The sequence below is a fragment of the Archocentrus centrarchus genome, chromosome 17 (assembly GCF_007364275.1).
Source record: "Archocentrus centrarchus isolate MPI-CPG fArcCen1 chromosome 17, fArcCen1, whole genome shotgun sequence".
Taxonomy (NCBI): Eukaryota; Metazoa; Chordata; class Actinopteri; order Cichliformes; family Cichlidae; genus Archocentrus; species Archocentrus centrarchus.
The window spans coordinates 28,332,411-28,476,589 of NC_044362.1; the positions used below are offsets into that span (position 1 = coordinate 28,332,411).

At 40.7% G+C, this 144,179-nt stretch overlaps 1 protein-coding gene across 2 annotated transcripts; it reads left to right on the plus strand.

The window, feature by feature from the left end:
- Nucleotides 1-22,926: 22,926 nt before the first annotated feature.
- On the plus strand, nt 22,927-101,805 carry LOC115795725 (zinc finger E-box-binding homeobox 1-like). Of its 2 annotated transcripts, none has more exons than XM_030751770.1 (8): nt 22,927-23,026; nt 72,272-72,457; nt 89,792-89,944; nt 91,017-91,219; nt 91,667-91,793; nt 92,688-94,498; nt 96,594-96,771; nt 98,478-101,805. In XM_030751770.1, the coding sequence occupies exons 1-8, from the start codon at nt 22,969-22,971 to the stop codon at nt 99,173-99,175; spliced, it is 3,414 nt and encodes a 1,137-aa protein (XP_030607630.1). In that variant the 5' UTR covers nt 22,927-22,968; the 3' UTR covers nt 99,176-101,805. The 2 variants fall into 2 exon arrangements, with proteins under 2 accessions (XP_030607630.1, XP_030607631.1); XM_030751771.1 differs by lacking the exon at nt 22,927-23,026 and adding an exon at nt 24,366-24,604.
- Nucleotides 101,806-144,179: the final 42,374 nt, after the last annotated feature.

Genomic DNA, 144,179 nt, shown 5'->3' on the forward strand with positions numbered 1-144,179 from the left:
AACAACAGGACCCTGATCCACAGCAGACCTCTAAATCCTCCATAAGGAGCATGAGCTTTTGGAATCGCTTTTAGAAGGCCTGAAAATTCATAGTTACGTTTCAAAAATGATTAAAAAAAAAAAAAACAGTTAAATAAATTTCATAAGTTGGCTTTAGTTAATTCAATTTTAGTTAACTAAGTAAACTAAAACAAATAAGTGTGAAAAAAAACACTTTAGTGAACTAAAATAAAAATACAGTGTATTCACTAAACATACAAAATTAACTAAGATAAAAATAACCATTTACTGGAAATCAGCTTTCCAGTATATTCAGCCTGAAGAAGTGATGACTGTTTCAAAGGCCCGGAGTTTCCTTCTGACTAAGTGTCAAGTCACTGTGTTTTAAACTTCTGAAACCCCGCAATGGGGCAGATGCCACAAATAATAATAATAATAATTCTGAAACTAGCTCTGGAAATGAACCAAAACTAAACTGAAATGAAAATGAAATTTAAAACAAAATTTGATTTAAAAAACACGAAGGGGCAGGAAGGAGTGCATTTTACTCTGATTGTGTTACTTCTTTTCATTTAAAAATAAAATCATTTCTAATTTACTCACAGGCACCTAAACATTTACACAGCTTTACTCCTCATAATGCTAAAGTCAAATGTAACAATTTGGATTTTGCAAACATAGCCGACCTACCTTTGCACTTCAGGCTGCTGCACGCTCTGCGTTGTGTTGTGTGAATAATTGAAGGATTCGACTGTCGCTTTGCCAGTTGAGGCGGGTTTATCCTCCCAGAGCTGTTTAAACAAACATAAATTCAGTACAGCAACTTTATGTGATGGAGCTTCTACATGCACACCTTTAAGGAAAAGAACACCAACAAACCGCCCGCATGCTCCTGCATCCTAGCTTAAGATCAGCACATTTGCATGTTACAATAAAGTGCTGTACTCGACAGAAAAACAACAGTTCACACTAAAAAAACATCCAACAACATCACAACATGATATCTGTGTGTATAACAAACATGGTTTGAACCGTTTTTCAGCGCGTTTACTGCATTTAACCACTCCATAACCAGGACATTGAATGTAACCCTACCTCCACTCAGCAGCGACTAGAGAGGCGCGAAACCACAGGAAGTGATACGTACAGGTCACACACAAAAAAATAAAAGCGCCCAACATATAAATACAGAAAACAAATACACTAATCCCTCGCTACTTCGCGCGTCGCTTTTCGCGCTTCGCGGAATCGCGCTTCGCGGAATCGCTGTTTCGCGGGTTTTTGCGGTACTCGTTCTTCACATGCGTAGTACGTGTTGTACAGTAATGTATATATTTCGTGTATAAGTGTGTGGTGAGGGTTTATAAAAACTTAAAATAGTGTTTAACTACTAAAATAATGTATAAGTATTAAAATAAATATAGCGTTCCTACTTCGCAGATTTTCACTTATCGCGGGTGGTCCTGGAACGTAACACCCGTGATAAGTGAAGGATTACTGTACATATGTATGAAAAATATTATCAAAACCAAATAACAGAGGATGGATTTTTGGTGAAATATAAATAAATTTTATCTTTTTAAACACACCTGTTACACAAAGGCCTGGTTTCCATTTTCCAACGACAACCTGAATGATTAAAATGGCCGACCCACTCCCAGTCATGGCTCTTTTATGTTGCTGCTTCTTTTTTTTTTTCTTTTTTTTTGCTGTAAGCCATTATTTGCCCACTTCATTAAAAATGTCAGTGTGAGACGAGCCTCTTAAAAGCCCCCAAAGTGCAATTATCTGCAAATTAAATATGCTGTCATGCTATTATCACAGCCATTTCTTCTGCCTCTCTGCATCTCCATTCATAATTTAATCGTTTATGCAATTCCCCAGTTCTAGGTGTTGCCAGCCTAGACAAGGACAGGAGGAAAAGAAGGCAGGACACATCCTGCAGGCAGAGAGATTGATGTCTGGCCATGTTTTGGGCCAATTATGAGTTAAAGGGGTTGTTGGTCTTCTGGTGCTGTTTACATGTCAGCCAAGACTGAAACGTGACAACAGCAGCTCGGTGAAACAAAACCCAAAGAGCAAAGGAGGAACTGGAGCAGAGTTCTATCCAAGAACTACTAGCAGAGAGTTACAGAATGATTTCTCTACAGACACAACTGCACAACAACACATTTAAATATTAATTATCTTTTCAGCCATTACATGAGCCTTCATGGTGTATTTCTACCTGGCAGTCATACCTGCAAAGGCAAATTTTAGTCTGTGAAACTGTAGCCTCAGTTTCCTGTTCTTAGCTGACAGGAGTGGCACCGGCGGTGGTCTTATGCTGCTGTAGTCCAGCTCTGCTTCAAACGTTCAACATGCTGTGCGTTCAGAGATGCTCTTCTGTAGACTATGGTGATAATGAGTGGTTATTTGATTTATCGTTACTTTCCTATAAGCTTGAAAGAGTCCAGCCAGAAAACTGCCAGTCATCGGATATTTTCTTTTATTTTTGGACCATTCTCTGTAAATCCTAGATGGTTGTGTGGCCCCGGCAGACTGGCAGCTTGTGAAATACTCTGACCAGCCCATCCGTCCTGAGCAGCCATGCCACATTCAAAGTCACTTAAATCTCCTTTCTTCCTCATTCTGATGCTCGGTTTGAACTCCAGGAGGTTGCCTTGACCATGTCTATCTGCCTAAATGCACTGAATCGCTGCCATGTGATCAGCTGATTCAGTAGTTGCATTAAAGTTGAAGAGGCGTACCTAATGGAGTGGCCGCGAGTGTATGTGCATATACCCAAATTTGCACAGCATTGTCACACAGAAATCAACATCATCACTATGATCTTGATCTTTTTATATCAAGTGAATGAAAAAGTGAAGTGAATGTGTGAACTATAAGACTCAGTTCTCTTGTTTTGTGAGTCTCGTTTTATCCAAAACATCAGAGAGAGGAGGAGGTCTGACGTGCTCTACCTGCAGGATCTACAGCCTGTGTGTGTGCACACTAATGAACCACTGGAGAGCACTTCAATACTGGAGCAAAAACATTCCAAACACAGAGGACTTCCTCAAAGCTCCCGATGAACAGTCTACTAATATCTTATCAGGACTACTTTGAATTTACAAATTTAACACTTAAATCCTATCAATGGACTTCTATACATGTATGCTGTCTATTAATTAAACAGGCTTTAATTAATAGACACTTTGATTTTGATAGCATGACCGTGAGCACGGGTCGCACAAAGCAATAAACTGATAATTAAGAGCTTAAAGTTTTAATTCTGCTTCACAGTAAATCTCCTGAATACGTCATCATTTATTTTTACACTTCAGTGGAAAATCAACCCAACAGATAACCGTGTGCGATAGTGAGCTTGTATAGTAAGCTTCCTCTACATTTCAGATCTAAAGTCCAGCTCCATATTGTTTTTCTGAGAGGAAATCTTCATCTGTAATCACTCACAACATGCCACAGCAGTAAGAGTTCATCAAACATGCTGCTGTTTTCACCCACTTGGAATGAGACCCGGAAGATTAAAGTGCTGTTCTGAGGCTGAGAGGAGCAGAAGAGGTTGTGGGTGTGTGTGTGTGTGTGTGTGTGTGTGTGTGTGTGTGAATATTAAATTCAGCTTTTATCACGTCACATCACACTACATACCTGTCTGATATGTGAGAAATGAAGCTCCTTTCAGTGACTATCAAGTGTCAGAATGAATTTTGGGGTGAGTGGAGAAAATACAGTGAGTCAGTTTGATCTCGACAAAGTGCAATTAGTGTCAAAACAGTGAGGAGTGGAGGGTAGATGGCTTCTTCTGATCTGAGGGTGATGGCAGAGTGAAGCTGAGAGCAGGAGGTGTTACCTGTATGCTGATGAATTGCGCTCAGTAGATTCAAATACAGCAATTTAAGTGTGTTTACAGGTGCCTATCAAGAGCTAATAGGTGGAGGTAATAAAAATGACCTGATCTGACTCTGTTGGTGAAAGTAATGTCAAAACTGTCTTTGCTTCTCTGTTTGCAGTGACTTCTTTTATAGACGTGTATTTTCTAAATAACAGTCTTGCACAGGTTGTGTTTTTTTTTTTTTTTTGGCATTTCGCCTGCCAGCATATAATTTATTGCCATGTTTGTTTGTCATGATAACACCATGTCACTGTGGATGAATGACAGCTTGTCCCACACTTCAGTCCAGACTGAACTATATAGAGAACTATGAGATGGAGTTTCATGAAATTTAGTGTAAACGTTGATTGCTCCTCCGATAATCACAAGCAGAGGGTGACATTTGTGGTTTTCAGCTGAACGTCAATTTCAGTTCAATTCAATTTTATTTATATAACGCCAAACAGTCACCTCAAGGCGCTCAAGGTAAAGACCCTACAGTAATTACAGAGAAAACCCAACAGTCAAAACAACCCCCTATGAGCAAGCATTTGGCAACAGTGGGGAGGAAAAACTCCCTTTTAACAGGAAGAAACCTCTGCAGCATAACTAAGAGATGGTTTGGGGTCACCTGATCCTGCCCTAACAATAAGCTTTATCATAAAGGAAAGTTTTAAGCCTAATCTTAAAAATAGAGAGGGTGTCTGTCTCCTGAATCCAAACTGAGAACTGGTTCCACAGAAGAGGCGCCTGAAAGCTGAAGGCTCTGCCTCCCATTCTACTCTTAAGTATCCTAGGAACCACAAGCAAGCCAGCAGTCTGAGAGCGAAGTGTTCTGTTGGAGTGATATGGTACTATGAGGTCTTTAGGATAATATGGGGCCTGAGACTTTGTATGTGAGAAGAAACATTTTTAAACAACTAAACTGGCATTTATGACACCTGAAAATCCTTTTAACTGGAGATACTGCAGACAAATGGAGTTAAAAAAAAAAGATTATTTAAATTAAAAATATTATGATTGAATGTCTGTGTAGATTCTCAGTTATCCAGGTCATAGTAGTCTCTGGAGCTTGAAAAAGGCGACTGGACTTCTTTTTGTTTCTTGAAGACGTTTCACCTCTCATCCGAAAGGCTTCTTCAGTTCTCAACCAAATGGTGGAGAGACCCAGGTATTTAAACCCCTGTGGGCGTAGTCCCCTGGAGGTGGTTATGACCCTCTATTGATCATGTGCGTGAACACATGTGCCCAGGTGTGAAGGGGGTGTGGGTCATATTTAATCAGTGGTTTCAGTTGAAACCAATTTAGGACTCCGCTCCATTGTTTCCCGTGGCCTATTGAGGTCACTGGAACAAAGGTGTGAATGGGGGTTGAGACGTCTGGGAAGGGAGCTCAGGACAGCACTGTAAGCGGGGGAAAGTTGGTGACGTAATCCACCTCCTCTGTTCAATGATGGTTGTTCACAGTGGACATAGATGGCTTCTTTCACTCCTCTTTCAAACCATCTGTTTTCCCTGTCCAAAATGTGAACATTGGCATCCTCAAAAGAGTGCCCTTTTTCCTTCAGATGCAGATGTACTGCTGAATCTTGTCCTGTCGAGGTGGCTCTTCTATGTTGTGCCATTCGTTTGTGAAGAGGCTGTTTGGTTTCACCAATGTAGAGGTCCGAGCACTCTTCACTGCACTGAACAGCATACACTACATCGCTGATCTTGTGTTTGGCGGGTTTGTCCTTGGGATGAACCAGTTTTTGTCTTAGGGTGTGACTTGGTTTGAAGTATACTGAGATGTCATGCTTGGAGAAAATTCTTCTGAGTTTCTCTGACAAGCCCGACACATATGGGATGACAATGTTGTTCCTCTTGTCCTTCCCATTCTCTGTAGTTTGTGTTTGGCCTTCATTCCTGTGCATCTTAGCTGATTTGATGAAGGCCCAGTTGGGGTAACCGCATGTTTTGAGGGCTTTCTTAATGTGTGTGTGTTCCTTATGCTTCCCTTCTGCCTTAGAGGGAACACTTTCCGCACGGTGTTGTAGGGTCCTGATCACCCCAAGTTTGTGTTCCAGAGGGTGGTGGGAGTCAAAGAGGAGATACTGAGAGATAGCAGAGATAATGGTGAATCCTTAGAGCCGGTGTAATGAGTCACATGCAGAAGCGGGAGCGACTCATGTCATTTTGCATCACTTCATCTTCTTCGGGGGCCAGACACTCTCTTTTTTGTGCACGTATTAGTGTGCCACTGTGTGGGCCTTTATATGTGCATTACTTTGCGTTCATTGCATGTGCGTGTTATTTGGTTCAGTTCACCATTTGGTTCAGTTCTCAACCAAATGGTGGAGAGACCCAGGTATTTAAACCCCTGTGGGCGTAGTCCCCTGGAGGTGGTTATGACCCTCTATTGATCATGTGCGTGAACACATGTGCCCAGGTGTGAAGGGGGCGTGGGTCATATTTAATCAGTGGTTTCAGTTGAAACCAATTTAGGACTCCGCTCCATTGTTTCCTGTGGCCTATTGAGGTCACTGGAACAAAGGTGTGAATGGGGGTTGAGACGTCTGGGAAGGGAGCTCAGGACAGCACTGTAAGCATACTGAGATGTCATGCTTTCTCCAAGCATGACATCTCAGTATACTTCAAACCAAGTCACACCCTAAGACAAAAACTGGTTCATCCCAAGGACAAACCCGCCAAACACAAGATCAGCGATGTAGTGTATGCTGTTCAGTGCAGTGAAGAGTGCTCGGACCTCTACATTGGTGAAACCAAACAGCCTCTTCACAAACGAATGGCACAACATAGAAGAGCCACCTCGACAGGACAAGATTCAGCAGTACATCTGCATCTGAAGGAAAAAGGGCACTCTTTTGAGGATGCCAATGTCCACATTTTGGACAGGGAAAACAGATGGTTTGAAAGAGGAGTGAAAGAAGCCATCTATGTCCACTGTGAACAACCATCATTGAACAGAGGAGGTGGATTACGTCACCAACTTTCCCCCGCTTACAGTGCTGTCCTGAGCTCCCTTCCCAGACGTCTCAACCCCCATTCACACCTTTGTTCCAGTGACCTCAATAGGCCACAGGAAACAATGGAGCGGAGTCCTAAATTGGTTTCAACTGAAACCACTGATTAAATATGACCCACGCCCCCTTCACACCTGGGCACATGTGTTCACGCACATGATCAATAGAGGGTCATAACCACCTCCAGGGGACTACGCCCACAGGGGTTTAAATACCTGGGTCTCTCCACCATTTGGTTGAGAACTGAAGAAGCCTTTCGGATGAGAGGTGAAACGTCTTCAAGAAACAAAAAGAAGTCCAGTCGCCTTTTTCAAGCTCCAGAGATTATGATTGAATATGCAAATTATGCATTATCCATTTTTGGACTAATTTCCATACATTTCCAGGACAATAGAAGACTGGAAAACTTTGCCTGGTCTGATGAGTCTCGATTTCTGCCATAACATTCGGATAGCAGGGTCACAATTTGGCATAAAGGCAAATATGAGGCAGCATGGCTCCATCCTGCCTTGTATCAGTGATTTAGGGTGGTGGGGGTGTAATGGCATGTGTGGTTGATGTTTTCTTGGCACATTTTGGGCCCCTTAGTATCAACTGAGGATTGTTTAAATACCACAGCCTACCCGAGTATTGTGTCCATCTCCATGACCACAGTGCACCCGTCCTCTGGTGTTTTTTTTCTTTGATGCCATCATGTTAATATGGACCAAAATCTGTGAGGAATGTTTCCAGCATGTTGTTGAACCCGTGTCAGAAAGAATTAAATCTGAAGGCAGAAGAGGCCCAAATGGTCCTAGCAAAGTGTCCCTAATGAAGTGAAGTTAAACATATTATAAATTTCCATTTTAAAAAAGGGCAAAAATGTAACAGATATCACCATAAAAGTTCCTCAGGTGGTTACTTACATTAGCCTGTAGCTGAAGCTTTTGCTAACATCTAAGTAGAAAGTGAAACCGTGAGTGAGACCATAATTCAAATTTGTAGAAACAATACAATAATTTACATTATATTGGAAAAAAAAAAAAAACAAGCCATGAAAAATTACAGGTACTTGATGTTCATTCATCTTGCAACAAGTAAGGTTACACCACTGAAGTCAGCCAGTAATTCTATTTACTGCCTAGTGCATCAATAATAAATCAGGATTTTCATTCCTTTCTTTGAACCCTTTCCTGTCCCTCCAGTAAATGTGAAAGTGTGACAAGCAGAAAGTCTGACTTTCATCTTCAATAATATCAACTGGGATGAGTCACGGAGAAGTCTGAGCAATGACTTATCTGTTCAGACACTCAGCGCTGCTTTCTTTACCGTCATACACTGGGGCCGAGGCAGGGTGAGATCATTCCTGGGACCCTGAGGGATGACTTTGGAATAATATATTAACCCCCCCTGAATTCTGGGACAAAAAAAATAAAAAATAAAAGGACTTCTCATCAGTGGTAAATGAGCAAATACTTGAAAACACAAACAAATTTTACAAAAAAAATCAATTTTATGCATCAGTGAAACGTGAGGAACCGAATCCAGGGTAAAGATGTCACAGCTGTAATTTCTTTCCATGGAAATTTCATAGATCTGAGTGTATTTCACCAGAGTAAGGGGTTTAATTTGACACAGTTTTCATGCCTGCATGCAAAGAGTATTTCATCTTCCCACGCATAGGCCCACTGAGCTTATACTCAATGGTAACGCAAGCCACTGCAGTGCAGCTGCAGCAAAAAGGTCTAACAGGGGGTGCAATTAAAATGCTGGCACATGTGTCTGTGTGTACAGTCACTGATACGGGACACTGTGCACTTAGACTGGGTAAAAACTGTACAATTAGACTGGAAATCCCACAGCCAAGCACTGACATCTTTTGGGAGTAATAACAGTGCCTCGTGTAACACGCTGGGAAAATAGAAAATAGAGCCTAGATCAATTATTAAACTCTTAGGTTTTAAAGCCTTTTTGGCAGGTGTAAGAGGTCATCAATATGTTAAACACAGGAGTGGGTGGTTTTTTTTTCCAGTTTTAATCATTTAAGAGTTCTTTTTGGACATTTTATATTTTATTAAATAGCCTATCAGCTCAGGTGGGGCCTTTTTGTGAAGAGTTTGTATATTCTCCCTGTGTCAACAGGGTGGATGTGAGTGGATTCTGCATCTCCATGCTAGCCCTGCGATGGACTGATAACCTGTCCTGATGTATTTCACTCCTCTCCCAGTGTCAGCAGGGTTAACCTCGAAAACACAACCCTGCATTAGTCAAGTGGTTAAAAATGGATGAGAGATGAAAATGGATATATAAATTACACGCAATTAAGAGATTACAGTTCAATCCGTCCATCTTTCTCTGTTTATCCAATTCAGGGTCATGGGGGGGGGGGGGGGGGGGGGGGGTCACCAGTCTGTTGCCAGGCTAACACAGAGAGATGGACAACCACTCACACTCAGACTCTTTAATGCTTCGCTTGGGGAAGATAACATACAACCATTTTTATGTTGATATCTGGCACTCACACACTTTATATTTCTGCATTGCATTGTTTGCACATTTGTATATGTATATTGCACTACCGGACTCATTCCTATCCCTGTATTCTTTGTTTTGTTTCCTTGTTCTCAGAGCACTAAGGCCCTGTACAGCTTACTATAGTTTGTACAATTAGTATAGTTACTCTGTATTGTTAGTATAGTTTGTATAATTTTTTTTTACCTCCATTGTTTGGATTCTATAATTGTGCATATTAAGCTGCTGGATGCCCTAATTCTGGATCAATAAAGTATCTATCTATCTATCTATCTATCTATCTATCTATGAATAAGGAGTCAGAGACAGTTTAGAGGAAGTAAAGTTTCCTTTCATAAAGCTCGAAATGGCCACTTTCATAATAGGGTGAGCAGGGTCTTCAGCAAGAGGCTTTTGCTCCATATGGAGTCAGTAGGGCTTAGTCACATGACTTCCATGTGTCCAGAGATGCGTGCTGCAACAAATGAGGTCAGCCTCCAGGTATGGGCTCGAACAGCAGGCAGGGCCTCAGGATGAGCACTGCTTTATACACGCACATGCAATGAACGCAAAGTAATGCACATATAAAGGCCCACACAGCGGCACACTAATACGTGCACAAAAAAGAGAGTGTCTGGCCCCCGAAGAAGATGAAGTGATGCAAAATGACATGAGTCGCTCCCGCTTCTGCATGTGACTCATTACACCGGCTCTAAGGATTCACCATTATCTCTGCCGAGAGTGAGCAAACAGGCCGGGTTATCACCACACACATCACCTGAAGTGCACGAGTCTATTGATCACCAGTGTGATGTGAGGACAGGAAATGAATGTTGTGCAAGAGAGGTGTTGATGTATTGTGTGTATGTTTGTGTGTGTTTGCGCAGCTGTGTGTATTTGTATCTGCAAAGCTGCACTGATCCATTTTTCACTGCCAGAGGGCAGAAAAGCACTAAGCACAAGACGCCAACACAGAGTCAACAAATATGAGCAAGTTATGAAGGTCTTAGGTAATATGTTAGCAAACAATAATCTCTTTATACAGCAGCCATGGAGCTTTAGTCTTAGTTATAATTTTTTTGTTCACTAACTCCTGTGAAAATTACATCTGGCTCCATATTCACCAGCTATAGATCCACTGTTGTAGTGCTGCATGGATCCATGTACACATGGGCAGACTATAAGACAGCAGGCCCCTCCTCACATGCTTGTAAAAGGTTCCCCACTCTCCTACACAGAGGCTAGATGCTGAAACTAATAGAGACACGAGTTGAGAATGAGCAACAAGTATGTAATTGTGTCTTTCTGCAGTGTTTGTTTTGTGTCTTTGTCTTAAAGCTTTGAATCTGTCTGTGATTCGTCTGCGTCTCATAGCAGTTTTTTTTTTCTGCCTCTTTGCAGTCATTTGGAATCTTTGGCGCCTTCTTTCTAAATGTTTTTGCAATATCTTCAGAGTCATTTTGTGTCTCTTTGTGACTGCTTGATTGGTTTTCCAATAAGAAATGTTTATTTTAAACAGCTTCAGTGTGCGCACTGTGGCTTTTACAGCAATCACACCTTGGACACCTTTTGTGTGCAGACATTTTGCACAGAACTTGTTGGCAGAACTGAAAGGACCAAACCCTTCTTCATTCATACACACACACACACACACACACACACACACACACACACACACACACACACACACACACACACACACACACACACACACACACACACACACACACACACACACACACATTTTCTATTGTTGCTCTTGGTGCAGGTCGTGGGTAGACGGAAGGGTGACGAGTTTAAACACTAGTTCAAGGTTTGCAACTCATCAGGTGAGTGTAAATTATGTAAATTATATGGGCTACTTAGGGGATGGTGGTGTCTTTAATAGCAAAAACAGTATATAATTAATGTATCATTCAGTTTTAAAGCTTTACTGGCTGAATTCAAGCATTATGTTTAGATTTTATTTGCATTGCTGTGCAGGTAATTGTTGCATTTTACCAACATATGGTTTCCAGTTATCTGAATTGACATTTTAATGAATAAATGATAACGAAACGGCCATCAGATACTGCCTGTTATGCTCCTAATATATATACCTTGTATATACACCATTATTCGGCATTTTGCTGAAAAGGGATGATGGTAGCTGCTAAGACTGTTAATCTCCAGGCTACAAAAGAAAAAAAAAAGAAAAGAAAAAGCCTATGGGTGGCTTAAAAGGTCTAAATTTAATGTTTAGCTGGGTGATGTAAAGCAAGCATCCCTTTTTTTTTATGTCTTTGAATTTGAAAAAAAAACTGCGTGCATGTCAAGAAATTGTGGCATCTTTACCCATTACGTCCTATCCTGTGACGTTTAAACTGTTATGACACTGATAGAAAATATACTGTAGCACAAACATACACTCTACACACGTATGCACACACACACACACACACACACCTGGGAGAGCAGTCAACAAACTGACCCTGGTTTACCTGTCTGTTGCCCCCTCAGACTTTGGCCTGTCAAACATGCTCTTATCTCAGGTAACATGAAGAAATCTGACACGGGGGGAGAAAATCTGAAACTCAGAACTGTTTCAATGAATGATCAATAAAATTATGTGTTTTATTCTATGGAAAGCAAGTAACTAAGTTTTATAAACACCCCAGGTTCCCTTCAACAGATTAATGAGTCATTTTAAGTGACCGTTATTGCCATATCTCTCTGTAAAGACATTTACTACAAGGTTAAATCTCCACTTGGGCTTCAGCATGAACCCTTTAATTAACCTTGTCATAAAGTTAACATTTCTCAGCAGCTAGTTTCCTTTATTTCAGGTTCGTGCCCTACTCTTCATTCATAATGTAATGCAGCTGTGTAGTCTTTACAGCTTATCCTAAATTGAGAGAGTGACCAAGAGAGACGATGAATAATCTTTGACTCTCCTCCTGCCATATAAACTCTGTGTGAGGACTCACCATTATCATCTCCCCAGCCACTCATCCAGACGAGTGATTTGTACTCGCATTACTCATCCTGACAGAAAAATTACATTATTCATCTTTTGGGCACAGTAACCCCTCAACAGTGCTGGACTGGAGGACGGTAGAGCTGAAGATAATTGATTTCTTCTGAGGAAATGTTACATGTTTGGGTCGATTAACATATCAAAGACAGAGCAAACCTTTGTCCTTTCTTACACTAACCTATGTTCTTGACACATTAAAATAAAACATCAAGTATTGAACAACAGACCTGCTTCAAAGACCAACCATAAGAGGACCAATACGCGACATCAGAATAAAAACCGCTCTGGCATCAAAGGCACCAGGGTAGGTTTATTAGACAGTTTTAGCACCGGTTGTGTTGGTGTCAGCTTTTAACATTACCATTGCATTAGCATTTCAAAAGTGCTCCACAACTTTTACCCTCACTTCACGTGCTTCCATTATTCACCCTTACATCCAGTGTGGCTGTGTGGTGGAGCTGTAGCTGCAGTTACAGTGGTGGATGTAAGCAATCCAAAAGCTCAGGCTTCAGACCCCTCCAAACACTCGGTTTCAGATAGTTTATTTGTACTTTTAGCTCTGTGTGATGTCATAGTAAAGGAATAGCCTTAATATAGTTTTAGCAATCACACCAATCACAGACGACACACCTTTAGACCTTCTCTTTGCTAGTGGCAGTCAATCAGAATAGTTTGTTTCAAAGGAGAGCGGCGGGGAGCTAAGATGTCTTGTTTCAGAAAGTGGGTAAACTGAGGGGATGCCTGAGGGCCCATTATAAGATAAATAGGAATTATTTTGAACTTTGAATAATCCAAAGCTACTCTAAAAAAGTCCAAGAATAAAAATATGGAGCTGGAAGTGAGCAAAATAGGCCCAATATAAACATATACCAAACATAAAAATGTATACTTCTAAACATCCCTCTTCCAGGTGAGGCTATGCAACACATTTTCCAATTTATTAGGGTATGTTTTTTTTTTGCCTGCTACCTCCAAAATCTGACTACGAATAAGCTAATAATAAAAGATAATGGATGGCTGGACTATTAAAACTCTTTATCAACATAAAGAATGACTTTATTCCCATCTGAATTGTACATTCACTTTCTACTGAGAGTTTGCCAGCTATAAAAGGGCAAATATTCTTTACCTTTAAACTATATTATTGCCTCACTGCAGAAAATTGCTGCTGTTTAAATGAATGGTTAGCGCTATAAGCACTTAGGATTAAATTCCCTGTATATCTCTGTGAGATCCATATCCCCGTTAACCTTTAGCCTACCTGCAGCCTGACAAAGGAAACTGCTGAGGAAGGAATAAAGAGGTGTTGAGCCTGAAGGATCAAATCTACTTCAAAGAACAATGCTCACTAGCCTACTGGCTGACTTCTCACGAAGAAGGATTTTCCAGCAATATACAAATGAATTTACTAAAGAGAGAATAAAAGCCCCAAAGCTCTTTGAGCCCAATATTGATGTCAGTACCAAATTAGCATTGAATAATGGCATCCAATTCCTCTTTTATTTTACAGGCAGAAGGACAGCAGTGGCCTGTAGAGACTTATGATGTAACAGAGCAGGAGTCTCTCTCTATACCAATTCATATTCCGCTAGTGGGATATTCTATTGAGGTATCAATGATGTGGCAAAGGATGTTTTGCACTGTTAAAGGGTTCAGTTCAAATTCATTAGCAGATCACTGTTCCACCAAAACGTGGTGTCTAAGGTGCACAAAAATGGTGATATCCTGAATTTTAATTTTCAATATGAGGCTAAGGTCAGAATCCCTGGATCTTACACGTCCTTCTTCCTGTTGAGAATTCCTGACAGGTAAAAATCACCTCCTTCAATCACAGCAAACTAGGCCTGATGAAATCAAGAGGCTGTTTTGGACTTTGCAGTTCTTCCCCAGAGCCATAGATCACTTTATTCAAGTATTTTACTGAGTACCAATCCCCATGACGAGTACAGTTTGTACTAGTAACACTGGAATAAAAGACCTGAAATAACGTACTATCCAAGGTATGATACCTCTGTATCCGTCACAGATACGGACAATATCCCAATGAATGCACACTGGATCTTGACAGATACGTTTTTTAGATTTCTCCGTAAATGGGCAAGATTGGACCCTGAAAAATCCAAACTCTGAATGAACATTCGTTACATATTCGGATAATATCCATTTAAACATCTGTGACAGATCAGATCATCCCGTATTCTCTCTGGAAACATTATGAATACGTGACAGATCCATAAATTTGGATCTGCCATCGATCATTCCGGAGTGTTCAGGATCTTTCCGGATACAGGCCCTTTTTGTCCAGTGTAAGTGTAACATAAACCAGTAAGTGATGACTGGACAACAAACAACCTTTTTGCCTTAGCAGTTTACATTTGTTTACACGCACTGACACATCAGTGGTGGAAGAGCTGTAGGTGCTCGCCTGCTGTCAGGAATAATTGGGTTTCTTGCTCAAAGACACTTTGACATATTGACAGTAGGGGTTAGTTATTAAACCATCAACCTTATCATTAGTGGAACATCTAAGCTGCGGATGCCCCACATGTAAATAAGGCAGCGTACCCTCTGAAAACTGCAACCAAGGCATGCAAGTCGGTCCCCTTAGACTCCCATGTTAAAATATCCAACTTTGGCCATGAAACTAACATGTTTGTATGGTACAAATAATCAGTCGTCAAAATCCCCCTTTTTGAACAACTGTAGGAGTGTTTTTAATTATAACTTATCCATTTAGATAACGTTAAGGCTTAAATTAGGGGCATAGTTGACTTATTTGGCATACAGTTTATGCTGATACAGGTCGCTGTAGCTGATTGTTCTCTGCTAAGCTTCACCTCTGCTAATTAATTTTACTGCAATGGACATCTTTACCCTGTTTTTTTTCTCTTGGTGCCTTTGGAGCATTTTAAATGAATTATTACAGAAATATTATCTAAATAGACAAAAACAATATGCAGTGCAAGACAGACAGGAGCTAGTTAAAACGGGATTGATAAAATGGTATTCATAGTCACGTGACATTACCTACGTAGCGTCTGTCACAAACGTGTCACTTTCTAAATACTGAATCACCGAGATAACACATGGGTCCTATTGTCTGTGGTGGTGATATTAGAACTCATTAGATTTTTGGTAGATGCATCTATAGTGTGAATTTGAGCATCCTAGGTGACATCAGTCTCAAGTTATCATGTGCCAGATTTTCAGAAAAATCTGACCTCTGACCTTGACCCAATTATGGCAAAAAATGTAATTTAATAATCTAGGGGTCACTGGCCATCTTTTATGCAAAGCTGGTTTGAATGGGAGTTGTAGTTTTGCTTTAATACTGTTAACAATGAAACATACAGACAGACAAATATACCAAAACAATACCCTGCTCCCCCCTCTGGGGGCGGGGTAAAGATAGGACTTCCTCTTTCGCCACTGCGAGGTCATCAGGTATTGAACTGTATTTTGCATTTGGGGTAAAATCATGACATTTCCAAATATTTCAGGCCAAATTAAAATAAAATAACTTTAGACTTACCTGCGAATCAGCATTAATGTTCCATATAATTGTCATTTAAAATGAAAATGCCTTCCTTATTTATCCGCATGCAGCTAATTAAAAAACTTAATCAAAACAAAAAGCACCAACTTTGTTATACCCTGTAGAAAATCTAAATAAAGTACTGAGAAAACTGAAGGGTAAGACTTCAGACTACTAAGAAAAATGTTGTCTGCTGGAACTGCTGTTCCCCTTGTATAAAACCTATAAAATACAATTCCTTGTTTTGATTGTTCTCACATTTGAATAATGTTTATAACTTCTGTTTCCTTGTTATGCCCCTTCAGTCTAATTTCATCCACCGTCCTTCACACTGTGTCGGTACATCCAGAGGAACCTTGTTGGCTGAGGGACTTTAGCAGCACCTGGTATGTTTGAACTGGAAACCTGATCGTCTGCAGGTACAAGAATAGCTCAAGTGGGCCTTAAAGGTCATTCCTCTGACCTGCCACAACCTGACAGTGAACTTCTGTCCCTGCAGAGGAAAAACTTGTTCAGTGCATATTTAACCATTTCTTTTTCTTAGCACACAGGTTTTTGACATTTTGATAACTGGTTGTTTTCAACTTTAAGATACCACAGTGCTACATTACTTTTAATAAGAAAATGAATAAATAACAGGCACATTGGTTTGGGGTATGTTTAGTAGCTATATGCTCACTGCATAAGACTACCACTAGAAAAGGAAAAGCCTCAGGGGTGTATTTACATCATATCCTACTGTACGTCTTCATGACTTAAAAGTAGATTTCTATGGCATGAAAAACAGAGAGAAAAGAATCTTCTTTCAGAGTTAATAAATGTATTTGAGTTCCTACAAATAAGACACAAGAAGAGCTCACAAGAGATGACGCAACAGAGTAAAACCCCATGAGTGTCCTCTCTTCTTGTACTTGTCACAGACTGACAGGAGGAAGAAAATCACAAGACAGAAAATCAAAAGTGCATGTGTGCTTCTTCCTAAGAGGTACTAGCTTCCTGCCTTTGGGTGATAAACATCTGTCTTTCAACAACTGTACTTGACAAACTAGAACTATTTTTTATTATTTAAATGCATTTTAAACATTAAGTATGTATACCATGGAGAACTTAAGAAGCATATTGTCGTCCTAGTGAGTGGTGTGCTATGGCTTTAGCTTAATCCATCTGCAACATTTATATATTTATATATAAGATTTGCATAAACACACACACACACACACAACCCTGAATTGGATCAATGGAAGAAAATGGATGGATGCATGAATGGATTTGCATGAAGCCTAGATGTGTACAGTGTCTGCCAAATGGCATATGTTGATGGGCTGGTCAAAGCTGGTAAAAGCTGAGCTGGAGCCATGTGAGAGCTCTGGCCAGCTTCGACCTGAGTGAGCCCCTCACCAGGATGACAGACATGGTGAACATTGGCCTGGACATCCATGATTTGTTTGAGGATGAGCAGGAGGTCGTGTTGTTGGCGAGGTGTGCCCCCACTGCAGCACCAGCCAGCCAAGATGACGTCTCTTTTTTCCCTGTTTCTCTGAGAAGCTAATTGGACTGGCCCTCTCCTCTGCTAGCTCAAAAACGGTCACAATTCACTGGGTTTTTCCTTCCACTGGAGCCCATGACAGTCAGCTCTACAGCGCAGAGTAGGCTTAGCCAACTCACCTCCTATGATCCCATGATGCACTTAGAATTTCATTTTCACTCTCTCCCTGTTTATACGCCACTGCATTTAATTTAATTGGTTATTATTAATCTCTGGCTCTCTTCCACAGCTTTTCTTTTGTCCTGTCTCTCTCCCCTCACCCCCAAAAAGTCACAGCATATAACTGCCCCTCCCTGAGCCTGGTCCTGCCGAAGGTTTCTCCCTGTTAACAGGGAGTTTTTCCTTCCCAGTTTCTCCAAGTGCATGCTCATACAGGGTTGTTTTGTTTTATTGTTGGGTCTTTACCTTACCTTATAAAGCACCTTGAGGTGACTTTGTTGTGATTTGGTGCTATATAAATAAAATTGAATTGAACTGAACTGAACAGGAGCAGCACAGCAGCATCTCTGGGGCCCGGACCACCGGCAGTTTCTGAAGTCTTCATTCTAGGGCGCAGCCTACGAATACCTGGAGCCGTCTATCTCTCGTTCCTCACACCTTCACAAAATGTACCAAGGCAGCATTAGCTCTGCTCCAAGAAAAGAACGTCTGCATTTTAGCATATCTAGATGATTGTGCTCATGTGGTGGTTCTTCTTGTCACTGGTTATGTCACACATTCAGGCACTGGGCTTCAAAGCTTGCTAACCCTGAATTGTGGCCGAGGTGGCTCATTCTGTCTTTTCTGCTGGGTCTGCCGTGCACTACAGTGCTAATGGGCCAACTAAAGTTCAGTGGCTGCTCTGCAGGGCGTGTATATATGTCCCATACTATGTGTTGTACCTTGTTCCTCTCCTTCAGGGAGGAGAAGTTATAGACATAACTATGTTTCATTCAAGTACTGTGTTTAATTACAGATTAAACAATTTATATCCTGATGGGTGTGACGTCTTGCTGGATCCACAAAGGTTCACTGAAAACAGTGTGAATCATATGCTAAGCTCTCAGAGTTTCCACATTTCAACCTGAATGAAAAGCCGTCACCAAAACCAAATGAGGGAATGCATATATGGAAGAATGGTCTGGATCCCGACAGTAGAGCTCCAAATCATTGACAAGATGTCCTGAAGCTGTTGTGACAAGAAGTCGTGGCCCAACACTTTATTATTATACTTTTACTTAACAAGTATACAGTACTGTGCAAAAGTATTGCGTCACCCCTCATTTTTTTCTATTTTGCTTCCATGGAGCCAGACTTTTAAGCAGTGGTCTTGAACAATAGTTCTCTAGTCTTCCTTCCCAAAACCAATTTAAATGGTATCTTTAGGCATTTTGTTACTAGCAGACTTGCATAAGCACATCAAGTGTTCCCATTTCATTTAGTTGAATCTAAAAAAAAAGGCCAATGATAACACAGTCTGACAGGCATAAAATACTATTTTTGCACCAACGAGGTGATTCCCAAAGTGCTATTAGATGAAAAATTGGCATATTTTGACGTGGTGTGCAGTGTGTCCTTAAAAAAAAGTTCAGGAAACTGCACAAGAGGAGGACAAAAGAAGTTGCAGGCCTGATGAACAATATCTGAACATCTCATCATTTAGATATAGGAAGAAAAATCCAGCAAAGACCTGACACAGGAGCTTTGAATGTTCTTCAAGGAGCCTGGAGAACTATTCCTGAAGACTACATAAAGAAATTACAAGAAAGCTTGTCTCAGAGAGTTCAGGCTGTGTTGAAGAATTAAAGTAGTACAATTTCTGTTCTTGTCTTATATACTCTATTTCCATATATGTTTGCAGCTGTTTCAGGAAATTACTGCATTTCCCATTTGCATAGCAAAATATAAAGAATGATAGGTGAGACTTTTGCATAGCACTGTATATATATATATATATATATATATATATATATATATCAGTGACGTGCAGTCAGGGGAGGCAGGTGAGGCACGGCCTCACCTGTCATCGTGGAAATATAAAATTAAAAAATAAATTAAATGGTTATATTCATTCAGTGATTTGTATTTTAAAGTTCTTTTCCATTTAACTACACCATTTTTAGATTAGTTTTTTCAAAATCGCTGAATTTTCGCATTTGCCGGTCAAATACTAAGAGACGAACGGTGAGGCACCAGCCCGGCGAGCCGCACCACGGATTGCGCAATCCGTGGTGCGGCTCAGTATAGTCATTGCCAATGACTACTAACTGTGCTGGCATGCTATGCAGTGAGACCGGATTACTTTCCCTTTGCATGTGGCTATTAAAATGTTCTAACACTTTTACTATATGAACTAAATTTCCATATTTTAGCTGGTGTATATAATGCACAGTTTTTTTTTTGTTTTTTTCATTAACAGCTGTATGTGTGTGTAATGCATTCTTGTGTTGAGCGATCATGAAACTGCTGCGAAGAGACACTAGGTGAGGCACGCAGTTCTCGTGCCTCATGGTAGGGGGCGCTGGTGATCCCAGGGACTCTACGACTCCTTGGCGGCAAGCTACCATAAACAGTTAGCAAGGCCAGTTAGTTTTTCCTGTTGCTTGGCCTTATGTTCAACATGGAAGATTACATAACTCAACTGAAAGAATTTTCTAAACTGGACTTTCAATCGAAGCAGAAGATAATAATTAAAGGAAGACCAACACCGGAGCTAAAAGGTTTGCTTCAGACTATGTTAATGTTAAACAAAACAACTGTTGCCAATCAAATGGTGAATAAGCTATATGTTTGTAAATCTGATGTGATGACGTCAGTGCCTCACCAGTCACGACCCTCACCGCACGTCACTGATATATATATATATTAGGGATGCGCCGATCTGATATTTAGTATCGGTATCGGTCCGATACTGGCCTAAATTACTGGATCGGATATCGGAAAGAAATAAAAAAATGTAATCCGATACATTAAATAACGTTTCGCTCACATTAGCTGCATTACAGGGCTCAGTCGTCTTCTTCTTCTTGTGGGTTTGCGGTTGACCAAACCAGCTTAGAGCTGCATTACCGCCACCTACTGGAATGGAATGGGGGATCAGGAGTTAGAAAACAACCCCCTCAGTTCTCCGTCGCTGTGACGGATTCCCTTTGACACTGAGCGATCATCGCTGACATGTTTTTCCGCCTCCACTGCTCTCTGCCTTGTTTGTGTGTTATGCTCGCTGTGCTAAGAATCAGCTGTTATTTTTTCTCTACTTCAGCTCCCGGACATACTGCTAGCAAGCGCATCTATTAGCACTAGTGACCGTCCGGTACCGGAAGAACCCCTTCCCCGTTAAAACATTTTTGATACTTTAATCTCTGATTTGTGACTAAATATAGACCTGCAGTAGAAACGTATTTAGGAGAATGCTTGTAAATATAAAGCATTACAAGATTGCGCTCACGCAGCCCCTAGTTTTTCACGTGAACACTGATGATGCAACAGCAGCAGTCAGCTGATTTACGTGCAGTCTGTCTGCACAAGCAGAAAGAGGCGGAGCCGGCGCACTCAGATGGAGCAGAAGGAAATGTTTTTCTAGTGTCCAAAAGAAGCCTTTTCGTCTCTGTAACCTCCATTAAACCTTTACTGGGAAACAGCTGGAGATCCTTCATCAACCACCTGATCAGTAAGTGAAGAAAAGAGAACTTTGTAGCTGCTCCATCCACCCTGTTTGTTTCACACAGGGAAAAACTGCAGTACGGAAGTTAAAATATGCAGATGAACTGTTAATATGAAAAAAAGTATTTCTTATCCAGTTACTTGGGTAATCAATGTAAATAGAATACACAATTGCTAAAATAATCGATAGTTGCAGCCCTAATGAAATTTGCAACATACCATAAGCATGACCTTCTCACACAGAAGCAACAGGATTCAGGTGATAGTTATTGTTGTAAGTAAGTAAAGTTTATTTATATAGCGTTTTTCACAGAAAAGCGCTGTACACTAATTAAAACACAATATCACCCCCCCCCCATCCCCAGAAAACACTATGTTAAAAACACAATAACATTACCATATTAAAAGAAAAAGAATTAAAAATAAAGTCAGAAACCAGAAAGCCTGGTTAAACAGAAAAGTTTTCAACTATTTTTTAAATGACGCCACAGAGTCAGCTAAATGGAGCTGGAGTGGTGAACAGTTCCAGAGCTTTGGTGCCACTGCCTAAAAAGCTCTGCCCACCCTGGTCCTTAGTCCTGTATGTGGGACAACTAAAAGACTTTGATTTTGTTGTGTGAGAGACTGTTGACTTCTTTTTTTTTTATGTTTTTAAATGCCTGGATCAATTTTAAATATCGGATTTATATCGGTATCGGCCGATATCCAAATGTAAAATATCGTATCGGTATCGGACATAAAAAAGTGGTATTGTGCCATCCCTAATATATATATATATATATATATATATATAAACATGCACATGCAAATTACATTATATACTGCTGAAGAACTTGTGAATTTCCCCCAGGATCAATACAGTCTCAATACCCCTGATTTTAACATATAACATTACATCATAACTCCAGGTATCAGACATATGTAATGGGGTACAAAGTACAATATTTACCACTCTTCATGCTGCTTCATACATCATACTTCAGCCACATCACATTTATTGAATGGCGTCAGCTGCAATCTAATTTGCAGAATGAACTTTAAAAATGCATCATGCATGCAGATAAAACCACAGCTACTATAAAAGAGTTAAATTAGCTTCACCTCCAACAATACAACACTGTTTGCAGACTGTTTATAATAATTCAGCAATGCAATATACAGTCATTTATGACATTTGCACATTTCTAATAACACTTTTACCAGTGCTGGAATTTAAATACTCAAGAATTGTCTTTAAGTACTAATTTGTACTTGAGTATTTCCAGTATTATATACTACTCCAGTGTAATTAGTAACTGTAACTAATCAACAATAACTTTGCAACTTTCCTGATGTGGAAATTGAACCTCACTGACTTCTTACTCACTTAATTAGTCATTTCATGGCTTAGCCTTGTATGTTTTCAGTCTTCCTCCAGCACTTCTTATCACTGACGCTTTCATCCCCCTTACCTCTTTTGTGCAGCCACATTTCGACATTTCCACCTGCAGAGAAACACCTTGCTGCTGCATTTTTGAATTTCCCATTCAGCAGTCAGGTGCAGCACGGACAGTGTGCGTACAGGGGCAGCTCTCGCACAGCAGCAGGAGGAGCTGAGCTCTCAGCTCGCCCATGTGCGGCCAGTAGGAGGGGCCATGTGCTGAGGTGTTTGAGAAGGTGATGCCGTAAAAGCGAGCAGTGTGTCGCAAACCAGGTGTTTCTGCGAGGAGAAGGTGATGTCGTAAAGTGGATGGGAGGGGTGAGGAAGAGAGATTGGGGGGGGGAGGCGGGAGAGACAGGAGGAGGAGGAGGGAGGGAGGAGGTGACTTGCGAGCGGCTGCGTTTCAGACTAAGCGAGAGGATCATGGCGGATGGCCCCAGGTGTAAGCGCAGAAAACAGGCGAACCCGAGGAGGAGCAGCGGTAAGTCCAAACTCCGCCGTAACCGCTGCTGGGCGAGCCAGGCGGGCTGTCGGTGACCCGTCCGCCTCTTCTAGGGACTTTTGGAAGTTAGTTGGAGCACATTTAGAGGAGTTTTAGGGCGTACTATTGCGTTCATATCCCAGTGTGGTGGTGTACCGTTATACCTGGCTGGCTTCTCTCTCTCCGCCTAGCGGTGCATGGGGCAGCCCCGACTGAGTGAACCGTTATCTGCCTGCTAGAATAACCCGAGGAGCGCTTTTATACTTGTTTGCATTTCACACTTTCCTCTTTGTTTCTGTACTTTTTTGTCACTTTTTCACCGATGGCAGCACTTGGCGGCAGGTTGCGGGGCTTTCACATAACAACGTGGCCCGCTGAGCGCAGCTTGTAGTTGAGTGTGTGAGCTTTTAGGGCGAGGTTGTTGCGGTGTTAGTTAGTTTCATGCTAACTTGCTGCTTGCTCGGCCCCTGACGGAGCTGTTCCTCGCTCCCTGTTGAAAATGACTTAACTTTACGTGTGTTGTTTTGATGGCCGGATGGCGGATCAGGCTGTTGCGGTGGATTTATGGGATTTATTTTTTTATTTATTTATTTTTGCACGGGGGCTGTGCTGCTCCGGTGATGGCAAAGAGATGGGATGTTTATTTTATCTCCACTTTACCCCTCCCTGCTGCAACTGCAACAACACATGCTCGCTTAGTTAAGGTAAGAGTGTAATATTATATTGTTTACTGTCCAGAAGTAGGTTTGGAGAATTTATCTTGATGCGTGCATGTTTTTTTTTTTTTTTTTTTTTTTTGGTCATCGTTTGAACCAGCGTACCTTTATTAATTGTGCACTTTTTCCCTTATTTGGCTTGGTTTTGCTCGATTCATTTGCAGATTGCTCCTATCACACATTTTAGACTTTTGCTTCTTGTACTTGTAAATTCGGGTTTGTTTACAGTCGATAATACTGAAAATATATATTGTTTTTTTTTGCATTTTAAGTATTAAAAGGAAATAATACATAATTACTGGTTAGCAGCTTAGTCGTGTTTATATAGGATCGTAGGGCTTTATCTCACGTATCTCATTGTGAAAGTGAGCTCATTCTTGTTATGAAGAAAGTGTAAATAGAGTTTGGCTCCAAAAGGTTGTCTAAATTTAACGTTATTACACCCACCTACATCCGGAGTCCCTCATTGGCCAGTTTCTTACCTGTACTTCCCCCCCTCTTTCATTGCATCCACCAATAAAAAAGTAAACCCATAAATATATTTATATATTTTGGCCACCGTTATGAGGCATGGTGTATGTGCGAGTCGAGGGGCTGGAAAGCACCTTTTTTTTTCTCCTCCTGCTGACGACACGACGGTGACTCTGTGCGTCTGTACAGGAGCCATCACCATCATCATCACCATCATCATCATCATGTTTACCTGAACGTGGATAACGGGGCTGACAAATGGCCTGTAAATAAACACAAATAACACCTGCGGCTCTCGACCGTTCACGGAACAGGATCTGCTCGCCGTTTCCTAAAGGCTCTGCGTGTCGTGAGGAGCCAGAAAAACCGCTCCAAATGTCAACTTGTGCAGGTAGACATGATTATTTAATTTTTTTTTTGTAGTTTTCACCGTGTGCACCGTGCCAGCTTCGCATGGATGCTCGTCTCTCTCTTTTTTTTTTAATTCTCGCGGGATTTATCTTATCGACGTTTTTCTGACCCACTTGTGCATGATTTATCCCCCCTTTTATATATTTTTGTGGACTGGTTGCCACGTTTGGTCGAGAGCACCCCACAGCTCTCCGGGTGTGCGTGTGTGTGTGTCTGCTCTGGAAAATGAGCGGCGCAAAAGGTGGTTATTCTTCTCTTATTCCTCACCATGTGCGATAACAGTGTTTATGTGGCTCACCGTCAAACCTCCCGTGTCCATCTATTGTGTTGATAGTTCGTTATACAATTTCCTGAGCAGTGTGCGGAAGGGAATGGCGGTCAGTACCATTACTGCAGTGAAGGCGGGGTTGCTGCTTTTTTCTGGACCGGAGACAGCCAGGTACGCAAGGTGATGCAACACCTATAAAGGTGTATTTAAACCGATTTTGGCGTGGCGAAATCGCCGTTTAAGGCGCGGTTTCTTGTTGGGAATGATTCTGAGCGCCTCATTTCTTGAAGCCTCCTAAAACGTGAAAGGAGCGCATCCTGGTCCGTGTAATGGGGCGCACAATCAAGATGGCAAAAGGTGTTGTGATTCAGTGCGCAGCGCTTTCATCTGCTGCAGGTGAAAGTCATCCGCCTCTCCCTGTCGTGTCATTTTCAGCCTCTCTCTTTAGACGTGTGTCCCCCCCCCCCTCCCTTTCCTGTTACCTTTGAATCCAGGTGAGATACAGTGCTTGTTCTCAGCCATCTTTTCGATTTTTTAAAAGAGCTGATGTACCAAACATTAGCCTGTGCTAATGTACCATGACCTCCAGCCAGTCATCACTGTGACGTGGCAGGCAGCTGCTGATTTAATCAACTAAACGCCCACAAAAGCTTTTTCCTTTATCACTTCAAAATGCTCACATTACCTGATACCAATATAAGCTGAACCTTAAAAACAAAACAAAAGAGGCCAGTCAAAAGGTGGATAAACAAAACAAGCTGACATCACTTTCCATCCCTGGTCTTGCAGGTGATAACCTGGGTTACTCAGGTAGATTTCACCTTATAGATTTTAATATTTTTAGTCACTAAGGAGAAAAATATCCTAATTATGTATGCAGATTAATTTTGTGATTAAATGACAGAATATCTTCCCTATAAACTGACATATATCTACCAAAAATGCTCATTAAAACTTCCCTAATCACCAGGTAACATATTTAAGCAGCTTGCTTTGCAGAATTTCACAATTATAGAACTGTGATTTTCATAGTAGTGACCATCTCAGAAATATCATGTCATAAATGGTATTATACAGTTATTGCATCATAGAGGAATGAAAACTGAAGGCTGTTTTTGGTTGATCAAACACCTTTTTGTTATTGGAAATAGAAAAAAAGCTCAAGAGGAAGCAAGAAGATGCACCTGTCAGGTTCTGTCTGGTGTAGGGATGAATACTGATAAGATCTGACTTATACCATCACCTGTATTGATTCTGCTTATTAGTTGGGTTCTTTGCTGCTTTATTAATTCCTGGTCTGTTTTATATTTGGGAGAAGTTTTTTTTTTTTTTTTTAGTATCTGTGCAATTGTTTTATTGTCTCTTAGTCAGATCCTAGTGCAGAACAGAGTGGAATAAAGCGCTGTGTGTGACTCAGGTGTACAAAAGCTCCACTGCCATGAGTTTGACGTAACTGTTTCGCAATACACAAATGCCAGGAAAAACCGTAAGCTGTAAGCCTGGACATGTGATTGCAGTGGGTTGAATAATTTGCTACTGCTTCTCAATCACATGACTCATCTGGTCATTTTTAAAAAAAAAAATACTGTAGATCAGCAAATGCATATAAATAATAAGTATCTGTCAATTATCACCTCATGGTATACCATAAACTTTATGTATTGCTGCAGCTCTGTTACTGCGTCCTACCAGCAATACAGAGAGTGACCATATTCAATTTAAAAAGCAAAAGCAGTCATTTCAAATGTTGGAAGTAGAGTATGTTTACTTTTTGCTAATAATATTTCCTAATCAGCTAAAAGAGTAGGAGAATGGTTGTTCAATTAACTTTCTGTCAGTAGACCAATCAGCTAATTGTTTATACTCCGCTTCTAGCAGCTCATATTTCCCTGGGTCTTGTCTAACTTGTTCCCTTTAATTAAGTTTTTGTAATGATTCATAACACATTTTACAGTTACACATTAGAAAAATGAATGAAATGACATGAATGAATGACAGACTGACAGCAGCAGTGAACATTATTAGCCTGATACCTGTTTTGTTTATGTTTTAAGGGCACGTTTATGCCTTGCATCTGTTTTCTCTTGCCCAAAACACGCAGCGTGGCTTTTGAATTTCTTCACTTTGGACAATTAGGTTTTACTGAACCACAGCGGTTAACAAAAACATTAACAGATCGTTATCAGATGGAGCAGGTAATCTGTCACTGATAGAGGCTGAGTTGGTGGTGATAACAATCTCCTTCCAGACTTTGTAATTTAAGATAATCACCGACTGCGCTCTTTGCCGCAGTGCCTTCTCTGGAGCTAGTTAGGAACAAAAAGATGAAGAAACTACATCATTTGATTTGTCCTTGGCTCATTTTTTATGCACAAGGATCACTGAACATCAGGTTTTAAAAATCTTCATGTCTTGTTTTTGTCATTTTCTGGAGCCGTGCCTCGATTAATAACAGGCCACATGGCAGGTTGCTTGAAAGAGAACTGGGGCTCATTTCCACTTGTCTCTGTGCTGTTATATTGTGCCACCCAACTTCAAATAGCGTTGTTCTCGCCTATCTAAACAAACTAAACCCAACCTTTCTGATTTTAATGATAGCTGGCAGAGAGATGGCCTTGCTCTCGCTCTCTACGTAAATGATTTTCCACCAGGCAGCAACAACTGTGAACATATCAATATAAAAGCCGAGCACAGACCTCCAGTGACCCTCACTTTCCTGTTTTTTTCAAAATGAAATGACCATGTGCATGCAATGTATATGTAGATATTCCAGTTTTTTAAGTAGATAATACAGACATACTGCAGCAAAAGAGCTTGGGACAAAGTATGAAGTTGTTTTTGGCATGCTAAGTGTCTGCAGTACAACTGTAAATGGCAGGTGTGTGCCCTCCATGTGCCCTGCTGCTTTGGTCATGGCTTCGTCATCCAGCGCCTTTAAAATGCTGCACTCTCAGCTGGCCTGTAATCTAACACTGCAATTTAGGGACTACAGGAATGCAGCCTGGTGTTAACATACCTTGACAGGATAAACACTGCGGCCTACTCCCCGGCTCGGACTGCTCACGCTGTACATAAAATCCAGCCAGGACTCTGCTGTCGCCACCGCCTGTACTCTGGAAGTGAGAGTTGTTCTTGGAGTGGTTGTTGATGAGGCGCTTTATGTTTAGGTTGCTACTTTGATTACGGTCATACCTCTAGAGTTGATGCCCTGCTAATGAAAATATTCTTCAGTTATATTCATTATTGAACTTGCAGCTGTGCATTTGGTAAAATGAAATGGAGCATTGCCACTAGAGACAATGCTGCTGCATTGACAGACAGGATCTGTGTTTGCAGCAGCTCTCAGTGACTCTTCTCAGTGACTGCTGTTTAATATCAGGCCAACAAAACACATTTCTTGGTGTGAATGAGTGAATACTCTGCCTCTTTGATCAGGGTGCCGTTGTTTGATCTGTGGATGAGTGACATTTTCCTCCGCTCTCGTATTCATGAGTACTCCTCTCTAGTTGCCATGTTGCACTGTTAATGCCTTGCATGCTGTACCACCAAGCTTTGCATCATTGTGAAAGGACCATGGACATTTAATTGAGCTTATTATGTTTAATCACTGCTTGAAAAGTTCACTGTGCAGGACTGTATCTTGGTGTAAAGCAACGCCAAAAAGCTGCACGCACACTTTCTTCAAAGGAAAAAGAGTCAAGTATAAAAGCTGCAGCCTGTTTAATAGGCCTCTTTTATCTTTATGCATGAACTATATTCTTGAGGTCACCCTCAGGTGCTCCAGTTGCAGCTGTCTTTCACAGAGTCATGTGAGGCCTCAGAGGTAATACTGAACATTTATTTCCAGCTAACACTCGCTGGGTTCACCCTCTTACACTCATTAGATTAGTTGGATATCAAATAATTGATGTTGTAATGGTTTCTAATTGCATTTAGCAAATGCAATTACACAAAATGAAAGTTGTTACTGTAATGGTACCCTGTATTTTATCAGGGCATGCTCTAGCCAAAGCAGTTGTTACATGGAAGACTATTATTTTTAATATTATTTGAGTGTTATGCAAACACTGGTTGTGAGAGAGATGAGAGATTTAGAGGGAAGAGGTCTGACTGGCATTAGAAGTGGTTGTGGTCAACACTAGCTGTTAATTGATTTATGGCCACTGATCATTGGAGTTACTTTCTCCTTGTGCTAAAAAGCCTGGAGCTGTGTGTGTGTGTGTGTGTGTGTGTGTGTGTGTGTGTGTGTGTGTGTGTGTGTGTGTGTGTGTGTGTGTGTTTCCTTTGCACAAATGGGCCTGTGGAATGACAAAGCACTACAGGATGTCTTTAGCCGCTCAGCATTAACCCCTCCCCATCTCCTTTTATGGTCCAAAGGGGGAGGTGCATCAGGGCTAACTGATGCTGCTGCTGTGACTAATTGAGCTGTGTGTGTGTGTGTGTATATGCGTATTGTGTATTGTGTATTGTGTGGATGTTAGCAACAAGGTGGGAAGCTGCTACTTTCCTCCAGGCTTTGCATGACAACACAGACTTGCTTGTTTGGATTTACATGCATTAACGAGGTGCCTGTGAGGGAAAATCAGCGGTTCCTGCTGAATGAGGTTGCGTTTCAATTAGATGACATGTGCTGATAAAGGCACCTTGACATATCAGACATGTAAAGGAAAGGCAGGTGACTCAGTGCAGCCTAATCAAGGCACATGCATCAGGCACACCGCTGAGGCGACCCCTTGTGAATAAGGGAGCAGCCCAAAGTAGCTTCTTCTTCTTCTATTTGGTAAAAAAACAAAACAAAACAAAATCCAGCACAGCCAGGTATTTGATAGCTATATTGTTTCATTTCCTGTTAGAGAAAATCACTGTCACAATTCATAGTTTTGGTTGTATTCACGTAGTATGCACATGTAAAAGCTGATCAGATACTATATTTGAATGAATGGCCCATATAGAGAAAGCATTTGTGATAGTTTTGAATGCTTATTATCTATTCTTCCAATCTGATTAATAAAACATTCCATCATTTTTGATAGAAATCCAGCAGTGTCTCAAGCGCGCCGCTTAGATTTGTAAAGTCAACAAGGAAATATGTTGAAGTAGTGCAACAGAACCTGACCGAGCAGCTTATCAGCGTCTCCACCTTTCAGCAGAGGTTATTACCTCATCCTCTATATTTGTGTGTGAGCAACATAAGAAAGCATTTTTGTAGCAGCTTCTTTTGATGCACATTCATGTTGCCAACAGCTCGCGCTTAACACGTGTAAAAGGCTCTGAGGTAAACGCTGCCAAATATAGCGGCAACAATCAGAATCAGCTTATTAGCTGTACTGAGTTGACAGATGACAAAAAACATGACCCAACCCAGCCGTGCCTGTTGTCATGCAGGTGTGAGCGCTTTGCCCCTGCAGCTCGTGAACACTCAACGTGAGACTTATTTTTAGTCAAGGTGAAAAGGAAATGGCGCGCCTCCGATTTAGTGCGAAACTGAGAGCAACTAATTGCGCCATTCAGGCTGCAAAGGGCTGAGCCATCTACATAAATACAAGAAAAAAAAAGACGCAGCCAGATTTTGTGCCCTTCACAGCGAGGTCGGAGGTCAGTGGAGCAGCCCTCAAGCTGCGCTACAGCAGAGGGTGCATGAGGCGCATATGCTGAGAGAAACTGTGTGGCAGTGACCAGAATGAGGATGCTCAGCTGAGTTTCGGTGTTAATTTCTTTCTGTTCTGCATGAAGTTTACAAGGAAGTGCTCATAGAAAAGGCTCTTTTTGTATCAGTGCAGATGAGTGAAAACTAAACTGTGCTTCTTCACTGTATTAAAGTCATTTTGAAAGAACTGAATTCGAATTGTGAGGATGTGTTTGCTTTAGGACGTTCATCATTACTGCCAGTCCATTTATGCATTAGGACTAAATACTTCATTCAAGTTCATTTCATCAGTTGGGGAAGTTGTTTTATCTCAAAATCCTCTCCAAAAACAGCGTTGATGGCTTTTATTATGAGGCATTTGAAAGAACAAGATTGTAGTCATGATTCTTTCTGGTTGATTCAAAACAAAAATGTTTTTTGAGGCACCAGAAAAGTGTTGTAAAGCCAAGACTAAAGGGCTTAGGAAGGATTCATTTCCTGCTATGTCATATTAAAATAAGATTATAGTTGGGCCAAATCCTTCTGACTTTACATTGCCGTTAAAAACCGATGTTAGGAAGACAAAGTTTGCTCACTGCCACCTACGCGGTAAACAAATGTGGAACCAGAACTGAAAATTACCTCCAGCGCCACCAGTGCATAAAATCTCAGAGGAACTGCCAAACTTCTTACAGGTGGTCTAACCCATTTTCACAATTAACACGCTTTGCTGTTGCCTTTTTTTCGTTCCCTTTCAGCCACCTGAATATTCATGTATTCAAGAGGTTCCCCTCAGCAGCTGAAACTTTAATCTGTACTGTGGGAGGGAGGCCGATCTGTGAAAGACACCTCGCAGTAAAGAGGTTGTCTTTCTTCTTCTGCTGCTGCTGCTGACCACCACCTTAAAATAATGCACACGCGCTCGTATATATGATTGCATTAACGGGGTTAAATGTTTGAGCACAAACACACGCATTAACTCGTTTGTGAGATTTTGTGATTATGTGGGTTATGTGTGTGTGTGTGTGTGTGTGCAGGCAAGTGTGTTCAAAAGAAAGAGTCCCATTCAAAGTCCTGTGTGAGTGGGAGAGGGGGAGCACTCGTTTCGCACTCAGCCGGTGGGAAACTCCTCTCCTTCTCCTTTGGTGGTGGTACAATTTGCATACCCTGCCGTCCTCCATTCTCTCTTCTTCTCTTGCTGCTGGAGGTGCAGAACAGAGGAAATCAGCGAACGCAGCCTCCAGGCAAAATGCCGATCCGTAGCCGAGGGTGCCGTACAGCGGAGCCCGAGATGATTTGTAATTCTGTGTGTGCTGGTCACTGAAGTGGAGTGCCACCTGCCTGTGATAGGCTATACTCACTCTGATTTACTGCTATTTCAAATTGGGACACATCTCAAAGGTAAACCAAAAAGCCACAGGTGCAGGGAGGCTGGTGCAAAAATCCATGTAGAGCTGAGAACAGAGCAAAAGTGGAACGATGAAATTAATAAAATGCAGTAACAGTGCCATCGTTAAAAAAAAATAAATAAATAAAGCCCAAGTTGAATTCTGACCTCCACATTTAACACGATACAGAACTGAGGAGGTTTTCTCCTGTTCTGACTATCTGTTACTGCCAGAGTCGTAGCAGCAAAGTGAGCTGTAGTGACTGTTTGGATAATGAGAAAACCAAAGAGGACCATTAGAACATTAGAGATGGAGCAGTGAAACTCTGGGCTTATGCTGACATCTGTGTTTAAAATAAGAGTTTTTCTAGTAACAGGTCTTTGTTATTTATCTCCTCTCCAGAAATGGAGAAATCCATGTTCTGAAAAACAAACTATTTTAAAGTTTTCAGCTTTGTCTATATGTAATCTAAGGATATATTTAGATTTTTTTTTTTTTTAGAATATTAGATGATCATTTTGATTAGCTTCTGACATCTCCATAGCCTTTAGATTGTTTGACTTGAAAGAAAAAAGAAGAGTAATCAGTAATGAAAATCAGTGCAGTAACTGTATCCCTCTTATCAAATATGCTTTCAAACTTGAGAGCTACTATTAGGGAAACAGATCATTTATATTGATGATTCATTTTTGAAGTGATTGTGAATCTATATGCATCAAAAAGAAGACATGATTTAAGAAATTTTTAATCCCTGATTGGAAATACTTAAACCAGGGTTTTACTTTAGCCCCCTCTATAACCGATTTATTTATTTACAGCATATAATAATGTGATTTTTTTTTAGGTATGTACCACAGCAAAGGTTTACCTGCCTTTTTACAGGAGCCGGGTAGTCTTCAAATGAACCTAATAGTTAACTTTAATGAACACAGCAAGTTATTTATTCTGCCTTTATTATTTAGTTATTGTGATTTATTACATTTATCTTTTCAATCTTCACAATAAACCAAAACTTCCATGCAAACCAAAAAAAAAAAAAAAAAATCCTGTATTTCAACTTTTGACTGACTAAAGCATAAAAAACTAAACAACTGTAGGAGTAGGAAGGCGACCTCCCGGCAGCGCCAAGGGTCTCAGGAGACATAAATCAAGAGCAGTGGACAGGTGGGTTAGGAGGGGCCTGACTCATTAACGACACTCCTGAGACTTCTGAAGGTACGGCAGGGCAGGTGGGACTGGAAGAAAGATTGGCGATGAGATTGGAGGCACAGCTGAGCAATTTATTCTCACCTTTCACACTGCCACTTGGTTTTTATTTGAGTTTTTTTTTTTTTGTCTTTGAATTTGAAAATTAAAGTGAACCGTATGCTATTCTGTATGCTGTATTCTGCAGTCGTTAGTATACCTGAAAGTAAAATCGATGTAATTCTGCGTAGCAACATTTAATCGTCTCTTCGACTAACCACAAAAACCCCCGGTGTTGACTGGAGCTGATTATTGTGACATGTTGCATTAAGCAAAGTGGCAAATTTGATTTATCTTTTCTAAACTTAGAAATATACATGTAACCCCCCCCCTCGTAGTGATGGGTGATTCCAGGGTGTTTCAGTGGTTCAAGTTAAAATGAATCTGATATAAAATAATTAGTCAGTTATGTATCTGCTCAATCAACAGAAGGTTAATTAGAAACTAAAACATACTGATGACTGATGCCAGGCATTCAACAACCCCCTCAGATCGTGGGTGAAAACGTCTCTTTATTAAAATCTTATTTAAACTGAAATCCTTTGGTTCTGAACTGTTGTTGGGACAAAAGAAGCTTCTTTTTTTTGGTTCTGTTGACAGTAGTAGTTGTGGAGCGGTTACTCTTTATCGTGGCGTTAAAAGGTTCCCTCCCTTCCTTCACCTGCCACATGGAAGGGATGGATGCTGAATATGTTGAGACAGAACAGAGGATTTGATTAGAGACGTGGAACTCTCTCTCTCTCTCTCTCATCTGTTCTGTATCCTGTGGGCTTGATTTGCTGTCCATGGAGCCAGCAGCATGATGTATGATGCTTGGGAAAGTGAACACCAGAAGGAGGAAAGTAGCGAAGGTGGAACCCACCTTGCTTGCACACATTCAAATCTATTAAACTGCCATTGTAGATTTAGATTAGTTTGTTGATGTAGGAGAACATTAAGTACCGTTCTTTTTAAATTATGCAAGCAAATTCACGGTCGAGAGAAAGAGAGAGCTAGAGTGGCTGAAAGAAAGGGAGTGTTGTTATTGAATTACAGGTGATGGCCGCTAATTGGGCCCTCCAGAGATTGTGTATGTGTGTGTGTGAAGCTCTGGGGATGCAGGGTTGATGAAGCTGTTAGGGTAAAGTGCGGGGCCTCTGTGCACTCCCTGAATGCTGTGCTTTAGAGGCTGTCCCGTCCCCGCGGAGGAGCGCTAATGGAGGCCACACAGCCCTGATGAATTACACCCAGACTGGAAGGATGAAGGGCTGACGGAGCTGGAGGTGACGCTGCTGTAATTGAGGTGGCTTGCTGTGTGAGAAAAGCGCATGGGTTCTGATGAGCTGTAGGCAAGAAGCAACACGTTTGTACCGAAGCTGTGACAATAACCACATTATCACTCCACAGTGGTTCTTTACAGGGTGTCAGCAGTATCTGAAAGTCATACTCTGCAAGCATTTTATTTGAATAAGTTTTTTCTACTATTATTGAATCACATGGTAATAGTGACTCAGCCTATAGCTAGTCTAGTGTCTCGCACAGATTTGGATTCTATTCATGGCAGTAGCAGTGTTTGTATCCTAATCGCCAAGTGCTTTGTGACAAATATACTTGAGGAATATAATGAGCTTCCTCTCATCACTCAGGCAGACTGTAATTCCACACTCTTGGACTGCAGCTGGCAGTTTTTTTGTGCTACTCTGCAGCCTTGGTGAGCTTGGTGTGGCATCACATGAAGCAGCTATCCAAATCCTGCAGCTTCTGGCAAGAGTGGCTCTCCAGCTTGCAGCATCTCTTCAGAGCAAGAGAAGAAGTATCATCTCCAGGTGTAGTACAAAACTGTAGTCTGTCTGCAGGAAGAGACTCACTGGAGAAGCAGCTGAATTATAAAGAGGATTAAAATGAGAGTGAGGGGATTGTCCACTAGCACACTGATTGTGGAGTGTATTATTTTCTTGGACTGATGAAAAACAAAAAATGTTAAAATTATTTCTCACATATATTCGGATGGATGCTGATGTACATGGGCGGCCTTCCCAAAATAAGTGTATGCTTGTGAAATTTTGGAAATGTTTTGTGTTAACATTAAAGTGTTGTTGCAGCAGATAATGTACTTGTCATGGTCTGTGACCCAGCATCTTCTGTTTTGGACTTAACTCAGTTAATGTGTTTTGTTGATTCTTAGTTTATTGTGTTTTTGCAGTTTAGAGTTTTGTTGTAATCTCTGGTTGGCTTCTTTATTTATATCCTCGGGCAGTCTTAGCTTAGTTTTCTGAGTTCTGTTCTTGGATATAATCTATTTGTATTTAATCCCTGGTTTCCCGATGTTCTCCGTGACAAGACTGTGTCTGTTTTCCTGTTTAGTTGTGGCAAGTTTATCTTGTCTTTCCATTCAGTTTTGTCTCCTGTTTTTAATCAGTCTCTTCCATGTTTTTTTCTTCTGTCTCTGTGTCATGTTTGCAAATCTTTGTCCAGGTCTCAGTGTTAGTTACTTCCTGCTTTATTTTGATAGTCTCCTGTCTATTGTGTCTTGCATTAAGTTCTACTTCCTTTGTCTCGTCTTTAGTGATTAGTTCCGGCTGTGGTCTCACCTCTTTCCTCTCCCCTCATTACCTCTTATGTATATATATATTATCTGTGTTTCCCCTTGGCTTTTGCTGTGTTCTCTCCTCTTGCTGTATGATTCCTAGTCCCATTTAAATCTGTGTGTTGCCAGTAATAAAGATGAGTACTTTTCAGTTCAGTCTTGCCTTCCGGGTCCTGCATTGGGGTCCTATTCCTGCCTGCCCCACAGTGGTCCTTAACAATAATAGACAGAACTGCTGAAGCAATTGGTTGACGAGGCAAAAGATGCAAAATTATTTCCTGGTTCCAGCTTCTTAAAATAAATAAAAATATATATTTTCTGGTAAATGTATTTTAGTCGAGAACTGAAGCCAGTTTAAGGATGTTACTCCAGGCACTTTTGATTTTTTTACTGTTGAGAAACTTTTTAAATCAAGTTAACCAGTAGTGCCATCTACATACAGACTTGTGCAGCTCACTATTCTTGCAATCGGTGAATCAGGAAAGCTTGGAAACTTGGAAAATATGCAGTGACTGGACCCTCCAGGACCAGAAATGTAGACTACAGGAATAAATGCAGAAAAAATATGGACAAGAAGAGAAAATGCCATCAGTATCTCCATGTAGCATCCATGCTCAACAGAGGAACGGGGACGTTTGGCAATAGTAGATTTTAGGGACGTGCGCGATTACTCGACTAGACGACTAATCGTCGCTATTGTTACTTGTCAGTACCAGATGTACTAGTCGGTTAGCCTAATTATTAAGGTTTTAAATAACCCAGTGCTGGTAAATGTTTGTCCTAAATGTCATGCAGCCATCTGCCACCAGATGGAGCTGCAGCAATTACATCGTTATAGAAAAATGCAATAATGTTACCTGAAGTGCACCTCTGGAGAAACACCCTTCCTCCTCTGCATTTCTGGCTGTTTCCCCCAAGTTTGCAGTAACGCAGCTGATTTTATGTTTTTATTCTTCATTGTTTGAAATATAACGTGCAGTGTTCATAATGTGCGATGCCGCACAGTTAAGTAGCATTGTGCGATTCATTATAGAAGAACACGGTCAATGGTTTCAAACGCCTTTGTTAAGACAGTTTTTGACATTGTCCATTAAACAGGCATAAAATTTAATTTGATATCCGAGTGTTTCTTAGTTTCAGACTAGTCGATTAGTCTAATTTTTTTCCCTTGTTTAGGAACATCCTAGTAGACTTTAATCAAATGATGCTCGCCTATACACTGTGATTTTGTGTTCCTTATTTTCCAAGCTCCTGGCAGCAGTGCCAGCGCTTTGAATTTCATTTCCTTGTGTAGTTTTAGAGCTGAAACAATTTGATTAGTTGATGAACATGCAGCAAATTTAGCTGCTCAGTTATAAGTTTCTTCGTCTTATAGGATAGTAAATTGACAAAACAATTTCTGACATTTTCTAGACCAAATTGATTTAAAACATCATCAGCAGAAGCGGTTGTCTACTTTCATTAAGCTACAGGGCACTGGAGTAAAACACAAACATTTTATTTTTATTTTTCTGTCTTTTTGGATTTATGGTTGCATCCCGTTTGATTTCCTACAGTTATTATTGTGTTTTTTTTTGGTGAGCATTCAGGATATATAGGACACGGTCTTCTCCGTTGCCACTGAGAACGCCACTCTGTTTACACACTTAGATTTCTGTTGATCAAAGCAGTTTTGGCGTCAGTGTTGCTGTTGCAGCGTGATTGCTGAGGTGTCAGCTGTTGAGTTGACAAGAGGTGCGGAGCAGTGACAGTGCAGGCTTTCTCATCTTTTTGTGTGCGTGTTCGTGTTGCTGCTTCTCTGTGCGATTTTGGCTTCCTTTACCTTCACTGAGGATGACATGTTTGAGAATCCACCTTCATCAGCTTTAGGGTCCACGTGTACTGTGTGTGCAAATATTAAAAAAAAAGTGTTTGAAGACTGAAGCTCTCAGCCATAAACATTTATGTAGGTATGATTTTGTGGGTTGTTTGCTTATAAAAATGTAACTGTGGCCGGACCTTTGTATTCTGTCAGTGCTTCCTCTCTAATTATGTTGCAGTATATACTGCGTAAGATTTCATCGATTGTGTGAAACTGTAGTGAGCTACATTTTTGTTTCTTTACCTAACAAATGTTTTTTCTTCTTTTAAGGTGCAGCCTTTACACCTGTGAAGATAAAGTGTAGTCTTCACTGTGTGCTGTGCAGTATAAATATGAGATTTCAAACCACAAAACCATCCAGAATAGGTTGCAGGTTATATAAACAGTCTATTAATGTCTGATTGGTAAGTAACAGCTTCCAGTGTAAAATGAGGTGATATTTAATTTTTGGATCGAGGTTTTGGATCATGATTTTTATTGAAGTACCTACTTTTTCTTTTTTTCTTCACATGAAATTATAAGATTTTAAAGTTAATCTTGAAATGTTACCATAGGCCATATTACTTTAGATTAGCTGCTTGGGTCAGTGCACTCCACTGTATTTAGTGATTGTCCAGCATTGCGGCATAGGTCCAGTGATTGAGGTGGGAGGACTTATGATTGGCTGATCAGTCCGATAGGTGGGCCTACAACAGTTGTGAAGCAGTTATCAAGTGTGGTAAAGGACTGCACTATTACAAGAATGCTTAAAATGGACATTGCCTACTTGCAACAGAAAAATGCTCCACTCCAGCAAAACCAGTATGTTGGCTTGGCTCATACCAGTGTAGAGTTTAGATTCAGGTGGATACTTCGGTCTGTCAGGATTTCTGCCATGAAAGCAGTTGTATGGCAGAAATCCTGCTGTTTACACTTTGGCTTTTAAGAAGAGAGGAGACCTAGTAGGGAGTTTATTTCCCACTTGCAACATGAAGAGAAAGTAACGTAGGCTTTACCAGCTGGAGATCATCTAATCATGGTTAACCTCTTTCATTCTTATTCTTAGCCTACCGTATTATGATATATACCGTATTATGACCGTGATTATGAACAAGTGTGAAGGTAAATAATAGAACAATTGGTTAATAATATACTTAAGCTAACTTGGCAGTTGTCTCTGGAGCTTGAAAAAGGCGACTGGACTTCTTTTTGTTTCTTGAAGACGTTTCACCTCTCATCCGAAAGGCTTCTTCAGTTCTCAACCAAATGGTGGAGAGACCCAGGTATTTAAACCCCTGTGGGCGTAGTCCCCTGGAGGTGGTTATGACCCTCTATTGATCATGTGCGTGAACACATGTGCCCAGGTGTGAAGGGGGCGTGGGTCATATTTAATCAGTGGTTTCAGTTGAAACCAATTTAGGACTTCGCTCCATTGTTTCCTGTGGCCTATTGAGGTCACTGGAACAAAGGTGTGAATGGGGGTTGAGACGTCTGGGAAGGGAGCTCAGGACAGCACTGTAAGCATACTGAGATGTCATGCTTTCTCCAAGCATGACATCTCAGTATACTTCAAACCAAGTCACACCCTAAGACAAAAACTGGTTCATCCCAAGGACAAACCCGCCAAACACAAGATCAGCGATGTAGTGTATGCTGTTCAGTGCAGTGAAGAGTGCTCGGACCTCTACATTGGTGAAACCAAACAGCCTCTTCACAAACGAATGGCACAACATAGAAGAGCCACCTCGACAGGACAAGATTCAGCAGTACATCTGCATCTGAAGGAAAAAGGGCACTCTTTTGAGGATGCCAATGTCCACATTTTGGACAGGGAAAACAGATGGTTTGAAAGAGGAGTGAAAGAAGCCATCTATGTCCACTGTGAACAACCATCATTGAACAGAGGAGGTGGATTACGTCACCAACTTTCCCCCGCTTACAGTGCTGTCCTGAGCTCCCTTCCCAGACGTCTCAACCCCCATTCACACCTTTGTTCCAGTGACCTCAATAGGCCACAGGAAACAATGGAGCGGAGTCCTAAATTGGTTTCAACTGAAACCACTGATTAAATATGACCCACGCCCTCTTCACACCTGGGCACATGTGTTCACGCACAAGATCAATAGAGGGTCATAACCACCTCCAGGGGACTACGCCCACAGGGGTTTAAATACCTGGGTCTCTCCACCATTTGGTTGAGAACTGAAGAAGCCTTTCGGATGAGAGGTGAAACGTCTTCAAGAAACAAAAAGAAGTCCAGTCGCCTTTTTCAAGCTCCAGAGACTACTATGACCTGGATGACTGAGAATCTACACAGACATAACTTGGCAGTTGTTATGTCTAAGAAAGTTATTGTCAGCCTTGGAATCCACTGACAGAAACCCTAATTCAGTCCATTAGGCTGGGTTTGGGAAAAAAAAATCCCTTCCTAATGCAAATCGATCAGAGTCAGTGGAATATGAGACTGAAGATAGAAACTGAGCGAAACAAGTTGACAGTTCTCAGACCAGATTAGTTGTTCACTTTTAGAAACTTAGCCACTCAAGTCAGTGGGTAAAAGTTTAATTTCCTGCCTTCATCATGTATGAAACCTGAGCAGAAGTCTGGCTGAGCTGCAGTTTTTTTTTTTCCTTTTTGGGTTAGAGGTACGAGAGATTTGGCACAGGTGCAACTCAGAGGCGGCAGCTTTCACGTCTTGACTCGATTTCACCAACACGGCTTGTTTTGCCTCTCTAGTCTCATGCAGCAGCCATCTTAATGTGAGCTCAGAGGTACTTGGGGTTAATCTCACCAAGTGAGCCTGTGCAGAGGCCCACGAGAAGCCCAGATATCAAATAAAAAACCGGTTTTACAGGAAACCATAATTAGTAAGCTTGTACCAAGCTTACAAAGATTAGTCTGTAAATTAGTCAATATATATAGAACATTAATCAGCAACTTTCTTGGTCATCAATTAAAATTGTAAGAAAAAATGACAAATGTATCACGTCATTACTTACTTTAAGCCCTTTTAGTGTGAATATTTACTGATTATCTTTAACTTTTATGGTAACAAATTTAATATATTTTAGTATAGGCCTGATAAAACAAGCACAGAATATGTCACCTTGTTCTCTGATATGTTAAAATGCCAGTTTTTGATCATTTTTTGACATTAAACAGATCATGAAAATTATCTGCAGATTAATAAAAGTTATTACTTTTAACACTCCTTTGATTTGTTTTTGATTGAATGTGCACTTTAAATAAGCAGTTCCACTGAAGATGGAGAAAAATATGCATAAATGTGATTTCATAATATAAAATGGGAAAGGTAGATAAACATTTTTAATGGGATGGGAATAATATTTGTACATAAACCTCTCATCAGAAGCAACTGAGCACCTAAATATGGAAACAAAGAAACCAAAGGATTTGCTGCCAGTGAATGTGTACGTGTGTTTTTGCGCTTATGCGTGTGCGTCTGTGTGTGCGCGTACCCTTCCCAGCATGGCAGGTGTGCCTAGGCTTCAGCGCCATTACAAGTCTCATAAATACCACCTGACACCATTACAGCAGGCAGGCTTCAATATAAAACTCTGCTCCCGTGGTGTGCAGCCCTTCAGCACAATTATATTATACCCCACTTCAGGGGAGGAAAGCTAGACTCCTGCTCAGTACCTCTTAACAGACCGAGCTGGTCTGAGTAAACATACTTTTTTTCAAGTAGAGTGTTATGACTTTTTTTCCCCTCATGTAAGGCATCTCATATTGAACCTGTTTTCTTTAAAATCATGAATTCATTAGACTTGGCTTTTTTTGTTTTTTCTGTTATTTTTAAAACAGGATCCTCCTCAAAGTCTTTAACAAGTAGTGTTCAGTGCCATACATTCTTACTTGAACCTTCAACCTTCTCCAAAACACATACTTAACCTTACTGCACACGCTTATGTGCACGTCCTATTCAATCCGACACCGAGCAGGCCTAGGTGTTTGGGATTTTTAGATGTCTGGCTCTATAAGCTGTTGTAGAAAATCGAGTACATTAGCAGCCAGAAGGTGTTATAAATATTTGCCTGGCATTCACTTTGCGCAGGTCCATCTCTGCAGTGTTTGCCACTTTGCTACCTTGCCTGGATGGCATTTCAGTCGAATGGCGTTCTGAACGTGCTTGACATTTTGTTAAACTGCGTTCGGAAGGTCCTGCCTGTCCCTGTGTTTTCCTTCCCCTCCTCCCTGCATTGTGTGACCGGGTAAACAGGCAGGCAGGCACACACACACACACACACACACACACACACACACACACACACACACACACACACACACACACACACACACACACACACAGACAGACAGACGTGTATCCTCACAGACTGCCTATACATCTGGGGAGTTTGCTTTGTACGGCTGCAAGCTGAGGATTATGCCTTTGTCTTTACTGCCGACCGCGCACGGAACAGCTTTGAGTTGTTTATTTTTGATGTTTTCCCTAAACACACCTGTAAAAGAAAAGTAGGCTAGCATCTCATTATGCTCTCCAAACAGGGCCGTATTTTTCACAGGCTACACATGGAGGATCTCTGCTGCCCGCTCCTTCCTATGTTCACAGTTTAGGAGCTGCACAAAGTAGGCAGAATGCAAGTGTTTAATGCACCAAATATGACTCTATGATCTGTTTGTGTGTACAGTTCTGGATCACCTAAGACACTTGAAATACTCCCAGGAAGTCCTGTGAGAAACAAGCCTCTTGAATTTACACTAAACACACTGGTGCTGTGCCACAATTGGAAACACTTTAATAAAGTACTTCCCTCCATCTTAGAGGTTCAACTGAACTTTAAATTTAATAACGGGAAGCATATGGATACCGTTCCCTCTCTTGATTTTCCTAACACTCAAACATGAAGCTGTCCTCAGCAGTGCCAGCGCTTTGGTGCCTGGGCACAGTCTCATCTCCCAGCTTGACGCTCCCCTCGCTGACAGCCGTTCAAAGAGAGCTAGCTAACCGTCCGGCATCCAGACGGCAGCGGCTGGTCTTCATTTAGTTTGGACAGAACTCCCATGCCAGGCGAGGCTACGTGCCAGATTGCTGCCTGCAGAGCTTGCAATGGCTGCTGCCAACTCCTGACATACAGTAGATGGGCGGTTTGGCGCTGGCTGTGCCAAAAATACTGTGGGCTGATTAAGTAATATGATGTAAGATGGTGGGATGGTGCAAAGCAGCCTGCTGGATGTGAAAGATGGAGATATCGTTGTTAGTAGGGAGCGGATGATGGAGCTGGAGCTCCATCCTTTCTCCATCTGCGTTCTGATTATGAGATTAGGCTGCTGACTGGATACACTGACCCATTCACAAGGATTTAATCTGTGAGGAAGGTGGGACTGTGCAATAACCCAGATGGACTAGTATAGTAGCTACAGTAAAATAGCATTACAAGATTATATTTTAATGTTGTAGCCAAAAAGAAAATCATTGTTCACAATGATTATTTAAAAATGTTTAAATTAAAATTTGTAGGAGTGTTCTTAATTTGTAGATGTAGTCAAATAGAATTATATTAAAGTAAAAATCAAAGCTGCTCGTATGTTATCGACTCTTTAGCTGTAACATTTCTTGGGGGAAAGCTATATTCGTGACATGGATTTAATTGGTGAAAAGTTATTTTGAATTGTGAGCTTCTGAATCAAAATAATGCAGAGCTGTAATAATTTTTCTCCCACTTCAACCATATTATTAGATCAAGAGGTGAAGGGGAAGAGAAAAATGAACACGTTGCATTATACTAAGAACCTTTGGATGCTAAAAGGAAAGCTAATATCCAAACATCTCACTCTTACTGGTCTTTATAACCCATGAGGTTAATTGTTGTGTCATCACTCTCAGCACTGGCTGCAGCACATGTAGCTGAATAGTATCGCTGCTGGAGTCGAGGAACTTCTTCGTGGTAAGCTAATAGCTAGTTTGGGAGAGATAATCAGCATGCATTTGGCCTATCAGAGGTTCACTAAAAAGGGGGAAATGCTGGGGTCACAGATTATTAAGAATATCAGTGATTATATTGACATGTATATCAGGGGAAAAGATTTTTTTTATCTACATTACCCTCCGAACATCCAGTATCAGTTGGACAAAGAACAAAACTTAGGTATTTGTTTACTTTCATAACCAGGAACTGTGCACATTGATCAGCATAACTGTAAATCTGCCTATGTTAGCCAAATGCCTCATTTTTAGTGCTTGTCCGATGGCCAGATGTTAATTTAGCCATTTTAACAACCTCCTTATGTTACTCTGCCCTCAAGGAACTGGTATGAAGCTAAACAAGGCCATTCCTCACAGAGAAAACTGGCTGTGTGCTTATTCCAAAGCAAACATTTTGACTGACGTTACCTTACAGTTGACCTTCGTTTGCACAGACATCTGAGGGCAGCTGTGTGATCCGAGAATATTTCTGACATGATAGCAATAGCCATTTGTGCTCCGGCATGCTTACCCTGAAGCTCAGGTCAGTCCCACACAATGACTGTCTGAGTGTTAATCTGGGTACTTAGTTTACCGTAGCTTAGCCTAGTGAAGCACAGCACAGAGACAGGAATTGCTTGCAGCAATGCTTCCCTCCACCCTGCGGGCTAGCTCTCACAGAGACACAGCTAAACACGCAGATGTCATGTTTTGCACATCACAGAACTCAGATTTTGCTGATGCTAAGCAGCACTTTGTAACCAGCACAGTTCTCCAACCCATTTCCGAAGAAGTTTTCTGCCAGCGAGGGAGTGTGTGTGTGATTTGAATACTGAGCAGGTGAGGAGGAAAGTGTTGGAGAGCTGGTAGAGAGCACACGATGACCACAGCAGTGCAGTGGTACCTGCTGGGGCATAAATCAGGCTCACAAATAGAATTATGGATAAGGTGGAAGTGTTTTTCCTGGTAAAACTCAGTGACCAATATAAGGCAAAAAAGGACATGCATTATGAAGGCAGGACTTGAAAGCAAAATTTAATGCTTGAATTTAATTTTTTTTCCTCCAAGTGTACAGCCTAAAAACAAGTTTAAAAACAGGTTTATGGCTTAAATGTAAAATAAGACAGGGCAGTCGTGGTGAATCACACTGAACATCTGGGAGTGGAGGAGAAAAACTTTTCTGTGTAATAACAGCCATGCTGGAAGCTCGTCAATCAGTCTAGAAGAGGTTTGGCAACATAAATGTTTGCAGCATCTCCATGAGAACAGATGATGTAGTTTATTGATTGGCTGCATGCTTCAGTACTGCCTAATTTGGCTGTAGGATATCCTTTGTATTGCACCAGTAATACAAGACCCAAGGCCTAATGGATATTAAATTTGTCATTGTATAAATTGAAAAGAAAAAAAAAAAATTCAAAGTATAGCTTTAAAAACAGGTCATTTTGGAGGTAACAGAGTCCTCCAAATGGCACACATTCAAGAAGCTGTCACCTTCACTTTTTGCTATTATATTTAATGGTAATTATTACATTATAAATGTTTCTAATCCTGCGGCAGGGAGGGAGAAGAGTGCTATAGGCGACTGAAGATTTAATAGGTGAACCTTAATGACATTTTTAGTGCGATAACCCCCAACAGTCTTAAAAAGAAAGGTCAGTGGAGACAGTATTAACATGTAAAGCAGAAACCAGCAGAAGTCCAAGTGTTTTTCCAGCCTTTGTGTTTTCACTTTCCAGCAGTCCTTTGTAGCTTTTCCAGACAGCTTCACATGAGACCATGGATGAAGGGCGGCTTGATTGAGAGGATATTAACCTTGTTGCACCTACCAGAGACTGAACAACCCCCCACTCACAGTGCAGAGTGACAGGAAAGATGGAAGCAAAAGAAAAGGGGCTGGGCTTTGCGTTAAAGGTTATAAAGGAGTACTGCATGGACAGTTTGAGGCACAATGAATTCTTCTTCTTGCACATGGAGGTCACAGGTCAGCATCAGCTGCATAACTGCCTCTTGTGGAAGAAGAGATTTTCCATCAAAGGCTCTTAAGCAGGTTGGGTGTTTGCGGAGGTTAAACCAGCTGTTTGAGTTTCTCCCAACAACATAATTCCACTCTCAGTCTGATGCTCGATGGCTGCTGAGACCAGCAGAGATATTAAAGAGAGAAAGAGTCTAAATAGAAAGCTGTAGGAGAAAACCTTTGCCCCCAAAGAGCCAGTTTCACTGGGGAAGTATGAGCCAAGTGTCCGATGCAATGTGCAGAATAGAGGTTCATGCTTAACAGGCATCGCGTCCTTTAGTTACGTTTCCCCTGCATCGTTATCAGCATCAAAAAATCACACGAGTGATTGTGTACAAAAAGAGTAATTTGTGATCACGGTGCGTGCAGTCCTGCCTGAAATTACAGCTCACTAGCTCATGATCAGGGCCAGGGAACAGTGGATGCTGTATGAGAATAGAAAAATATTTTTTGGGTTCTTTTTCCTCTGTTTTCATTTCTTCTACTCCCTGCTGAGAGTCACACGTAATAATGTTGTGTGTGTGTGTAAGTTGTTGTAAATTCAGTTTTCAGTTACACATCATGTACACGATTATACAGCCACAAGGTACGGCTGGAGTCTTTCTTTAAATGAATTCAAGCAGATGGACACGTGTGTAATCCGTCTTCTGCTTCTCCCAACCGTGATGTGAGGAACTGCTCTCCAAATACTCCTCTTTCGGATGATTTTTTATGGAGTTTTATTGTGGTGGAAACAAGAATTGAAATGTGATTATCTGTTGACAGTGACTGAAAAATTTCACCTGACTTTACTGATATGAGACGCAGGTTTTCACTCTATTGTTTTCAGGGTGACTCCAGAGGTGAGAGTCAGACGCAAAAAAAAATTAAAACCACCGTGGGGTGAAACTACTGGGTCAAACACTAATGCTGAGCCTGGAATGCACAGCGATGACCTAGATTTGCTCTCACCAGTATCTGTCGCTCCGGCAGAACGACAGAGGCTCCTTCGGGATTGCAAAAACAATAGACACATCCTGAGTATCTTCAGTGCTTTATGAAAGTGTCATCTGGTACACAAGTGCCTGTTTGTTGTGCGTTTTGTTGATCATACTGCAGCAGCTGTATGACAGGGAAAGTGTTGGATAGGCACATTTCATGAATCTGAGGCTGGAAAATAATAAGCTGTTTACTCACGTGCACCAGGGACCGCATTACAGAAACGTCCTATCATAAGTTAAGGTCAGAAGAGTATAAGAAATTAATGCAATTAGTTCAGATACTCAAATCATTTCATTTTAGAGAGTAAAAACCTTTATTTGTAGTGTTTTACCTTAACAGTAAACCTATTGTAAGGGTATGTTACCTACAATGCTCTGTCTACCAAAACATCAAGAGAAAAGATCCTCTGGAACAAAATGAGTGGGTGGAAGACCCCGGGATAAAAATTGCACAATACACTGAAGCAGCGTGCATCCAGGCTTATCAATTCCTTTCATCAACTCTGGAACGTTTTTCTGGCACATTGGAAAACAAGGACCTGAGTCACACTCAAGCCTGTTTCCCTGTTTCTGCGCTGTGCTCAGACTCAGGCGTAATAAAACAATTACATCTATGCTGAAACCTGTGTGGGCCTAATTTGTTAGGACTAAAAATTGATCGGGAATTGACATGGGATTCGATAAGGAATCAGGTCCTAGTTCCTTGTCAGAACTAATTGCTGATGGATTGAATGAAGCATTGTCTACTAGGACTCCAACAACTCATTGAGTAGCTCGAATAACTGATCGCAAAAAAATCCTCGATGCAGATTTTTTTTTTTTTTTGCTTCGATGCTTCGTTTAATGCGCGACTCCGCAGAGCTCACTGTGTAAGTGTCACAATTGCGACTAAAAATAGACCCACAATGTATTTAGGAGCACACCTATGAATAAAATGTATTACAACACTAAGCCCAAGCAGCCACGGCGAAGAGCAAAGAGGTGGCGCCGTTACAGCGACGCTGAGCTCAGGTGGAGTGAAAGAAACAGCAGCGCTCGTTACTGTAATTGCTCTAAAAACCTTTACTGGGGGAAAGCTGGCGGGAGTCCTTAACAAAATCATTCTTTTTTTTATTTTAGGCTGCATGTATTTCTTATTTATTTTTTGCCTCTAAGAAGATGTTTTCCTTCAAAACTCAGATTTTAATATTACACATAAACACAGTGAAAGGATTTAGTTCTTTTGGCAGATAAGTGTATACAGTTAAGCAATTAAAATATTGCAGTCTATTAAATGGAAACCAATGAGCAGTTCTTTTGAATATTTACTACTGCTCATTAATAAGACAAAAATATTTCTTATCCGATTACTCAATTACTGAAATACTATCTATCTGGGGATTCTGGTTAATGTATGTAACCTGTGGCAGTGCTGTAGTTCATCAGGAGGTAAATTTCCTTTCTGTTGTTTTAAAATCCAAACCTGTGTGTGTGTGTGTGTTTATCACTAAAATGAGTGCACTATGATTAAATGTGTATGCACACCCTCAGTGTCAGTGCAGCTTGCTAAATGCAGAGATAGCTTTGTGACTCTCTTCACTCTGCACACTGAATTGGGGGGTTCTGCCTCCAGATTTAGTATTTTTCTGACACCAATTATCTGACTTCACATCATCAGTGTGTGTCAGGTTTGTGGAGGTGAGAAAGCAGGCTGAGTTTAAATTTTTTAGTGCTTGTGCACTTTTCATGTGTGCAGCCCTGAGCAATGCTATCAGTGTCTTTCTGGAGAAACTGTCTGGAAACATGTTATTATCCCCCCCAAAATTTAGGTTTCATCGTGTCTCTCTGCTCTTTATGGCTGGCAGCCTTTCACTCTGCCTCTGAGTGCAGCTATTTCGATCAGATATAAACACGCCTGACATCACTGGACAGCGTGTCTCAGAAACTAGTTCTGGCAAAGCATGAACTGGCTGTTAGTCACTACATCCTACTTTTGCTACGTTTGCTTTGTTTTAAAGCACCTGTACTCTTTGGATCAGTAGGTGGTAGGGACGCTATGGCCAGTGTGGTGGGAGCAATAAAACAGGAGCACTGTACAAAGCCTGCATATCATCCCTTGGACTGGTGCATCCCTGCTGTTCAGCACATGCCAGCTTGATGTTTTCATTAGGACTAAGTAAATACACATGTTCCCTGTTTAATGTTTGAAACTGTAATTTAATCTTATGCTTAGAAATATCATAATTTCACCATTGTGACATTTTGTGGGTGTCTTTCCAGCTCATTTTGGCAGACGAACCCAACTGTTCGGGCTGGGATAAAAAACCTCATGTAACCTCGTGTAAATTACATCTGTGCCTGTGCCACTGGGGAAGATTCCCATGCGTCTGCTGCAAGATAAACTGATTTATATTCAAATGAATGGATTCAGCTCCAGCTCTACGCATTGCTGCATTTTAACCACAAGCTAGCTGCCCTGCTTTCCTTTTTTCCTCCGTGTGTGTCATGTGGCTAAAGGCCACGGGCTCAGAGTTTCTCCACCCCCCACCCAGCACACTAACCTGCCCTGTCTCCTCCTTCTCCTCCTCCTGCAGCCTCCTCCTCTTTCCATGAGATGGCCTCTGCATGCTTTGTCGCTGCTCGTTTCCAGTCAGCGGGCAGCAGCGGCCGGGTAGTGACCTTTCCGACCTCTTTAGAGCGAATTGGGGCTGCGTGGCTCTGAGCTTGGCTGCGCTGTCTCCTTTCTAGCCTCTGGTCTTACACTAAAACAAGGCTGCTCACTGGGGAGTGGCAGAAGCTGTTGGTAACCATCTGCGCTTCATCAATGAGACTGCTTGAATGTGCATTAATAGCACTCAATTAATAGTATTTAATAAGTTTTGAATGTTTTTTGTTATTATTAGTGCTTTTAAAGCAATTTCTGCACTAAGCAACAAAATCTAACTTAGTGTGATATTCATTAAGAAAAAAAACTTACCCAGATGGCATAAGAACAAGCTACAAGCAAGGAGGAAAATGTTCAAACAGAAGTGGCTGAATCACCTGGTAGGAAGTAAGATACTTAATCATAACAAAAATCCAAACCAGGGCATCCTGCAACACAGAATCATTTTATCATAATTGTTGACTCCAGAATTGTAATTTGATTAGCAAGAAGTATTTAATTCTATACACAAGAGCATTTTTTTTTTTTTTTTGCTATTTGAAGAAATCTCATTTGCGGTCATTAAATTAAATGTGTTACTTAATTGTAATCCACCGTGCCCTGCTACAAACAAAGTCGGTGTCTGCGGAGTGCTGGGAAAGAACTGACCTCATTACCTCAAACGAAGGTCTGGTCAGTGCACTGAGCAGAATACAAATCATCAAGTCTGGCCTAATTAATCACCTGTATTGATCTGATGGTGCAGAGATTGGCGTAACACAAGCGACCAAGACGTCAGTGAAAAATGAAAGAATTGCATTTTAAAATAGCTGATATAGAATAGAAAGACCTGTACTTTGCATCCCTTATGTCTTTAGCCATTTCGCTATCTCAACAGGTCTTATCGCTTTACCTTCTGCGCCGGGTAAGCAAGCTAGAATACATGCTGGAAAGCAGCAGTGTGCTGGGTGGTTTTGCTCAGAGTGAGGCCTCTGTATTCCCTGACCTTCTCCTGCTCTGGGTGCCAAATCTCATCAGCTCTGAAGAGTAATTAGCCTCAGCTCTGGATCTGTGTTTTCAGTAAACTTGTGGACGGGTATCTCCAGTCTGGAGGCCGGCTTCACTGTGAGAAAACTACATGGGAATGCTGTGGCGACAGATTTCTAATCAGTCGTTATGTAGGATTTATCTATCAGTCTGGAGGTCATACTTATGTGTTTTATAGAGGGGGGGGGTCTTCTAAGCAAGTCAGGCTTTTATAGACAGAGAGTAGTGAAGAGGTGAGAGACTCACAGCTCTCCAAGGAGCGGAAAGCAAAAGAACAAGTGGTCACACTAGTGTCTGGCACTGTTGACAGTTTTTATCATCATGTCCTGCTAGTTTTTCCAAAATCATTTATTATCCCAAGTAACAAGCACAATTTTATCCTAAAATCTTCTATTAAATTTTTAACAACTCAACACTGAGACCAGGTAGAAAAGATGTGCTGGGAGCTAAATGGAGCAAAGCCTGCAAGCTAGTTCAGGCAGGCAGCTCGATCTGTGCCGTGTCAAACACACTTAAATGCCTCACACGAGGAATACACCGGGATGTCTCACATGTGGGTTTGAGTCCTTTGCAGAGAATCAAATCTGACCGGGAGCATTTTTACCCTGCACATAGTCTTTTATTTTGGAAGTTGACTGGATTCTTAGCCCTCTTCCTGTGTGTGACTTCCTGCCCTACCTCATGTGCCTCATGTGTGAAACTTGACAAAAATAGACCTACCCCTAATATTTAAAGGCAATGCAGAGTAGAAAGGTGCTTCTAGGATACTTGTGAAACATGCATTCATTGAAATTGCAGTCATTGTCTTGAATGGGCGTGATTAGCTCCAGTTGTTTGATTGGACCCTAAAAATGGCTGGTCACCTGTAGGCTCTGGGCAAATATTGACTCCTCATACAACGTCACATATACTGCATTCATGGGGAGTGATGAGCTCAGAGAACAGAAGCCAAACTATAATTATATTCTGCTTCAGTTATTTTCAAACCTGAGTTGTCTGAACACAGTGTAGTTTTTTAAGAACAAGCACAATTTGATTCAAAGTGTGATTCAGCTATAATGCTTGTGCCGAGCCCTATTCATAAACACTTTGTTTTGCCTTCTGGGGCATTTCCAGGAATACAGACACCTGAAAAAAGGGAGTTTGGCAAAGCCGAAAGTGTGCAGTAGCTCAACCAGATCCAGAAACTGCAATAGGACATCCAATAGCAAAAGTTATCGTAGCTTTTAACAAGCAAGTTGTTAAAATTTGCCACATTAAACTGCACACTGCACTAAACGGTGAGAAGGATGAGCCTTAACTCACAGGCTGCAGCTGCAAGCAGTAATATAAACAGAAGAAGCAGCTTTCTGTAAGGGACTAGTTTACTGCAGGTCACGCTGTTCATGCACCGCAGTCTAATTGTGCTCATAATAAAATCAAAGAGTCACATGCAGGTGATGTATGGATGATGTATAACCTGCCATGAGCCTGAGCACCGTGAAAGAGCATGCGCACACACAAGCCATTTAACAGGCCAACAAGATTTAATGTCTTAGCCTCAGATCTCATGTCTGCCAAAGTGGAGACCTACATAAAATGGAATTACATAAAGAAAGAGAGAAGAAAGGAAAGTGCTAGTATGGCAGTTTTTCTTGCCATAGGCACGCGCACACACACACACACACACACACACACACACACACACCCTTCTCCCTCTCACTCAGTAACAGCTGGGTTTCTTAGGTAAATTCAATCAGTTGCTCCCCGGTCGCTCTGGCTCTCATGCGGCCCCCATCATGGAAACTCAAGCTATCAGATTGATTTTCGCTCTCTCACAGTCGGCTTCCCCTCTGTTCTACCCGGTGTTTCAGGGATGGTCTGACTATTTGACTAAATCCAGCAGAGTTGAAAGTCTTGGACACTGGTAACTAGCAGCCTCCTGCTGGAGTCATTAGAGCCACTGCTTATCACCATTATTTTTGACTTATCTCACTTCCCACCTTGTAGTAAGTTATGTGTAGTCAGTCTCTCTGTGGCAGTGACAACGGATGTTATATGTGAGGGCCTTCCTAGAGTAAAGCTTATGTAACCTCCCTTCTCTTTTATTCCCATGGGTGTACTTCATAGACTACTAGAAAACAGGGTCAGAGCGCCTCCTCTTAATCGCTTATTCTTGGCGACGCAGCCTTGAGACTCCACACACGTACACACGCACACACACACACACACGTCTCCTTGAGCTATTTTCTGCCTGACTTCAGGTCCTGCCCTCAAACCTGGCCTCCATCTAAACCTCCAGACTCAGAAGACGATTAAAGAGATATTTCACCAAAACTCAGCCTGTTGTTCCTCAGGCTGTATGTCAGGCTGCAGGGGAGCAGGTCAGGCTGCATCACTCTGGTCAGACTGCTGGCCTCTTACTCATAGGTGAGTGATGTTAAACCAGCAGAGAACCTATCAGGTACAGTGTTTGTCCTAAATAGTATTTTTTAAAGGTGTCCTAGGACTTTAATACAGCATCAGTGTCTGAGAGGGGCCCCTAAGCCAGCCTCTCCTGACCTTCTGTGTTTTTTTTAGCTGAGCTGAGAGGCTCTTCATGTTATCACAATCAGTTTATGAGAAAAAGGTCCTGGCTTAAACAGCTTAATTGTTTAGAAAATGTAAAATGGGCAGAATTCTCTTGAAGTCCCAGACCTTTTGTTGTTTGGTTGTGTATTATTTGCTGTTGTTGTCTGTCAGAAATGTAATGGTTTGACATTTAAACGATTTTTTTAAAAGAAGAAAATACTTGTTTTCAGGGCTGATCTGGGGCGTGCGGGGCACAATTAATTGAAAAATGAAAAAGGCTTTTATTTTAGAATAAAAATAATTGTTAGACCTCGTCATGTGAAGTCAAATACCAGAAAATGCCTAAGATATGCAACGCTCAGAGAAACGAGGGCTTTTATCTACACATTTCACTTTTCACTCATGATTAACAAAAGGCCTTTTTTTTTTTTACAGAGCACATTTTGACATGTCAGTGTAAGAAAAGTACAGATGTTAACAATAAAATGATTGTAACACTGTCACGGCTTACAGGAACACTTGAATAGCCATTGTTAAAGTTATTTGTAACTCCTGTTATGACAAGTCAGAATGTGTGCTGTGAAAAAGGCCTTCAAACAGGAAGAAATTCTCCCTGGAAAAGGCAGAAACACTAGTTTCTCTACCTCATTAATAATGGATTAAATAGATTGACGCATCAAGATGAATAGAGGTTTGCAGCCAGAATTACACATGCTCACGCCTTATCAATATGTATGTTGTATCTGCACATTTGCTACAAGCGTCTGTGTTCGAGCTTTGGTCCATTATTGGAAGTAATTCTGAAAAATGTGAGAACTCATTATAGAAAAGCAGAAGTTAGCATGATAGGTTGAGGGAAAGTACAAAAAAACTAGTACTGTGATAACAAAAATGTTCATTATTCGCTAATTATCATTTTCAGGTCTGGTCTTTAAAATGTAAGAAAACAGTAAAAAATGGCCATTATAACTTCCTGGAAGGGGATATTTTTTCATTTTTTAATCTGACCGAATATAAAAAATATTGAGTTTGGTGTTTTTACATGACCAAAAAAAAAAAATAAGTAAATCATCTAATTTGGGAAGCTTCTATATTCTTCATGGAAAATGGCTACTGACAGTGTTTAAGGTCTTACTTGCCAGTCAAGAGGCCAATATCAGGCGATAATGACATTTGGTTCATGTATCTTTGCATCCCTAAAATGCATTCATAAAAATCTAAATAACTACATACAAACATAGATCATTTCATAAATAACTGAAGTAAACTGTTTTTACAGCTCAGGCCAAATATCAGCATTTACCTTTTCATCCCGCCCCTCCTTTTTTTAAACTTGCTATTCTTAATCATTGGCATGACACCACAGACACAACCACAATTTTTATATGGCAACATGAAGGCTCTCCCAGTGAACAGAAGGTATATTTAATGTAACATCTTAGAAATGTAAAAGATGTATGTAGCTTCTGGGTCTGAAACTTGGGGTGCTTTAAACCTGCATGTTTTTCTAACAGTCAGCATATAAATAAAGTTTAATTGAATTGAATTGAAATGATGGCCAATAAGAAAGGAGAATTATCCAGACAGATTATGATGTAGCCATTGGCTCATGACTTGCCAATCACAGGTTGTTAGCCGGTGAGTGTGCTGGCTCATGTTCAGTTTCAGATCATAATAGTATAAAAGATAGCTGCAGTCACCTAGTTAGTGAGGTACTGTGTGTAAAATGGCCCTTTAGTTTGCAACCTCACTAAATTTAGCCAGAAATCATCTTTGATGAGAGGGATTTCCTGTCCCTCCTCTGGACATCTTGGGATGTTGGCATTTTTGTGACATTTTCTGGACTGAACAATTAACTGAATGAAAATGTTGCTGCAGCTGTCTCGTTAGTTGTGACCCTGTTAGCCTTTGTCTGCAGCTCTGATCTCATCACTGATTTAATTGACACACATGAGGTAAAACCCATTGAGTTCAGTGTACAAACAGTGGATGTACGCAATGAATCACCTATGATAGATTACTGTATGAAACCATTTAATCCCGGTGTAGAGCTGGTATGGATGGCCTTCTGGCAGGGAAGATTAGTGTGTGTGTGTGTGTGTGTGTGTGTGTGTCTCCTGATGCGGCAGATTAATGCATGTACTGTAGTATTAAATTAGATTTAAGCTCTCCTCTGCAGCCTCTGTGGCGAAGGAAGAAGGGAAACGCCCTGCCAGAGTGGTTGTATGAGTGAGCAGTCGTGTGTGTTTTAGAGTAGAGAAAGTGTACTGTATGTACATATGAGTGGGAGGTGGGAAATTTGAGTGAGTATGACAGTGCAGGTTATATGATTGAAGACCTGCCTCATTCCACACTCACTTTACCTCTCACATACAAACACACACACACACACACACACAGGCTGCAGGCTGTTAGGTACTCATTGTTTTGAAGTGAGTACTCTTGTTTCTCCTCCCATGCATTTAAAAGAACTGGACAGGCAGCAGGGAGTTTCCAGCAGCAATAGCTCTTAGCTGTTCTGATGTACTTTATGTGACTCAAAAGGGAGAAATCAGTCTATGAGACCTGAAAACAATTACAGATGCTCATGTGTAAATGCTGCGACTCTGATGGTGTTTCTCTCTGTCATTCTTAGCCATGTTGAGGTATGATTAATTGATGAGAAGTTAACAAATTCACCAGTTAATTGAATAATTATTGAAAAGTGGCTTCTGACTTACTAATTACCTTATTTCACGGTTACAGAGGTGTTCTATTTCTGTTATGTTCGCTGAACAAAAGATACACAAACTTTGCTTAAACAAAAGCCTAATGTTTGTGTTGTTTTGCAGAATATGCGACTGTGTCTCTGTGAGTGGATCCTCATCACTGATCAGATTTTGACAGGACTTAAACCATCATCATTGTTCCTTGTGTCAGTGGCCTCTGCAGAATTGGGGGATGAGGTCAGCGTGGATAGATAGGTTCATGAAATCAAGCTATATTGGTGCATTGCACAGACACACAAACTTGCTTATATGTGCTACATACTACATTTTTACTTAACAAAATAAAAGCATAGGCTTTTTAGATAACAGCCCATCCAAACATTTATAGTACATTTATATTACAGATGTTTCAAAAGGTACCAGATCCACAAAAGCAGAAGCGAGAAGCTGATAGCAAGTGTGATGTTTTTTATATTTTGTATAGCTGTGGATCAGTCCAGTACAGTAGGTAAGCACTGAAGCTTACCCTTATCCAGACTGGATATCTGCCACAAAGTGACTACAGTAAATACAGCATCTTTGTCAGCATTGATATCAGATTCAGTGGCATTAATTTGGTTATGATGGGCCAGCATGTGAGGTTTAAGTGCTAATTTTGAGAAAGAGGGCGCATTGGTGCTACACTGCTGCCAGTAGATATGCAGAAGTGTCATTGTTATTGAGAGAGAAGACTGAAAACAACAGTAAAAATGACAGAGGCATGTAATCATAAATTATTACTTCTTTCTGAATTTAGGATTGAAAAAGAAATGAAGCAAATTGTCAGTAGAGTTTTTTTTTTTCAGCAGTTACATGTATCTGAAGTGGGTAGCGTTTACATATGCTATGTCTGCATCCAGTTTGCCCAACTTATCTCCACAATGCACAGTCCTGTAGATATTCCTTTATTGTTAAATCAGTTATACCAAAATGGTGACGCCTTGTATAACTAAAAAAATGGGAAAACATTCGCTGATGAGGAGTGGAGGCAGAGCAGAGCTGAGAGTGGAGGGCTGGGTTTATAGAGGAAGACACGAGGGGGGAGGTACTAAGGTAAACAGGAAGTGACCACTCACCACGCAAAACCCCCCACTTCCCAATATGTCGCTTCCTGTATGTGAACGGCCGCTTGCTTTAAGTGTGTTCGGGTTACATTTGTCGCAGATGGTGAATGCAGCACACCTCAGCAGCAAAACTGCATGTTGGTTAGAGTGTGACGCGTTTGATATGTAGGTCAAAGCAGTGTTTATATTGTACGTTTGAATGCATATGTGAGAGTAAATTCCCAGTAGCGCCATGTTAGTGTGTGACCCAGTTGTTGTCAGAGTGGGTTAAATCTGGCTGAATGTACACTTGTCACACAAACTGTCTGGCAGGCGGCAGTAAGCCAGGATGGCAGGTGAATGTCAGACACGCATCTAGACTGCGGATCACTTTTTACCGTTTTACAGGCTCAGGGGGACTTGGGGCAAATCTCAAAATCCAGCCCTGCCTTCACCGTGAAGCTGCGCTCACAAAAGCGCAGTTTCTTTTGTCTCGCATGCCCCCATGTAGGATCAGAGGTCAGAGGGGCCAGGTTGCATGTGGAGAAACGCTTTCAGTCTGGCTACAGAAAAGACTTTTCAGCTGAAAACCTTCACTTATTAAGGGCATTGTTTCACCTTTCTATGGGACACATTCACATGAGAGGAGAGTTTGACTTAAAGAGGAGGAATAAGCTTTTTTTTTTTAATGCTTTTCTGAACCATTTAATTTAGCTGTTGTTTAGCTTTAGTCGCTATTTGAGGGAATATGCCAGTTTGACTGCATTGCCGGGCTCTCAAAGTTTCCTGAGTCTGTGTTAGTCTCAAAAACAATCTCAGAAACTTTGTTTTCAGTATATACTCATATATTATATAAAATGAATGCAATAACATGTGATACACAGAAATAACACTTGAGTTTTGTTACTCAGGAACATTGAAGAGATGCTAAAGCTTCAGGTGAACAGAAACCAGCACCGATTTAGAATAATTTGTATAACATATTTACATACATGCAGTATGCCTTTTACATTTTCAGGTCTTCTCTCTTCTGTTGCTCAATATGTTTTGGCTCCAACTCCAAAATGATCAGCTAAGGTCTGCTGGCATTGTTTGGAGAATGTGAATAAGCTGAACACAGTGACATAATAACCGTGGTACCAAATAGCATTTTGGAGGTGTAATTACAGATTACAAAAACGAACACTGAAACCTGTTTGATGATGGTGGATTTGATTGGACAGAGAAGCTCTGTCTAGTATCACGGAGCACTTTATTGTAATATTTCCTTGATTGTGAGTGATTTACGATCCTGTAACCTGAGCACATGTGTAATAAACCCAAGTGTTATTAAATAGACAAAGTTTTGTTCTGAGCATAAATGGAAATTTCTATTAAAGAAACATTCTGCAAATGATTTTTACAGCATACACACATCATAATTACTGCCTGTTTGCGATTTCTGAAATATCCTTTAAATAGCTGCAGTAGTTGATGTAAGGCTGTTTCCATCTGAGTTGCATCATTAGGTTCGGTGGTTCCACATTTTAAAGAAAGATGATTTGCTGTTGGTGAGTCTAGCTTTCTGTAAACAGAGTGCTTGTTTAGTGCTCTTTAAAAAAGAAAAAAAAAAAATGTTGATTTCTTTTTTAAAGTTGACCCGACCCAATAATTAAACTCCACAGTATTTGCTGAAATGACGTCTTTGACTTGAAGCCCCACTTTAAGGAGACTAATGAGACTGGAAGACTTTTATCTAAAAATCTTGCTCCACAGCAGCTTCAGTGCATACCTCATCACCCATTAGTGCTAATATGACTCACCGATGAACTCCACTTGATTAGACAGATTATGATGTAGAGCAGAGGTGCAGTCAAACTGCTGGTTTTTTCCAGGCAGCTATAGCAGCACTGAGATCAGAGCTGCGAATGTTACGTAATGCCCCGGTGCACTGCCACCCCCTGTGGAGCATGACTCATTACACACATACGCTGCAGAAATTCAGCATGTACCACTGGGTAAATCATTAGCCTGATGGATATTAAAATTCATGATTTGATCATTCACATCAGTCACCTTTTCATTTTGTTTGCACAAAAGAAATGGATTTTTCAGTCACCTCCAACAGTATATGTTTACCATAAGTCTCAAAGAAGTATATGCCTGTGATTTACTCAGAAAAGCTTCCCATTTAATCCCCATATACACAGTATTTAATCAAAGTGGTATTTTTAATGCTAAAATATAATTATTGCTATTATCCATGTGATCCATATGTATTGTTTTACTAAAAAACAGAAAAAAATAGTAAAGCACATTATTATTTTTGATTAAGATGGTTATTTACTTTTATTCCTGAACAGAAAAATAAATTTTAGTGGTTGAATATTATGAATAATTAATTATTCGTTCATGTGTGTTTGGTTAGCTGCTGTCTGCTGCATTATTTTTGACTTTTCTTGAACAGATGCCTCTAACCCTCTCGCACTAGCATTACAGTTTCCTCCTCTGTGAATATGCTAGCTTCTTCTTTGGGTCTTAGTGAAGCAAATTTTGGTAAATGGAAGGCTTGGAATTTGTGTGCCCTGTAGTTTGTTGTGGCGTACACTACAGTGCACTAAATATTACGGCCACTCTAATCACAAACACTTCTCGAAATTGTGAACTATTCCTCAGTTCTCTGAAGAAAACCCACAGTGGTTTGCACTGTGCACAGTTGTGTCAGACTTTTGACATGCTAGCTTGACCTGGTGCTACGTATAAAAGTGGCTGTAATTCCAGTTAATGCAGTACTTTTGTTAAACCTCTTGAATTAAAGCTGAACATCTGCACTTTAATCACATTTTGATTGTTTGTACACCACCGCGGTGAATTAGGAATCAGACACAAAATTACAAAAATTGTTCAAATACTTGTACGTGTAACTGTAGACACAAATTTAGAATCGCTTTTGCAATATTTCCTGTTGGCCCTTGTCTTCTTCTGAGAGAAGATAGGCATTATCAGATAAAGAAAAAGCCTTTGATGTGCTAAAGGGGAGCTCCCAGAAACAAAAAACCCAGGGCCTTCTTGCTGTGAGTACTAACCATAAACTGAGTCACCAGCGTAATTCCTCTCACTGCTATAACACCCCAAATATGAAACGCTGTTCAGGCACAGCAGAAATATTAAACAGTATTTTTTATTTATTTATTTTTTTTTACAAATTATTAACAAGTTTATTAACTATTAAAGCCCTCCTGTGCTTTACTACAATTTATTGTGCAAGATCAACATTCTGTGGCCAGATGTTGCTTCCGTCAGTCACTGGTGAGATACACATGGAAGCTTTGAGGAAATGACATCACCCATGGTTTAGTACCACACAAGCAAGCCAACATGATCTGGGACGGTCAAATAAGGTAACTATTAAGATGTTCTTTTTTTTTTAATTGGGTGGTTAATCCATATTTGAATTTTGTCACATCCTACAAACTTAACAGTTAAAAGGACTGACATACCAAACCGTTATAGCTCCTTATCTGTCCAAGAATAATAATGAAAAGAAAAAAAAAAAACACTTTAACACAGTTTAGCTTTGTTCATCTGTTAAATCTCCTTATGTGTCCTGATTTCTTTAGTCCTCAACCAGAGTTTAATCTCTAAGCCATGCAACGAAAGCATTTCTAAATGTTTTAGACCTGTGCTGTGACACTGAAACGTGAGTTTCTCATAGATTTTCCTTTTGCCTCAAGAGTGCAGTGAAACTTTTAAAATCAATCGCTCACACTTCACACTCATGGCGCTGTGCTAAAAGGTCTACTTTGTAAAGAGAATCCTTGATCTCAGTGGGACCAACCTAGATTTGTGATGATTCTCTCACTCAGGAGGACCTCAAGAGGTAGAATAGGTAGGCACTCTCTCACTTCCTCACTCTCTGCACGTTTTCTGTAACCTGCAAAGACCGGGTCAGTAAATAATAGATAAAATACTGCTACTTTTGCCTTTTTTTATGCTTTCATTCGCTTGTTTGGTCTATGGCCAGATACTGTGTCCAACATTAAATAAAGAAATGAATTTGAAGTTCTGATTAGGAATGTTTACATGTTTTCTGTGTCCTGGCTTTAACAGATTGGTTCCTTTCTCTAGTGGCCAGGTACCTTGAAAAAGTGTGCTAAAGAGAGCTGGTGCTTTTTCCAAGGCGAAGTGAATTCACATCAAATATTGATTTGATTTAGCTGTTATCCATTTACTGCACTTTGTATGAAGTTAACCCCGACTTTTGCCAAGTGCACACTCAAACTCAATCTTAGTTTTTTTTTTTTCTCTATAATATTGTAAGGCCTTAACTTTACTACATAAAGGGCCATGAGGGGATGCTATGACTTTCTGGTATATACTTCAAAGTAGGGGTGTCACACGCTCCTATGCAGGCCAGAGCCGACCCTCTAAACCAGGGATCCTCAAATCCAGGCCTCGAGGTCCGGTGTCCTGCAGCTTTTAGATGTGTCCCTGATCCAACACACCTGAATCAAATGGCTGAATTACCTCCTCAGTATGCAGTCAAATTCTCCACAGTCCTGCTAATGACTTCTCTATTTGACTCAGGTGTGTTGGATCAGGGACACATCTAAAACCTGCAGGACACCAGACCTCGAGGCCTGGATTTGAGGATCCCTGCTCTAAACTGTTCAGTCAGGCCTACTGGATGGTTCGTGGATTGTACAAACCTGTTGTGTTCTAAGTCATCAAGAATGGAGTGTGGTTGTGCAACCTGAATCATAAACTATCAGTTTTACTTTACTTAACCCGTACCCTGCTGTACCACACCAAAATCAGATAGCAGTGCTGATGTGAATCTCTGATTTACAGTAACAGCTTTTGCGATGACAGCAGACTGACACATATAGCTGAAATTACTCTTATTTTTTATTCATTAAAGGGATTTTTAAAAAAAATGTACTTGTAATTTTTTGCACAAAAATGGGAACATATAGAAGTGTTTTTCTTGTAGGTTATGTAATAATTCTACTGGTCCAACCCACTTGAGATCAAATCAGACTGTTGATGAATCATAAACTAAAGCCATACAGCTGAATTAAAGAAATATTTAAGGATGTTCTCAAACCGTGGGGTGGACCCAGTACCACTGAGTTGGAAGAAGCCACACAATACCAAGCCCATCTGGCCATTTCTTTAGCTTATCCTGAAGACTGGAAGCACAGGTAACAGGCTTAATCAATAGCGAGTGGTAAATTGAGAATTCAGAATTGTGCAAATGTAATTGTATGGGTTTGTTAGCAGAAGATAGTGCACAAATACTAGCCCAGCCTAGATCGCATTTAAAGTTCCAGTCTGTTCTCTCCGTGTAAACTGTGAGCCTTGTGCAGAATACGGAGGGCAGTCAGCTTTTCTTTAGTTCATACTTACTGGGGGCCAACCCTTCAAAGACAGAGAAAAAGGTCTGATTGAGCACCTGGGCCGAGCAGGAAGCAGCTGGAGAGTCCTGATTACTCTGTGGACACACACATACACGTTCTCACGCACAGTTCCCGAGGCAGGTTAGCCCTTGGTGACTTATAGAGATTCACTCTATGGTTATTAATCACATGCGCATAAAGGTTCCCTCTCCCTCACCGTCACAGTAATAAACACACATATATGAGCATACATGTGGCAGATGCTGCGTCTCTTCTGGGGGGAGGAGGGTGGGAGAGTCCCTGGCTTGTGACTTGCATTTCTGGCTGCAGCCAGAGGGGCTTTCCTGACTGTGAGTGTGGAACTGCTGCGTTTATAGCTGCGCAGCACATTCTTGTCCAGAGGTTGTCAGCTGTATTAAAAGAAGGTGGGCATGGAAACTCGCCATGGTGTGCCAGGGAAATTAGGTGACCACACCTCACCTCTGTCTGTCTGTGTTGATGACGCAGCCACAGTTTTACCTCATGATGCCCGTTTTTAACAGACACCTCAGGAATATGACTCAGTGCTGCATACTTAACTACTTCCAGTCATATAATGATGACTGCTTCGACTCTGCTATAGCCACTTTTTAAACCTAATCATAGGCATGTAGCACATGCTGTATCTTCTATAACATAATGTCATAATGCTTGTTACCTTCCTTAGTTGTCTGGGATGTATTTTACACCACAAAATCGAGTATTCTGTGCCTTGAAATTTAAAGAATCTAAAGCATTCAGAGTTCACGGTGAAAAACCAGACAAATCACTTCAAACATGTTCGTTCTTTTTAGGAAACAAAGTCAGAAAAATAACAACCTCTTTGCAGCAAGAGGCGACAGGATTTATGGAAATGTTACCATGTAAGTGATATGAGTAACAGTTTTTCTGTTCTGTTTTCCTTTGCTGCACGTTTTCTTGCTGAGATGTAATAGCTGCAAATTGTCCCAAAAACAAGGTAAACATTGGCAGTTAGCCCAAAGCTTAGCTTGGTTTATTCTATCAGCAATCCAAAAATAGCAACTTTTACTGCTTGGTCAAGCAACTAAAGTTGTTCTTTATGCTACAAGTGCTGCTGGAGCTTCAGCCTGTTTAGACTTTATGTTCCTCTACGTGCACCTTGGAAGTGAAATTGTGTCAGAAACCTGTACTCTGAGCAACACAGCAAACCAGCTTTACAAATACCAAGATTTATAGAATCAAAGTAGGCACAGATTTAAAAAATATGTATTAACTAAAATATTTTGTTCTTGGATTACTTAATTGCAAACTTTTGCACAGTTGGATGTAGCTCCCTGGTCAGAAAAAAATCAGGTCATTGTGGAAGTGCCTTAAATCTATACATAATAGCTGTGGATGTGTGGTAAAATAGCTTTTTGACTTGACACTTTCCTGACGGGTTTATGGGCTCAGTAACTCATTTTGGATTGTACTGAATAAAAAAACATGTTTTTTAAAGGAGGATTATCTGTGGTACCTTTATTTGCTAACAACTTGTGATTGTCATTAGCCAATGAGCAAGCTTTTTTGTAGTCAGACCCGCCACTTCCTCATCATATCTGGTCTTTTGCAACCAAGATAGCGAATTGCTCATCTCTAGGCTTCAGAACGGGATTCCAGAAACCAGTGGATGACGTTACGGTTGCTACATCCATTTTTTTATACTGTCTTATCTTTCAGACTGGCTATCTGCTTGTGGTCTGGTCCATCACCATGTGGGGGAAGTTTTCTTTTTAGGGGTGATTTTTTGTCATCGCTTTTGATAATTTGTTGCTCTCTTACTGAATTAAATTCAGTAACTAATTCATAAACCACAGCTGCTGAATAGTGCAGTAATGTGGTGCTTCCTTTTTGTTGTGGTGAGCTGGAGGTTAGAGCTGAGTTTCTCATTATGTATGACCAGCAGTGCAGTGGCGATAAAGCACTAGATAACAAGATAGGTGTGCATGCTAGGTTCCAAGCAGGCCAGCTGTGTGTTGCTAGTTTCCCCCCATACATCATTGAATGTTGTAAGTCATGTACCCTGAACATTTATTGGAAATAAAATATCCTAAAAGTTTCGATTTAATCTCAAATATGCATGTTAAATATGACACCCTTATAGATTGTCTCCCAACATCATCTAGTTTGTCGACTACATAGGAACGAAAATATGTGACTGTACCTTTAAGTAGGCCGACTCTCTTTGCAGCTGCTCACCATGTTAAAGTCTGGTCACATCTAGTAGCAGACAGGCAGCTTTAGTGATGCACACACACACACACACACGCGCGCACACACACACACACACACAGTGGGGTAATTGTCTGTTAGGGGTTTGGCAGAGATCCCATGCTGCACAGCTGCACTGGGTCAATACACACACACACACACACACACACACACACACACACACACACACCAAGCGAACTAGCTGTGGTTTTGTCACACAGTCTGATGTTTTGCTCACACATCTTTCTTTAGTTGGGCTTTTTTCAAACATGAATAGCACTTTTTTCATTCATGCTCAGTAGTACTGGCTCAGCTGCAGAGGTAATCATCAAGCCGTCAGTCATTTATTGATAGTGATGAGATATACTTGTCTTTTAGTCTTCAGCTTAAATATATGCCAGGACACATGGGTTCATTTGTTTAGCCAAGGTAACAGGGAAGCTCTAAAGACGGAGACGTCATCTGGTCAGTCAGTTTATGACTTTGCTCCAGACTGAAATCTTGTTGGGTCCATAATTTTGTGGACTGTGGTGACAGTTTAAACCAATAAAGATACAATGCCTGGAAACCCTTGACAATTACTGTACAAATAATCCTCTGAATGTTCCTCAAGTATTGCCATGAGGTTGGTGTGTGTGTGGTTTTAGTGAAACTGATCACAGCTTTGTACAGACATTCATGTCCCCTGAGGAGGAATTGTAATATCTGAGAGTAGCCTTACCCTAGAAAATGACCTCATACGCCAATTGGGCAAGCTTTTATTACAACCTCGAGTTTTGTTTTAAAGTTAAGTGACATCTAGTGGCTGTTTGGATACATGCATGTGCAGTGAGCTCTGGTGTCGTCACACTAGATGGGCTGAAAACCTTGGGACCTTGGTAACCTAGAAAATGGAAATTTCTAATGTGTTTAACAGTGTAAGGAGGGATTTTCACCAAGACCTAGAGTTGATTTTCCCCAATACTAAACTAGTAGTTGTTGGATTTAAACCAAACAACAAGTGAAAATGAAAATAAACTATGAGTGAAAGCGGAACTGAAGAATAGTCTGAGACAAGAGTCAGGCATCTCTGTGCCTTCAGCAGTCCACTTTTTCCTAATATAGATTTTTTGGGGGGCTCATTTAGAGTGCAGATGTCTCTATTTGTCACACCAGAAATGCTTACATGGCTCATTTCAGACAGGATCATTTAACTGTTGATGCTTTAACTTTTTGGTTTAAATCTTTCATCTTAATTCTTGTCTTCTGCTCTGCATGTTGAATGCTACCTTTAAGATGTGCATGATAACATTATAACATTGTAACAGCGTATTAGCTTCATGCAGTGAGTATTTATTTCAGAGTGATGCTGTGATTTAAGTCTCTTCAGCTTAACATAGCTATAGAGACTTGTATAATCTTCATAAATCATACATGCAGACTGATAGTAGTCTATTTCTAGCTGCCCCCCCCCCCCCCCCCTTTTTTCTCGCTGCACAGCGGCTGACCTTTGCACCAGATACCAGGCCATGTGGTCCAGTTCGGGTTATGTTGTGGTGTGTGAGGCCAACATGACTTCCTCTCCACGGTCACGTGTCCTGATGTGGGTCTGGCTGCCTGATGCTAAAGCTGAGGAAGTCGGATGCCTTGCTGATCATTCAGTGAACTGTTGCTGAATTCTTTTTTTGTGCTGGGAGAAATCATTTATTTTCAAATATTTCAGTTAGTAGAGCATTAATAGACGGCATTGTATAAAGGGCAGTAGCTGCAGGGGTGACATTAAGGGAAACTGTGTATTTACAGTAGTGATTTTTTTGGAGCAGCTGTTTGTTCTTAAGATCTATTTTTTATTGACTTTTCTTAACCATCTGCTGCCTCTTTGAATCTCATTGCAAAGAGGTTTTTTTTTTTTTATTTCAGTGCGACTACCTCATCAACTGATAAATGGATAAATAATTTAAAAAGGCAAACAGGATATTATGAATTCCAACCTATGAATTGTTGTTTCCACATCTTTGTGTGTAACTTCACTGTGCAACCAGAGCGCTGTTGAATTTAAAGCTTTTTTTTAAATTACTATTCAGTGGTGGTATGCTGGCCTTGCTGTTATTGAATACAGGCCATAGTATCAATATATAACTATTAGCCTATTTCAAATGTATCCTGCAACAGTTTATAAGCTTGGAAAATGTGTTTGAATGAGGTGAAAGGATGAAAACCTTTCACTTGTTCTCCACAGTATTATTACCTGTGTTACTTATGTTAAAGTAAGCTGAATATATAGAACATAAAGTTGATGTTTTATGGAAAATACCTGGCCTCCTTCTGCAAAGAGTTGAGTGCATTTAGTAAAGAAACATGATTTCAGTCACGAACAGAAAGAAAGCAGGAAAAACTCGTGTTTTTGTGTTAGTTCTTAGACTCAAAGTGGCAGAAAAAAAAATCTGAATAAACATCGGAGTCGTAATGAAGGGGCCTGTTATGAAACCGATTTAATCAGAGAGATGGATGGCAGGAAGGGAGGAATGCTTTTGTCTAGACTTTTCTCTTCCTCTCTTAGCCAGGCCTCTCCTCTTCACAGAGCTCCAGATGGGGGATTAACAGTTCACTTGACGCATTGTCATGATGATGTGGACAGGTCTCTGTGTCTCTCTTTCTCCTACACAACAACGCACTCTGGCTTACCTATTATGTTTTTTGTCTGTCCTGCTCTGCTCAGTGCTTCCCCCTGTCTGTTGCTGTTGTAACAGAACTTATGTAAAACACAGCAGAGAAAGTACAGAGTCTGCAAGAATTATGAAACTCAGGATCATTTGTATTCAGGGTGTGCTGCTATAAGTTTTCATTAAGACATCTTCACAGCAATAGCTGGGCCACAGCGTCAGGCAGGTCTGCCTTTTAAAACTGCACAAGGATGCAAATGATTGACTTCAGTACTCAGAAATCCTGAAGCCTAATGATATTAAACAACATACATCATGTTCATATCTGCTTAACAGATCAGCCTGCAATCAAATCCCATAGTGAAAGGGAGGAAGTCAGATGTAATGGTGCTGAGTTCAGCTTTCTCAGGGCAGAGTCGTAACTCTTTTACAGTTTGTTGTGTTATCATTTTCTCTTGGTAAATACCAGAAATTTATTTAGGCAAAAAGGGAAACACGTATTGTATCTTAATTGCTTGGAATAAGCCACGTCTGCTGTAGCACCACTTCGAGATGTTAGACTGAGAGGGCGTATTTATTATTTAAAATCACGTTCGGTGCAGTTAGATGAACATCGACGAGATCACTCTTCTCCATAATAGGGATGTTCTCTGGGAACTACTCGACTTCTCTGTCAGCTATATTTCATTTGATCACCTCCCACAACAAACCGCAGTCACTTGACTCTGCATAGTGTTGCAGACTTGTGACTGGATTTCATTTACATTAATTTATGTTCTGTTTCTATTTCTGTTGGTTAAAGGTGGCTGGAAAACAGCCACCAGTGTGCAGTTTAAGAAGAGATAGTGTAATAATTTTGTGATAATTAAATGACCATTTTAATGTTTAAAAATCACGACAATTTTTACTGTATGATTACAGATTCATTTTTAGCCCAGGACCCTCTTGCTGTGGCCCAACAGTGCTAACTGCTGAGTTACCATGCTCCCTAGACACCAGGAAAAAAAAAATACAGTTAGATTTAAAAATGCAGTTTGAGAAAGTGCATTTTTATTTGCTAACGCACATGACTTGTCACATTCATTCTTGTGCTCCCAAGATTAATTCTATTAGATGCAGCACACTGACTAAAATCCAAGAAAAAGAATTTATGTGGCTGATGCTTAAGCTTTTATTAAGAGTCTTTTTTCAGTTTTATCAGAGGCTCAGCTGCTCGCTCTTCCCTCCAGGCAGCTCTGTTAAGAATTCCTAACCAGTTTGCAACAGGCAGCCTCTGGTGTGCAGGAAAGAAGAAGAAGACCTTTCTATTATTGGAGCTGCCACAAGCCTGTCTGCTTAATAATGTGAGTTTTTGTTTAAATGGAGAGAGACACAGTTTGTTGATTTTTAGGAACTTGCTGCCTGCAGTGGGGATGTGTTTATGCTGACTGTCTGCAGTGTGGAACTTAAACGCACCATTAATCTGCATCTAGCCAAACCATCGTGGTTAACCCAAAATACCATTAAGGTTTTTGGTCACACTGTACTTACCTCATCATGTGTTGATGTTAAGATTAGATGAAATTACAGCAATGTATTGTTAAATTGCCTCAACACCACCTCAACAGCTTTAAAAAATGTCTCCATGGACAGATTTAACAACAAGATAGAACAACCGTGTTAAAAATCCATTTGACAATGGTGTGGCTTAATCTCTGGCTCCACAGCATGTCTCTCTCTCCCCTCAGCCCCAGCCGGTCGGGGCAGATGACTGCCCCTCCCTGAGCCTGGTTCTGCTGGAGGTTCCTTCCTTTTAAAAGGGAGTTTTTCCTTCCCACTGTCGCCAAGTGCTTGCTCATAGGGGGTCTTTTTGACTGTTGGGTTTTCTCCCAGCACCTTGAGGCAACTGTTTGTTGTGATTTGACGCTATGTAAATAAAATTGAATTGAACTGGCTTAAAGTTACAGGCGTGGCTCCACCGTGTTTGTGCTGATGGTGCATGTTGGAGCATTTTAATGGAATTATCTCACAAGTAATATGCTTTCATGTCCATTGTACCATGTCTGTGAAGTCTCTGCTTCATTTTGTTATGAGCACAATTGTATTTATTTATTTATTTGGTCTTTTACCTAGCACTTATTAGCAGTTATACGTGAGCTGCATAGAGAGTTTATGAAAACGGCATGCTAAGAAAGCTTGTAAGCATCTGATCATTTCATGGTGGCTACGCTCATCTATTATATACTGTTAACACAGTTGAGTCATGTGAATGAGAACTGAATTACTACAATTAATAAACTCAGGTGAGGACGTTAAACTAGTTTGATAATCATTTAAAGACTAATAGCAACACAATAGTGACACAAAGCTTCAGTGCTCCCCCCGAGAACTATTATAAACACATCACTGAGCCACATTCGTGCTCCCAGTGATAAATCTCTCACAAGAAATGGGCACTGCAGTTTATTTAAAAACAGCTTCAAAGAATATTAACAGTGATCGTTTTCACACTTTGATGCTTTCACTATCCAGAAACTACTTCCCACAAAACAACCGGTCGTGACAGATGGCCACCCTCCCTGAGCCTAGTTTAAAAGGAGCTTTCTTTTTTTCCTCCCTGCTGTTGGAGTGTTTGCTCACAGCAGATCACTGGATCATTGGGGGCATTTTTTTTTTTTTGAGGGGGTAGGGTTTGAGCAAAAATACAAATATGTGTAAATGCACATGGCTGCAGCTTCCATGTTGGTTCCAAATGTGGGTGATTCCTAGTTTTGGACTTTTGGTCGGATGATATAAGAAAACTATTAGATTAAACTATTAGATTAAAAATCCGCTATTTTAATTGTGGATTTTTAATCTAATAGTTTAATCTAATAGTTTTCTTATATCATCCGACCAAAAGTCCAAAACTAGGAATCACCCACATTTGGAACCAACATGGAAGCTGCAGCCATGTGCATTTAGGTCACCACTTTCATCACAGTATACAGACAATATATTCCTTTTTTTTTCTGGCTCTGCTCATCAGTGATGTGTGATGCCATGTGGAAATGGTGCTGTAACTTAAACACATTCAAGGATTTGTAACAGCAACCATTAACATTTTTTGGAAAGCCCATGTTTCCATCATCAGGTTGGTATTATACCATAAACCAAAGCTCCTTCACATGATGACTCTTTTTTTCCTTCCTTTTTACGACTTGTCCGGCCTCTTACATTGATCCAGACATGCATCGGCCTCATCCCATAAACACACAGACGAGTCTTTGCATTCGCAGCTCTGCTCGTCTGCCTGCAGCAGTGACCGTATTGTCTGCAGAAAGCACCACCTCACTTCTGGTGGTGTTGAAGTCTATGTGTGTTTAAATAAAGTGTGTCACCTCAGTGGGGTGTCATAGGCTAAGTGTAGGTGGGTTTCAGTAGGTGTGTCTGATCTGGTCTGCAGGGTTTGCATGCAAAGAGGTATGAGGTAACGGCACAACCTGAACTATACATATAGAGTTTGTCTTGTGGTTGAAGATGAAGCGTGTGTGTGTGTGTGTGTGTGTGTGTGTGTGCGTGCGTGCGCACGTGTGTGTGAGTTTGCACCTGTCACCTGTGAACAAACAGCCTGAGCTTTTCTCCTCATTAGGCGTCTTCGGCGCCTCTGCAGAGACGTACAGCTTCCCTGCGGAGCGCACACACTTACACAGTTTTATTCACTTATGTACATACTCTTTTGTGCTCACTCACAATTGTTCATGCTTTCATGGTGACAGTTAAAACGCCACTGCAACATATTTTGCTCATCATCACTTACACGTGTGCCTCGTGTGTCTCCAGCATCGAACGCTTTGTGCTGAACCGCTGCACACTTCTCCCTCTAAGTTCATTCGTATTGGTCCAGTTGGTCCATTTTTCACACTGAGCTTCCATTAAGAAACCGTATCCTACAGACAAACTCGCAGACTGGAGCACAGTGTGAAATAGATTTGCTTTCTGAGGCTGATAAACAAGTGATTATTTTTACCCTTGGCTGCCATTTGTCTCTTTTTAATATGTTCTCCGCATATGTGAAGATGAAAATTGCACGTGCATCAAGTCAGCGGTTTATTAATGTTGAGGCAGGTTTTGGGGCAGCAACTAAAACTATTTTCGGGATCAGTCTGTAGTTTAGTGCATGCAGCAAATGGCAAAACATTTCCTATTGAAACTTTCCACAACTTAAGGTATGATGATAGTTTCCTTTAAAGAAGTTTTATCAATGTCCACAGATAGAAAGCGCTAAATCGTCACATTTGAGAAGCTGGACCAGAACAGTTTTGCTAAGATTATGACAGATTTTGTTCAGTGATAGTTGAATAATTTTTTGACTAACTATTGCAGCTCATACTCGTACTGAATTAGTGCCAACCAACAAATTATATTTTCATATGAACGTTCACTGTAAACACTTTGTAAAAGACTGCCTGAAATGTCATTATTAAAAAATAATAATCATACATTTGTTTATACATTTGCATGGTGAGTTTGAATGCATTGCACATTTGACCTCATATAATAAAAGTATGTTCAAAATAATGGGATATTTTTCTGTATTCAGTGGGTGTTTATGTTAGCGCACACACACACACACACACCTACACACACACACACACGTCATTCAACTTATGAAAAATGCCATTGCGTATTTCATTTCACAGATTTTATGCCGAATTAATGTAAAGACCAAAATATTCTAGTCAGTGAGAAATTGTCATTGATTTTCTGGCAAAGCAAAAGAGTCAGGTGCTGCTATAGCTTACCTGATTGAGTAGGTGACCCATCTGCTGAAAGGCTGCAGGGGTCTGGGTTTGATTTTGTCTCAGACCTTTTCCTGCGTGTGAATCCCCCCCCTTTTCTCATTTGTGTCTTGTCCAATAAATGCCCCCCCCAACTGCTTTCTAACATTTGCACACACATTCACACTCCAATGAACACAACTTGGAGTGTGCAGTATCTTGCCCAAGGATACTTGGGCATGCAGACTGAAGCAGCCAGGAATCAAACCACCAACCTTCCAATTAGCAGAGGACCTGCTTTACCTCCTGAGCCACAGCTACCCCATGTATACACTGGGACAGCAGCTGCCCAGTTGACAAGCATGCAGTAGATGATTTAATGTTAGCATGGCATGTTTTGTATTTTTGCAACATATACATTTCAACTTACTGTTTTGTTCATTTATTTGTTTTCCAATCAAAACACAAACTAGAAATACAAGTTGAGTTCGTGGGGTTTCTTTTATGGTAGAAATGTACAAACGGGAGACGTTAAGAGGGGCACAAAGAGGCTTTTTTTTCCCCCCATGCAGCTCAGATGCTAATCACACCGCAGTTAATTGCCTTTATTCAGCTCCCCACATGTGAATCAAACACTGATTACAGCAACAGGGTGCTGGCTTTTCAATGCTGGGGTTGAGAACAAGTTGTTTATGTGGTTATCAAGTGGTTAGATCATTTTCAAAACACTAATCTTTTTTTTTTTTTCCTGCAGTGACAAACTTCAACAATGGCTTGGAGGCCAGTTCAGACTCCGATGATGAGGACAAGCTACATATTGTGGAGGAGGACAGCCTGCAGGAGCCTGAGGTCACAGATGCTGATGGGACCACATCGCTGGACAGCCATGACCCTGACGCCACCTTAACAGTATTACCCCACAACGGATCGTGGAATGGAGGTGAGGCAAAGACATAAAGAATGTGCGTTTAGTATAGTGATGTGTATCTTAGGATGCGGTTCATGTGCCAGGTCCAAAGTGGTTCTAGGGGCAAGTCTTGCCACTTAGCAGCCATCTTGAAAGGCCTCTGATCAGGTAAGTTAGATAAAAAAATCTTTTTATTTTAGTGGTCACTAGGACAAAAAAAATAAAAACACACACAGACTTCTACCAGCATTTTATTTCAGGTGATTCTCTGAGTGCCGTGTCTCTAACAGTGTCTCTGTTTATATTTGTATGTCTAAAGACGAGACCTGTGAGATTGGTCTTATTATCTCTTAATCTGGGAATGTTTGCTGGCCGTGTTTGCTCGTTCTCAGCAGTGAGTTCTTTCAGATTCACACAGTAACATGCATTCTCATCCGGGAGGTGCTCAGTACACCCACAGGCTTACACAAGCCGTTTCCATCTGCAGCAACTCGAGGGAAATAATTTCAAACTTTTACTCAGCTGTACCTTGGTAAGAGTAGTTTAAGGAGGTACCAGTATTACACACTTCAGCCTCGCTGCAGAACTGAATCAACAAAGATAACTTCAAGACAGTTATCACAATAATTTGCACAAAAATGTCCATATGGCTGACATGTGTAATTAACCCTTTAACAGCAGGCGATTGCTGCCGGTGCACCTGTTACCTGCCCTTACTTGCCGTGAACAGCTGGTTAACGCCGAGCGCATCACCGCTGAAACGTCTGATCAAACGCACTTTGAATTACCGTAATTACGCGACCGTTTGCCCTATTGGAAAAATTCAACCAGTTTCTGAAAGCTGAGAAATCGCGCTTCATACCCAACATAGGGTTATTACGGTAATTGTTGCTGGAAGTCACAGTTGTATGTGAAGCTTAAGCAGTGCATTAATGCAGCAATGATTATATTTATATAATTAAGTGTTGACTTTTGTGTTTCATGAGATACTGTATATTAGAACAGGTGGTGAGATTAGCCACACAACTGTTATCAAGTAAATCCAAATCAGAGCAGCAGCAGACTTACGTTCACTGACTTTGTTGTGGATCATATGGACAGGAGCTGCACTAACCTAGCACATACGCAGTGCTTTTCTGAAATGAAGTGATCTAAGGCGTATGTATCATAGAGTACATGAACACACAAACCAAGCATCCTGCCTGTGGTGTTGGTGTAAGTAAAACCTGGAGGCATGAGTCAGCTGAACATGATCACAGCTCAGTGTGGTATGACATTTTCAGATCAGCAGAGAAGTAAAGAGCATTGAGAAGCCAGGAATTTATAGCAATGAGAGCATGCAAATGAGGAAAGAGATATATAAAAAAGGAGGGGAAGTAAGCCCGTCTGAGGAATAGACGTTTTTCTGTGACGTCTTCAGTAATGCATAATCTAGCCGGCAGTCTTGCAGAGGTTTTTCTGTATCATCTCCAGTTCTCACATCCAGCAGATTTTAATAAATCCCATATATTCCCTAACCGGGGAACATTCCTTTTAATAATGCAGTACACTGCCTCAGGGCGGTTCTTTACATGCAGTTTATGCTGCGTCTTCTGTGCTTGAACATCCCCGTCAGTGCCAATAATAAAGCAATACCTCGTAGCCTTTTACTTTTAACCCAAAAGAAAGTTTGGCTTTTTGGGTTTAAACATTTTTACTTATTAACTTGTTTTTGGTATAAGAAAGTTAAGTGGTAACAGTTTACATTTACTGCTCTACACACAGCGAGCTGCATAATGTAAATGCAATAGATGCTCAGATGTGATTACAGCTAAGATCAAAGTGATGGCTGGTGAAGTGAGACTCAGAGGGAAACTGTAAATCAGTCAGAGATTTGGTAATATTATTATGAGCATCCAGAAGTTTAGTCAGTCATTTCTTGTACAACCTGCAACCTGCATTTCAGACTTTGCACATTAACTTTTTCTTTGTTTTAGCATATTAATCCAACTAAAGGTGCCTGTAGTGAGTTGTGAGAGATTTTATTTAATTTAACTGTTCAAAATAATGGGACCAAAGACAGCCTGCAATTCTGAAATTTAGAAACAAAAAGTGTGACTGATGCTACACTCTGTGAGAAAATAGTACCTTATTTTATCTTTAGGGGAAATCTTAAGTACTTAGCTGTACTTGTACACTTGACACAGTGATGCGTATTTGTATGTATAACTTAGAGAAAGCAATCTTGAACCTCTGGTGACAATTTTGTATTTTCATGCAATTAACAAAAAGAAGTTCAACAATAAACAACTTCTATTGGAAGAACCAGACAGTGAGTAAATTGTTCATTTAAATAAAATGAACATAGGAGACTAACTTAAACTAACAGTGACAGATGCAGCCAGATGCATGTTTGGATAAGTGGTGAATGCAGTGTTGTGTCGTGCAAAAACACAAATCAAAAGTCAACCAAAGTCAAGACGAGTGTTTCAAGGAGACAACCTGAGGGGTTTACTACGAAGCAAGATTAATGGCTTAGTGAGCTATGTTGAGCTTAAAGTCAGTCATCTGTGTCAAAGGGGCTCTCTTTTTACCTGGCTAAATCACCGTGCTAACTTATGCTGAAAACAGCCTGGCCAGGAGCAGGTTATGCTCTGAGGTTTGGTTTAAAATCGTCTGGAAGCGCCACATTTTCACTGATTCCTTTATTCACAGCATGTTTTACATGCAGTACTTGGAGAATATGGTTTATATGTGCAAGGTGTTAAGCTGTACTTGAATGAAAACCGGTGAATGAAGTGCAAACTCTGCAGAATGCACACCAAGAATACGTGTTCAGTCATTAAAATTAATTTCATTTTGATCAGCCGACAGATTAAAGCAATTATTACGTCTCCATTATTAGGCTATGGGACTGTAACCTTTCATTTTAAAGTTTCAGAGCTCTGGTGTGCAGCTGTCACCCTAAAAATAATCAGTAGCACCGTGAGCGCACACAGCAATAAAATAGTTAATGGTAATTAAAATGTTTATTTTCTGCAGTATTAATCTCTTGTATTATTAGCAACAGTGTTGAGTTTTTCTGATACATTTTTTATGTTCTTTATAGATTTTTCATCACCATTTTATCATCATCATCTGATAATATCTCTGATTGGAGTTGGTGACACTCATAGGGATCATTTTGTGCGAAAGAAGAGTCACGTGACCCGTGAAACATCCCTTTTTAATGTGAGCATGCACAGATCTCTGCTTAGCAAAGGAAGTTGATAACCACCATCATGGTGCTCGTTATCTCTGACTGGGATTTTAAGTTTTATGGAGCCAGTAAAGGTAAAGAAAACCTGACTGTGTTGAACTTTGCTCATTGAACACCCCTCAGAGCAGCAACTGAGCTCCAAGAAAGTGGTTTCTGAATCACAGGCACACTGGGACCAGGTGTTGCCAGTGTTGCTGATTTTTACACATTCTCTCCAAGTCCTACAAGAATAGCTGCAGCACAAACAAGGAGCTGTGTTGGAGAAGATTTTGACCTTCCAAAAATAAAGTGCAAAATTTGTTATGCACTTATGTAATATATTGCATGACCATATACTGTATGGATAAATTTTTATTGGAGTTGGAAATGGACTGGTACATTCTGAACTGCTTTTCTAGTATTACTGACAAGAAAGATTCTGACTTGCTAAACTTCGTGCCACCATTTTGACAGATGCAAAATGAGATTTGTCAGTGCAAATTAAATGCTTTAAATTTGACTTAAGCAGTAAAATCTTGAAATCTGAGCAAATTCATGCATTTATTTGCCTGAACACAGAATGCCTCCTGATACTGCACCTTGAAATCAAATAGAAATGGTGCGAATATGCACCTTTGACTGCTTAGATAGATACAGACACCTTATTGGCCCTTAAAAAGCTATACCTTGGGGATACATTTGTGTACATTGTACCTCCAGGGACAGAAGTGGGCTTTTTTTTGTACCCTAGTTTTTGAGAGTTTACAACCCATTTCTACAAACTAACCAATCAGCATGAGAAGCTACGTTGCAGATCTGCATGCATATTGCCTTCCTGTTTAAATCATAGTGCCGGTGCCATCACAGAATTCGATGTGTTCCGATACTGAGATTGTACTCCCAAGACTGCAACCAAGATTTTATTAGGACCATCTTGCAGTGTGACATAGTAAAACAGCCATATTGCTGATAGAGCCCAGTCCTATAAGATTGTTTGTCTGTACATCTCATCTCTCTCTTTGATCGGATTAGTTCATCCTCCTCCAAGCCTCGGGGAACGCCCGTTCGCCTGCCAGAGCCAGATGTTCTGCTCTTACTGTCTCACACTTTTAGGTTAGCCTGTATAACACCAAGTCCTAAAGGCTAATCTAACTATGACACACACATCCACCAACACAGGCTTTCTCTCCTCCGTCTGAATTAAATTTCCACCTCTCTGTATCCCTCTCTGATAAAACACAAAGACAAGCTTCATCATCATTCCTTGTCATCTTTCTCATCAGATGGGTGTCTGACTGCTTATCTGTTCTCCAGACAAATAATAACTGCTTGCTGACAGGATTTTATGCCTGAAACATCTTAATGTTTTGATGTTGAGAAAACGTAAGGCCTTAAAATGTTTTTTTTTTAAAAATGCAATAAAACCTATGAAAGAATTATTTTTTAAATGTCCTTGTATTTATAGATTATAGAGACATAGCATAAGTTAAAGCTCCACCCATTGGAGGGGAAAACACTCGGCTACAAAATATGCTGCAGAGCACTGAAACACTAACAAAATGCTCATACGGCTCTAAAAATATTAAGAGTTTGATATTTCAGAGGCTTCTTTCTTCTAGCCCCCTCAGTTGTAAGAAAGCTAATGCTAACTATATTAGCAAGCTTCAGTAATTAAATAAGGCACTTAGAAACATGATAATATTATACCATAATACAAGTTGCACAAAATGCTTTACTTCAGCTTACAGAAATGTAAGAGCCTAAAAGTGACATTTAGATATTTGATTTGTCAGTGACACAATGTTTACTGTACAGCCAGGATCCACTCAGGTGTTTTTCTGTTCTTCCTGCTGATTCAATTCAGTTTTATTTACATAGCGCCAAATGACAACAGTGATGGTGCTTTATATTGTAAAGAAAAAATCATAAAATAATTACAGCGAAAACTCAACAGTCAACGACCCCCTGTGAGCAGCACTTGGCGACAGTCGGGAGGAAAAACTCCCTTTTAACAGGAAGAAACCTCCAGCAGAACCAGGCTCAGGGAGGGGCAGCCATCTGCCATGACCGGTTGGGCTGAGGGGAGAGAGACAGGACAAAAGACATGCTAGGGAAGAGAGCCAGAGATTAATAACTAATGATTAAATACAGAGTAAAAAGTGGTGAATGAATGAAAAAGTGAAAAAATGAAAAAATATAAGCATATATAACTATAAGCATGATTTAATAGGAAGGTTTTAAGCCTAATCTTAAAAATAGAGACGGTGTCTGTCTCCAGAATCCAAACTGGGAGCTGGTTCCACAGAAGAGGGGCCTGAAAGCTGAAGGCTCTGCCTCCCATTCTACTCTTAAATATCCTAGGAACCACAAGTAAGTGCTCTATTAGGGTCATATAGTACTAAGAGGTCTTTAAGATAAGTTGGGGCCTGATTATTCAAGGCCTTGTATGTAAGAAGAAGGATTTTTATAATAAATTCTAGATTTAACAGGGAGCCAGTGAAGAGAAGCCAGTATAGGAGAAATCTACTCTCTCTTTCTGGTCCCTGTCAGTACTCTCACTGCAGCATTTTGGATTACCGCAGTGAGAGGTAATAATAATGAATTTCAATAGTCCAGCCTAGAAGTAATAAATGCACGAATTAGCTTTTCAGCATCATGCTGAGAAAGGATGTTTGTAATTTTAGAAATATGCAAAAAAAAAAAGCAGACCTACATATTTGTTTAATATGTGCATTGAAGGACATATCCTGCTCAAAAATGACTCCAAGATTTCTCAGTGTTACTGGAGACCAAGGAAATGCCATCCAGAGTAAGTATCTGGTTAGACACCATGTTTCTAAGGTTTGTAGGGCCGAGTACAATATCTTCAGTTTTATCTGAATTTAGAGGCAAGAAATTAGAGGTCACCCAAGCCTTTATGTCTGTAGCCCTTTAAGACCTATAATAGAACAAGTCCGCCAGACCATATCCTTACAGTTATACATGCTGTTGTACCATCGTGTGGAATATTTTAGCTCACTATACATCAATAGAATCTTCAGAACCCTAATTATAATAATATGTATGAAGGTAATCCATAGTAACTACATAAGGTAGCTAAAGAGTGCGCTAACCCACAAAGAAATTGAAAACTGTTTTCTGTATCTACATATTATGCTAGATACAGAAATGCCATAGCTGTACATGCTAATGCACACGATAAAGCACATGGAGTACGTGTTGTTGTTAGTGCTTTCTACATGATTTCTGTGAACCCATTAGAGGAAGGATACAGCGCTCTGGGACACGTTGAATGCTTGATATGTAAGTGTAAATCCTCTGGATTTATATGCAAAAAGAATTATTGCTCTATCATATGTGGTTGCAATTCTACCAGCATTTAAAAGCAGTTAGCACACAAGGGGTTAAGACAGTCCTGCAGTTTAAACAACTGATGTGTGTCATCTGGCTTCATGAACAGATAAAGCTGGGTATCATCTGCATAACAGTGAAAATGTATGTAATGCTTTCTAATAATACTGCCTAAGGGAAGTATGTATAGTGTAAATAGAATTGGTCCTAGCACAGAACCCTGTGGAACTCCATAATTAACCTTAGTGTGTGAAGAAGACTCCCCATTTACATGAACAAATTGGAGTCTATTAGATAAATATGATTCAAACCCCTGCAGTGCAGTACCTTTAATACCTATGGCATGCTCCAATCTCTGTAATAAAATGTTATGGTCAACAGTATCAAAAGCTGCACTGAGGTCTACCAGGACAAACACAGAGATGAGTCCACTGTCAGCTGACTCTTCAAATAAACCGTTCCTCTGCAGATGATCAGTTAGCTGCTTATGGTTTGGAGGCAGTAACTATTGAAGTTCATTCAGAAAGATCAATCAGAGAGAAATAGTCAAAATAAATATACAGGTGAAGGTCATAAAATTAGAATATCATGAAAAAGTTGATTTATTTCAGTAATTCCATTCGAAAAAGTGAAACTTGTATATTATATTCATTCATTACACACAGTCTGATATATTTCAAATGTTTGTTTCTTTTAATTTTGATGATTATAAGTGACAACTAATGAAAACTCCAAATTCATTATCTTAGAAAATTAGAATATTACTTAAGACCAATACAAAAAAAGATTTTTAGAAATGTTGGCCAACTGAAAAGTATGAACATTAAAAGTATGAGCATGTACAGCACTCAGGACTTAGTTGGGGCTCCTTTTGCCTGGATTACTGCAGCAATGCGGCGTGGCATGGAGTCGATCAGTCTGTGGCACTGCTCAGGTGTTATGAGAGCCCAGGTTGCTCTTGATAGTGGCCTTCAGCTCTTCTGAATTGTTGGGTCTGGCGTATCGCATCTTCCTCTTCACAATATCCCATAGATTTTCTATGGGGTTAAGGTCAGGCGAGTTTGCTGGCCAATTAAGAACAGGGATACAATGGTCCTTAAACCAGGTACTGGTAGCTTTGGCACTGTGTGCAGGTGCCAAGTCTTGTTGGAAAATGAAATCTTCATCTCCATAAAGTTGGTCAGCAGCAGGAAGCATGAAATGCTCTAAAACTTCCTGGTAGACGGCTGCGTTGACCTTGGACCTCAGGAAACAGTGGACCAACACCTGCAGATGACACGGCACCCCAAACCATCACTGACTGTGGAAACTTTACACTGGACCTCAAGCAACATGGATTCTGTGCCTCTCCTCTCTTCCTCCAGACTCTGGTATCTTGATTTCCAAAGGAAATGCAAAATTTACTTTGATCAGAGAACATAACTTTGGAGCACTCAGCAGCAGTCCAGTCCTTTTTGTCTTTAGCCCAGGCGAGAAGCTTCTGATGCCGTCTCTTGTTCCAGAGTGGCTTGACACAAGGACCACGACAGCTGAAATCCATGTCTGCATACGTCTGTGCGTGGTGGTTCTTGAAGCACCGACTCCAGCTGCAGTCCACTCTTTTTCTTTTTTTTTTCTTCATTTGTGGCCACAGCGGCTTTTTGTGACAGTGGAGAGAGACAGGAAATGGGGGAAAGATACAGGGGAAGACACGCGGGCAAATTGGCGCCGGGCCGGGACGCGAACCCGCGGTACAATGCGGCGTGTGTATGTGGTCGCCGGCTTCACCACTAAGCCACCCAGGCGCCCGCAGCTGCAGTCCACTCCAAGGTGCGGTTGCCCTCCTTGTGCAAGGTGTCAATGGTCGTCTTTTGGACAACTGTCAAGTCAGCAGTCTTCCCCATGATTGTGTAGCCTACAGAACTAGACTGAGAGACCATTTAAAGGCCTTTGCTGGGGTTTTGATTTAATTAGCTGATTAGAGTGTGGCATCAGGTGTCTTCAATATTGAACCTTTTCACAATATTCTAATTTTCTGAGATATTAAATTTGGGGTTTCATAATTTTCATTTCATGAAAAAGTTGATTAATTTCAGTAATTCCACACAGACACAGACTGACACACACAGACTGATATATTTCAAATGTTCATTTCTTTTAATTTTGATGATTATAACTGACAATGAAATGAAATGAATTCAGGACTAAATCTGATAAAGAGTCTGAAAAATCAGACAAACTCTAAATAAGGGCCAAATGGACGATGGAGAACAACAAGTAAAATATGTTTTTGAATTTTCCAATTATGGTGGACAAAGCTAAGAGTCAGGTTTTTAAATGAATTAAAACCTTTTCTGGGTCTCTTATTAATTAATAGGCAGGAAGATTGCTGCTACTCCTCCTCCTCGGCCTGTGCGTCGAGCATTGTGACAGTTAGTGTGACTCTGGGGTGTTGATTCATTTAAACTAACATCCTGCTGTACCAGGTTTAGGCAGAATAAATCAATTATGTTTATTAATTATTAAATCATTTACTAACAGGGATTTAGAAGCAAGAGACCTAATGTTTAATAATCCACATTGAACTGTTTTACTCTTTGGTGCAGTTGAGGATGCTATATTATTCCTTCTTTGTGAATTTCTATGCTTAAATTGTTTTTTTCTTATGCCTTTTCAATAAAGACTGCTATTGTCAAAAGAATAAAATTATTTCCATCTACAGTAATTTATATTTGGCAGTATGGATCTGCTTTGGGACTTCCCTGCCCTTCTACATACATAGGGGAACAGCATAAGAAGCAGCAAGACATCAGTGACTACATTAATTAACATTAATTATATCAGGTACAGCATGAAAGGAGAAGTTGCTATGGAGATGGGTTGCTAAGTGGCTTGCAGATGCATAGCAACTCTGGACAGGCTAAAACACTGCATTTGCTCTGTCAGATTTGCCATTTGGTAATGTAGGAGAGTCATTCTCTGATGCGAACTGTCATTAACATCTCACATGGCAGCAGGACCTAAACAGGCTCTTTCTCTGTTGCAGTTGGTCCTTTGCTGCATGAATATTAATAGGGAAGACCAAACTATATATTCACACCCTTATAATTAAAATATTGCGCTCATTTACATTCAGTGATACAGTGAATTAGGAATGGATTAAAATATAAATCAGCTGATCACTTTAGATCCACTGTCTTTTTTCTATAATTCAAACTACATAAAAACAGGAGTTTTGGTTTATATATTAGTGGAATAAAAACTTAATGAGTTCCCTCATTAACACTGCTGAGATGGTGTGTGACTGTGGAGTTGAGTCAGCTGAACTGCTTGTTGTTTCACTTTGCAAGACAGGGTTTTGTGCGCTGCATGTCCGCTGGGAAACTTCACGCGGAACAGGTTTAGTCGTACCAGATGACTCACATCTGGTATATTCAACACTTCTGGACCTCATGTTGCTCATCAATCAACTTCCTGCTGTCCTTCCTCCTACTCAGCCTGTTTATGGTTTCAGAAGTTTCACCAGCTGCAGGAAGTGCAGGCAGAAATAGACTTTTTAGAGACTTTGTGTTTATTTTATTTTATTTTTTAATTAGTTTTCATTCCACTTTCAGAGAGCATGGTAAAGCTCTTTAAAACTCCTTAAACCTCCAGATACCCCCAAGTAAGTAAGTTTGCAGGCTCGGCGATTACCCGTGTGCGAACACTTTCCAAAACAAACCTTAGCATGCAAACAAAACAGCAAAAGTGCACCAAGATTTAACGAGCAGAAGAAGAACCAAGTCCGCATTCAACAGCCGAGGTTGATTGGCTTGTGTTTACACCGATTCTCAATGCCCTTTTAATCCTCGATTCCTCTCAAACAGCTCAGCCTACGCAAGCATCTGCCTTCATCTCGACAGCAGTTAGTTACAGCCAAGCAGGAAATACTAAAACCATGGAGACGGCGAGAATGTGACACTCGGAGATATTGCTCTCAAGGCTTGTTTCATTGTTCCTGAATAAAGCCTTACATGGTGTGAGCAGTGCTCATGAGTGCTGCTCACTCTCTTGTGCTTTTTTTTTCTCTCTCTCTTTCTCTCAGCTCTACCCTTTCTCTTCTGTATACTCACTACTTTTCTGCAGTCATTGATCCCTTCTCAGTTCTTTGTATTCTTCTGCCAGGCTTTCATTTTGCCTTCTTGTTGCTTTTGTTTCCTTTCTTTTCCTCTCTGTTTCTTCTTCTGCTGAGTACCCAGCTACAGATATTCTAGGAAAGCCTCCCCACAGTGTTTGAAGTGCTGCTCTGACTTTGGATATTATTAATTATCCGTGGAGGTTTGCCTAAGCTTGTTGTTGTTCAGTAACTTTTTGGGACAAGCTAAAACTTCTAAGCCTTATTCTAACAATACACTAGCATGCCAGATGAGATTCACTTATTAGCCTGGCATCAGCATAATGTATATGATTGTACACCTAGACCACATGACAAAATGTAAATTGTAAATGGACTGTTCTTATAGCACTTTTCTACTCTGAGAGCTCAAAGTGCTTTTTACTACAAGCCACATTCCTACAGCGCCGAATGTTCAATGCCTTAAAGTAATTTCTATCACAGATATGATGACTGTACCAACCTTCTGATTGGTCAACAAACCCTACAGGTCTGCATCTTGTGTATTTATTTATAAAGTACTGCATCAGATATCCAGTATAGTGCAGGCTTTAACTGGTGTTTTTAGAGGGCTTTTCAGATAATAACCATAGAAATACATGTGATAGTGTCACTTTTGGTCCTGACTTCACAGCATTAACTACAAATTCAACATCACCCAGCTAATGCCTGCAAGCACACAAGTCTAATCAGCAATTTGTTTTTGTTTTGTTTTTTTGGTTTATGGTCATCTCAGGTAGCTATAGCTGCGAGCACAGAAGCCCTGCATCTGCTGTTCAAAGCTTCTGTTTGAAGAGGGCAGCCAATCAGAGGAAAGTTGGCTTAAAGTGAGGATGGCTTTAAAGAGAGGAGTGCTTCAACGAGCGCTTAAAAGCATAACAGCTCCCACTTCAGTTAATTAGCTTACTTATCAGAACAGTCATAGATTAATTTTAGTAAAAGGGTGTGTCTGGTCAGCTAGAGTGACTACCTAGGTTTGTACACTTTTGTTAATAAAATAATCTATTGTTGACGCTCTATGAAGGCCTTCTTATATTTCTTATAAAGCTTTTGATTGAGAATTGTGAGGCAAGAAAAATATACAGTGCTGAGCAGAGAGACACTTTCTTTATTGACTGAATGGTTTGTTTTTTGACCTTTGACCGTTCCTGTCAGGTGCCTTTCATGGTAATAAGGTAGGATGACAAACTCGCGCCTGTAGTTATGCACTAATTCTCTTGACTTTGCAGTAATAATAGCTTTTAAAATGGATAAAATGTTAATACAAGTGCTATAACAATGACATTATGATAGCTTTGAAAAATGCCAAACCTGCGAAGCCTGAACAGCTTAAAGCAGGAACGCAGCAGTAGTATTAGTTGCAGCAGTACTTGTAGCGGTAGTTTGTTCTTTGGGGGCATTCTGGTAATATAGTGTTGGTAATATAATGCATTGAACTGACTCATGTTTTCATGACAGTACCTGTTATTTTTCAGCTGCACCTGCAGTTGAAACCAGCCTGTTCACTCCTTTAGAAAAACATTAACAAACCAGGAAGGAGTTACATATTTAGTGTGTGTGGAGGAGCTCTGATGGTGTTGGAGGGAAGTCATGGAAAAGTCATGAAATGTTGCGGCGCTGTAAGGCCACAGTGGGAACCCTTCAAAGGCTTTGCGTGATATTTTTGGATAGTCTGACTTTGACTCCTTTCTTTCCTCCCCGTCTGAGGCGAAAGGAGAGAGAACTGAGAGCAGCTGGTGTTGAATTTGTCCTCTGGTGAGAGATTAGTGCGCGCTTCTCCCCCTGCAGTCTGGGCCGCACTGCAGCTCCAATCCATCCTGCCTTATAAATTCACCACGGACTCACAGTGACAGGTTCTGGCAAGGTATACGAGTTGTGTGTGCTGAGAGTGCATGTGAATAACTCAGCTGGTGTGTATAAGTATGCAAGTATATGTGTGTGTGTGTGTTTGCGTGTGTGCGAAACACGTGATTTCCTGTTTTCATTCCATTCTGATATTCCACATGTGTGTGTTACGGGGTCCCGGTCGTCATTACGGCACGTCTTTTCTTTGTGAGGCATTAAGTGTAATTGTGGAGTGCGGTGGGAAAATATGCAGAGGTGTATCGAGTGGAGGGGGTGGCAAGGAAGGGGTGATGGAGGGAAGTAAAGCAAGTGAAGGAGGGAGGGAGATGAAGCTAGATTAGAAAGAAAAGGTGGGGAGGGGAGAAATGGAGGAAGCAAGTAGACGTAATGTGGTGGAAGACGAGGAAGAGACAAAGCCAGAAAGGGAGCGGAGGAAGGCTAATTTTGAAAAAAACAAAAACATGACAGCCATCCACATGAGTGTTTTGAAGTCGCTTTGTAGTGAGCTGAAAATGGAGCATTTTTGTTCTCTCTCTTTTGAATGGCAAACAACAATGATGAGTATTACAACTAAGATCTGGCTGTGAATCAGGTTGTCATTTAACAGAAAGGACGTCGATTCTCGATTCCTTTCTGCTGCTTTTGGGACAGATAGAAATCATTTTATTATAGCTATACAGTTCTGTAAATAATGACTCAGTAAGTGTGTAGCCTTGGCTTGTTAAACCTGCTGTTTTCCCAACTGTTATCACTTTCACTATTTAACAGTGTCTATTTTTGGTGACCTCTGCAAAGAGGTTATAGCCAGAGCCAAATGAAAATACCCACCACTGCACTGTTTTTCTTAACTACCTTCATGAATTACCTCTATGAATAATTTTGCTCATCAGATGATGGGAAATAAGATTCTGCCACATATGGTCATTGCCTTTAATGTAGGTGGACCCATGCTTATGAAAAACTGCACCACACAAAAACCTGTTCTGAGCCAGGAAGATCCCTGTTGAAGAAATATGAACATGCATCTTGTGTATCCCCATCATTTTTTGACAGCTGTGTAGGTTTTTGACACTTTTGATTATTTAAGAAATGAAGAATTACAAAACTGTGAATTGCATATGATGAATACAGCACATTAATCCAGCAGGAAGTCAAGTTTGTCACAGTATTATATTAAATGCCCCAAATCATCATGGAAATGGCTTAATGCAGTTGCACTGTGTGTCGAATTGGACGCTGATTCCATTTAAAATCAGCGTCAAAGCCGACTGAAAGCTTGTATCCTTGATTTTACTAACACAAAGGTCTGCGGTCAGGCTCAAGGTCAGCATTTCCACATTCATCCCCACGCTTTCCTAAATGCAGACTTGAAAGAGCTCAGCTTTCAAATGCCAAGGGTCCAAAATGTGTTTCTAGTCTGCTCAGTGAGGGCATATTCTTGAACAGATTTAAGAGACTGAGTCGTTCTTCTTGAAGTTTCTTTCAGGTTTTCCTGTTACAGAGTTGTTTTAGGAATGAGGTTTTTCCCTAACCTGATTTAAGTGTTTAAAGACAGAGGGTGTTGAATGCTGTACATAAATAAACTGAAGGAAGGACTAAGATAAGGAGAAAGGTGGAAATGAGGATCACGAGAGAGAATGAAAGCGGCGATAAGAGAAAGGAATGAGTAAAGAGAGGTGGAGAATGAAGCTTGAAGGTAGATGAGCAAGTCTCAGAGGGGGAAAAGAGATTTGGAAAGCTTTTGGATGAGATCATGGGAAGTAAAGATCTTTGTGTTTAATATGAGGCTTAACAGGGCTCGTCCTGGGCCCGCCTATTCTTTATAAAGGCACACACACACACACACACACACACACACACACACACACACACACACACAGAGTTCAGCACAGACCCCTCCTTTCTTTTTCTTTTTATGACTGGTTCTGTGATTGCAGATCCTGCTGACTACACGCACGCACGCGCACACACACACACATACCTGCACCTGTCCTTGACACGGCTCAGCAGGAAGAGGCGTGGCCTTTCCTGCTGATTCTGCATGCATTTAAAATACTTGAGCACCATGACAACACTGGTCACAGTTTCACCTCACTGCTCTCTCTTATCATTGTTTTTAATACTCAGAAAGTGAAGTAACCTCTCTGGCCAAGTTCCTCTTTTTCACTTGTTATGACATTTTATGCGTAGCACAACACCAAGAGTACGCCTTCCACTGAGTGTGATGAGATCCTGCTCAGAGCAATAAAAAATATAGTTACTGCTGAAAAATCAAGAATAAAAACACTGAAAGAAAACAAACAAAAAGATGCATCGAGCAAAGAAAAAGCAGAAAACAGATATGTGTCAGCTCTAAAATAAAGAAAATTACTATAAACTGAACATTACATACTTTGAATCCATTTACTAGTGCACCACTCAAAGTGCTTTACATTCAAAAGAATATTCAGCCATTTACAGCCAAACATTCATGCACCAATATTTAAACCATCATAGATACTCATGCCGATGCATGAAGGGTAATTTGGGGTTTTGTATCTTGCGTAAAGATATTCTGCATGCCGACTGTAAACATCGGGAATCGAACAACTTGACGATTGAAATTAGTGGATAAGCCGCTTATTTTGTATGCCTTAACATCACGCTCACTTCCACCACTCCTCCACTTTTACAGAGGAGTTTAGTTTCCTTCGACAAGGAAATCTGGGGGTAGGGTTAGTGGAAAAATAAATTATGCCATCAGCATTATCTCAGATTGGTGCTGAGACTTCAGCTGCTTAACAGGGACCCTGTGTTATAAACAGGAGGTGCAGTGTTTGAAAGAAAGCTGCAAAGTTCTAATGAAAAAAGACTTGCAGTTGGTTTCTCTTACTTTACGTCTCCTGCAGTCTGACGTTTTATCTGTATAGCTGTCTCGTTTAACTGTGCGCTGTGAATGATCATGGATGGGAAAAAGAAGGAGAGCGTTGGAAAATGTGTCATAGTCTTCGCATACTTTGATTTATTGAAATTTCAAAAAAAAAGGGGGAAATGGGGGAGGCTTTGATCCTAAATTGTCTTCTTCAAATAAGTGGCTTGGCCTTCTTTGCCTCCTTTTTTGATTATGCTCTGTAAACATGTGAAGTAACAGATAACAGCAAATTATAACTTGGTCAAACATGCATTTAGGTCAACATCTTCTCAAAATGCTTTTGGTATAAAATTGCATGCAGTGCCTTTTGCAGCACTTCGGATATTTAGTTTGTCTGAGCATATTCATTGCTGTCTGTTTTGTTCCATGTCGGCTACTTAAGGTTAATTTGAATAGAGGAGTATGTTGGGTTTAATGAGAGGGAGTGTTTGGGTAGAGGACGGACTGTCAGTGTGGTGCCACTGTTACATCCCTGAGTCGTTTTCCTCTGAAGTGCCACGTTTGAATCACGCCCAGGGCTGTAATTATTCTTTGTAAGGCTCATTATGGTTGCAGGAAAACACATACTGTCTCTGTCTGTGCAGCAAAGCAGCTGTTCCAAGTGAACTCGAACGTCACTAACAGTTCAGCTGCTGCAGCAGCGTAAGCTGGCTGTAGCTGTAGATAATTAAAGATATTACTGAATATACGTAAATGCGTTTTAGGGGGGAAAAAAATCATAGTACGGGTTTGTAGGAAGCATGTTTTTAAGTATGTTTTTAATATTGTCCCAGTTATCACGATAGTACAGCATCACAGTTTGTTTTTCAGTCGAACCTTTGACTGCAAAATAGATAATATTTTGAATATTTAAATATGACAACATTTACAGAGTTTCAGACAGCATTTGCAGGGCATTACAGTTTTTACTGGACTGCATAGTCATGTGAAAACATTCTAAGTGCACCCTTACTGCTTCCATAGTAATTAGAAGGGTAAGAATCCACCAATTAATCAAATGCTCTTGATTAATTGATCATCATCATGTGTGACTACATCTATGAAAGCAGATTTTCTTACCAACTGTCAAACACAGTGGTGTAGGGGGTGATGATTTAGACACCAGCGGTCACTGAGTCACCCATGAACTTCTTTCTGTACCAGAAATGTTCTAGAGTCGAATCCAAGGTCATCTGTCCAACAGCTAAAACTGGAACAGGATGATCCTAAGGACACTACACCAGAATGGCTGAAAAAGAAAAGAATCAAGATGTTGCAATGGACCAGTCAAAGTCCAAAATTCAACCCGATTACCTCTGTAGGACCTTTGTAGAGCTGTGCATGAACAAATGCCCACGAATCTCAATGAACTGAAGGAATGTTGTAAAGAAGAGGGGCCAGAATTCTTCCACAATGATGTGACAGACTGATAAAGTCATTCAGAAAATGAGTATTTCAAGTTATTGCTGGTAAAGGTGGCTCTACAAGCTACTGAATACTAGGGTGTCCTTAGTTTTCCCAAATCCAGAATCTTCCATTTTTGGGGAGCTTCAAACCATGTTAGCCTCTTTTTAAGAATAGTTTTTCCACAGCTTTGCAATTTTTTAGAAATGTCCAACAAAAAATATTTTAGGAATGTAAACATAACACCGTACAGAAACTGGCATAGTTATGTGGCACTCTCTAGTGGTGATTATTTAAGTATGAGCTCATAGAAAGGATTTCTCACAGTGAAAATAGTATCAGATGATTTAAATGGGAAGTCATTCAGCCCAAGAAGTCCAGTCATTTATTTTTCATTTCCTATTTTTGTGGAAAACTGATGATAGAGGGAACATCCAAGGCAAGAAATAAATAATCTGTGCTGTCCTTAGGGAATAGCTGTGTTCGTTGTGTACATCAACACTAAACTTTGTACATCTGTGTTTTTAGTGAAGGAGGAGTGTGCATCAGAAGAAGAGGAGGAGGCAGTAAAGGATGCTCTAGTCGAGGAGATTCTCCAGCAGGGAGACACCGCCATCATCTATCCCGAAGCCCCCGAGGACGAGCAGAGTCCAACAGAGACAGGAGGAGCTGATGAAAACGGTAACACATGCACGCCAGTCATTAGGTGATATTTTAACGTATGTGTTCAAATATTACTATTAAAATTTTCAATGTGGAATTTCAACTGCTTCCTGCTCACTGGAGGACTAAGTGGAGAATAGAATTCATTTTGGAGTTAGCATCAGTTAACAGGTTGCGTGGATATCGATGAGTATACAGAAAGTAAAATGTCCAGGCAAAATGAGCAGAATTATATTAAATATAAAAAAGGATAAAAAAAAAAACAAAAAGACTGCTACAAAATATACAGTATATCTGATAACTGTCTGACAGCGGTGACAACAGACTGATCAGATTAAAGCTGATATAGATTTAGTAGGTAGACATGATATAATTTGCTCCTGTCTGCGTCACCAACCTGGTGGGGTGCTGACTGCCGTGGCTGTAGATAATTACCTTATACAGCTCCACTTCACAAAACTAATCCCTTGAAAATGCTCATGTTTGGCTGCCAGCAGCAAAACATTTGGCTTGCACTGATTGCAGCAACATTGTGGAGTTAGCAACATGCTATACTCTGCTTAATACTCTCCTCAGAAGCGAGCAGTAAATGAGTGGGACTGTGGGCATTTTAGCTATAAACTAGCTAGACCTTTGGTTATCCGGTGTCAGCATTTCAGTCAGGTATTACAACTAGACAACAGAGAGACTGTCACACAAATCTGCCATATACAGTACAAACAGCAACTTCAAAGTTTTCCAAGTCTAGACACTTTAGTATCAAGCGCTCCATTAGCAGCATCATTTATACAGTCCAGAGTGGGATATGAGGGTTGGGTTTGGGAGAAACAGTCAGATGCATAGGAATCTCACTTTTCCCCTCTGTACAGCTGGCTAAACACTGTGTGACATGGTTGCGAATGCTGGAGAGCAAAGTTAAGGAAACGAACTAACAACATCCCCTTATCTGACATCAGAAAGGTGCAGGAGGAGGAGCAGCTGTTTGACTATTTGCTCTTCAAATGAAGTTTGCAGGCAGGATGAGACAGATGAAGGATAGCAAAGTTTAAGCATCATCTATCATCCACCTCTCCTTTTATTTCCACCACAGGAACACCTGATTCTTTCTCCCAGTTGCACACTTGCCCCTACTGCTCCCGGGGCTACAAGCGCAACGCCTCGCTGAAGGAACATATTAAGTATCGCCACGAGACCAGTGAGGATAACTACAGCTGCTCGCACTGCAGCTACACCTTCACCTATCGCTCGCAGCTGGAGAGGCACATGAGCCACCACAGGGGCTCCAGAGAGCAGGTACCACCTCTGAGCATGAAGGTGCCAGCTCACGCGTGAGAACTTTAACAAAGGCACAGTGCACCAAACTAAGAGTGAAATCAGGTCTGATAATACAGTAATGAGCAGTTTGAAGCAGAAATTAATACTCAGACATAGCATGGTCCTCAGGATCACAAGCATGAACATTTTTCAGCTTTAATTCTTTGATTTTTTTTTTTTTTTGTTCTTTTGTTATTATAATTTTGTGTTCTCGTTTTAATGCACTTTGGTTTATTATTCATGAGATTCAGTCTGTTATATAAGCAAAAATACGTCCCCCTTGAGCAACAGAAGAAACTACATATATTTGCTGTTTTCAAAAAACGTCAAAGCTTTCACACAGACTTCCTATAAAATATTAATCTGAGTTTAAAAGAACTAAATAACAGAAGAAACAAAAACAGACACACTTTTTTTCTGTCTCAGCGTCACGTTTCCCAGTCGACAGGAGGATCAGGAGGAACGGGTGGAACCCGCAAGTTCAAGTGTACCGAATGTTCCAAGGCCTTCAAATACAAACACCACCTGAAGGAGCACCTGCGCATTCACAGCGGTGAGCTGCTGCACACATGCAGAGCCCGGTACAGTCTGTGTAGCTGTTCCAAACTAAAGGCCTCTCCAATCATCGAACACTCACCATGTTTGTAATTGAATAATAATTATCATAAAATATACGCATTCATTTGCAGATACTTTTGAGTTTTTTGTTTGTTTGCTTATTTGATAGGCATTATTTACAATAATACATGTAAACACACCAGATTTGAGATGTTTTCTTTAAAGTTGGTTATATGGAGCATTTCCTTATTGCAGTTGGTAAGCTATGTTGATATTCACTTCCCTTTAGACACACTGACATTGTTTGTCCAAATGGGACACCATAAAGCCCCTCTAGTGGCTTTATGGTATCAGTCAGGGAGCAGCGTTTTGTCAGTTGGTCTGTTTAAGCGTTTTTGGATCTGTGCTACCGTTGATTAAACTTTTTTATGCTTCTTTTTATCCCGATCCCCATTTCCCATAAGCCTTTGCCTTTTTGTAAGCTGCAGTGGAAACAGGAATGTGTTCTTAATGACTTGTCTGGTTAAATAAAGGTTACACTGGCCTGCTGCACAATCTTGTGCTGCAAAATTGGTAATAGATGTAGGTACATCCTGGCCCCACTCCAGCTTCAGTTGATAGCTGTTGTTTCTTCACATTCTGCCAACAGCGTTAGTTAATTTTGAACAGTTTTAAAGAAGGAAAGCAGGGCAATTAAAACCCGACACATAGAACAAGTATTCATAAATGTTTTTTAAGCTTGGAGCCTAGGCAACAAATTCTAACTATATTCTTCTGTTGTAATAATTTGTCAGTGCTATAATAAAAGTATAAAATGTTTTTGATTTTTCATGTTTTGGGTCTTCACTTTGAAGGTTTTGTGTAATTTCTCTCTCTCTGGCACTTTTAGGTGAGAAACCATATGAATGCTCAAACTGCAAGAAGCGATTCTCCCACTCAGGCTCTTACAGCTCCCACATCAGTAGCAAAAAGTGTGTGGGTGCTACACCCCCCAACGGTGTTGCTCGAACATCGATTAAGTCTCCCCCAGCGCCTGCACAGACGAGGCCTGTTGTGATCGCTCCGGCACGTATGGTTCTTAAAGAGAAGACTGAAAGCAAACCCCTCCAGGAGCAGCTGCCTGTCACCCAAATCAAATCAGAACCTGTGGAAATTGAGTGCAAGGCTGTGACGGCGGCACCAGCGACTTCAGCTGGCAGTAACGGTGTGGTGAACGGAGGAACGACACAGCCAACTGTGGTCCCAGCTGCAACCCTGCCTCAGGGTGTGGCTATGGTTGTACCAACAGTGGGCCTGATGTCACCTATCAGTATCAATCTTAATGACTTGCAGAATGTGCTCAAGGTAGCGATGGATGGAAATGTGCTCAGGCAGGTGCTGGGTTCAGCCAATGGGGTGGTGGCACAGGGGAAGCAGGGAATTGTAGTCCAGCAGCCGCAGCAACAGATCATCAGCCTTCCTGCCTTTGTGGATCACGATGGCACCACGAAGATCATCATCAACTACAGCATTAGCCCTGCAGCTGCCACAACTGCCACCACCCAGCCTACACCGCTTGTTGTCAAAAACAACCCTACTCTGCCTCCTACTATCGCGACTGTGGCTGCTGCAGCTCCCACTCCAACTGCAACAGATAAGCCCCAAACTCAAGAGGCGGCTGATCTTACAATTGTGAAGACAGAACCAGAATCAGTCCCTGTCGCAGATGCGGAGACAGAGGCAGCCACGCAGACAGAAACGGCAACTGATAAAACTTCAGAATCAGCTCAGATGCCAAAACCCACCAGTACATGTTTACTTTGCGACGACTGTCCTGACAATCTGGAGGCGTTGCATCTTCTCCAGCATCGCAAAGCAGCCAATGGAGAGGCCGTTGACTCTGCTGCTTTGGACCCGTCTTTCGCCGCTCTGCTAAACGAGGCAGGGGTGACCCTGGAGGAGCCACCTGTCGATGACCTCCTTTCACTCCTTAAGACCTACTTTGCCTCCAATGCCAACCCCAGTGAGGAGGAGCTGACAAAGATCTCAGAGTCTGTCAGTATTCCAATGGAAGTGGTTAGAAAGTGGTTTATCAAGATGAAATCTGGGAAAAATATGAGCAAAGGCCACAGCGATGCAAAAGCAGTTTCTAAAGACACTGATGCCACAAATTCCAGCTCAGAGGCCCCTTTGAGTAAGAATGAAGAGGAAGAAGAAGAAGACAATACAATCCAAGAAGCATCCAACAAAGCCTCATCAGGCTCTCGCAGCGCTTCCCCATCAGACTCTGAATCACTCAACAACGAGGACCTTGTCATTGTTAAAAGTGAGCCAGAAGACCCAGAGGCTTCTGACTCCCAGGCAGAGCCTCTGGACCTCTCTCTTCCCAAACATATCACAGCAGAATCAGAAAACAAAACGGCCACACCTCCCGTCAAACAGCAAGAACAGCCTCTGAACCTGACCTGTTTAAGGAAGGAGCAGCTCGAGGGTCGAACCATCTACGTCACCACACCTCAGACCGGAAGACCTGTTAACATCGTCACTACCGCACAGCTGCCCACCTTAGTGGCCATTGCTGGTCAGGGCACGGTGGGCTGCCTCAACGCCATCAACACCACAACGAAGCGCACCATCCTCATCCCCCAGCTTACATATACCTACGCCACTACAGCTGGCAATGCCACTGGAGCAAAGACTGTTGTTCTCAATGGTCATAAGGTTGGTAATGTTAAACACCGTATCACTGTGGAATCACTGTGTAACCAGTCACTAGGAATAAGATGCTCAAAGAAAGATGCTGTAGGTAGTTGCAAGTTTTTTTTTACACATTATTTAAGGAGGATTCACTGTTTCAGTCTTCGATGCCCTCACCTCTCATTCACTTTGAGTGGGGTGACGTCATGCATAGATGAACTGAGTTGTGGATCCGTTGTTTTAATTTGATTGTGCAAAAGAACTGAGAAAAGGTCCACTTTTCGAGCACTTGTATTTCCAGCTACATAAATAAAGTACCCTGAGAGAGGGACATAGCTGCTTGTGTAATCTGCCATGCAACATCAGAAGGAGGAGCTCATTGCAGAGTGATAACCACGTTATATGTATGAACAGAGTTAGCAGCAGAGCTGTGATGAGCACATTGGCTCGTGATCAGAGCTCTGTTAGCTTGCCTAGAGTGATTGGTTGTCAGGCATGCCTACCTTCAAGCATCAAAGCACATTGCTCTTTGGACCCATAAATTCAATATCCACAGAGTTCAGTATTCATTGGCCATAATGTACGTTCAAGCGGATGAGGTCTAAAAACATTGTGGCTCTAACATGCAGTTTTATTGTTGATTAATTTGTACCTCAAACTTCCATATGACTTTCCCAGAGCCTAACTTGAATCTGTACAATAATTTTATGTGACTCAGTATTAACCACAAATATTTTCTCCTTAAATTGGACATTTAAAAAGGAGGAGGACATGACCAGCACAGAATCACCATTTTCCTTTTTTAAGCGAGGACCTTCCCAGGGAGTCCTTTTACCCTCAGAAACACGTTCTATTTGTGAACAAAGTAACTCTGGCTTACTGGAAACGCTAACTTTAGGTACATTTTGCTGCGGAAAGTACCCCAGTTAACCCCAAATCAAAAGCATCCTGTTAGTATCAGCTGTTTACCACAAAAAAAAAAAAAAAAAAAAGGCAGAAATGTGTGTCAAGAGAAACATCAATCTTCTTACAACAGAAGTTCCAAAAGCCTGCGACAGGGCAAGGTTCACACAAGTTTCGCTGTCAAAGTGGCAATCGCAGCAGTCACCCAACAGCACACAGCAGTCATCAGATTCTTCTACAAGCCATTAATTATTTCAGGGAAAACAACAAACATATTAGTTACTTGAGCACGAGCCGGTGGGAGCCAGGATGCAGCAGACGTCGTCGTCATTGTGGTTGTGACTTTTGATGACCTGAAGTTTCCATTTTACCAATAATGACTCATTAGTTTTTAGGTTATTCTCCGATTCCATTTACCTGAACTGTTCCTGTCTAGTTCAGCAATACAGTTAGCTCAGTTTCCCTCTCTGACATTAGTCCAATGAACTCATTAAACATTTTAACATCCTGTCCTCATTACATCTTGTGTAATACAAGTAACATGATAGGCTCAAAACCAAATTTGCTTAAACATGAGACCTTGTGTCTGTGGCGCTGCTGATGGAAACCATCTGGACTGCAGCATGAATTACATCAGTAGATAGGAGCTGGGCTTTTTCAGAGATATTTGGCAGTCATATAGGCAGGCTTTAAAGATCCTGATGGATGTCGCTGTCACTGCTACGTCATATGATTTTAGCCAGAAGTTACCGTGTTTCAACAAGAAGGTGGAGCGCTGAATTGTCAGCCAGTGCTGGTTAGAAAGCTGTATCCAAAAACTGTACAGGCGACACAGACTAAAAACGAAGGAGAAAACCATTCAAAGAGGCCAAACGCGATATAAGCACCAGGCTGTAAACATGCTTTTTAATGCTGCAGTGTTGGACATTTTTGTTGGGCATTAGCGTCACATTTTCAGCCAAGAAGGCTGCTGCTTGACTCTGTCAGTCATAGACTTTAAATAACTTCACTGCAGGTCCTGAGGTATCATTTTAAGAACAACTCAGTCAAAATATGAACTCTTTACAATAGCATCTACCTCTCACACAATCAGAGGGATTTAAGTAATGAGTGTGATGCTAATTTTTCTAACTTTGGTGGCAGTATTACCAGGACAGGACAGGCCAGGCCAGTAAATAATGTGACTACAAAGTACCTTTTTTTGTGTTTCCAACAGGAGACGCATTTGGAGAGCAGCTCTGAGGGCGTTTCCACAGTGGAGGAGCAGAACGACTCCGATTCAGCCTTGGTGATGAAGAAGCGGCGGCTTGAAAATGGCGTCTACCCCTGTGATCTTTGTTCCAAGGTCTTCCAGAAGGGCAGCTCCCTGCTCAGGCACAAATATGAACACACAGGTACGTCTCTTTAAGGCTAATGTCAGTTTGTCACATTTAGGTTAGTAAGCAGGGTTTCTGTTACTTTTCAAAAGAGTTTTGAAGGCTGATTTACTTGTGACATCATCCCTCATTAAGTAAGTTGTACTCGGGGAGTTTTATGGGACACCTGGCCTGTAAATGTACCAGTTGTCATCAGTGCTTATAGACACGTAACTCGTGTGGTGAATTAAACAGGATATTTTCCCTGAAGCTCCAGATAGTGTCACATTGGCGTGTGGTTTTATTAAAATCTGTTAGCAGTTATCTGTACACTGCACTACTGTGGGTGTTGATTCAGCCATGACATCATCCACTTTAAAAAAAACAAAAAAAACAGTCAAATACTCTAAAAGTGCTTTAAAGTCTGTTTAAAGAAAATGATCAAAGCCACACATTATTAGAGGCTTTTAAGTTTTAATGAGTACTGGTATGCGGTGTTACTTTCTGAATTTACAAAAACTGACCTCTTTACATGTACTTAAAGCAACTTTGCAATTGCATTATAGAAGAGAGGCGCCCAAGCTTTCTTTGTTTAATAACAATGTGAACTTTTGACACCCATTTGTGAGCAAATGACAAATTATATTTTTTAAGTGTCCCAATTAATTATATTCCCATCCATCCATTCATTCTCCTCTGCTTATAATGTTCAGGGTCGCCAACCACCACGCCACCGTGCTGCCCGGATTATAAACTGCTGTTTAAATTGTTTTCCCTTAATTGGGTGTTAAATGTTTTGCATTATTTCTAAAATGATTGTTTTTTTTATTTTAAAAGGTACAGTGTACAATAATTAACACAAGCACTTAAGTTAATTATGTAAATGTGTCAGATTTAGCCATGCAGGCTAACTTTTTATCTGTAGCCTCCGGCAGACTGATGTCATTGACAGCCACTGCCAGCAGCTGTCTGTCTCCCTCGCTGCAGAGAGTGCAAAGCCGGTGGAGCGGTGGTCCTACTACCCTTACTGCATCTGGCTCTATGTTTTGGCTGCAGTCTTATTTTTCTGCAGCTCTCGCACCTTCAGACTTCAGGCCCGCACTGCTGCCGATGCAGGGAGAGAGACGGAGTAAACGATTTAACCTAACTTAAGTGGTCAGATATGAACTGAGGGGTCAGTGCTTCAGCGATAATGATGGCTGAGTAATTCATAACCAGACTACGGATACAGTGACTTACCCTCTGAGGCTCATCCCGGTTTTGATTGGTAATCTGCAATAGTGTGAAATCTGACTGAGTGATGAGCAGGCTCGTTCAAAAAGCTTTGTGCCAGCCCACGATGGTTTCATTATTTACCATTTCATGTTGAGAAAAAGAATTGTTTAGCTAAGATACTAAATGTCCATTCTGTATCATCTAATTATTTTATTTATTGTATGAAGATCTTTCAAAAGTTTATGTTGAAACAAATGCACCTATGCATGTAGTTTTTATCCTGTTGTTCTGGTTTGCCCTCTTGTGGACGTGAATATTCGAATGGCTCAAACCTGCTTGTGTTTACTTTGATGAGCGAGAAAACTGCTATTGATGACAGGCCTTGTTTGGAACTACTGCCTTCAGTAATCAGTAATCATAACGAGTGAACACTGTTGAGTAAGAATGTTTTTTCTACAGTCAGTTACAGTTTGATTTATGGAGCGAAAGAAGCAGGAATCCTCTCTAACTCCCTCTGGTTTCACTTGCAGGAAAACGACCCCACGAGTGCAACGTCTGCAAGAAGGCTTTCAAACACAAACACCACCTGATCGAACACTCGAGGCTGCACTCTGGTGAGAAACCCTACCAGTGTGACAAGTGCGGCAAGCGTTTCTCTCACTCAGGCTCGTACTCCCAGCACATGAACCACCGCTACTCCTATTGCAAGAAGGACGGGCCAAACTCCGGCTCGGGGCCACGCAGGGATCAGTCAGAGCTCGGCAGCCCAAGCGGCAGGCTGCAGTCAGACAGCCGGACCACGACCCCACCCTCCCAAATGGACTCAGATGAGAGGGAGAGTGAAGAAGAGGAAGATGAGGCCATCTGCATGGATGACATAAGAGTGGTGCAGGTGGACGACGGCGAGTGCGAGATCTACGAGGGTAATTTCGATGACGACGACGACGACGAAGAGGGAGAGGAGTTAGCAGAGGAAGAGGCGACAGCAGAAGAAGAGACTGAAAGAGATAAGGGGAAGGAGGAGTTTGCCTGTGATGTAGTAGAAGTCGAGCTGGGGGATGACCACGTGGGGAATGCCGAGATGGAGGAAAGAAGCGAGGAAAAGGAGGAATCAGCGAGTGTGGTTGCAGAGAAAACGGCAGACTGTGAAGCGAATACAAACAGCAGCATCAGGGACGGGACAGAAAGCACCGAAACAGCAGAGGAAGTGGTGACGAACGCCAAATGAAGGAAGAAAATTCTTCGGGACAGTTGGAATGTGTCGGTCATTGAAGTCGGGTAATCTCAGACAGAAACCACATCTTGCCATCAGAAGAAAGTCACGGCAGTTGCCTGATCTTAACGGTCCACTACTGTGTACAAAAACCCAGGTGTGCCTGAACTTGAAAAAAGAAAAAACAAAAACAGTGACTTTTTCTTTGTGAAAATTAAATATCAGTGTTCAAAATTGTTTATAGAAGTACAGATTTTAAAGTAGAACTCATCCATCAGCTCATTAGACTTGTTACTGAGACATCCCAGGTTGCTTTGTTTTGTTTCTTTTCACTCGGTCAGTGTTAACTAATCTTGTTTGAAAACCTTTTATCCTGTAAAGATGAGAAAGATTTCTATACCTTTTTATTGCCAATGAAGTTTCCTAAAATCAGTATTTTATTGAGTTCTACGAACAAAAACCTCTGCACTACAGTATTCCTGGTTTACCTATGGATACATGCCTCATGCATTGTATGCCCTTCAGTGTTATATATGTACACTAGCTAGCAAGATGTTGTTTGTGTTAGTGTTACTCTTTGCTAGCTAGCATTACTGTTGTTTTCAGTTTGACTGTTAGCCTTAAGGAAAACAAAGTATTCTTGGGGGAGGGTTTGGGGTGGGATGGGGAGTCCGGGATGAGAATGCGGCTTCTGTACGCCATAACCAAATTTGTCCTATCAGGGAAGGCAGAGTCACAACCTCAAAGCCAGCATGAGGCGCCTTTGTTTTGCTGCTCAGCGCAGCCTGAACGGGTGGAGTCTCCAGGTGAAGACTTAAAAGCAGACTCCAGCCTCGTGGCTCAGCTGCAGATTCCAAAACAGACGCGCCTGTTCTTACCAAGCTTCTCCTTATTTTGGTTATTTTGGTTCTCAGTGAGTGTTTCAGTATTATCAGCTTATATATGAAGTCAAACTGTATGTGAAGGATCGGGGCTTTTTTTTTTATTTTTTCCTGCTCCACCCCAATGCCTCCAGCCTTATGCAAGACCTGTGTGCTGTTAAAAGTGCCATTGAACAGTATTATTATTTTTTCCTCACACATGTAGCCAGTATTATGTCCCTCTGTTACTTACACAGGAGCCATGTTGACTAATGTTTGTTGACTTGCACAGAACAGCAGATTTGTCACAGCAGCAGAGTAGGAAACTTGAGAAACAGTATATAACATGTTAATTAATCTCTTCACTATTTAATCTGTTTAGTCTGTAAAAAGACAGAACCCACCCAAACAGCCCAGCTGGGGTCATCGTAACTCGTTTGATCTGCCAAATTAAAATCCACAATGATTCAGTTTACGATGTAAAAACAGAGAAAAGTTAAAGCCAGAGAATATTTAGAATTTATCAATCAGTTAATTAGCTCTACATGCTTCTCTAGAAGTGTTGCGTTTGTTCCCGCTACCTGCTTAGTAACTCAACAGCACCCAGCGGCCGCAGCTTTGTCGGTCCAGACTATGAAGTTTTAAAGTGATGAAATGTGTTTAAATTGTTGAGAAGATTTTAGTGTTGCTGTTATAACGTAAGAGAATCAGTTTTCAACTTTTGAGCTTCGTAAATCCAAATTTTGAAAATCCTTGAACTTAAACTCGAACTCAGTATTGTGCCTCACCAGGTTGGCTCAGGAAGAAATACACCAGACCAAATCCACGTGAGTTTAAAGTCTAACGATGATGGAGAGACTCGGTAATTTTGTCTCACTCGTGCACTTATTTTCAGATGCTTAAAAGAAACAAATTGTGGCAAGCTGTCCCGCACTTAAGGTAACAAGCGTTAGTGAATGTGGTCTCTGTTAAAGAGTTTTGAGTTATTTTACCAGACAGTGTTTATAGTAATAATCTGTTTAACTTTTTTTTTGTTTTTGAAGTATGTCCTCTGTTTGTTTTTGTCAACAATGGCAGTATTAGAACCCTTTCCACAGACAAAAAACAAAAAAAACCTGTTTAGCTTTTAGAAGACTTTTTTATATTTATGTGTCTTATTTTTATATTTTCTTTTATGGTTATTTATTACACATTGTAGTGTACATTACTGTAGTTTGAATTGATACAATAATATATTTTAGTATGAAAAATAATCTCAAGACAAACAAAAAAAAATAAAATCCCAAAATGTGGTTCTGGGAGACAAAGTTTGTTTTAACAAAAAAAAAAAAGAAAGAAAAGAAAGGAAAAAAAATTAAAATATAAACACGTATTCTGTAAACTTGACTTCTGTTTTAAGCTAAAAAAGAAAAAAAGGAATGAAGTGAGAATTAGAAACTGTTACATGTGCATCCGCTCTTTGCGTCGTTATAAAGCTACTGAATTCTAAAACTCTGTGATTTTTAAAAGCATGAGTCGTTGCCGTTTAATTGAAGGATCTTGTTATAAAGACATTACTCCTCCCTTTTTTTTTTAATATATATATATATATTTTGAAGCCAAATTTCCAGCATCCCGCCACCTTGTTTTCTGTTCTGTGCCAACTTGTTCCATTGTACTGTTGAAGGCTGCATATTGTTTGTCCTCTACACACCCTTTGTAAATCCACTGTCTTTTTGTATTGTTTTTATTTTAGGTTTGCTCCATTTCTATGACTCCCCATCACAATAAAATGTAAGACAGCAATTCAGAGTGACTCTTCTTCTTAAGTCCGTTTGTTTTTTAGGCATCCGATGGAAGTTTTCTGTAAGGTCTTTGTCTCGGGACGCTTCCTATAACACAGCCTTCTTTCCACCTTTAAATTTTCAAAGTTAAAAAATGGAGTGAACAGAAAAATAATAGAATTACAAAATGCAGAAGCAGCAAGACACAATTAGGGAAATATATAAAAACAAATTGTGTGTTTAGTAAACACAGCGTCAAGTAACCACCTGGTAGTTACTTCACCTCGCCACCGGGGGAAAACTAGTTGTAACAGGTTCCAGTTCATGTAAATTCAAAGATGAATCCTTGAGAATTTAATATGTCAGTAACTCATTCAAACTTATGTGGAACCCATAGACAGGATAATAGATGGGTGTAGCTACTGTGACATCATCCCCTGGTTTCTGAAGTCCCTTTTTGATGAACGTTTCTGCCGTTGCCATCTTGATTTCAAAAAGCGATGAGGAGGGCCGGGTCTGACTGTGAAACTGCTCGCTCATTGGCTAATGATTTGTCAATCACAAATCGGGGTGGCTGTGGCTCAGGAGGTAGAACAGGTCACCTACTAATCGGAAGGTTGGCGGTTCGATTTCCTAACTGCTCCAGGCTGCATGCCAAAGTATCCTTGGGCAAGATACTGAACCCCAAGATGCTCTCCGACGCAAGTGTTGGAGTTTGAATGTGTGTGAATGTTAGACAATAAAAGCACTTAGTTACATATGGAAGTGCTTGTGTGAATGGGTGAATGCAAACGTGCTGTATAAGCACTTTGAGTGCTCAATTAGAGTAGAAAAGCGCTATATAAGAACTAGTCCATTTACCATTTACAAATCATAAACTCAGCAGGAAAAAGTTCACATACAAAAAGACATTTTACCATAGACATCTACAGGACTGGAAGACATTTTTTGCAACCACATCTACTGCCATCTGGTGGCCTTCAGATAGAATACAGTCCGTCTCAGTGACCAGTTGGAGCTTGAAGTGTGAACTGCTCTTTCGGGGCCACAACTGCTTGGAGATCAACCAACTGCATCTGGAGAGGCCCAGCATTTGCCCATTTAAAGTGCGACCCAGACATCTGTGATGAGAAATGGGTTCTGAAAGAACATGGCGAGCTGCTGTCCAAAGCTGAAGCTGTCAAAATGGTTGCTGAAGTTTACAGTCGGCTTATCAATAACGTCAACAAAAGAAGACACATCTTGCTGTCCCTGAACCTCTTCCTGCACTGCTGGGAAATGTGCACATTCTCCTTGCAGATCTGCCTTGAACACTTCCAAGTTTCCTCTGAAAGGGCCGGACAGCTCATCAGTTCACAAATTGAATTGTTGTTGCCCTGTAGCCTCAAATTCAGTTCATTCAGATGTGAAGTGATATCAGCCAAAAAAGGCCACACTATCTGTTTATCATTTTCTAAAAAAAAAAAAAAAAAAAGAGCAAAAACTATGTTGCTTTCTGACTTACTAGCTCTGCCAAAAAAAATATGCTACTTCCCTTCTAATCAACCAAAAGCGTGCCAACACCCTGCCTTTGCAGGGATCAGCATTGGCATCAGCTTGTCTGAGGAACTCCCTAAGCATGTGAAGCTGGTAGGAAGAGGATGCCCTGAGAAAATGGATCATTTTTTTCATTGTATTCATCACCCCAGCATGCTCATCTGACAGAGAGGGGCAGAAGCCAGCTTGATGAATGCTGCAACGGTAAGATATCGGCTCAGGACTGTCCTCTTTCAGTCTTGCTGCAGCTGCTTTCTATCTTCCTATCACAGCAGGAGCTCCATCTGTGGTTATTTAAACCGCTTTTTGGGAGGCTCTGTTCCTCTGTTTTGGTGACATCTCTTTAACTGCAAGTAGATGTCTTCTCCTCTTGTACTGTTGTGAAGGGGAGTGACACCTAACAGGTCTTGAAAGAATGCTTTCTGGTCTGTGTTGAAAAACCTGACATGCACTAACAGCTGAGCATTGTTACGTCAGTGAACTCGACACATGGTGCCTTATGCGTAGCTTTATCTAGCTGGGTTAGCACGTCGTGAATCTATATTTCTCTTTTCTTTGTTTTACTCGTGTTTTATTTTTTCTTTCCATGTGTAACTTGCCTGTAACGCTCATCTGTCTGCACGGTAGAGTCACATTGTTTCCGGCCTGGAATGCACAGACTTGATTGGCAGGGCGGTATCACGTGGAATGCTTAACTCGCACGCAATTGGTCTATACGTTTCCTCAGCAAATACCACTACCGTAAAGACTACCAAAGCAGCGCCGGTTAAAGTAGAATCGCCCCATCAGGGTTTAAATGAAAACTTTGTTTGGGGTGTAGGTCCGGGGACCACTGTTATACTCTATGGTGCAACCAGAAAAGCATGCCTGATATAGTTTGAGGAGTGACATGACCACAAATGACATATAACTAAATATATTTGCAGTACTTTATGTAACAAAAAAAAAAAGTCCTCTTGCACACATAATCAACATAATTATCAGCAGCTACTTAGATTTTCTTTGATGGGTTATCAATCCACATCAGAGCTGTACACTTCAGCCACAGGAACTCGATTGACTATTACAAATTCAACTATCTACAGACTTGATAGATCACCCAACAGTGGAGTGCTGATCATGAATATCTTGGAATAATGAAGATTAAGAAGAAGAAGACTTTATTGTCATTATATGTAAACATATAATGAAATTTGTGTTCCAGAACACCCATCCAAGAGAGATACAAACACAGAAACAATCAGGGGGAGACAGGTGTCTGAGGTCATGCAGCCATTTACCGGCGCTACCTTTAGCAGGAAAACAGAAAGAGATACACTGGGATAGTTAGGTTAAAAAAAAATCATCTCGTACTGTGTTCATTATGAACACCTTACGAGGTTCCAAAAAACACCTCAGCAAAGCAGTAGCACATTTAAAGCCTGGAGAGCACTAGGGTGGGTAGGGGAGGGGAGACGAGCAGGATACTGTGATGGCCACACAGCTTCCAAGACCAGCAGTTCATGATAATGTTCATGATAAGATGGTACAATCAGCCTTGGTTGCCAGGATACCAGTTCATACAGGTCACAACACGGGGCGGGGGTGAAGAGCATCTGTTTACATAACGTCTCCAGGAGGCGATTTAGACAGACAGCCATCCAAGGCCGTCCGGGAGCCAAATTCCAAATAGTGCAATTGTTTTGGTTTAGGCCATCATAACTATTTACTGACAGACCTTACAGTTTTCTGGTTACCTCTCAGAAGTCCAATAATCCAAATTTGGTTCTACTCCACCATGCAGAACAGAGACTCCAACACTCCTCCAGATCTAATCCATTTCGATTCAGCTCTACTGAGTCTGATTGAGTTCGTACTGTTTCTGCATCCCTCATAGGCAGCCTTACTAGGGCCTGAACAGCTGCCCGGATACCAGGTATCCCCAGGTCCAATTCGGGAAAAGAAATACTGGTATCAATATATATGCCACGTCCACACAGTGCAGCCAGGAACGTTATCTTCCATCCCTACAGAAATCCATAACATAGCCAGCTGGGTGTGTAGTCTCGACCAGAGGAAAGAGGGTTCCCCTTCTCCCAATCTCCTCGTGATGAGAATTTGGCCATCAGTAGTGTTGAGAGACCAGCTGACCAGATCCATAATTTAATTTCCAGTTCGGGGATGTGTGAAAAGATGCTCTAAACAGCGAAGCAGCAAAAAGCAGGGGTAGATAGGGAAGGCTGGGGAGAAGAGAAAAATGCGTCCGTCTCCACCGAGAGCAGGAAAAAAAAAAATAAAAAAAATTAAGCACATAGCTTCAGAATGTATTTAACTTCTCAGTTGTCAGATTCTCAAGTTTATATATGGGCAACTTAAATCAAATGTGACTGTGATAATTCATGTGATTTATTTGTAACGGAAACCTAGTTTTTGCCCAGTAAGCCGTATACATAAGTGTCGTGTGGAAACTTAAAATGCAAAAATCTTCATTAAATCCTCAGTGAAGCAGAATTTGTAACTTTTGAAATGAGCTGTCTGCTGTAAGTATTTTCTTATAAGATGGGTGACATATTAAAGAAAAATACAACAAAGTCTGCAGGTAAGACGTTGGGCCATGATGTACTCTGAGAAAAGCTTGAATGTGCACCTTGGAATTGATTCTTCAGTGAAACAGAAACTCTACTGGACGGTTGAACGCCACTCATACAAAAAATATTCCCTCATTTGGTATTTTGACGATGATAGTGGAGAGAGCTGTCTAACACCTCGGTGCAGAATCTCCACATAGGGGTTCAACTGATTTGAGATCTGGTGACAGTTTCTTCTTTCAGCTGTTCCCTTATTCACAAGGGACTGTAACAGTAGATGCATCCCATATTTGATTTGGCAGATTTTTATGCTGGGTGCCCTTCCTGACACATCCCTCTCTGGGGTCTCGAGCTTTAAAAAAAGGCGACTGGACTTCTTTAAATTTTTGAAGACGTTTCACCTCTAATCCAAGAGGCTTCTTTAGTTCTAAAAACCAAAAGATGGACAGCTACAGGTAATTAAACTCCAGTGGGGGGCTGGCCATTGATCTTATATTAATCATGTGTGTCATCACATGAACCACGGTGTGAAAAAAAGCAGTGGTTTTGGGTGAAACCACTGTGAGACCTTGCCCCACCCTATCCAAAATGTGAAAGCTCTTAAAACATGTGGTTATCCCAACTGGGACTTAATTAAATCAGTGAAGATGTGCAGGAAAGAAGGTCAGAAAGAAACACAGGAGAATCTTCTCCAAGCACGACATTCCAGTGTGCTTCAGACTCAGCCACAATCCAAGACAAAAACTTGCATCATCCCAAGGACAAAACTCCCAAACACAAGTTAAACAACGTAGTGTATGCTGTGCAGTGCAGTGAGGAGTGCTCAGACCTCTACATTGGAGAAACCAAACAGCCACTCCAAAAACACATGGCACAACATAGACGAGCCACCCTGACAGGACAGGACTCAGCTGTACATCTGCACCTAAAGGATAGAGAGCATGCTATCAAGGATGCCACTGTTCACATTTTAGACCAGGAAGACAGATAGTTTGAAAGAGGAGTTAAAGAAACCATCTATGCCCACTGTGAATGACCACCAAACAAAGGTGGTGGATTATGACACCAGCTGTCAACCACCTATAATGCAGTGTTGAGAGAGCCCTCAACCCCCACTCACACCTTCGTTCAGGTGACCTCAATAGGTCACATGATAGGGCGGTGCAAGGTCTCACCTGAAACCCTTGATAGTAATGACCCACGCCTTTTTTCACACTTCGGCTCATGTGATGATGCACATGATAAGTAGTGGGTCAATGACTACCCCCAAGGAGACAACCCTCACTAGGGGGTTCAGTTTGATCACAACAAACTGTCGTCTCAGGATAAAGGTAAAGAGAAGGTAAGAAATAAAGGAGTTTATCCCGTTTGGTTTTGCATCCTAAATCAAAATGAAGACGTATCACCAGGTGGCACTATAAGACCAGCAAACACACTTTCACAATCCCAGCAAGAACTCCGGTCCACAATGTTTTGTAACACATGAGACGAATCATTCATAAGCTGAGCCATAATCATTAAAATCAGCTTGTGTCCTTTGAGTGGTAAGAGGAATTTCAATTTATGAACATAAATGTGTGCAACCTAACAATTATCTTATTCATCCATGAACAAATGACAGATGCATTGTATTACATACAATTAGAAGGGAAAAATGCAGTGAGGATTATGACGAAGCAAAGCAACCAAGAGTGTTTTAACAGCATTTTGAAAGATTCAAGAGATTTCGTCATCATTCTCCATCTGTCAGGGATGATTAGAAAGCATAGAAGCAGCTGTTATTGGACAAAACTCCCCCAGTGTTCAGGTTATTATTAAAATGAACACTGGCAATGGACTTTTACTCAATAAAAGTTCAGCACAATAAAAGAAGGGGGTTGTAGTGTGTACTGTTCGTTATAAATGGAGTTAATTAAGTTCTAATAAATATTCATGATACACCTGATTGTTGTTTTTACTGTGGCTCAGCCTCTGTGTGCAATATGAGGGAAGTAAAAACTTAACAAGAGCAGTCCTTCTATACCCACAGTCGTTTGTGAACACATGCTTCATTATGACCAAAGAGTTCAGCAAACCAGTGGTTTGGTTTGATATGTAACAGTAAGTACAATCTGATGCTATTATGTTATATGTATTTAAAGGAGTAATTCACCGTGATTCTAAACTATACCCAGAGCACCGTTTATGCATACAGTCATGGGGAACCTCTCGTAGTTTAAAGTCTTTTTATTGTGACTTTGCATTTTGTTTTGTGGTCGTTTCTTCTTTTTCATCAGTTTTTGATCATTTCACATCTCCGTCTGTGGCCCTTTACCCTCCCTGCAGTCATTTTTGGTCATTTGCAGCATGCAGCATTTCAGGTCTCTTTGAAGCGGTCTTCTTTTCCCTTCTGGCTTTTTTGTTCTTTTTGTTTTGTTGGACTTGCATCTTGTTTTTTGGTTGCTTCAGTGGTGAATTATCATCTTTTTCATCATGTGGTGACCTTATGTCTTTAGTTTTTTGTGCTTCTTTTTGGTCACTGTCTATCACTTGTTTTTTTTTTTGTTTTTCAGTGTCTTTGTATTTGTGCATCTCTTTGTGGTTATTTTATGTCACTTTTGGTTACTTGCTGCAATACTGTGGTAATTTTATGATTTCTTTACAGGCCCGTGTTCAGGTAAGCTGGTCCAGGAAATCCTTAATGCACATAGTCACAAATCAGTCATCAGTGTCACAAAACATATTTTGAATTGTCAGAGTTAACACATCTGCTGTCGCATATTAACACCAAACTCAATGCTTTGCCCTGCAAGACATGGATTGAATTGCTTCTTCTCATACAACCAGTAGGTGGCGGTAGAGGACCGACCTGTGTGATTGGTTCGTATTTGGGGATGATGCTGAAAATCTGCGAGAGCAAACGTGGAAACAAGAGCTCAAATATTTTTCATCTTAATAGAAAAGCACTGCTGCAGAGATCAGTGAGGTAAGCCTGATCATGTTTAATCTTATGTCAGACGGAGCTATTTAGCTCCCATTGAGATAGATAATTATTAAGTCCTGAGGGCTTAAAATTGTTTTTAGTGTGACAATCTGCTTCTTTCTCACTCTTCTTCACAGTTTGACAGGCATAAAATATTTATTTGCAGAAACAAAGAGCTATTAGCTGAAAATGTGGCATATTGTGTAATGGTGTGCAGTGTGTCCTTAAAAAAAACAAAAACTGAGGAAACTGGACAATTGGAGGGTAAAAGAAGAAAAAAATGGTCCACAGCAGATGAACCTCATCAGGAAGGATCTCAGAAGAAGGGTGGCATTCAAGGAACCATTCTTAAAGAAGAAAAACAGGAAGAACTGTTATGATTATGCCTGTTTATGGTATGTTTAAATGAGCCTTCTTTTATGCTGGCTTAACATTAAGAGAATACCCTGGCATTGAATAAAGCTGATACTGGTTTGTGTCACATAAAATAAAGAAAGTAAACACTTAATTAAATGTTGATAATAACTTTTATGGTTATTTTCATCATATTTATTGGCATGAAACCACTTTTAAAAAAATTAAAGTATGCCGTATTAATAATACAGTTCTATCATTTGTAAGAAAAGCTGCTTGAAATTCGGTTGAAAATTCAGAGAGTTTCGACGGTTTTGCCTATAAAAATCTGCCGTCATAGACGTCCATGCAGTAGGAAGCCTGGCTGCCTCTGAGCAATACGGCAGCCGCAGTGACCAAACAGCATCGACTAATGTGGCGTCTACATGTATATCTCTGAGGAAAGAAATAAAAAATGCGCACACCGCCCAAAAACTAATGTTCCCTGTCTGCACGTCTACGCTGCAAATGAAATTTCTGAATATCTTGACCCTGGAAGGTATTCTCTAAAATTTCCATTTTCAGCTGTATGAAATGTGGATGAGAAGCAAAAAGGCATTGAAAAAGTTACTTAAAAAAAACAAAAAAACAGTCATGTACAAAAGCTCTGAGTTGAGTCCATGTTCAGTTCTTTGGCAGGAATTCATGATCAATAACGATTTCTAATCAGCTCTGCTTTAAGTTTGTGCTCTTAGGATTGAATTATGCTTGAGTGTTGGAAGCTACTGTACTAGACCACCTCATACTGTAATAAATAAGCAGATGTTTAAATGGGGTAATGATAATGGTCTCTTACAGCTGTAGGTTGCTCAGCGCTGTGGGCATAGATGAATATCAATAATCTGTGAAGTAAAGGAAAGCAGAAATAGACCCATTTGTCTTGGGGCATTTTTTTTAACGCAATAAGTGACACATCTCTTCTCGCACAGATGTTTGGCAGCAACAACATATTCAGCTCATCTACAAACCAAACGAGTCGGTGTCTGCTGGAGCGCAACAAAGCCCAAACAACGTCAGAGCTGTAATAACCGGTAGTAATTAAAGCTCATTTCACGCCGCTGCAGTTTGTGATGCTGTGCGCACCGGGCTATTTGTCAAAATTAGCTCAAAGGCAGAGAAGCGCGTCACACCTGTCAATCAATGCAGAACCTTTCTGGCTGCCCTGATGCTGATGGAGGCCGTGCTGCTGGAATAAGTTGATGACTGATGGACTTCATTTTATCTAAATCTAAGTCCACAAGGAATACCTGAACTATTAAAAGAGTAAAGAAAATGAGAAACCGTGGGGACTCATGACCTTAGCATTTCCAAACTCTTCTGACTGATGTTTTAGGCCTCTGCTGGCACAGTTTAGTTACTTTCTCAAAGAAAGCTCAAGCAGGTGTTGAATGAAGAACTTTATGAAGCTGACTGTCTGCTCAGTGCTTCGATAGAAGAGCTGGGAAAGTTTTATTTTATCCTTTACAACTTTCTGCACTGATGCCAAAAAGGTCATTATAGCTGTTCTATGGGAATTAATGTCTTATTTTGTCTTTGTGTTTTCATTTCAATATGAAACCAAAAAAATTGCTCCAACTGAAGCATGAAAATGAAAATTAGGACTTTAATAGAAGAGATCAAACATTACAGAGCAGCTAATTTTCTTTCCAGTCATTCTGTTGCTTTAAAAAAAAAAAAAAAAAAAGAAAAGAAAAACTGAAATAAATTTTTTTTTTTCACTATCGGAAATCCTGTAATTCAACTTTTCAGTCTTGTTATATTATAAATTGCAATAAAGACTTTGATGGATGATTGATGAAGTGAAATATGACTAATTGCTGCGTGGCTTTCAAATGAAAGTCTTTAAATTGCTGAAATTATTCACGGTGATGAATGCAGATGCAGTTTCAGTCTCGGGAGGTGACAGTCGACAGATGGAGGAGAATCCATCAGAAGTAAATGAAAGCTATTCATGTGGCAAGCTCAAACGAGTGGGGGATCTGCAACCTTTGTGTTTCTCTCTGTATAATACATAATGGGGGGGTGGAAATTCACACAGTACACACTCTACATCTTGTCATTTTGTGTTCATTTGTGCTCAGCACAGTCTGTCACTCACAGCTCGGTGTTGGAAATGTGTAATTTTCTTTTCAGCGTTTGACGACATCCTTGGGAATTTTAAGATCTACAGCTGTTTGCTTGGGTTATATGTACAGTATAGCATATTATAAAAAAACACCAGTTTGCAGTGTATTGGCACATGGTCAAAATTTAGAATATTAAGGTGGGTGGCATGGTGGCGCAGTGTTTAGTAACTGTTACTTCGCAGCAAGACGGGTCCCGTTCAAACCCACCAACTGGCCCGAGCTAGGATTGGCCCCAGGCCCCTGAAAACCCTGAATCGAAGAAGTGGTTAAGAAAATGGACGGATGGGTTTAGGGTCTTTTAAGAAGTGGTTCTGGTGCTTTCTATCATACATGATTTTTTATCAGTAAATGAGCATTAACTTATAAAAAACCATGTTCAAAGTGTAGTCTAGATCATTGCCTATTAAACTTGCAATCTTCCCACATGCTTCTTTTTTTTTAACCAGCTGAGATACCTGGGGTTTTAAAGAACATAGCGTAAATCATTAACTCAAGCTCAGGTGGGTTTTTTCAGGCACATCATTTATTTATTTGACACTTCATGAAACCAAACTAACTAAATAAATATATATTAAAAAAAAATCTGTAAAACTGCATCAATGTTTCAAAGGCAGAACGTGCAGAGAGGGTGAAGACCACATGTTATCAGTGGAGCTGACGATCCCTCCTGCTATGCAACTTTTGATTTGCTGTTGAAAGCCATATGCAGTTCAATAAAACATAAAAACTGAATTTCATCACTGAGTGAGAAAACTGAAAAGGCCCATGGACTGGATGGACGTTCGATGAAAACACAAAAAGAGAGATGGACATTTGGCTTATCTTTATATGCTCCCGTGAGTTTGTCCTACGCCAGCATTTTCTGCACAAGTGACATTCCCTGTGCAGTTTCATTCCTAATAAAGACCCCAGAAAACTAACAGGTTTTCAAACAGGGAGCAGTGTTAGTAGGTGTTTGTGTGTGATGGCAGATGCTTGCCATCACGTACACACACACACACACACACACACCACATGTCTTGTTGAAGGAGTTTGTTCCCTGCCATTAAAGCAACCAAGCAAGGAGAAACTGTGTCTGTCACGAGCCCTTTTGCAGCTGCTCTGTGTCCAGCTTTTTCCCAGCTTGCTTTCTGTCCACTTGAATCTCTCTCTCTCTGTGCTGCAGACACCACCTCTACTTTTAACTGGAGGTGTCTAATCGATGCTCACGCACTAAGCAAGTCACTCAGGTGGAACAGTACACCAACAAAGTCTTAAATTTTAAAAGCAACAAGCGGGCAACAGTGCACGGACAGCCAAAAACAAGAAAAATATTATTCCTTAAGAACACAGTGACTCAGACTTTTTGTGGTTTCTGTCTGCACTACAAACAAAATGGATCTCTCAGCAAGATTATAAGCATAAAAAATGTAGAGACTTGCCATAAATCTTCCATAAGCCTCCTGAAATTTTGTGACCACAGGTACTTGAACTTTGGAAAATATTAAACTGTAATGTTCTTGTGATGTTGCTGTACAATTATGTCACTCATGAAAGTAATCTGACAGGAAATTGCACCCATATTGTTTCTTTTTTTTTGTTTGTTTTTTTTGGTCAGAAGAGTAGCTGATTGTTTTGTGCAAAGTGTTTAAATTGCTTACACTGTTGCAACAATGCAATAGAAAGGACTGAGGAAAAATCTCTCTGCCAAAGGACCAAACACCAAATAATGTGACATGTCACCTTTTTTGCGCATGATGTCGTACTCAGTTAAAATCATACAAACATGAACATTTATGTGGTTTGAAGTGAAGCCGAGCTGTGGTGTGAGAATGGTCACGAATTTCCGGGACAAACTGAGATCTGAGATGCACCGTGTTATACCTCACTTCATCAGAGCACATGTCAGGATCCCTTCAAGGTTCAAGTGTCTCCCCACAGACATCCATGTCTTTGAACCGTTGCCATAGGCGTGAATGTGATTATCAGTGGCTGTCCGTCTCTCCCTGTGATAGACTGGCAAACTCTCTGGGGTGTACTCTGCCTTTTGCCCTATGACAGCATGGATAGGCTCCAGTCCACTATGACCCTGAAATGGATAAGTGGAAGAGAGTGGAAGTAATGTGCATATTGTGCAGAACAAGGGACTAAATCCAGGTCACAGCTATGAACATAGATGATTCCCATTATACTGAACTGTAGAGTTGGTGCTTCAGTCTCTTAAATAGAGAAAATCAAACAGCAAGAGAATGGTATGTGTACGCCACTCAGACTATAACTATTATACTGCATCTAATAGTGCTTCACTGTATCTACTTGGGTACTCAAACCTTGACTTGTGATGCTTAAGGCTCAACTTGGGTCTCTGGCATGAACGGCGAAATGACTTACACCAGCTCCTCCACCCCCTCCAACTTCCAAATGCTAACTTTTTTTTTTTTTTTTGCCTTTTAAAAATGGAAAATATGAATTTTGTGTACACATGCATGAATCGTTATTTTTCATATGTACACTCTCATATGAAATTCATGTCTAAATAGGAATCAGCAGAAAAAAGTCGTGACTATTTCACGAACTGCTGTGAGACAGGGTTGTGGTGTGACTTTAATGTGAATGTGTGACTATATATACAGACAATGAGCCTCTCTCTGAGCCTCCCAGCTCTTCAGCCATTTCTTTTATGCTGTATATGGATCATAGACAGCTCAGTCTATTTTAAATGTGTTTATTTCCATCCTGCTCTCGGAAAAATCCTTGAGCTTCAGACACGAGTCTCAGTGCTCCTTTGGAGCGTCTCCTCTCTCATACATTTCCAATGCGTTCTTAAATGTATAAGATTAGATCTGGAAGTCAGTCTACTGAGATATGAGGAGATTAACTGCATGTTTGTCTTCCTCCTTGATCACACCGTCTCTTAAAGATTTATGAGTGAAACAATATTTTTCATTTGCATTTGGATTTCATTTTAGGGCTCTTTTAGTTCACTCTCTTGGTTTTGCATCACTTTGTTGTGCTCTGCTATATGTTTAGTTTCCTCCACGTCTCCTTTGTTTCATTTTCTGTGTCTCCATCTTTAGACCTGAGACTGTGGTGCTAACAAGGAGGCCAGCTTAAGTGGCAGAGTTGAAGATGTGTCAGAGTGTCAGAAGGACAGCTCACGGTGAACGGTTTGGAGACATGGCTGAGATGGTTTGGGCGTGTGTTTGGGCGTGTGCGGATGAGGGATAGTGGCTATAGACAAGGGATTCAGAGCTGCCAAGGCAGAAGGAAAAGAGGAAGACCGCAGGGAAGATTCATGGATTTAGTGAAGGACGACATACAGATGGTTGGTATGATAGAGAAGGCTGCTCGGGTCAGAGTGAGATGGAGGAAGATGATCTTCTGTGGTGACCCCTAAAGGGAACAGCTGACAGTTGTTCCCTTTGTTACTTTGTTACTCTACAGTTTTTCTATTGAAACTATGATGTATTCCATGATAATGCTCAAAGTTGACTACAGGGAAAAGGGAGGTCAGAGTGTTTGCAGACTTGTACACTTTAGCACGTGCTGTGTGAGTAGCAGTCTCCTATTAAAGGAAATCCTGCATTAACCAACCAAGTTTGAGCTCTAACAGTCACTCCAGACTTTGTCCCTGTGAAGAACACAGTGAGCATTTCATAATGGTTCAAAAGTGTAACCATTTCTTTACATGTCTGGGTCTGTCCAAAGATGCTGGTTTCATCCTTATTTTTTTCATGGTGACTAAAGCGATCATGAGCCATTAGAATAAATGATCATTAAAAGATTGATGTGGCTTCAGGAAATGATCTGAGCTAAAAATCTGTCTGTATGTTGGGGAAACAGGTCGTCAGAAAACAAGGATGAGGGGACAGAACCAGACTTGGTAGATATTTACTGTGATTTACCGACTTACTGAGAGTTACTGTGTGTTATCCTATGAAGGCAAAAATGCTTTTAGCACCAAGAAGAAAGCAAGGCAACAAATCTAGTCCAGCGTCTGATAACAGTGCACTTGTCCAGACTGTCAGTGATGAGAATAGCTTTATTGATCCTGTAACGCTTGACGACTTCACTCCTGTCAGAGAGACAGAAATACAGACTGATGAAAAATCCGTGTCTGCAACTAATATACATTCGGCCAAATAAAAGGCAGGAGGAAGAGACAGAAATCCATGCACACTTAAAAGTCATTTGGATGAACTCAACCTTTTATTCAAAAGGTACATTATGCACACACAGTAGAACACAGAAAAGAGAAATGCAACCACTAAGACAGTCAAGTGTAGAAATCCAATTAAAGAATGCGCATTTTTCACATGCAGTTTTGTCCAGCGGAAACAGGACTGGGGCAGTTTAACATCTCAGGTCATTACACACAGTTGTGTCTGCAGGGAAGACCACCCTATTTCAGCTTTTTCTCATTCCATGATGGACACACAGCTCAGAGCTAAGATAATAATTAAGACAAGCTGAGAACAAGAAATGACACTTGTTCTACTTGTAAATTATACACTTGCATTTAATTGGTTTTCCGGCCCCCAGGAGACTGAAAAAAAAAACCCGAACAAAAACATCCTATATGTAAGGTTTCGACTGAGCTACGAAGAAAAAAAAACAAAAAAACAATCACAGGTAAGCACGTTGTCCTGTCCCTGCTGCTAATTAGCACATGCTAATCCTCGATTTTGGTTTATTGCCATAAACAGCCAGTATTTTAAACTTATAATCATTGCATTACTACGTCACATTTTATTAGTGCCCTCAACATTGAATCAGACTTTTATAAAATTAAATGTTTACTTGGCTTTGTAGGGAAATCCTGCATATTAATCTTTCTATCATCAGTTATCTGCTTTATCTAAAAAGATGATACCCTCTCCTGCGCAGCCCCTCAGCCAATAACATGCAGGCTGTGAGGCCAGGCCTCCAAGAAAACCTGTCTACCACATTGCTTTATCGTCTCCATCTCTCTGCTCTGCTCTGTCACGAATGTATTAAGAGCTGCAGGTCTCTGTGTGTGTAGCCCAACTCTCACACACACACACACACACACACACACACACACACACACACACACACACACACACACACACACACACACACAGTACAGGACATTTCCATTTATACAGACTCCAGTAAGGTTGGGGAGATGTGAGAAGGTGTGGCCATGTTTATGCTTTCCATACCCAATTGTGGTGAAACAATCAGAAATCGTTTCATATCTTTATTTTACTCATTTGTTTTTCCCTGTTGGCATTAATTGTCTGGTTCACTCAAGCATTGCTGCTCTGGAAAAAGACAGACAATGTTGTGTATAGCAACCATGACCAGTAATTAGACATTTAATTAGCGAGGGGGTCTTTTTTGTTTTGGCTTCTTTTTGGACATGCTATTCACTCACCAGTCACTTTACTAAGTTCATGTGTTCAGCTGCTCATTAACACAAATATCTAATCAGCCAATCCCATGACAGCAACATAATGCATTTTGGTTAGTAAACATGGTCAAGATGACCTGCTGAAGTTCAAAGCGAGCATCAGAATGGAGAAGAAATGTGATTTAAGTAACTTTGAACATGGCATGGCTGTTGGTGGGCTCATCTGAGTATGTCAGAAACTGCTGATCTGCTGGACACAACCGTCTCTAGAGTTTCGAGAAAGGTCCAAAAAAAGTGAAAATATCCAGGGAGCTCTGTTGGTAAAAATGCTTTGTTGATGCCAGAGGTCACAAGTAAATGGCCGGACTGTTTCAAGCTTATGGGAGGCTAAAATTTACAAAACTGGACAATAGAAGGTGAAAAAACATTGCCTAGTCCGATGAGTCTTGATTTCTATTGTGACATTCAGATAGCAGGGTCAGGATTTAGTGTAAACAACATGAAAGCATGGACCTGAGCTGAACGTGTCCATCCCTTTAATACCACAGTGTACCCATATTCTGCAAAGGTGAATGTAGGTGTACCTAATAAAGTGGATGAGTGTACATATCTGAGCTACTGTAAACAGCACTTTGCAGTTTATTCTTGGTTTATCTGATTTTTTTCTCCCAAAGGAAAAAAAAGCAGATAATTTGTGTAAACAATTTCCTGTTTTTGTTTTGCAGCCTGCAACAGCATGTAGTCACATATGCATATCTAAAAATGTTGCTAGGTAGTTCAGATTGCAGCAAAGACGTGACCAGGGTGCTTATTCGTACATGATACTACACCTCCAGATGACATAAGCAGCAAGTCTCAAAAGGAGACCTCTTCAGAAGTTAGAGTCAAAGCCATTAGTGAAAGACTAACTTTATTGTCCTCATACAAATCATTAGTAAATGTGTGAGAGTCATAAATGGAAACCTTTTGTAAAGTTACAGCTTTTAAAACATGAGTATATTTTAGTCATTAGCAGTGTGAGTAGAATATACAGTATCTTGTTTTCCTGCTGTGACGCTCCAGCTCATTAGACCCCACTTTTCTCCTTCGATCTCAGTCCTTTCCTTTAAAATTTGCATTTGACCACCAGCTCTTTGCTTTAACCCTGTATCCTCTGATCGCTTGTCCACTTCATCTTTTCCTTTTCATTTTCTCCAACAGAATAATAATGAGTTGATCTGGGGCCATCCTTATTTTTTCTTTTTTCCTCATATTTAGCAGTCATCAGCAGGTGGTGGAACACAGCTGGGTATCAGAGTATAATCTCTGCTGTCACAGTTTGTCTTATAGTCAGAGGAAAAGTCCAGTTCTTTGAGGAAGACTAATTAGGCTAGTTTCCTCAATGTATGTAGCTCTGCCACATAGCAATGCTGTTGTCACATGACAAAGAAAACATAGAACAGAACTGCATGGATCGGACCACGGTTCGATTCATTGTCACCAGATCCGATCCAACCTTTTGGGTTCATATCAGGCCGATATCCAATACTGGCTCAGTGCATCTCAAGTCCACACACAGAATAAGTAAAGCTAAAGCTTTAGAGCTAAAGTAAGCTACTCAAACCATTTTTCATTTTGCGATCTCACACACACACACAGAGAAAATAATAGCTTCTTTATCGCAGCTGGTAACAAGCCACCTCTCATGTAAAATAATTGGTCTTGTGGGTTTGACCCCCTCTGTACATCTTACCATCAGCATGTCTCAGTTCACCATGCTGTCTTTCTGAGATCCTTCGACCCTTCAAGCAGAGAGGAGAAATAAGCGAAGGTGCTGAAGCATGAAGTGCCAGCAGAGCTGACAGCACTGCAGACTCCTCTGCATTTTAAATAGGAAGATGACAAAGTCCTTACGCAGGCTAAACATGCTGGAAAAGGTAAAGTCCTCATGCCAGCTGAAAGTCATTCCAATATCTTGTTGAGAGTCATATCAAGTGGAGAGGAATTCTTAAGACTCCATCAAAAGGCTCTCAACCTCTGGCTATATGCGTCTTCTGACCTTTCTGCCCGGCTCCAGGCTAAATCCTTTGTCCAGTCCCTCTTCACTGAGTGTCTTCAGTGTCATCATCCCAAACATGACTGATGGGCTGAACTTCAGAGCAGCCCATCAGTGGGACAGAAAAACCTATATTGGAAAATGACCTTGAAATTTTAGGATACTTAAAATATCTCAAATAATGAACATAATGTGGCTGTCTCTTTACAGACACTCTTCTTTCTCTGAGAGGCCTTGTGTGTGATTTATGATTTATGACAGATTTTATTTGCAATCTATGCAAGGAAAGAGAATAAAAAACAAAAAAGTGCAACTCTAAAACTGCCCATTTTCATGATTAGTCATCTGACACCACCGATACTCCTGTGTGCGTGCCATGCTCATAGTTAGCAATGAATTCATAACCACCATACTGTGATGGGCTGGCATGATTGCAGTGGCGCCATCCTGGCCATCAAACAAACCTTTCCTACACTCTTCCCGGCCTCCTGCTTCGGTCTCATCGCCATCTCTTACCCCTAAACTGTCAATCATCTGCAGCTGCAAACATGGATGAAGCAGACCGGTGGTTCCGTTTTCCATCTCAGGCAGCAAAACCAATTAGTGTCCGACAGTCGGGCGCAGAGCTGCGCCTCGAGTTTCAAAACTCTTTGTTTTCATGTCACTTTAAGAAAATACAATCTCACCCACTGACCCATGTCAGCTCAGGTCAGACAGAGGGATCTCTGCAGGATACCTCACTGTTGTTGAAATTCATTTCTCCCCAGGCTGTCCGAATCAGAACATGCACGTCCTTGTTTTGTTTTGTTTTTCCAGAAGCCTTGTTTGGATTCACTCATGTGGTTTATCTTAATGCTTAAAGCTTTTTTCCTTTTGGGTTTGCTCACAATTTTCAAACAGAAAGTCCCACACAGAATGTAACAATCACAGCCGAATGACCAGCTGAGAGATCAGATACAAATGACCCTTGTGGAACTGTTAATTTCCTTTAGCAGCATGTGTCTGTGTTATTTGAATATGAAATCTGTTTTATTGTTCTCTGATGAGACGTTTCACTCTGTAGCATTTAGAAAGCGCAAATTTCCACTTCTGAGTCTGTCTGGCAAACACAGGTACCATAGTCTGACTGACTACCATATAGGGCAATGCGGAAACAAGCAGATCACAAAACTGAAAATATGGATTTGAATCGTTGCATCAGCGCTTACTATTGAACATTAAATGTTAAACCTTACCAATTGGTCAATTCCAAGGAGCCCCCCCCCCAAAAAAAAGATCGGGTTTGTCTTCAGTAAAATCCAGCATCTGAAACAGCAAATGCTCGATGGAGCTCGTACTCTTTATATGCTTTAACATTTCAGTTAACACGTGGCAACATTTTAGAGATCAACGTTCTGCCTTTAATATTTTGTCCCGCCCGAGGGCTTTTTATGTCTCAAGGTTATTATTTCTGCTCTAGGTGAGAACAAAACAGAAGTGGTCATAAGAAAAAAAAAAAAAAAATAAGATACTGTTACACAGCAGAAAAAAAACAAAGATAAAAGGCAGACAAACTTCTGAAGAGATCCTTGGGCATAAAACAAAAGTTTCACAAATTGGAGAAAAATCCATGAAGAGAGAAATAGCCGGAGAGGAGAAAACAAAATAACTAAAAAAAAAAGTGAGTTAAGATTATTTCACCTTGAGTGCCTTTCATTGGCTTTCTCACCATTATGTGCTTTCTTCCTCTCATCTCCAGTCTCAGCATCCACCCATCTTCCACTGACATTTTTGAAATTTTTCACCCATGTTTTCTCTTCTCTTCAGCTCTTCAGTTTTCTTAGCAGTTATATCAAAGCACTATTAAATGGATGAGACTGAGCCTTGATTTATTGCCTTCATTGCTTTAAAAAGGGGCAGCATTTCAAACTTCCTGCCATACTTCTGTTTGGAAACATCCACTTTTTTACAGTATGAAAGACATGTTTCAAATTATAGCTCACATTTTCACTCCTGTATCAAATCAGCATATAGTAAAGTAATTATAATAAAATTTTAAAAAGTATTCATCCGTGACCCTGAAAAGGATAGGTGGAAGAGGATGGATGGATGTTGATCTGATGTATTTGTTCACACCAGCTCTGTGAGTCTGATTGCATTTATGTAAGAACATGATGGAAATATGGAATTTATGTTTTATAAATTAATCTGAGGATTGTCAACTTGTCTCTTAAAAAAAAAAAAAAAAAAAATCACATGCCTACTGTTCCTTTATCATCATAACATTTGAAGACCGAACACAGGGTAAATGTATGTTAAAATGTATGTAACAGGAAGTCTTGCAGGGGCGAATGCTGAACACACACCTTTTGCCTCACCACAGGGTTAGTAACAGTAACAGGAGAACTATGGAATTGTGGGGAAAGCAGATCTTTGGCACTCAGAAACAAGAGGCTTAAGTTGACACATGGAGAATCCAAGACAGGGAAAACCATGTTATTAATCAGAGAAGATTAAACAAGAACACACACTAGAACTTGGCCTTGACTGGTTATTCAATTTCAGTTTTGTTGATCTCACATTCAAGATCGTAATCTCGGGTGGCCCGCTCATCCAGACATATATGATAATTGACAGGCAGCACAAAACTATGTTTTAATGTGGTCCAATTTGTCTTGCTAAACAGTGGAAGATGTTTTTGTGTGTGTGTGTGTGTGTGTGTGTGGTAGTGAGCGGAGTGGGGTGGGAGGCATTGTCTCCGCTTGCCTCTAAAAGTCACTGCGCACTACTGCAGAAAAGTAACACAGAAGTCTTTCCTGATGTGTTTCTAGTTTTAGTCTCATTAAAATACATCATGAATTATTTTGTAAACTTGTGTCTTCTAGTAGACTCAAAAAGGAGGACAAATTATGAAGCAGGCCTTCCTCTTGATCCTCCAAAGCATGTACTGTCCCTTGATTTTTCAGCAAGATCCACGGGTGAATAGAAATTCACGCACTTTAAAGACTTGAAGTTAATTTTGTAATCCCTAATCAACTTCAAGCCTACAAACTCCCCAAATTTTCCTTTTGAATTTTCTGCCTTGACCGTTTCCCCCTCTCACCATCCATCCTTTTTTTTCCCCTTCTCTTTAAAACAGGCTGCAAGCAGCTGATAGCAAGCCTTCAGTCACAGAGGACGAAGCTGTGATGTTTCTATCAGCGGACAGATGAATACTTGAACTTCCAACAGTCTCTGAAACCACATCAGCCGCCCTCCTCACCGTCCTGCCCTCTCACCTCCTTTTTCTGTCTTCTTTGTACTTTCTGTCAGCCATTCCCTTTGTCTGGTTCTGTTTCACTTTGACTCCTTTCCATCTTATTTTTAAGACATTCCTTCCTAGAAAGTGTTTTATTCCTTTTTGTCCCCTTTGACTGTGTTATGCTGCAGTTAAGAAATGTTTTGACACGAAAATGGAGTCCCATTAATCATTTGAATCATTTATCATGTTTGAATACCTTTTTTTTAATAGCAGAAACTCCTGAATAGACTCCCACTGAATATGGAAGCAGGACAACAGACTTATTAGCTCACCTGAACAACATATTCAGCGCCTGTTAATGATGTTAAAGGCAGACTTTAATCATTAAAAACAGTGGTGGGAGGAGGACTTGGTTTATGCACTTAAAAGTGCCACTAAAGGTTCTGTATTAAGAATGTGTGGACTACTTGTTCTGCAGTAAACGATCCACTGCTATTGACATTTTACATTATAGAATTATATTAAAATTATATGCATGCACGCACACACACAGTATATATGTGGCGTTTTTCACTAGTTTGACAGTGTGCTGGGAGATGATCACACACCAAGACAGGAAATGTGTGGCCTTAATTCTTCTTTAAACAAGGCTGGTTAATCCTATAGTGTTCATGCTGATTCTCAGTAGCAGTCAAAAAGTACTTGTCTCATGTTACTGTTTTCAATTCAGGTATTGAAATATCAAAGGAGAATCGCTGTAATAGCCAGACGATTTCCTGAAATGGGTTTCCAGTCTTACGTCGTCCATTTTAATTAAAAGACACATTTGCTGAATGCCCTTCATCAGGTTCCAGGTTGAAGCAGAATAATGTGTAACCAAAAGTGTTAGAACCAGCAGCCTGTCCTTTAGGTGGCTGCCTGTGGTTTGGATCAGCTTGTAATACTGAAAATGTGGCTGGAATGGTTTGTTAGGATAGGAGTAACCATTTCACCAGCTTACAGACAAACTGTCACAATTCTCAGAATCAAATGATTACATGTAAAGCTCCCTATGTATCCTTCAGTATCAACAAATCCAACTCTGACAGTAGTGCCAGCCTGACAGCAGACAAGATTGTCATTTTTGTTTGTTTTTTTCCTTCTCCTTTCAAACAAGTTTGCTGACACAATTTTATCACGGTGTTAAAATAAAACAAAATTCACCTTCCTGTGGTCACTCAGAGATGAGGGCAGGTATAAGCCGTGGCTCTCTACCAGTTTCCTTCTTTGCGCTCCTACCTGACGTGCCATTTATGGGCTTAAGGCCTCAGCCTCCAGCAGGTATGATTGCTTGTGGCTTCAATTGTTATTGTGTGGCTGCTTTAGAGATGCTTAAAATAACTGTTTTGCAGAACAGCAGGGTTGCATGCCTGTGACATTATTACTGGCTGCGTAGTGCACGTGTCCTGTTGCACTAAGGGTCTCTTTTTCTGGTTATTAGCACATTTATGAGGCTGACAGTGTGGTCGCAGGTGAACGCCAATTAGCTGCCTGGGTGTTTTCCCTTCTCTCTGTGTGCTTGAGACTGTATAGGGCAGGGATCCTCAAATCCAGGCCTCAAGGTCCGGTGTCCTGCATGTTTTAGATGTGTCTCTGCTTCAACACACCTGAGTCAAATATAGAAGTCATTAGCAGGACTCTGGAGAACTTGACTGCATACTGAGGAGGTAATTCAGTCATTTGATTCAGGTGTGTTGGATCAGGGGCCTCGAGGCCTGGATTTGAGGATCCCTGGTCTAGGGTCTAGTAGGTAGGTGGGTATTTTGTGTCCGCCCCCCCTTTCTTCTGTTTGGAAATTAGTTTGCTTTTGATTAGTTTATTTCGTGCTTTTCACTTATCGTCTTCATTTCTTTTCAGTTGCTGGAGGCCATGGTGGTGGCAGTACTGGTGGCTTAGGTGGCATACCCCTGCCCCCTTTTTCTTTATGTTTGCTGTGCTTCCCTGGGATTGTGGTTCTTCATGCAAGGGTGTGGTCATCACGTGTCTGGGTGATCTTTTCTTTTTGGATTCCCTTGCACTGGTCCCTGTCCCATAGAGCCCCAGCCGCTGATTAAGATTTTATTTAAACAACACTGAACCTCATCTCTTGCCTCATCTGTGAACAAACCTATATGCCTGTTGATAAAGGAATTTATTCCCTGGGGGAAACACTCAGGGAGGCGTTGTCTGGCACTTTGGTAGGATGTTGTCAATGATCCTTTGATTTGTAATTGATTATTTTTTCCCCTCACTCACCACACGCTCCCCAGTCTCGCCACATTTTGATCTTAAAAATCTTGAGACTACATTCTTCAGACTTTTCAGAGTGAATTAGACCCTCTCACAGCTGTCAATTTCAGAAAAATGTTACACTGAGATCATGCCTATTTCAGCCATAACCAACAGATGTCCCATCAAATTCTTTGTTCTAGGAAACTTATCTGGACACTGCTGAGTTTAGGATTAAAAATGACCAATGGTTCTGATTTGGTTCTTGATGCTCCAGTAGCTTTTATTACCCTTTTAATACAATGCAATCACTCTAGGCCAATTTCCCAGGCAAGCTCCACTCACACCTATAGAGTGGTCGTCAAAACGTTTTTCAATTATTCTGAATTATTCTGAAGAGTCAGTTAAACTACAGTTTTTTAAAGATACCCTGGGGACCCATGAGTCTCATGTGATTATTAACAGGCCTAATGGAGTTAGTGAGGATCATGTCTGAGGTCCTTTGCATGCAAATATCTCTTTTCTGCATCTGAATTGATGTGAGGAACTACACAATGAAGCTGTGAAGAATTAGGCTGGACAAGTACTGCATATACTGCAAAAAAGTATCATAATTAAAACCTCAAACTGGGATTTAAAAATTCATCATCTGCCATGTCAATGGCCCAGGCAAACTTGTCACGCTGGGTTTTGCTGTAGATCTTTGCTTACCACTGGAATTGTACTCACTCTCTTCAAAACTGCAGCTGTTACTCCAATTCTGAAAAAGCCAGCCTCTGATCCAAACAACTACAATAATCTTCGCCCCATCGCATTTCCAAGATACTTGAAAAAACTGTTGCCATTCAACTTAACATCCATCTAACTCAGAACAGTCTATGAGCAATTCCAGTCTGGTTTCTGCCCCCGCCATAGCACAGAAACAACTTTATTGAAAATCATGAATGACCTTATTATGGCAGCTGATTCTGGATTACTCTTCATCCTCCTTGATCTGAGTGTGGCCTTTGATACCATCTCACACACCATCCTTCTCTACAGATTATCTTCTACTGGCATCTCCCGCACCCCTCTTGACTGGTTCCGTTCTTCTCTCACAGGCTGCACTCAGTTCATCCAGCTTAAATCTTTCAAATCATACCCCTCTCCTGTAACCTCAGGTGTGCCTCAAGGCTCTGTCCTGGGGAACCTCCTTTTCATCATTTACCTCCTTCCCCTTGGCAATATCGTCCGTAAATTCAACATCCATTTTCATTGTTTCGCGGATGATACCCAGCTCTATTTATCCACCAAGCTTAAATCTTCCCTCCCACCCTCCTCCCTCACCACCTGCTTATCTGAAATCAATCCTGGTTCACCTCAAACTTTCTTAAATTAAACAGTAAGACAAAACAGAGTTCCTCCTCATTGGAACAAAATCCACCTTATCCAAAATTGGCAGTTTCTTCCTCACCATCAACAGCTCCTCAGTTTTCCCCTCCCCTCAGGTTAAGAGTCTGGGTGTCATCATTGATAGCACTATCCTTTCAGTCCCATATCAATAAATCACCTAAATCACCCCCGCACCTCCCTCACACTGCACACCACCTCCATCCTTGTTTATAGTCTCGTTACCTCCCATATTGACTATTGTAATTCCCTTCTAATTGGCAAATCCCTCCAGAAGCTTCAAATAGTTCAAAACTCAGCTGCTTGCATTATCACCAGAACCCCCTCATTTCACCACATCACCCCAGTCCTACAGCAGCTCCACTGGTTTCCAGTTAAGTTCAGAATTCAGTTCAAAATCCCCCTGTTCGAATTCAAGGCCATCCACAACCTTGCCCCTCCTTATCTAGTCAAACTTCTTCACATCACCTCATCCCGCACCCTCCGCTCGTCCTACTCTATCCACCTTACTGGTCCCCCTGTCCGCCTCAGTACTGTGGGGAACAGAGCTTTCTCCTGCTCTGCTCCCCAGCTATAGAACTCTCTCCCACCAGACAGTCGCAACATTGACTCTCTTCATATATTCAAATCACGACTCAAAACCTACCCGTTCCAAATTGCATACTTGTTTTAGTTCTTTTGGTCATTTTAGTTTTTTGTTTGTGGTTTGTCTTGTTTTCAGCCCTGCAGTATCCTTGGGTGTCATGACAGGCGCTTATAAATAAAATGTATTATTATGTCCAGTCAGACAACAACAACATAAAAACAACCTGTCCTGCTTACTCGAACGATGACACATCAGATGAGATCAAGGTCTTAATATGTTTTATTGAATACAGCATTGTCATTTATTTTGGACAGGGCCATAATTTACTAAATAAGAAAGCAGAATATATTTTATAGGGTCTGATTAATTTTGTGCTTCACAAGTTGTTGCTGTGCCTTCTGAAATGTGGCATCATTTTGGATAACTTACTGCATGAGCTGCTCCAAATTTATAAACAAGGATATCTTAATTAAATGTGTAAGCGAGCAGCCCACGTAGCTTTTAAGATTGAACCTTATTTTGGATGTTACTCAGTGCAACAACTGAAGTTGTGAATCAAATCAATCCATAACATCTTAAAAAGGTAGCACTGATCAGTTTGTCTTTGTGAGAAGGCACACCCCCTTTGCAATCTCTACATTCATAGTGACCAGGAGTAGTAAGGGCATGTGAGTCTTTTCAGACTCCCCTAATAGGCCTGTCACCCAGAGATGTAGGCTAGATTAAAATGTGCCTTTTTTACCTTTTTCATGTGAAGCAAGCTTCCACTTGCTTCACATGAAATGGGGGGGGGAAATACATCACCTTTCCCGGTAGGTAAAATTTTAAAGACCCAGATCCTGTAAAACTTTGAGCATTTTAAACCTCTTGGAAAAAAAAGAAGTTAGAAAAAACAATGTCTTTATTTGTGAGAAGGCACAAATATTGCATTTCAGCTGACCTTTACCGAGGGAGTACATTGATAGCACACAATTCAAGAGGGGTTGATAGCTTCTTGATCAGAGGTATTGTAGAACTGGGATTAAAGCCCTCCGTTATTTTATAGGGCAGTCTGTTGTATAGACCATCATCTAAAATTTATTGACTCCCTCTTATTCCCAACAATGTGTCTCAGTGCAATGTCCGAAGCACCAGGCCTCTGTGATCAAAGCAAGCATTATTACCTTCATGCTTTCAGCTCAGAAGCATGTAAAAAACATCAGGCTCTACCCTCAACCTGACAAATATGGCACTGAACACATGATCCCAGCCGAGCAGGAAAGGTTTCATGCATGGTACAGGCAAGTGAGTTAGGACTTAGAGAAGCTTGGAGCCATTATAAAAATAAAGTTGGTATTCTTGCAGGGGGTTGCATCAGATTTGGAAAGCAGTTTCTGGTACAAATGTAGATCCGTTTAACTCAGCCACAACAGCATCTGTCTTCAACAAATTTCCTTCAGTCCAAAACATCACTTTGTCTCTGTGTTGTCATGGTCCTAAGTCTGCGACCCCTTGTTTTTTAGTTTATGGTTTTTGTAGTTATTTTGCCTTCATTATTACTGTTTTGTTACATTGTTTCATGTGTTCCCCTTATGTGTTCATAGATAGTTCCCAGTTGTTTTAGACTTTAGTTCTCCCTGTGTTTTTCCCTCAGTGTCCCTCCCTATTGTGCAAAGTCTTATGTGTCTGTCTCCCTGTGTTGTGTCTAGTCTGTTCTCTGTATGTGGTGCCAAGTCTACATTAGTATTGTTTGGTTTCTTTCTGTTTTATTTTGACAGTCTCCTGTTCCCTGTGTGTTGTGTTCAGCTTTAATTCCCTTTGTCTAATTAGTGTCATTCTGTGCACCTGTTCCACCCCAGCTGTCTCCACTTCCCTAATCACCCTCCTTTGTATTTATTGTCTGTCTTCCCCTTGTCTCTTGTCTGATCCTTGTTTTCTTTGTGGCAGTGTTCTTGTTTCTTCGTGCTTCTCGTGTTCCTTAGTTTTCCCCCAGTTTGGGTTTTCTTTAGTTTTGTTATCTTCTTTGGTTCCTGTGTTTAGCCATAATAAAGGCTCGTTCTGTTATTCACCTCTTTCTACATCTGTGTCCTGCATTTGGATTCTCACCTCCTTCACATGCCACACAGCCTGCTTCCATGCACTGTGACAAGTGTAGTCAAACACATCTGTTCAGTGGCTGGAATATATAACCTGGTCAAAACATTTTCATCCAGCATGCTTTGAAGCAGGGGCAAAAAAACACACACACACACACACACACACACAATGCTTTTAAGAATAAAGGCAGCTTCTGTCATGGTTGTTAATCCTGTACATGAGTGAATGAAGCTTGACTGTTGAGAAGTATCATCTTTAAAGAGGTGTATGCCACTAGCCAGGCCAAAATAGATGTTAAATTCATGGATGCAGTGAAGGAGGACATGCAAAAAGTTGGTATGACAGAGGATACCGCGGATAGGGTGAGTTGGAGACAGATAAGCTGCTATGGTAATTTCTAAAGGGAGCAACCAAAAGAAGAAAGTTTGTCTACAGCATTCATACAGTCATATTAGAATATGAATGAAATAAAATTAAGAAATCGCATGAGGTGGGGAAAGTTTTAAGAACCTCTCCATGCTGTGCAACTGAGGTGTCGTGCTGGACTATATTGGCATCTCTTCACTGTGTCCATATGTCAGCTGTAACTCATATTTAAAGACTTGTGTGCCTATAGAGCACTTTAGTTTAATCAGGGCCATTGCTCACCCACCCCAGGGGCTCCTTTTCCCTGTTTTATTCTAAAACAAAGGCAAACTAGAGCTTTAACCTATGAGAATCTGATGACGTGTGTTATTGTTGGCCAATGAGAAATAGACGAGATTTATGACATTCTGACAAGCAGCAACACCAGGACCCTTTCAGAGCCCTAAACAATGCTCTGGTTTTGTTAGACACTGGGCATTCCTATGGTAATGAGTATGGATATCCTAATTCTCAAAATAATGAGACTTGTTTGTCCACACAGCCCCAGAGCAATTTCAGATGCTCCAGTCTCAGTTAATGAAGCTGTAACCAAATTAACTAGGTTAATGTTTTTGAAGTCGAAAATACTGCCAAGTAGTAACCAGAATGTCTCTCCGCTGGTTCACCGTTTCTGCCCAAGGTTTCACAGACCCAAAGGGACATGCTACAAGTGCTCATAATTGCTTTAATTTGTTGTGCATATTTATTATTTGTCTGATGTTCACGTGGGTGGAGGAGTTTATTGGCCCCTTTAAACCACCACTTATTTCATCTTTGTCTGGAATTTGTTATCCTCCCATTTTTCTCCCCCTTCCCCCTTCTTGACAGGCTGACATGGTGGTGACCAACCACAGCCTCCTTTGACTGGGAACAGACTTCTTACCCTCACTGCTGTCCACTCATGGGCCAAGCACTGTTAAAACTAAGTGTCACGATTGAAATGTGACATGTTTTACATCTAACAAAATCCTCTCCACACTGCAATAACCAAGACTCAGTGGAAGAATGACAAAAAAACCCCCAAAAAACCCAAAACAAAACACCCACCCACACCTTTGCAGATCTGGTGAAGATGCTCAGCACTGACGGTTTTAAGCAGGAGATGACTCCCTTAACAGCTTGTTCTGTATTTGAAGAATTATTAGAAACATGTCTTAACACTGTAAAGGTAATTTAACCTGCTTTTTCCAGGTTGAAAATATTGCAAGGTTCCTCTACTACATGGACCCCACAGGCCCCAAATGCTGGAATTTGTGAGGAACAGGAAAAAAGTTCAAAATGTCTGTTGCTCACTGAAGACAAACTGAGGCATAGACATAGGGTGCAATATTCCAGCTCCTAATCAAAAGGAGACATTCATTTTCAGACATTGGGGAACTGACAGGCTCTCCACTTTGCTTAAACTCTCTCAGCTTTGTGTGCACTTCATTTAGAGAATGCTTCCTCCACATCACCCAGCCAGCCTGGATTTGCCACTGCTCAGGAAGAGCTGGTGGGTGAGCTAACAGGTGCTATGCTAGGTTGGCCCCTTCACTAAGCCTTGCTTCAAACACTACACTTACTATTATTGCTAAAGGAGATGAAGACAATTTTCAGGTAGAGTGGACAGTGTCTGAAGCCCTTAATTGCTACATTGCCTGGATGCCATTCCACTTCAGGCTTTTTCACACACTCATTACATCAGTCATATACCCAACACCTTTTTCAGGACAAACTGAATCAGACGCAGTATATATCGAGTTTCCAAAACCATATGAAGCATTCTATTGGATGATCGTGTGCCTCACTAATCAGGCTGGCATCTGTGTCACCTGTGGCACCACTTGTCTTCACATTAACAGTAATTAGCTGAATCACAAGATTGTACTAATTGTGAAACAGTGACACTTATATTTGTATTATATGCAAAAAAAACAAGGTTACAGAAAACACACAATAATTCAGCCTTGACAAAAATAACAAAGAAAACAAAATGTAATTCATGTAGTGATTGTGTTTCTTTGTACATCAAAATCTGTCTGGAATTTAAATTTTCACTGCCCTTTTCTCCTGTACTTCAATAGCAAAGGTTTTATATGTCCAGAAACAACTTGTTGCACAAGTTTGTTAGTGTAGTAGAAACCAGGGCGCACTGCTTGCCTTGCGTGTGTCATTTTCATGGAACACTTTGTTTTCATTCACCGTCTTAACAAGTTTAAAGCTGCCACACAATCTGTGTGAACACTGTGATTTGTGACAGCCTAAGTATGGCTGTAGTGACAGATCATTCAGAGACTTGTGCCGTCACCTATTTTTCTACAAGGCAGACGTGGTTCTCAGCAATACAGTACAAAGATCTGGCATAGAGCAGCATCACACATATATACATATACAGCTGATATGTATTTGAGTCACATGTGAAGCTGAATGTTGAATCTCTTGCACTTTTGATGTTATACACATTTTGTATTTTTAAGGGCACTTCTGTAGTAGCCATATATGGAAAGCAGAACAAGTGCCTCACTTGCTGATTGCTAATTGGAAACCACACCTGTAGCAGGCAGTCTCTTCTATAAAGTGTGTCATTTGTGGTCATATGCCCTCCAGAAATTTAGTAGAAGCTTAAGTGCTGGTTGACAAACTTGTAATGAAATGCTGGAGAGCAGAAGTCACTATTGTTGGCTTTTACCTCTGCACTAAGTTATACAGTTAGTCTTATCATAAAGAAGTTTAAAGTGGGGAACAAATTCTCTCTCCAGAGAAAGATGCAATGTCATCAAAGATCTTTATCAATATCAAAAAATAAATGTAATAGCATTTTAAACAACCTTAGACTTTTTATTTATATATATATATATATATATATATATATATATATATAATATTAGTGTAAAACAAACTGTTTTATACTTTCCTCTTTCACTTTGAAACATGATCTAATATTTGATTTTGACTCCTGTGGTATATCTTTGCTCTCAACTACAGTCACTGGTTCAGCATTCCTGTTTGATAATGGGAAAATTAGACCCCCGGGGAAAGAACAACTTGTTTTTGCTGTATGTTAGTCACGGCTCAGCTGAACACAAGCCTGCACAATGAAGTGACTTTACATCTACCCTCAATATTTCTGCTGTGGTTTGCCTGTATTAAGCTACTCTCTGGAGTTACAAGGGTTGGCATGGCTCAGTTATCCTTTTGTTAAATGGCTCCAAAAACTGCAAGATGAGACACCTTTTTAGTTTTGTGAGTTTTGTGTAAGGGAACTACATGTTTTTATTTTATAGATACATTTTTTTTAATATAAAACAAATAAATTAGATGCATACTCAATGGTGTCCCAAGCTTCAAAATGTTCTCACAGTATAAAATGAGTTAACAACTTCACGGAGAAATTATTTTCTTAACCTCAAACACAAACGGCTACTTATGCAAAGCACACTTGGGTTTCATTTAAAAAAAAAAAAAAATTGCAACAATTGATTGTATATGGACTGCTTTCATATTGCAAATGGTCTTTTATTCAGGAATGCATTACAAAGTGAACCATTCACTCTGTATGTCAGTTTCAAATATTTGATGTTACCTACTCTGGCCTCTGGAATACATTTGGCTATACTCAGTCTCTAACTTCACCTTTTGGACTATAGAACAAAATTTATTTGAAAAGCAAACCTTGCTGGTCTGGCTTCCAGGCTCCTCAGGAAGAGCTGCTGGAGGACAGCCAATATAGGCTAAGTTAGGTTGGCCTCCTACAGCCTGGCTAAGTTTGTCTTCCACGTTGTGAAGCCATCCCTGAATTTTTCCGATTGAGAGATCTGTACAACAAAGCAGGATGTGGTCTGATCCAGGTAACTTTAGGGTTAATCCTGAGTTTTCTGTACTCCAAATGTGGTTGACTTCTTAACGCGCTATACTGTCACGATAATTTATACTACATAGATAACCTGCTCCAAATTAGAGAAACACACATAAAATCACCACCTACTGACCAGTTCCCCAGGAAATGGAATTGCTGGGAATATCTGACCTCTATGTAGATAGGAGGGTCTACAGGTTTTTAAAAACATCTGTTTCCCTGATGAGCATCAGTAATATAAATTCTTAGATGCAATTTTATTTCTCAACCACCATCACCACCCTTGGCTGCAAACAATTGTACTTATTCTATAAGTAATATGAATATATTTAAATAGGTTTCTCTGTTTTAATATATACTTGTCATCTTTGTCAAATTTCAATATAGGCTTAGAGTATGTATGCATGCATTCATTGTGCCCCCCACTGTGGCTGGAGCTAAAGGAATAAAAAACAAATAAACAAAAACAAAAAAAAACCCAGGTAGACTGATTGGGTAACGGAAACAAGTTAACAGATGCCCTGGATATGTTGAACTCACTTTTGATATGTTGCATCACTGTGCCTTTTTGTATCATCCAACATATGGCCAAATCTGACTGTTCTCTAAAACAACAAAACCATGCAAACTGTAATACCACTGGTACGTCTTTACAAGTCACTTAAATCCTCCTCACTCTAAAGCTTCTGTTTGTCCACATTTTCTTCCATCTGTTACTCCTGGTCCATTGAAAAGCAATCAATCTGCAGTGCAGCAGTCTGTTATCAGGTGATTTATGTTTTAAAACTTACATAATATTTGCTTCTTGTTGGTCCAGTACTGTTCAGATTCCCAGAGCCTTTAATTACTTTGCAGCCCAGTTTCAGTTTCACATAAATAAACAAAAAACTACGAGGCACAGAATCATTTAACACTCCTATAATTGTTTCTGTCCTAAAAGTAACTGCTTTAGACATCAGAAACTAAAGAAGCACTGGAAAAATAGAAAAGTATTTCCAGATTGCTATAAAAACACCAGCAACCATTAATCGTGAGTTTGAATGTACAAACCATTGGTTTCAGATTCAGCTGTCAGGTCATGGCTGCCTTTTTCCAGAAGACCCTTGACTTAAAGGGTGTTACTATGTCAACTCACTGACCACCCACAGCTGTCTCCATGCCTTGGCCTTGCCGTAGGAACCTCATGAGTAATTTGTCACTCACTGTTCAAGTAGCAATCCATCTACTTAAGGGTCAAGGGGGACTGGAACCTACCTGAGGTGTCAAATGGATAAAAAGCAGAGTAAACCCTCGACAAGTCTAAAACGTGTTCTGTAATCTATACCTTGATCCCAAATCAGCTCCACTGAGAACTGATTAACCTAAAATTGGTTCCAGTGGTAACTAGTGTATAAAATGTTTTCACTCCTAAAGTAAATTAATTTTCCTGCCCAAAATGCATACCAAGATTTGTGCTGACTATGCTGCTGCTTTGTGCCTGTAATGATGATCAATCCCTCATGACCATAAAAATTGAGAACCTAAAAATCCTCAAGGTGACATGGTAGGCCCCACCCCCTTATTATTAAGTGGGATCCAAGCAGCTAGGCTGTGGGTCCCCGTGGTGGTGGTCGTTGTTGGTGCCACTACCTTGAGCACTGCAGCACTACCACTGGGGCAAAGTTGTACCTGCATTTGTGACTGTAACTTGTGGCCCATGTGGCTGATTTTGGAAATCGGGGTCAGGTTGGAATCCTTGGATCTAGCTGGGTTCAACATATGGTGTAATTTTCTATTTTATGGAAATCCTTCAAAAGTGTTCAGAGATCACAAAGTTTGTCAAGTGTGCACCAAAATCATCAAGTTATTGGATGGATTTTTGATTGTTCCAAAGCGCTTGTCCATCAGAGTCAAACATCAGTGGCAAAGTCGCCAAACTGAACTCACATCTCAGCAGCCCTTTAACCAGTCAAAACCAAACTTGGTATGTAGACTTGATTTTACAAAATCCAATATGGTGGCAAATTTTTCACAAAACTTGGTATTGTGTGTGTGTGTGTGTGTGTGTGTGTGTGTGTGTGTGTGTGTGTGTGTGTGTCTATATAGGCTATGATCTTCAGAGGAAGCCTCTCAAAAGTTATCACTGGGCCTTGATCACAGGGTTTTGAGTTTTGTATTTTAGGTTCTTTTGGACTAGTTCTTTGTTCTTAGCTCTTGGTTTACTAGTTATAGAATTGTTACCTTGTTTCTATAGCTACTGTAGTGTGTGTTTGTTTTTCACTTGTAGTATTTGTCTAAGGTTTTATCATTTCCTTCTGTTAACAGAAACAAATGAACAGTGTTACAGAGGTGCAGCATATACACATATACCATGTTTTGGATAAGTTAATTTTTGTTTTTTTTAAATGTGTAGCTAAAGTTTTGAACTTTGTATATTTTAAAATTTGTCATTAAATCACATTTTTGTTGAATAAATTATATTAAACTTTTACCAAAGTTCATTTATTGAATAAATTATAGCCTTCATCAGAAAATATTTTCAAAGTTAGAGCACTGACAAGCACAAATGGCTGAGTAGCTTATATTGGGGGGAAAAAAAGTTTATCACCCCAGTCATCCTGGTAGTTCTGAGACGTTGAAAAGCTGCTTAGTGGTGCACAGAATCAAACAGGGAGTAAATTTAATAAGGGGAGGGTAAAAGATTATCTGGAAGGGCGAGTCGTCTAAATGTTGCACAAGCCAGCGAGAATCCATCCTCTCAGAAATGTGGAAATGTGTTTCTTTTTGATTCAATTTCGAGTAGACCTGTGTGATACAGAAGCCCTAGCTAAACATAATGGATTTAATTATTTACTAACAGCCATATTTTCAAAAAAGCTTACGCAAGATCCTTAATGACAAAATCAGGTGCAGAGGTGAGCAAAGCTTTTGAATCCATCTTAAAAGAGCCAGAATTTCAAGGTCCTGTGTCTCTGACCCAGTGGTTTCCTGTTAGTGGACTTTTGATGTTTAGTTGTTTCCTTTTGGGATTCCTGGTTTCAGTTTCTTGCCCTTTGTTTCAGTTTAAGTATGTTTAATCATGTTCTTAGTTTTAGCATTTAGTTTAGTTTTCGCTCTGTGTCTGTGTCCCTTCCCTCATGTGTGCTGCATTTTAGTTTTATTTCCAGTGTTGTGTCTAGTCTGTTCTGTGTGTGTGGTGTCAAGTTTATGTTTGTTTCCCTGTCTTCTCACTTCCTGTTTTATTTTGCCATCCCCTGTCCCATGTGCTTTGTGTTTTGCTTTACTTCTATGTCTGATTTGTGTAATTCTGGTCACCTCCTCCTCCCCAGCTCTCTGTCTCTCTTCCTGATTACCTGGGGTGTGTGTGTGTGTGTGTGTGTATTTAAGGTCTCAGTATTGTTGCATTGTTGTCTGTGGTCCCTGCCCGCTGTGTGTGCCTTCCCCTTTAGTTTCCATGTGCGTCACATTATGGATTAACGTCTGCTCTTGGATTTTGGGATTTTGTATTTTGTATTCTGGACATTGTTAAAGAGATTCAGCATTAAAGCTGTCTTGAAGTTTAGTTATGTCTCATGCGGCCTGCATTTGGGTCTTAAAATCTCTATGTCCAAATGCTTTAACAAAACTCCTAAATCTCTTAGGTTTAGGTATTTTTATGGCTCAAAACACCCAAAGATATATAAACGTGTTACAGCTAAGGGTAAACTAGGAGGAACAACACATGTTCTGAATAAGTGGAAAAACTGGCCTTCAATATTTAATAGCTGGATCGATGCAAGTGAGCTTAAAAACCTGAATAAAGCTACAAATCCACTCCGTGTGACATTACAAGGATAACGCGCCCGAGTGAGGGGTTCTATGTGACACTGCCTTCAAACGCAAGCTTAAAAGTATTCAAAAATAACACAAGCTTAAGCTACTGCTTTGATTTGGCCTAAAACACTGATTGGCCGGGGTTTGGCCCCTATTTTTACTAAATTATTCAGATTTGTAACCCTATTTGGATTAGGGTGGCACAGCTGCAGCTTAAGAATGCTGTGAAGAACATCCTAATCGAATCTGTCAGTACCATCTTAACTGACCTGAGCCTGAGTGACTGGAGGTTTCTGGCATAATGTTTTATCTCGTAGAGCACTCAAACGCTCCCCAGGACAGATAAGTACAGTATAAAACTCACAGAAGGCTCAAAAAGAGGAAATCACTTCATCCTGGCAAGTGTCGTATGAGGAAGTCTGCTAAGAGCTCAGAAGTTATATTTTAGATGCGAAAAAATGTCTGTTACATGAAGTTTGTGAAATATACCCTGAGTGAATTAGACTTTTTGTTTTACTGCTCCCCTCTTGCAACTGTCAATCAAAGAAAAATGTTACACGGAGGTCGTGCCTATTTCAAGCATGACTGACTGGGGACCTCTTGAATTCTTAGAACCAGACAACCGTTTCCAGGTACAATCTGGACCTGAATGATACTTCGCTGAGTTTAAGGTTAAAAATCACCAACAGTGATGGTATAGCAACAAATCCCAACAGTCTCCACAAGGCGCTTTATATTGTAGGTAAAGACCCTACAATAATTACAGCGAAAACCCAACAGTCAAAACGACCCCCTATGAGCAGCACTTGGTGACAGTGGGAAGGAAAAACTCCCTTTTAACAGGAAGAAACCTCCAGCAGAACCAGGCTCAGGGAGGGGCAGTCATCTGCTGTGATTGGTTGGGGCTGAGGGGAGAGAGACAGGACAAAAGACATGCTGTGGAAGAGAGCCAGAGATTAATAACTAATGATTAAATCCAGAGTGATGTATAACCAGAGCAAAAAGAGGTGAATGAAAAGAAACACACAGTGCATCATAGGAACCCCCCAGCAGCCTAGGCCTTTTGCAGCATAACTAAGAGATGGTTCAGGGTCACCTGATCCAGCCCTAACTATAAGCTTTATCATAAAGAAAAGTTTTAGGCCTATTCTTAAAAATAGAGAGGGTGTCTGTCTCCTGAATCCAAACTGAAAGCTGGTTCCACAGAAGAGGCGCCTGAAAGCTGAAGGCTCTGCCTCCCATTCTACTCTTAAGTATCCTAGGAACCACAAGTAAGCCAGCAGTCTGAGAGCAAAGTGCTATATTGGTGATATGGTACTATGAGGTCTTGTGGGTGGCAGTGGCGCAGTGGGTAGGTGCTCACCTCGCAACCGGAGAGTCGCTGGCTCGAGTCCCTGTCTGAGCGCATGCTGGGCAAGACACTTAACCCACATTGCCTAAGTGTGAATGTGGTTGGAGGGGCCACAGGTGCGAATTGGCAGCCACGCTGCTACTCAGACTGCCCCAGGGCAGCTGTGGCTACATTAGTAGCATACACCACAAAGTATGATTGAGGTGTGAATGAATAGTGCATGGTATTGTAAAGCCTCTTTGAGTACCTTGAAAAGCGCTATATATGTTGTTGTTGTTGTTGTTGTTGTTGTTGTTGTTGTTGTTGTCATTATTTAAAATAAGATGGGGCCTGATTATTCAAGGCCTTGTGTATGAGAAAAATTTTAAATTCTATTCTAGATTTAACAGGGAGCCAAAGAGAAACCAACATGGGAGAAATCTGCTCTCTCTTTCTAGTCCCTGTCAGTACTCTAGCTGCAGCATTTTGGATCAGCTGAAGGTTTTTCAGGGAGCTTTTAGAACAGCCTGATAATAATGAATTACAATAATCCAACCTAGAATTAATACATGCATGAATTAGCCTTTCAGCATCACTCTGAGAAAGGATGTTTCTAATTTTAAAAATATTGCGCAAATGCAAAAAAGCAGCCCTACATATCTGCTTAATATGTCCATTGAAGGACATATACTGGTCAAAAATGACTCCAAGATTTGTCACAGTGTTACTGGAGGCCAAGGTAATCTCATCCAGAGTAAGTATCTGGTTAGACACCATGTTTCTAAGATTTGTGGGGCCGAGAACAAGAACTTCAGTTTTATCTGAATTTAAAAGCAGGAAATTAAAGGTCATCCAGGCCTTTATGTCTTTAAGACATTCCTGCAGTTTAACTAATTGATGTGTGTCATCTGGCTTCATTGATAGGTAAAGCTGAGTATCATCTGCATAACAATGAAAATTTATGCAATGTTTGCCCATAAGTAAAGTAGTACAGGTTGGGTTGAACACTGCAGAGCCAAATCTGCGGCATCTTACTGGTTGACAACTGGAGGGTGTACAGGTAAGTACAAGAAAAAAACAAACACGGGTGTCCATAATTTAAAGGTCCGCCATCTGCCTGTCACAATGCTACTCATGTGTTACAAGCATCAAAGTCAAAATCAACAACTTCTCAGTTTCAACATTTGGTTTATATCTGCATTCAATTAAATGCTGAATGATTTGCAAATCATTGCCTTTGGTTTATTTAACAATCAGATAATATTAGACACAGTGAGCTGTTCCACTGAATGCCTAAATACTGTGATTGACTCCCATAGATTTCTCAAAGTATGCATTATTGCCAGCTGATGAGGAATGGAAAATGTAAAAGTAAAAACACCTTTGTGGCTCGAATAGTTGCAGTACTATTGGCTGGTATCCTAGTAATGTTCCAAGGACCTGTGCCAGTCCGTGTCATACTGTCCATGACAGGATTGTTAATTCTCTTCAAAAGCCTCAGTTGTTGAAATTTTAATACCCCGCTCCCGACACTCCTTTAGCTGCTTTCTGTTTCAGTACTGGTTTGCCATGGAAACATTAGCTAATGCACAAAGACAATCTTTTAAAACATTTATGCTATTAAAAATAAACTGACAAAGTGGCTGACATTGTTTTTGAGAATACAAGACACCTGGTCTGACATGTCATTCACTTAGCTCAACATTTTAATGCATGCAATACTATCCTGCAGATATGGAAATGTTTTCTAAAAACTAATTTCAACAGTTCCCGGTGGGGAAATTAAACTGTAGCCGTCAGCTCCTTCTCAGCTGTGCGGCTCCCTATGTGAGCACACAAACGAGCGGGGGGTGGGGTGGTGGGGAGCCACAGTTTAAATGGTTCCATTTGCAAATACATTATTCATGTTCATCCAGCAAACACTAATATATTTTTTACCTGTCGCTATGTTTAATTCATTACATGGAGACTTTTTATTTATTTTTTTTTTTCTTGCCTCAAACTTGGTGAACGAATTCTGGGGTATGTTGTGATATTTCTGAGACAGTTTTGTCTCCTCAGACTCCAAGCCCTGAATGGCACTAATGATTCCTCAAGCAATAAAATCACCCATACTCTTGCAGGAAATATTCCTTGAGGGGTTACCAAATTGAGGAAAATTGCACGTGTCAGTTTGTGGCAAAACTGTTATTTTCGACAAGTGAAATGGCATTCACAGTAATGAGCTGCTTACGTCACCCACACCACACCTTTTACATAAACTTTGAGTGGAGATATAATGCCTGCTTTTTTTTTTTTCTTTTTTTCCCCTGAAGGCTGGTATGGTTCCTGTTTACATTTAAATAGTTTATTTGCAACTTATAAAATTGTCCTTTTCCTGATAGAATTGCTAAAAAAAAAAAAAAAAGAAAAATCCTCCTCAAACTTAAGAAGCTGCTTAACAAATGTCTTAGCTGCCAACAAAATGTATCAAAACACAACAAATGTTACTGCAAACCCTTAGGAACTGTTAATTCTGTCATTTCAACTAACTGGATGTCAAGATCACTATTCAGTTTGTGGGAAATGATAGATTAATGAATGACAAAAGGTAGACATTAGTGTAAATTGCTGATGGAAAGGCAGAGGGAGTGGGAAGGAGCCTGTTGAGCTGTAAATAGCCTCTGTGTGAAGTAACAACAAAATAGGACTCTGGTGTAAATGTCAGGATGTAGGTGTATGTAATGGAGAAAAGCAGTGGGGAAAATGAGACACTTGCCTCAGGATAGTGATGACAGTGGGAGTGCTTGAAGGTCTGCAGAGAAATAAGAACTTGAAATGTATAATTAAAGAACAATAATATTTAGTTTCATCTCTGAAATCAGACTGTACTAACATACACGCCAGCAACAGGAAGTGTCAGCGCAGAGGGGACAGGATGTTTTTGTTTTGTCTAGTTTTATCCCATAATGAAGACTTTAGATGCAGTGCCAATGAATTTATCTAAACAGACTTTTGCTTTGGTGCAACATCTGCCTTTGTGGCTCATCGTTGCTGGCAGACATTTGTCAAAGTGGTGCAAGACTTGGAATGCTGAGTTAAATTGTATGGAAACGTATTGATGTCACAAATGAGATTAACAGTCTCACCTCACTGACGGTAAAGACTCCAGTCACTGGAGTCTTTGCAGACAATGGGCTGGCAGGCTACACTGTACTGTAGTGGGATGTGAGGCTGCAGATTGGAACAGGGAGATGATGGCATTGAAATGCCATCTGACATTGTTTAATGAAATGAACTAAAAAAACTTCTATGAAGTTGAGAGCACAGATTCAGCCACTCCAAACAGCTTCCCCTTACCCTTATCAGCAATCTAATAACTCAGTACAACAAAGTGGAAGTGCCAAACAGAATATCAATTGCAATCCACCGCAGCATACTGTAGTATCACAAAGCAGATTCAACAACCTAGAAATGGGCTTTTGAAAATGTTCTGGACTAAGCTTTGTTATGAGACAGTAAGGAAGTGCCAACATGTTAAACCCGGTCCTTTCACAAACCAGAAGTGATGCAATTAGAATTAAAAATTAAGATCAGCAGCTGCAAATAACATGTGGTCTTTAAGATCCAGTGGCAACATGGATTTGTCTGAATTTGAGTCTTTTCCTCCATGCTGTTAAATCAAACTGGGCTGTTATGACAGATGGTGACTTAGAAGTGATCACAAGTTGTGCGTAGTTCCCGTGGAAGTGCTCTCTACATTTAACAATCATTTGTGTTTTGCCATCAATCTGGTACACTTATTGCATCCCAATCTCACTGATCAGGAAGCTGCGTAACTCAGTAGGGAGATCCAGCAGCAAGTGGGGTTAAAAGATCAGATGCCTGTGACCTTTAAGGATGTTCAAATTTGAAAGGGTTGAGATTGTGAGATTTTGTTTTTTTTTAACAGATGCAATAAATGATCAAACCTGTCTAAATTCCAGACACCTTGAAAATGAAGAGGAAAAAAAAAAATCATTATGGTGTTTTAAAAATCTTAGCCTTTTTTGTTTACCCTATATGCATGCAGTACACATTTAACAGGCTATACACGTGTTAAGCCACTGGTGCTAAGGCCATTGTTCAGTCTATATGCACCCCAAGCATAGTCAGGGGGACTTGATCATTTTTCCTGGTAAGAGGATCTGCTACTCAACTTTCTTTTTGGAAAGACTAAAGACTAGTTTAGGAGTTTGTATGTTCTCCCCGTGTCTGTGTGGGTTTTCTCCGGGTACTCCGGTTTCCTCCCACAGTCCAAAGACATGTAGTTACTGGGGTTAGGTTAATTGGCCACTCTAAATTCCCCATAGGTGTGAATGTGAGTGTGGATGGTTGTTTGTCTCTCTGTGTTAGCCCTGCGACAGGCTGGCGACCTGTACAGGGTGTACCCTGCCTCTCACCCTATGTCAGCTGGGATAGGCTCCAGCCCCCCTGCGACCCCGAACAGGATAAGTGGAAGTGAATGGATGGAGATATTCTTTAGGTATTAACTATAACAGGTATCTTGATACATGGTTACTGTCACGGGGTGTAGCAAAAAGGATCAAAAAACAGGACTCGCAGAGGTCAAAAGTCCATGAACAAAAGTTAGCAAAATCCACAGTGACAACAGCAAAATCCAAACTTTTTAAACAGAAGCAAAAAGCACACAAGTGAACAAACATAGGGATGATAAACACTAACAATGGACTGAAGGGAGGCTGAGGCTGTACATGTGGCCAGTGGAAACACCTGGGAAACTAGACACAGCAGAAACCAATCAAGATGATGAGACATGGGGAAGTCCAAGACCTGGGACCATGACACTCAGTCTAAGGAAATTCCAGAAAGTTGATTCAGCTCATGGTAATGTTTTCAATGAGACAAACATTTCATTACTCATCCAAGGTACTTCTCCAGTCTCAGCTGACTGCAGTTCCCCAACAGTACAGTTGCATAACAATGAGCTACATGATCAGTTTCATAATTGCTGATATGCAAATATCCATTAATCACAATGACCATGTGTACTATTCAGAATTGGAGAATGGCTGCAATCACAGCACTGCCCCCTCTGCAGTTCAGAGCTCTTTAGCCTTTTTACATAAATGGCCTCTTTGGTGCTATTGAATAACTGGTGCTAATGATCCTTTCCCCCCCAAACAGCAAACAGCCTCCGTGGTTTCTTTTTTGGATGGATTTTTGGATGCCACCTGAACAGAAAGTTACACACAAACTCAATATTTGTAGTGACCTTCAACTGATGTAACCAGCTGTCATTGATTGCCTCCAGTTCACTGAGTCTGACCTTACACATTCACAACTTTCTGTCTTGGCACATTGGAATCTATGAACTAATTGGAGTTAATGAACTGGGCCTCTTGACCCACGAACAGGACCTATTTTGTCTTCTTTCTTTCTTTTTTTTTTTTGAGGAATCCTAAAGCAGTTATGCTTCCTATGTGATTTTTATTAAACTGTACTAACCCCATCCAAGGACTCTGTATTCCAGTTTGAAATGCCTATATTTTACTGTAATGGTTAATTTGTGCTTGCTGCTGTCACCCTCGCGAATGAGAGAGAAATTCGATGTATGTGTTGCTTGAACATATAGGTCTTTATCTGTCTACATCACTAAAGGAGTCCAGGTGATTATGGAGCTTGCTGCAACAACTTGAAAAGATCGCTTTCTGGATAAAATTTTGGAGGAAAAAAACAGCAAACAGCAGTGATTCAGATCCTCTAAGAGAAGTTTGCAGTGAGTCTGGCGCACCCTCAATATATACAGTTGTGTTCAAAATAATAGCAGTCCAACATGAGTAACCAGATCAATCAATCTTTTTGGTAGAAATCATATTACTACATGGCAAACAATTTACCAGTAGGTGTAGTAGAGTCATAGAAAACCAACAGACCCAACATTCATGATATGCATACTCCTGAGTCTGTGTAATTGAATAATTAATAATAGCAGTGTAGAGTCCAATCAGTGAGGTCATTCATTCTGTGAAAAAACAGGCGTCAATCAGGTGGCCCTTATTTAAGGATGAAGCCAACACATGCTGTACATGCATTTCTCACTGAAAACCTGAGAAAAATGGGCCGTTCCAGACATTGTTCAAAAGAAAAGTGTTCTTTAAAATGTTGAATTAAAAAGGAGAAAACATATAAAGAAGTGCAGAAAATGACAGGCTGCTCGGCTAAAATGATCTCCAGTGCTTTAAAACGGAAAGCAAAGCCAGAGAGATGTGGACGAAAACGGAAAACTACCATTCAAATGGATTGAAGAATAGCCAGGATGGCAAAGACTCAGCCAATGATCAGCTCCAGTGTGATCAGAGACAGTCTGATGTTACCTGTGAGTACTGTGACAATTAGAAGACACCTGTGTGAAGCTAATCTGTCGGCAAGAAGCCCCCATAATGTCCCACTGTGGGGGGGGGGGCATGTGCTGAAGAGGTGGCAAGTTGCCAAAGAACACATTGACTGACTTGTAGAGAAATGTAGAAACATTCTGTGGACTGATGAAAGTAAGATTGTT

What these genes read in the sequence shown, in the direction of transcription:
- LOC115795725 (XM_030751770.1), top strand. Translation starts at nt 22,969, where the DNA reads ATGGCGGATGGCCCCAGGTGTAAGCGCAGAAAACAGGCGAACCCGAGG. An exon ending in CAACGGATCGTGGAATGGAG is followed by an intron (nt 72,458 to 89,791) that starts GTGAGGCAAAGA and finishes CTGTGTTTTTAG; the next exon opens with TGAAGGAGGAGTGTGCATCA. An exon ending in GCACAAATATGAACACACAG is followed by an intron (nt 96,772 to 98,477) that starts GTACGTCTCTTT and finishes TTTCACTTGCAG; the next exon opens with GAAAACGACCCCACGAGTGC.